Source organism: Notamacropus eugenii, chromosome 1, assembly GCF_028372415.1.
Source record: "Notamacropus eugenii isolate mMacEug1 chromosome 1, mMacEug1.pri_v2, whole genome shotgun sequence".
NCBI classification, from domain to species: domain Eukaryota; kingdom Metazoa; phylum Chordata; class Mammalia; order Diprotodontia; family Macropodidae; genus Notamacropus; species Notamacropus eugenii.
In genome coordinates this window covers 711,929,232-712,072,864 of record NC_092872.1, presented here as the reverse complement: position 1 = coordinate 712,072,864, position 143,633 = coordinate 711,929,232, and the positions used below count along the sequence as shown (strand labels likewise).

The 143,633-nt window shown below is 41.8% G+C and overlaps 4 protein-coding genes and 1 pseudogene across 14 annotated transcripts; 2 read left to right on the top strand and 3 right to left on the bottom strand.

Annotated features, from left to right (window-relative positions):
* Positions 1-616: 616 nt before the first annotated feature.
* Positions 617-11,530, top strand: ATXN1L (ataxin 1 like). 6 transcript variants are annotated; one of them, XR_011972944.1, is made up of 4 exons: positions 617-767; positions 2,510-2,577; positions 3,918-6,184; positions 9,727-11,530. XR_011972944.1 is itself a non-coding variant. In XM_072636492.1 (4 exons), exons 3-4 carry the CDS (start codon positions 4,035-4,037, stop codon positions 9,895-9,897), a joined length of 1,779 nt encoding a protein of 592 aa, XP_072492593.1. In that variant the 5' UTR covers positions 617-767; positions 2,510-2,577; positions 3,918-4,034; the 3' UTR covers positions 9,898-11,530. The 6 variants fall into 6 exon arrangements, 5 of the variants coding, with proteins under 5 accessions (XP_072492593.1, XP_072492588.1, XP_072492590.1 ...); XM_072636492.1 differs by having other exon boundaries at positions 3,918-5,642; XM_072636487.1 differs by having other exon boundaries at positions 3,918-11,530.
* Positions 11,531-13,048: 1,518 nt separating this feature from the next.
* On the bottom strand, positions 13,049-29,031 carry ZNF821 (zinc finger protein 821). 4 transcript variants are annotated; one of them, XM_072636494.1, is made up of 7 exons: positions 28,971-29,031; positions 26,618-26,734; positions 19,308-19,433; positions 16,672-16,820; positions 15,988-16,092; positions 15,045-15,211; positions 13,049-14,009 (listed from the first exon to the last, which is right to left on the bottom strand). In XM_072636494.1, the coding sequence occupies exons 2-7, from the start codon at positions 26,655-26,657 to the stop codon at positions 13,355-13,357; spliced, it is 1,242 nt and encodes a 413-aa protein (XP_072492595.1). In that variant the 5' UTR covers positions 26,658-26,734; positions 28,971-29,031; the 3' UTR covers positions 13,049-13,354. The 4 variants fall into 4 exon arrangements, with proteins under 4 accessions (XP_072492595.1, XP_072492594.1, XP_072492596.1 ...); XM_072636493.1 differs by lacking the exon at positions 28,971-29,031 and adding an exon at positions 27,129-27,244; XM_072636495.1 differs by lacking the exons at positions 19,308-19,433; positions 28,971-29,031 and adding an exon at positions 27,129-27,244.
* Positions 29,032-37,185: 8,154 nt separating this feature from the next.
* On the bottom strand, positions 37,186-41,017 carry LOC140521461 (thiopurine S-methyltransferase-like; annotated as a pseudogene).
* Positions 41,018-41,119: 102 nt separating this feature from the next.
* On the top strand, positions 41,120-66,309 carry IST1 (IST1 factor associated with ESCRT-III). 3 transcript variants are annotated; one of them, XM_072636502.1, is made up of 10 exons: positions 41,120-41,206; positions 54,368-54,467; positions 55,305-55,485; positions 55,714-55,801; positions 56,085-56,168; positions 56,986-57,096; positions 57,754-57,963; positions 58,532-58,624; positions 59,601-59,649; positions 63,166-66,309. In XM_072636502.1, the coding sequence occupies exons 2-10, from the start codon at positions 54,380-54,382 to the stop codon at positions 63,366-63,368; spliced, it is 1,107 nt and encodes a 368-aa protein (XP_072492603.1). In that variant the 5' UTR covers positions 41,120-41,206; positions 54,368-54,379; the 3' UTR covers positions 63,369-66,309. The 3 variants fall into 3 exon arrangements, with proteins under 3 accessions (XP_072492603.1, XP_072492599.1, XP_072492602.1); XM_072636498.1 differs by lacking the exon at positions 41,120-41,206 and adding an exon at positions 41,408-41,497; XM_072636501.1 differs by lacking the exon at positions 41,120-41,206 and adding an exon at positions 41,427-41,591.
* PKD1L3 (polycystin 1 like 3, transient receptor potential channel interacting) lies at positions 63,909-129,960 on the bottom strand. Its single transcript, XM_072636497.1, is given in 33 exon segments — positions 63,909-65,460; positions 65,773-65,904; positions 67,577-67,678; positions 68,679-68,889; positions 70,624-70,784; positions 71,321-71,445; positions 76,142-76,275; positions 76,886-77,204; positions 79,639-79,731; positions 79,734-79,823; positions 80,527-80,670; positions 81,495-81,594; positions 83,847-84,081; positions 84,171-84,363; positions 85,625-85,808; positions 88,094-88,296; positions 89,954-90,159; positions 92,072-92,218; positions 96,207-96,385; positions 97,508-97,609; positions 99,544-99,777; positions 104,395-104,585; positions 110,810-111,041; positions 111,574-111,702; positions 113,078-113,204; positions 113,297-113,424; positions 113,968-114,135; positions 117,024-117,158; positions 120,692-120,892; positions 122,505-122,551; positions 123,968-124,087; positions 125,934-126,068; positions 129,629-129,960. Coding segments are annotated over 33 exon segments (5,349 nt in total). The 5' UTR covers positions 129,924-129,960; the 3' UTR covers positions 63,909-65,313.
* Positions 129,961-143,633: the final 13,673 nt, after the last annotated feature.

Here is a 143,633-nt window from a genome sequence, read left to right as displayed (position 1 = left end):
TGTACTGAATTACCACTTTCAGACAGTTTGAAATGGATGGAGGGTTGGACGGATGGATGAAGGGATGAATGATAAATGAATGGGTGGAAAACATGTATCAGAGGATTACTGCGTCTTAAACCGCGTTAAATTAGGGGATACAAAGTATCAAAAGTAACAAAAGTACACGTCTCCACCCTTGAGGGAAGCCACACGTACAAGGGAGGGGCAGACAGGTGTTCTCCCAGGGATGGAGACTCCGCCGTCATCGATGTGATTTTCGCTCCCACAGCAGAAGGCGTTGATGCGACAAGCAGGGGGTGCCTCCTGGACTTGCACATCGGGCTGGGATGTCCCAAACAAAGACTCCGGGACGGCCCAGGCTGGGGTCCTCGTGCGCTCTGGAAAGGGGTGGGGTCAAGGCGAGGTCAGGGTCACCTGGAGGAAAGGGGCGGGGCAAGGCGGCCACGTGACCCGAGCCGCTCCCGGGCGCCGCGGCTGCGGCGGCCGTCGCCGGGGTTCGGCCAGCTGGCGGTGCGTCTGGCCCGCCGCTCTTCCCCGCGGTCCCCCCGCCCGCCGCTGTGACGCCATCTCCGGGCGCCGGGGGCAGGATGCGGTGACGCTATCTCCAGGCGCCAGGCTGGGGGCGCTGGGCGCTGGGCGCTGGGTGTGGGGCGGCTCCGGGGCCGGGGATGGCGGCGGCGGCGGCGGCGGCGGCGGCGGCAGCTCCTCAGGCCACGGCCCTGACACCGGCGGGAGGAGCCGAGAAAGCGCCGTGAGATGGGCCGGTGAGTCTCGCCGCGAGTGGCCGCAGCTCTGGCCAGGGTTGGAGGGGGTCCCCCATTCTGGCTGCCCCCTCGGCGGGAGGCGCCCCCCTAGCTGACCCTCATCCCCCCACACCCCCGTAGGCCCCACCCTCCTCCCGCTCCGTGACCCCCAAACGAGGAAGCGGGCGCCCTCCCTTCGAGGTTCCTCTTGTGACTCTGCCTCCTCCGGAAATTTAAACCCATCCCCCGCCCCGTAGTCTGTGAACCCGCGGCCCTGGCTGGGAGCCCTTCTGGGTGCCCGGGGCAGAGGCCTCGGGCAGTAGGACCGGCCGAGCCGCTGCCCTGGAGGTCAGCGCTCCCCCCGCGTCGGGGCTTAGCGGGGAGCCCCGAGCTCCCCCTTCGCCTTCCCCTCGAGTCCCATCTGGAGCCGCTTCTTCCGGAGCCACATCCCAAGCAAGGCGTTTGTGACTCCGATCAGTGATCGATACGTGCTGGAGCGTCCGATAGGTATCCCGATTTGGTCCGCTGCTGCTGTTCCGTCAGCTCTGTTGCATCCCCCTTCCTTTCGGTATTCAGCCCTTTGCTCGGCATTCAGGGACAGAGAGGGGGGGTAGAGTGGGTGGTTTTCTTGAATTCTTCAGAGATCGGGGGCATGGTTCGCCCCTGTGGGCATAACATGGCACGGCGTTGTTGAATGAGCCAGAACTGACTGTGCCTCAAGAATAGAAAGGATGTGCGTGACTCTTTCCAGTAGGAAATTTGTATTTATGTGACCAGGAATTTGCATGGTTACTTTATCCTTTAAGTCCATTTTCCTTAAGAATTCTGGCTTAATGCCGTGTTTATGGCTGCTTCTGCACAAGCCTTCCGTTTCCAGGACGGTTTGGACCTGAGATGACATGTCTTTTTGATGTCTTTCACTCCTAGACTTGGATGTACTGAAAAGTAGTCAGCAGCTTCTCATAGTATTTCCCCTGCTTTATCGGTCCGTTGTCCTGTACTTGGCATCTGTGGGCCTTTTAGATTGGTGTGTTTCTAGTTTAATGGGTGTGTGCTTCTTGGCTTCCTTCAGTTAGTAGATTGTAAATTCCTTGAGGATTGGCACTGCAGTTTGTTTCTTTAGCACCTGATATTGTGTTTTGTACAAAGCTGGCATTTAGCAAATGACATTGGCTGACTGGTTGGTATCCAATGTTTTTTTGTTGGAAATCTTAATAAAGCTTCCTCTTGAGTGACTTGACTCCCTCTTGACCTCCTTTTCTGCCCCAGAAATATTAATAGTTCTTTTCCCTGGTGCTTCTCTTATTCAAACGACCTCCATGCTTTAGCTTTCCACACCTCAGAGCAAAGGTGAAGTCATGAAATTGATCTTGTCTTTTTACTTGGTCATGGGCCTAGACAAGCTTTTCTATTAATTATTGGATCCAGCTGAATATTTATATTGGATATAAATTAAAACTGTAAGAAGATAGTGAAAGGTCTGAGCAGAAAGAACCAAAAAGCCTGTCACATTGGAGAGACAGTGAAATGAGATTCCTGATTTGTATTAGGATCCTTAAATTACATAAGATTAAAAAGTAACTTTTTTTAAACAGATTGTGCACCTGTACTGTCTAGTTGCCGTACTACTCTGCTTAAAAGACCTGCAGAATTTACTTTTTGTATCTCTCCTATTACCTGTTTGTTCTCTGATGGTACTTGGAAGGGTCAGAAATGAAAGTGTGCTATTCATTCTTTTCTCCTATCCTGTTTCCTTTTTCCAGGCTACCACGCCAGTCGGGAGGAGACTGCTTCATATTCCAGTTGCCCAGAAGCATTGCTGGAAGTTCAGGTAATAAACATGGACATCTCTTTGGGTTCCTTGCAGAATAGCATCTGGGGTGTAGGAGAGCCTGGTATTAAACCTCTCCTCATCCTTAAGGATATGTCCTGAAGGCTGAAGATTTATTGGAAGGAATAGGTAGCAAACTTCATAAGAAGGGCCTCTGAGCCAAAAAAAAGATTCTGATTGATGGTGGCCAGAAATGCTTGTGAAAGGTGATTAAGGAAGAAAGGGGAAAAAAGAAAGCTTTTTTTTAATACCTACATTGTCCAGTGAAATAGGCCTATGATTCTAAAGGGGGATTAGTATTTTAGGAAGTGAGCTTACAACAACATATTTGAAAGTTCCAAGGAAAAGGAACCATTGACAACATCATGAAGAAAAAAGGGAAAAAGGAGAGGAAAGAGAATCAAGAAAACAGTGATGAGGTATTGCTGACCCAGAATTGGGGAGGGAGGGTAGTCAAGCAGAAGGAAAAAATTGCTCTTACCTGAACAGGAACTAGAGATTCTTTTAGCCCAGAGGGCAGATTGGGCCACCTTTTGAGGATGAAGAGAAGCAAATATAAGTTAAATATGGAACCAATTACTTGAATATGGGGGCTTGAGTTGCTCTGAGTCATAATGGGGAATGACAGTTTTTTAGAACCAAGTTGATGGCATTTGAAAGTTAACTCGGGAACTTTTGGATAAGGGGGAAAAAGGTGACAATGAGACAAGAAGGCTAGAAGACTTAGGGAGTGGTAACAGTGGGGTGAGTGATCCAAGGCCGGAGAGTTTAGCCAGGCAGGGGTGGGGATAGGTGAAGTCATAAACCAAATAAGAGAAAGGAGAGGAAGTGAGGATGAGATCATAGAATCAAGAGAGGGAGATGACACATTCATCTATGATAGCAGAAAGGAGAGAGATTTAAGGAAAGAGGGTCAGCAGGAAGATTCTGTGTTTAAGTCCTCACAGAAGGGCAATCTGAGAGCTGTGAACAATCAAGGTCATCATCAGAGATGTGACTAATGAAGCTGTGGGTCTCCTCAGAGGAGTGGTGCCCACGGATTATTTATGTTTCAACTAGCTCTTTTCCTCTTAGCTCTTTTTGCTTTGTGGTTTTTCTGTATGTCCTGGCTAGGCCAAGGAGGGTAGTATCCCTCTTGGCGTTTATTTGTCCTTTTGTCATATTTCCTTGCCATGCTCAGACTTTGCTCTTTGTTCCCTTAACCTATGTCTCTCCTCTCTCACAGACTTCTCTGGGCATAGGCTCTGCTACTTTCTTCTGCTTGGTGAACCACCCCATTGTTTGCATGTGGAGCCCACCCCCAGGTTATTTCTCTGTGCCTTTGATTTGTTCCCCAGCAGATGTGGGTGCCCCAGTCAACAGTGGAAGGGGGTACAAGGAAATCACAGAGAAGTCTGTTCTGATGTCCCCAGAAGCAAGCCGACCCCCTCCGGGCTCTGGGAATACTACAAAGCAATATGAAACCTGTTCATGAGAGGAGTCAGGAATGCCTTCCACCAAAGAAACGAGACCTCCCTGTGACCAGCGAGGATATGGGGAGGACCACCAGCTGCTCAACCAACCACACACCCTCTAGTGATGCCTCTGATTGGTGTCGGGGGGTAGTGGTGACTGGGCAGACTCAGGCAGGAGTAAGACAGAGTGTTGGTAGTGATGGAGTGGAGGCCATCACTGGTCTGACAGTGGACCAATATGGCATGCTGTACAAGGTGGCCATGCCACCAGCCACATTTTCCCCAACTGGTCTCCATCCTGTGGTGAACATGAGCCCCCTGCCCTCTGCCTTTAATGTAGCATCATCACTGATTCAGCATCCAGGAATCCACTATCCCCCCATCCATTATGCTCAGCTTCCCCCAACTTCTCTGCAGTTTATTGGATCTCCTTATACTATGCCCTATGCCATGCCACCCAATTTTCTCCCTAGTCCTCTGCTCTCACCTTCTGCCAACCTCACAACCTCTCATGTTCCTCACTTTGTGCCATATGCCTCACTCCTGGCAGAAGGGGCTACCCCTCCACCCCAGACCACATCTCCAGCCCATACTTTCAACAAAGTCCCTGCCGATACTTCCCCACCAGGTCAGCTACAGCATCACTTAGGCACTCAGCCAGTGGACCTCACTCCAGGCCGAGTGCCCATTTACTATCAGATGTCTCGACTCCCCACTGGGTATACAACACATGAAATCCCTCCAACAGGAGCAAGCCCAGATTCTGCCCCTGCACTACATGAGGTCCAGCCTCTTCCAGATGTCACTACTCCCAATGGAGGGCAAAGACAAATGGAACGGAACATGGTAAGAAGAGAAAGTGAAGCCATGGACCCCCCCAGCAACAAGGATGATGGTCAGGGACTTGGAGCAGTGGTGGAGTGTGTGGTGGATGGACAGTTGTTTTCAGGTTCTCAGACTCCACGGATGGAGGTGGCGATGCCAGCACATCGAGGGACTCCAGATACTGACCTAGAGGTCCAGAGAGTGGTTGGAACATTAGTGTCTCAGGACTATCGAGTGGTGGCAACTCAGAGGAAAAATGAGCCCAGCCCCCTTAATCTATCCCATCATGCCCCTGATCATCAGGGTGAGGTGAGAGGGTTGGCTAGGAACCAAGGAGAAATGACAGAGAAAAACCAGGCCCAGGGCCTCTACACCCAGTCTCCCCAAGAGCTGGCAAAACATAGACCTTTACCCAAAGCAATGGTTATAGCCAATGGCAATTTGGTGCCCATTGGTGCTGAGCAGGGGCTGCTGTCCATGGGGTCAGAAATCCTGGTGACCTCGAGTCTGGATATGCAGATTCGAGCCACTTTCCCAGACAAGGAGCCAACTCCACCACCTAGCACCTCGTCCCACTTGCCCTCTCACTTCATGAAAGGTGCCATCATTCAGTTGGCCACAGGAGAGCTGAAACGGGTAGAGGATCTGCAGACCCAAGACTTTGTGCGCAGTGCAGAGGTGAGCGGGGGACTGAAGATTGACTCCAGCACCGTGGTGGACATTCAGGAGAGCCAGTGGCCTGGCTTTGTCATGCTGCATTTTGTGGTTGGGGAGCAACAGAGCAAAGTAAGCATTGATGTGCCCCCTGAACACCCTTTCTTTGTGTATGGCCAGGGCTGGTCCTCCTGTAGCCCTGGGCGGACAGCACAGCTCTTCTCTCTGCCTTGCCACCGGCTACAGGTGGGAGATGTTTGCATCTCTATCAGTTTACAGAGCTTGAACAGTAACTCGGTTTCTCAGGCTGGTTTCCCTCCCTCAGACCAGTTGGGTCCCTCCCAAGAAAGGCCTGAGAGGACAGTCTTGGGATCCAGAGAGCCATCTGATGGTGACCGGAAGAGCCAGCCTTCAGGAGAGGGGGCATTGGCCCAGAGCTCCCACACAGTGGAGCCCTCCCAGCCTGAGCCTGGTGCTCAGTCCTGCTGGCCAGCCACGGGCTTCCAAAGATACAGTGTGCAGGGGGAGGAAGCACGGGCCACTCTGCTCCGTCCCTCTTTCATTCCACAGGAGGTGAAACTCTCCATTGAAGGGCGTTCTAATGCAGGAAAATGAACTCTTCCCCTACACCAGGACCAGAGTTTTAGTCCAGAGCTGAGTCTCACCGTGAGCAGGTGGAAAATTTGCACACTCTGAGTAGTTAATCCACTTTCTTAGCCATGGGAATTTGGGGAGGGAGGAGAGAGACATCAGCCTCATGTCATAGGGTTTGTAATGTTTAGCAACCCTTGGCATCCTTCTGGGATGACTCCAGAAAAATTGCTTAGTTGAGGAGTGAGGGTCGGGGAGGGCAGAGTTGCTGGCCTAGGCCTGGGAGGGATATGGAGTATCCCAAGCACCGGCACCTCTTCATCCTCCTCTCCCCTTGCCCAAATCCCTGCATTAGAGAGGTCCAAGCATCAGGAGCAGGGAGCAGAGGGAGGGCCACAAAGTAAGAGCCAAAAACTATGATCCACACACAGCTTAGAGTAGCAGTAGTTCAACCATCTGGAGTTTTTTCTCTTTAGGGGTGGGGGAAGGGGAGATCCCCCTCTTTGGAATAAGGGGCTCCTATCCCAGAGCCCTTCATTTGAGAGATGTGCACTTTAAAGGGTAATTTTGTTACAGATGGTCATCTTTGGGTTTGTGGGCAAGGAACACAGTCTCCTCTATAGGCTTGTATTCAGGCCTCATCACCTTCCTCCTCCCCCATCCTTTTTTTTTCCCCCACAAGGCATACCACGACTTTCAGGGCTTGAGAGAAATTTAAGCACCTCTACGATCAAGAATGAAGGGATTGCTAAGAATCCAGACTCTGGCAGAGAGCTGGCAGCTGGAGGACACTGGGGAAAGAGCTGTTAGGGAAATAGACGGAATTTAGGGGAATGCATGTGTCTCAGTGCAGTCCAGCCTGCTGAGATCTTTTATGACTAGCTCAAAGTCATCTGAATTCCTAAGTCAGTAATGGAGAGTCTTTGAAAAATTAGTGTACCATTGCTTTCCTTATACACCTGCACTCCCTCTCCTTTCTCTGCTAATGTGCCCAAGTGCCTGCACGTCCCCATCTCTGTACTATCTTTTGGCAGAGTTGTTCCATTTGGGCCTCTTCCTAAGGCTCTGCTGACCTCACTGGTCTCATCTCTAAAACTTTTCTCTATCCCCTCTAAGCCCACTAATTTTCCAGGGACTCTCTGGGTTTCCTCTCTGACTGTCATTGACTTTTCTCTTCATTTACAAAATCCCCTGGGAATCCTTGGGCATCATGTCTATGTTCTTTCTGCTGCTGGGCAGCCAAGATAGATACCATCCCCCAGATCGGTGCCGATGCTAAGGGCTGGAATTGCCAAGACTAGCTGGCATTATACATTATGACCCCGCTGTCTTGTCAGGTATTTAGGCTTTCTCTCACCATCCTTCACACTAATGAGAAAGGTCTTTACAGTTGAGGGATAATTGTCTTGGTCCACATATCCCAATATCTGATGTCCTCTGGCCTATCTGTTGTAGCATATTCCTCATGGAGTGGTATTTTTTTTAAAAATACAGGTATTTTTGCTTGGCCTCCTCCTGTTTTGGAAGCCCTGGGTTGTTATACCCACAACTTTTAGCTTGAGCCAGGCCTATGGGATTCTGAAATATTGAGAGCCAGGCTCTTCCATGAGCCACCAAAGGGTGGATAAGTTTATTTTAGTTTATTCAAGGTAACTCAGGGCAGTGTCATCTAACTCTGCTTTAGCTTCTCCCTGGTTATAGATTCCAGCTCTGACCAGGAGGTAGCATGTGTTTTGTGGAAATGGCTCGACTCAGGATCCAGAGTCTGTGAATTCCCAAGGGCTGACCTCAAGCTTTTTCTCTTAGTGACATTAGGCAAGTTCTGTGACCTCTCTGTCTCACTTTCTCCCCAACTGCCAAATGGGGATGAATATTACCTACCTCCTGGGGGATCTTCTGAAAATGGCCAGCCAGAGAGAACACAGGAGAACAGAGTGACTGAAACCTTGACTTGTCTGCTGCCAGTCTTGCACTCCCAAGGTTCGTTTTTTGATAGTAGCTCTCTAGTCACTTTGTAAAGCCCCATGTGCCAGACTATCAGACTGGACCCCAATTCCTTGAGTTGCTAGCTCTAATAAGAACCAAATACCGACTGTGTCTGATGAACACTGAACCTTGGTACTACATTTGAGATCTTTCCCTGCCTCCTTTCTATCCCCCAGTCTCCCCAAGTGCTGCTTTTCCTCGTTTGTTTCCTCAAGTTGGGGTCTGGAGGTGGTCTAATGAGTTCTATCTAATCACTAAGCTGTGGGTGAAGATGCCCATTTCTGGTTGTTGTGAGTAGATGGTGTGCAGCGAATACTTTTTGCACAGGTTTCTCAGCAGTAGCTTTCTTTATTGGAAAGCTGATTAGTATAGTACAGTGCGATGCAGGCAGGAGATGCTTGAGAAGTCATCACTGGTCATTAACTGTAGCTCCCTCCATTAAGGGATACTGAAACAAAGCCTGCCCCTTCCCCCAGAAGGCAGATTCCTGCGTGGGTTGGACATGGTTTACTCAGAACAGCTCCTTTCACTTCCTCCCAGTAGAAGGGGTCATGCTTTGTGCACCTTCAGCTCATTGTGCCCTCTGCTCCTCTGCCTTGCCCCCTCTACTGCTGCTGTCCCCTTTCTGTCTGCTCTGGGATGAAGCTGTGCCCCTTTAGCTGTACAGTACCTAGCACAGTACCATGCACACACCACGTATTATTTGATTTTGATGAGCTGGTTGAGTGTCTTGGAGAAGAATGGTGTCGTGAGTCCTTTGTGGGCCTTTACTCTGTAGATGTCAGTCTGAGCTGCTGAGGCATCTTGTGCCCTCATTGCTGTGGTGTATGTATTCTTCCTCTCAGACTGCAGCATTGGGTAAGAGAGATAACCTGTGTAGTAGGAATTGAAGGAGCAGCTGCTTTTAAAGGAAGGAGGTTATTCATAGGGTTGAGAATGGGTAGAAGGAGGTGTGGAGGATCAGAGGCCCCAAGTTAACTTGTGGGGGAGAGTAATCCCAGGGATTGGTGATGAAAGCAGGTATGGTGATGAAAGCAGGTATGGTTCCAAGTGCTGCTGTAATGGCTGGCTCACTCTCCTCTGCTGTGCAGAGAAATCTATCAATTTGTAAGGAGAATCTCAAGTCAAAGGATGATGATCCACCACTGTCCCTACCTTTGGATGTCCATTGCTCCTTTCTGAGACCTCAGGGCTGAGAGCTGCCCAACCCTTTCCAAAGCACAAGAGGCACCAAGCTGACTTAGCCAGAGACATTGCCATGCTCCTGACCTCACTTGGTCACGGTGCCACCGAGTGCTGCTTTGTCACCGAGGTGGTCTGTCCGTAGGTCCTCCCTATTGCTAACTTCCTGCTTTGCTGCTTTCTCACCCGGCATTTCTGTCCCCTTGGCCAAATATTTTAAACTCAGGCTGTGGAGGAAACAATAGTGCCCTATCTTTGCCCATGTTATGCCAAGGTCACTAACACAGTTGTCCATTTTGTCTAGTTAAAACAGGGATGGTAGGAATAATTTCAGGCACTTGTCATCGGACTCATAGCTCCAGGCATCTCTTCCTTGTTGCCTTTAGGAGAAATAAGTTGTTTGTGTGTGCAGTTATGTTCTCTTCTATTGACTTCTTAACCTTTCTGATTTTTTTAGTGGCCTGATTTTGAAGGTAATAAAGGGGAGTCAGAAGCTAAGGCCTGCATCCCTATCCTCAGAGGCCTCTCCTATCAGACCCTTAGAGCCAGCCTAGTGGTGGGAGAGGGCCGAAGCACTCAAGTCTTCAAAGGCAGTTTGGTTACATATTTACCAACACAAAGACTCTGAGGGTAGCAGAAACCCTTCAGGATGTACAGAGTGCAGGATGCTATGGCCTAACCACGCTAGACAGCAGGCATATTGACAAGAGTTGGGAGAGCATGCTGGAATGGTCAAAAGTGCCCTGAGGCCATTGGAGAAAAGACTACAAAGGTAACTGACCTTGGAGAACCTTGAAGGATTGGTTAAAAATGGCAAGAGCAAGGGCCAAAGTTTTAGGGAGACTTCCTGGCACCCCTAGGGGGTGCCTATTCACACTGAAGCTGCAATACTTTCCAGATGAGAAAAACTGTAGTCACAAACACTACAACTGGAGGGCTGACCCCTGCTCACATTGGATGGGGATGAGAAACTCACTGGGACTTTGCGGGGAGGCCCGCACCCCTCTGGTTCCCTGGGGTTGGGCAGGCCTCTCTCCTTATGCAATAATAAAATGAGCATATGGGTCTGTAGTTGGCAGCTGCTCTTTCGGAGTCGCCTCTAGAATTGGTCTGCGGCCCAGTGCGGGCTGTGCAGCGCACTTGCAACAGGAGGGGACGGGTGCAGTTTGCCCTACTGAGCTTCCCTAGCCGGAGCAGTTGTAATTAAATGCACTTTTCACACTAAGAGGTTTTTTTGTTTTTTCTCACCTTAAACCCAGATTCTCCCTGGTAGATAGAGAACTCCAAGTCCATGTAATCCCAGAGCCATGTCAGCTGCAACCCCCAGCAGTGACAATGGCCTCATGTCAGGTCCCTGCCTGCAGTGTGTATGGCAGGGGCCCTTGTGCCTTTACTCAGTGTCAAACCCACAAGCATTTGCATCTTTCTGGCTATTGTAGGGACTGAGATTTCTTCAGTGGAAGCTGACCAGGTGGTTCTGAAACTACCTGAAGGAAAGGGAGTTTGCAGGGAGGTGGAGGAAATGGGGTGTGAGTGAATGGACCCTCAGCTTCCTTGACCCTGTGTTGCATTGTGGAGAGTGTGTATTACGTTGGGGAGAGGATCGGAGCACATCTGGAGTATTATCACAGGGCTTGACCCCAGCAACCTTCCCAGTCACACAGGGTCCCTTGTAGCCAAACCAGTGTACATCCCAGCTGCAACGGGACAGCACCTTAACGGGGGAGGGGGGGCGAGGTGGGGAAGAAGATGGGAGAGGGGAAGGAAGGGAATGTCATCCAGGACAGAGAGAAGGCCATACCTGGAGAGGACCAGGTGGATCTGTTTTAGGTAGGAGTTCCCTGTAGATAAATTACTGATCCCTCAACTATAATCCCCATTATGTAATGGCTGAATTAACATGTAACCAACTGCATTGTATCTAAAGCCTTAGAACTAGTCAGGTGCTCCCCCCACCCAATACTGTTTCATACCCTCTAATCCTACCTGATCTTTAACAAAGCATTAATAATTCTAAGGATAATCTCTATTTTGGTGTGCTTTTTTGTAACTGTTTTAAATAAATCAATTTGTACTGTATATTTGTACCTTTTGTGAGATCCTTTTTGCTGTTTGACCATTTTAAGTCTCTGTACTTGGCTACACAGATTGTATTTTTATTGTTAATGCTCTTCTTATGGATACCTGCATTTACCTTGTGGACTATGTAAACACAGTATATATCAATATCTATATATCTCTATATAAACTAATAGCTTTTCCTTTTGGTGTTTGCGCCTTCTTCCTGTCTTAGCCCTAGGTTGTGGGGGCACTATCTGGCTGTGGCTTCCCAGAGCTCCGAGCAGAGGTTCTGGAACCTGTGTTGTCTGTGATGAGTTCTGATAAAGACCTCCACGACTTGGTTCTAGCCCTGGGGAACAGGGACCCACGGGGGTATGTGCTGCTGCTCCTTTCCTCTGTACCTCTGCTTGGCTTGGGAAGGGGATTTTTTCAGGGATGATTTAGCTGTCAGTCGTAAGTAATATGGACTCTTGCTGCCACTGATAGTTTAAGGGATTTGTCTGATAGAAGTACAGTTAGGAGCAAGCAGCACCTCAGCAGGTGAGGTGAGCAGAGGCACACACTGACCTCCAGGTTTGCAATCTGTTCCTGGCTACATCACTGCCTCATTCTAGAAAGTCAGTATCTTGACCTCTGTTTTTACATCTGTAACATAATAATTCAAAGGAGTGCAGAGAACATCAACTAAAAGGGTAAATATCTGATCCCTTCATCTCTAAGCCAAAAGCAGAAAGAAAAAACACAGGACTGTGTGGGAATGATGGGATTAGGAGTGATGAAGGTGTCAGAGAAAGCCCAGGCCTGGGCAGAACCCCACAGGCAGCTCCATTATGGGAGAAAAGACCATCTTCAGGAACCATTTTCCTTGTTATGACTAAGATAGTGGTCTAGGTTCTTGGCATAGAGTTCATCTTCTGACTGCAACTGAACTAGGCCACTTCCTTTTGGACCTTAAGAAACTATAATTATCTAAACTGCAGACTCCCTCCAGGGCTAGCCAAGAATGCTTTGGGGTCTGTTCCATGCTGCTGTAGGAAGTTCAGCACCTTGGCTCAGCAGCTATTGGGACAATCATCTGGGCCTCAGCCCTGGGGGCCTGGGGGCTCCGTTAACTAACTGTGTTTTCCTAAATGGGTTTTAGTACTCTACCCCCAGCTCTCCTAAGTTATTCAGGGGATGGATTAGAGCCTTAGTTCCTTACTAATGGAGACCTATCATGGCCACTGTTTGGGGAAGCACATTCCTAAATACGACTGCTGCTTGGGAGAATACATTAAGACACTGGCAAGTGGAAGACAGCCTGGGAGCAGCAGTTGGCGCCTGGCCCAGCACAGCACCACCTCCTACCCTGGAGGAGCAGCAGACCTGACCCACATTTTCCATTAGCTCAAGAAAAGGCTGTCTGTATTCCAACTGTGGAAAGAAGGCACTGGCCAGGGTTAAATAGCCCCCCATGTCATGGGGATAGTCTTATCAGCTTTTATTATGGTTGCTGGAGTGAGCTTCCCCACAATCAGAAGTCCCTTTTCTTTTATGGTCAAATCTGGTTGGTTCTCCTATTTTATTTTCAGTACTCCAAGTGCTAGGTCTTGACACACAGTCCCTCCTTAGAAGAGTCAGGGAAAGAGGCTGCTGCTTCTGTGACTCACTTAAACACATCAGCATGCTCACCTTATCAGCCTAGAATTAAGCTGACATAAAAGCATGAAGGGACTTAGTTAAGATAAAATTAATTTATTTGCCCTCATGAAATGTGGGCTTTACCTAGCTTGCAGAGCACTCATCATGTCCTGCAACCATGGCTTGGGAATCTAGTTGTCTGGAGTGCCAGCTCCCTCCAGGGCCGCCTACACCAACCACCTCTTTGTCCCCATTCTCCTCCAGCATGCAAGGGAAGCTTCGGTGCACGTGTGACGGCATGAGCTAAGCTGGATCCAAAGCCAGGAGCCTCCCCAGCAGTGGGGATGGAGGCTTGTAGGCAGGCAGAGGACTGGTCCATGTCGGCCAGTGTGAATCTGGTCTGGTCAGTGCAGGGAGCCACTGTTCTGCTCCTCGAAGGCCACCTTGCCCAGAAGCTGACTCTCTAGCTCTACACTGCCCACTGGCAGCTGAAAGAAGCTCATCTCTGCTGCCAAGGCTGCTACGGCAGAGGGGTCCTGACCAAACTGAGCTCGCAACATCATGTCCATTTTTTCCAGCCGTCGTTTTAGCCGCTTGGCTTCACGCTCCCGGATAAGCCGGGCCTGCCGCTTCTCCGGAGTTTCATTGGCGCGTTTAAGTCTCATGGCTTCTCGGTCCCGCTGCAGGCGGCGTGCCCGCTGCTCATCAGTTTCCTGTAGGCGCTGCAGGCGCTTGGCCTCCCGGTCCCGCATTCGCCTCACTTCCCGTTCTTCAGGGGTCTCGTTGTCCCTCCTGCTCTTCTTGGCTGTGCGCTCACGTTCCAGCCTCTGCAGCCGAACCTCTAAAGGCTCATTCTGCCGCCGGAGAGCCCACTTGCGGACCCCAGGTGCCTGGGCTTCTAGCAGCTTGCGGTAGGCAGCACAGTTGTTGCACACCAGCAGGATTCCAGCAGGGTACACAGGGGGACTGAAGGCAATGTCCTTTCCCTCTGCACTGGAGGGGCCTTCGCTGTGGTTGGGGGGTACAGATTCCATATTCAATACTTCTGGAAGCTTTTCACTGAAAAGTAGAAGTATGGGATAGTCAATGACCTCTCAGCATGCTTAGACTGTAAGAAATCTGGTCCCCTGGGTAACTTAGTTGCTGGCACTGTGTAGATTCCTTGGAAATCAGCACCCCTGGAGTCACCCTATTTCCCATCAGGCCAATGACACCCAACTGTCTAGGTAAGGCTCAGGCTGTACTTTGAGGGAAAGAGGGAGGGCTAAGGGTGCCGAGGGTCAAAGAGACCAGTCGAAGTGGTTTCTGTATATGCACAGTGACCACCAAAACCAAAGATGCCCTTCGGCCCCTCTGGACATTTCTTGTCATTCTTTTTTTTTAAAAATTTATTTATTTTTAGTTTTCAACATTCACTTTTATAAGGTTTTGAGTTCTAAAATTTCCTCCCTCCCCCCCAAGAGGGCATGCAATCTGAAATAGGCTATACATGTATGAGCATATTAAACATTATTCATGTTGTGAAAGAAGAATCAAAACCAAAGGGAAAAACCATGTCTTCCTATCATTCTTGACTAGGCTGAAAGTCTCCACTATGGATCACACTCAGAATTCTAAGTTCAGTGAAGCTTGAATCACAGCAGTAGGAATGATCCCTGCCATGAAAGAAGGCAAGGCACTTCCCAGTGCACTATGCCAGCCCTCCTCTTCCCTTTGGCGTTGACTGGGAAGAAGAGCCTCTGGAAAACATCAGATGTGACAATGAATGGGCTAGGACGTAAAGATCACACACTAATGTTTCCCTGCATTCCCAAAGGGATGGAGGCTAAGTCCTAAGCACTGGCCATCCTTCCAAAGACTTGGCTACTTCTCTTCCCATCTGTAGTCCCAAATGGGAGAGAGAAATTGGGACAGTATTTCTCCTCAAACTGAAAGGAGTGAAGTTATATGCTATTACCAATTCATTTTCCAAAAGGTCATGGATCAGTAAGCTCTGTTTGCATTGTCTTGTCTCCATTCTGGCAAGGAGCAACTTAGTAAACAGACCTTCCTACAACTTGCTCCCCACAGAAGGAAGCTGAACATAAAGCTGACCTGTTGAAGGTAGCATGGCTGGTGAAACGGGCTCCACACACTGCGCAGTTGGACCGCTGGTCCTCAGAGTGGATGAGGAGGTGGCGGCCTAGGGACCCTGGGGAGCTGAGGGCTCGGCCGCACACGGGGCACACGTAACTCTTGGCACTCACCACTGCTGCAGTGTGCTGCAAAAGACAACTCTTGTTTTAATCAATTCCTTTCTCTCACACATCTTTTCCAAGCCATTATCACCACCATGTAAACTACCCCTGGGCAAAGGAGTAATTTCTTAGTTCTTTTCTCTTATTGTTGGAACAGAAGGCTCTAAGCTACTCTCTGCATAATCTTGCAAAAAGTAGAGGCTACGTGTTAGTGAGAGTATGAGCTTAAATGTCTGTACTTTTGGAAAGAAAGTTTATTCTCCAGATATGTTCTTTCTTACAATGCAAACACTTTCACAGTAGAGTCTAGGCTACCAAATAGGAGGGTTATTTTATCAGAAACCAGTATAGAAAGTACAGGTATTCTTGGGTTAGATCAGACTATGTAAGTCCCACCCCCATCCTCCAATTCTGGTCTAAAACTTTCCCCAGTGTTTCAGAAACATTTTGTTTACTTTTTTCTTTTAAAGTGAAGCTTTTTCATCCTTAATAGATACTGATTTTCATGTCTGAAACATTCATTAAATAATTTTAATAGAAATAATGATAATTTCCCCAGTGTCTCCATCTGGGATGTCATGTCATCCAATATATACCATTCACTCTCTCCAAAGTGCTATGCATTGAATAGGGAGCAGAAATTAACCTCATTTTACTGAAGAGGGAACTGAGTCCCAAGCAAGGCAATTAACCCAAAGTCAAAGACAAAGGTTAAGATGACATCTAGGGCTGGAAAGAAGTTAAATCTTTAATTACTCAGGGTTCAAAAGAGTGCATACAGCTTCTCTCAGATTCTGTACCTGGTATACGTGAGCAATGAGCTGTTCTCGGCTACCACAGTCCAACTGGCAAAGGGGACACTGACAGAGGCCAAGCATGGGGTCAGAATTCAAATGTTCAGTGACCTATAAACAAGCATAAGTTAATTAAAAAAGATAAAAGGCAAGTAAATGGATGCTCAGTTCAGCTGTTCCTGAACCTAGAATGTCTACTACTAATTTCTTGCTCTTTTCCCACCTCCTTCACAGGTAACAGATAAAAAGAACAAAACCTGACTCTACATCTCATCCTCCTCTTCTTTCTGTAGAAACAGCTGAGGAGGAGATGGTGAAATTCATCTCCATTTCCACTCTCCTTACATCTCCTGACAGGAGTAAACAGTATCTTGTCTCCTCTCCCTAATGAGATGTTTTTTGGGGAGAAGCAGCCATGTAACGCCTTCTGTACATGTGTTTGGGTGCAATCCTTAAGAGAGGTCACTGGAAAAGAGCTCCTTGGGTAACAAATCCTTGTGTTTTCCTTTGTTTGCATCAACAGAGGTTAGGGTGTCAGGAAGGGGAGGAAGGGAGTGGAGGCCGGGAAGGTGCTGGCAGGCAGTGTCCCAGAGAGAGATGGTTTTGTTATTTTGGTAAGGGCCAAGGAAAAGTAGAGGGAAGAGCAGGGTGGCACAGCTGGAGTTGTCCTGTGGGCATCTTGTCACTTGCCTCGTGCTCCCCTATCACTTCGTTCCCTCCAACACTCTGCTCTGGGTTCTCTAATTCCTTTTTCACTTTCACCATCCCTCCATCCTCCTCGGATGTGTGGGAAGAGACTTCGTCCTGGGTGGTCTCCTCTTCGTCTCCCTCACTGTCGCCTGGAAGACACAAACCAACCACTCAGTCGGACTCCATCGGGCCTCAGCCCTGAGCCTCCTGCCACACAGACTCACGGCTGTGTCTGCAGGCATATTAGGACAGCACATAGCATGTGAAGTACCCTGTGGCCAGAGCTGCAGACAGGGAGCTGGTGGTGTTGAAAAACGGTCACGGAGCCTGCCATGGAAAGCAATCTGCCCCCATGGGTCCCCACATGTTCATTTCACACTCTCAATCCAATCTCCCCACACAATTCATGTGCCATTCCCTCCCCCGGCACCACCTCCAGGGCTCCATGCACTCACCCCCAAACACCCCTTACAGACTCAAAGCATTCAACCCACTTGTTACTCCTCCTCTGCCTCAGGTCAGGACCCCAACTTTCCTCCCTCCCTCCCAGTGGCAGTCCCAGAGACACCAGCAGGTTCTTTCCCTTGGTCCATGAAGGTGACTCTACCAGAGGAAAGGATGATTCAGCCAATGATAATGAGGTCACTCTGGGGAAGGTGCTGCTCACAGCTCCACGAAAATGGTGGCAAGGCTACAAGTCAGGAGTAGTGTGAGCTTAGACTTGCACCTAGGATTTTCCTAATTTCTTAAGCAGGTGAATCCCTGAAAAGCTGACTGGAAAGAACAGCTCATGTTTCAAGTAAGGACAAAGTGTAATCTTGATAACTGAAGCTTGGTTTGGTTTGCTTTTAGTTATTTAAGGAAGATAGATTTTATCAGACCAAAGTCACTGAAAGGTCCCTGGCCTCCATCCCAAGGAAGCTGAGCAGCCAAAGCAAAACTGTAAGCCCCCAAGTCCTTCCCAACCCCAGCTGCTGGAGAATCCCCAGGCCTGATCATCAGCCTAGGAGAACAGGACAGGCATCACTTGGTTCTAGGATAGGCAATGGGAGTGACTTCCACTGGCATGACACTTCTTACTTTCTGCCTACATCCCCTGTACTTCTAATCCTCTTGGGCTCACCAGAGATCCAAGCACTACTATTACTGGAATCTTGGCAAAAGTCACCCATTACGACTCTGTCTCAGACAAAATCAGATCCCTGAGAGAAGGAAGAGTTCTGCCTGGCTTGTCCCAGCATTTGGGATGTAGTGCTTTCCATAACTGCATAGGTGCTGGAGAGAAGCTTGTAGAACTAAAGGTGCTCCTTTATGAAGTAGACAATTCCATTTTTAGACAACTAACTGTTAGAAGATTATATAATGTTGAGCTAAAATGTGGATGGATCACCTTCAGGACTTACACAGTAAATCTGACATGATATGTCTGAAGCTGCATGCTAATATTAGTTTCTCTCATTGGTTGATGGGCTTGGTTTGAGCCCTGGGATTGATTAATTCTGTCTGTCTGTCTATCCATCCTGAAATGAAGTACTTAGAGTTATACCCCGATTTTTATCTATTCTCAAGCTTTATGTTTTGATAATGAAAGGCTGCACTTATTTAATAAGCATGTGTTTTATAACCAGCTTTTTTTTTTGGTGGAGGGGGAAAGGCAGTAAGTTACTTGTAAGTTTAGATGAAAAATATAATACAAGTAATTGTAGTAATCTTTTTTTTTAAAGCCTGCAAAAAGGAAAAGTATATATTTTTTCAGATGGAGTTCCCTTTTTAAAAACAAAAAACCCTCCAAGCTCACTATCTAGAGAAAGCCATCTGTTTTTAATAATAAAATAGATTTTTCTAGATATTATCATGCCCAGTCATGTCTGTTATTAGAGTCACAGGCTTGTCCACTCAGTATTCTCTGTCAGTGTTTGGGGGCATTGTTAGGTATCTTCATAAGTAATCCTTTCAACTTCCTCTGTCCAGATTATGTTAGGTACAAACTATTTCAAGAGGGACTTCTTTTGTGCCTGGAGATATCAAATTTGGTCTCACTAAGAATAACACCTCTGTCACACTAGATATTTAAATTCACCTTTTCCCTACCCCAAATTGTGTAAGGACCCTCCCCTGCTGCCTTTTCACTACACCAGTGACTAGTTTTCAAGAAATGCCTCAGGCCCTGGAAGTCTGAGTGATTTGTCAGGCCGTGTCAGAGACAGTGTGAGCCCAGGTCTTCCTGACTCCAGGCTGGCTCTCTAGCCAATGTGCCCAATGCCTCTCAAAGACTCCTTCTGCCTTTCATTAATTACAGAATATAAAGAGATGCCCCAGAGACAGGAACCTCTCCCCTCCACTTCAATGCCTGTTTGGACAGTAGTTATTCCCTATGCACACATATATCACATACACCAATGATCTCTGTGTGTCTAGCACTGTGTCAGGCACTGTATACAGTGAGTGAGATGTGATTTCAAATCTGTCCTAATGGAAGGTAAGCACATGCCCACCTATACACTACAACACCCTTCGGGAACCTAACTTCATGTCTCCCTTCCTCCTCACTCTCATGCATACTCCCCACAGCACACACCCTCTTGATATTCCTCTCCCCATTGCCCTGAGTCATTACCAGAAGGTGCAGAACTCACTGCTACTGGAGGCCTGATCTCTCAGTTGTTGGATAGCTGGATGCTGATTGCCAAGATCTCCAGGAAAATCAGTTTTCATCATCGCCTGTCGAGCTTGCTCCTCCAGCCCAGCAAATACCTGTTCCCCTGGTGGTCACAAGGAAAAGTAGTTAAGCTACCAGCTGGGAGCAGCCTCCAGGGAAGCTAGAAGGAAGGTCAAATCTGACCATTCAAATGTGAGGAGATCATGCACCGCCAAGCTCCGCTACTGCTTCCACTAGGCTTCTGGGAGCAGCTAATCTTCCTGAGCAGTAACAATACCCTCTGAGCTACCTGTGGCCAATATCTCTAGAAAACATCACATATTCCCTTCCTTTACAGCCTACTGGCCTTGAGGTATTTCAAAGAGAATCAAGAGCAAAATAATAACTGCTTTCAATTTCATTTGCAAACCTTCTGAATAGGGAAATTAAGGCAAGGGGATAGGAAGTAATCAGGGTATAGAGCTAGGACATTCAGTCTGGGGAGAACGATTGCTAATACATATACCTTATGGTACTGAAGCGTGCAGGCAGAAAGCAGGCTAGAATATAAACTCCTGGCTGAGCACATATGCTCTAACCTACAGATCAAAGCTCCTCTAATTCCCTCAAGTAACACATCTAGGTATTGACCTTCCACCTCCCAAGCTGTTTTCCTCTAGTGTTTCTTTTCTTAATGCCCAATGAATAATACAGCCAAGTCAATTAACTTCTGATTCAATAAAGGGTACTCCCTGACCCTATTTCTACTGAAACACTATTTATGCCTGAGACATGCCCCGAGGGGACTGACCCGAAAATTGGTCATATGCTGGGGTCTCTTCTTTCTCTTCCTGATCTCTCAGAATCCAGGCTTCTCCTTCTGCTGCTTTAGCACTCAGTTCCAAGTCTGGTGCATGGTAAGTGTCTAATAAATGCTTTCAGAATGACTCCTGGTTAAAGAGACTGAGGCCCTACTCAGTACTCCAGGAGTTAACTTCTCCATTCTCTGCTCCTCATCCCCACATGGCTCAGCAGGGAGGGGAAGGAAGAGTCTGATCTCAGACAGAATGGAAACTGCAGCCCTCATTCCCTAGCTGGTGAATGGGGAAATGAGAAGCCATAGTGAAACACCTCACAATAGGTGGAGCCTCTTCTGTCAGAGGAAAGAGAAGAAAAAGTTAGAGCTTAGGTTCCCAGTCATGTTCCCTGGATGGAGAAGAAAGCATGTGGATGACCTACCGTTTCTGATCAGAATGACCTGGGAGATGGTAGAAAAGATATGCTAACTCCTCCTGGCCTAGTCTACCATATGGGAAAGGATTTAGAGACTCTAAGCTTCAGAGTCATTACTATAATTGAGGCAGCCTGGCCCGGAGTCAGGAAGACTCAAGTTCCGATTGGGGCCTCAGGCACTGTGTGACCCTGGATGTCACCAACTTCTGCCTTCCTCAGCTTTCTTATTTGTAAAATGGGGATAGTAAAATCACCCACCTTCCATGGTTTTTGTGAAGGCAAATGAGACAGTAACTGTAAAGTGCTTAGCACAATGCCTGGCCCATAGTAAGCGTCATGAATGTTATCATTATTACTATTTTACTATGCAGGAGGGGTGATTACTAACTCTTACAGCCGATGGGGAGACAGCCTATTCTGTGCAGATGTCAGCTGGCACCATCACTGACCACAGCCCCTGCTTCATACTGAGAAGGGGGTTCAGAGATGGTACGGCAGAACCAACCAAGCAGCAATGAACACCCACTATGGTGTCAGGTCCTCTAGATACCAAGACAAAAATCAAGCAGGTCGCACACTCCGGGGACTTCTGTTCTTTAAGAAAAGAGAAAATGGACATCTAGAAATCTCTATTTATAGAAATACTAGGCTTCCCTAGACTGTCACATGAGTCCCTAACACAAAAAGGGCAAGATCTGATGTCCCCGACACAAGACACTGAGGTCCTAAATTCACATCGGCTTCTGGAGCCCAGAGATCATAAGGTCCAGCCTCCTGCCTTTAGAGCTGAGGAAGCAAAGGCCCAGCAAGATAAAGGGACTAGCTCAGGGTCACTGAGTTAGGAAGTAGAAGCACTAGGATGAAAATACTGAACTGATGCCCCACAGAAATGAAGCCACAGGCCCCCCAGCTACAAAAAGAAAGCTGTGTAGCTGTCCAGCTCCCACCTGACCACAGGACAGATTCTGCCTATGCACCTTGTAGGGCAGGGTGTGTGTGTGCTTAAAAACAAATGGCAATAGACTGCTGGTGTGACCCTGAAGGCTAATTCTGGGCCACTAGACCCATGAGCAAGAGACTTCTGGGAAAAACAGAGGAGAACCTTTGCAGTATTCTGACCAAAACCAGCTGGTCGCTAAAGTGAAGTAATGAGGAGCTTGTGAATTGTATGATTAGATTATGGCACCTGTGTCACTACTGTCCACTGTTAAGTTCACTACATTCAAAAAAAATCACCAACATATTATAGTTATTTTTTCAAAGAGTGGATAGGTATGGGGCTCCCTAGTAACAGTTTGGCTAGTTAGCACCACGTAGGTTTAAAGGTCTTCATTCATTGCTACATTCCAACAGAAATAAGGCAGGAACCAAGGGCACTCTCAGAGTGGACAAGAGTGCATTTTGCACAACTCTTCCTCCAAGACTCTCTTACTGCTATCCTCAATCAATTAAACAAATTAATTCTGCCACCCTCCTGTTTCAATCTGCCAGGAAAAGCTTACATTCCTTTCTCTTCTGGTCCTCCTGACCTAGAGGAAGAACCCAGGTGGACTCCACTCTTCAGAGCTTTCACTATTTAAAATAAATAAATAAGCACAGAAATACCCCTATTCTTTCAGGCAAAGTACAACAGAAAACCTTCTATAGGAGGGAGGTTACGAGCTACGGCTAACTTTAAAGAAAGCACTATTTATCCAAAAGCCAAGTCCTACTGTAAGAAGCCACACTTCTACATGGAAGTACTGGACTTACAAAGGGTGTGTCCAGCTACAGCTGAAATCTGAACAGATTACAGTAATAATATCGATGAATAATTATAGAATTGCCTTTATTTCCTCATTTTGAAACAGTTAAGACAGACTGATTCTGATTCTTTCTCTTTTACATAATACAAAATAATACCTTATTCAAACATAGCTGCTTGGCCATTAACACCAGGGGACCACAACAAGCTAGCATAACCCTACCTATCCTTGCCTCTGAAATGGAGCTATTGTGATCCTGGTCTACAAAAGCTTTGAGAAACTAGCTGATGCTCACGGCAAGTAAGACAAAGGTCATACTGGCAAGTTAGGAAAAAGGACAGTTGAGAAATATGGGATGGAAGGTATTATATATAAAGTCAAAGATTTTAGGATTCTATTTCTTTTTCCTGTGACCCAGTTACTAGTCACTGTAATTAAATAAATGCCACTTTATGCCTTTGTAAGAGAGCAAAAACAAATCCTAAGAAAAGCAGTGGGTCATAAAATGCTGAAGTTCTGTCCATCTAGGGCAGGGGTGGGGAATCTGTAGCCTCAAGGCCACATGTGGCCCTCTAGGTCCTCAAGTTTGGCCCTTTGATTGAATCCAAAGTTGGATTCACATGTGGCCTCAAGGCCACAAGTTCTCTTACCCCTGGTTAGGGGCTCCATCCCAACTTCTTCCCATTTAAACAGTCCTGTAACCCTGGAGACAGACCTCTTTTTGCTTTACTATTTCCTGTTGTAAAACGTTGATCATAATAGCCCTCTACCTCAAAGAACACTAACCACCAATGACGGCAAAAATACCCTGTACTCTTCAGATGAAAGGGACAGTGCATGATTGGTGCTCTGAGTGAAGGCTTCAGCTATTTGATTACGCTCCTTGAGGGCAGGGACTGTCTTTGCCCCTTTTCATTTCCCAATGCCAGGCACATAGTAGGTGCTTACTAAATGTTGATTGACTGATTTTGCAATAAGAAAGCAAGGCCCTCTTTAAGATAAAAGTTTCTTTTTTTTTTTTTGAGCAGTTTGCTCTATCTGAATACACGGAGAGGAATGTAAGAGATGATGTATTTGTAGCTGTCTTTCTAGATGCAGCTGTCAAGGACTAATGGGAGATCTGACAAACATCTCAGCCCTTTAACATTTACCATGTCACTAAGACTTCTTCCAAGTTTTCATTCCAAAAGTTCTATATTCTTTTCTTTTAAAAGTAAGCTAGATATAGCCCAGAAGTCCCTCTGGAGAATCTGTTTTGAGGAGGAGGAAGAAAGGTGAAAAGAGACATAGGGCATGTATGTCACAAGTTGGGCAGCGTACAAAGCCCAGCACACTCTTGATTTTCTCCTCCCTGCAAAGTGTCTGTGGAGTCCGAGCCAACAAATGCAGCCTGGACACAGGAGCAGGGCGGTGGTGCTCTTTGAGGGCTGTGGGCCATGGCACAATGCTCTATGTTCCTGCAATGTAGACCCAATGAAAACTCCTCATCGCTGCTTTCCTCTGCTTATGAACTCTGACTTGGAGCAAAGTTTCTGCAACCTTTGGGATCTTGAGTCTACTCTGATCACTTTATCAGAGGATGAGGTAGAGAGAGAGAATCAAATTCAATGCTGCCAACTGGACCATGGCACATATTGCCCCTCCCTATCTGCCAGGCCAAGCAGAAGCATCAGAACCAGCGACAGTCCATCAGCACTGTTGCCAGGGCCAGCGAAAAAGCTGTCTTCTGGAAGCCAGGGCCAGCTCCATTGCACTGATGTTAAAGAAACCATCTTGGGGAACAGATCTCCAGATCTTTTGCCTTTTGATCAATCCAGGTAAATCCACCCTCTGAGAGGGTTTCCCTGTGGCTCACAACTGCCATCTCCATGACTTTCAAACCTGCCTGGGATGCCTGTTCTCCAGGAGCAGCTCCCAGCCCAAAAGTGGAAGGTCTTTGCAGAAGAGCCTGCTCTGTGCACCTTTCCCTACACCAGGCTCCAGTTACTCTCCTCTTTCACACAAAGGTCACTGGGCTCGGCTAGAGGCACATAGGTAGCTGCAGATGTGCGCAGGACTTGCCCTCCCCCATGGCCTGTCTGTGCATCTGTCTCTAACTTGAGTACCAACTCTCAGGATCAGGCTGACTAAGGCAAGAAGGAGTTGGAAGGGACTTCAGTCTCCAGGCTAAAGGCCACAGGGTACTACACTACCCACATATTATTTCCCTTTTATTCAGCCTGACCAGTCTCTCTACAAGGTGAGTTCTATATGTGAAACTCCTCTGGTTGACCTACATCAAATCCCCCTAATCCACCCAAAGAAGCCACCTTGACACAGCCTGGCCCTGCCCTGCTCAGCATTCCTTAGCAGTTCCCCTCCTTTGCCCTGCATCTGCCCCACAGCCCCAGTGCCAGATCACACCAGCCAAAGCTATTCAGTTCTCCAGTTCCTTTGCTACCCTCTAAGAAGTAGCTACTATCTCTCACTTTCACTGCTGCATTGCTTCCCTGTCACCAATTTGCCTCTTCTCTTTCATTTTCATTTAATCCAACCAGCCACACCCACCTACATCCAGGGAAAATTCTGTACCATAGAATTTCCAACTCCTCCACCCATGCTAACAATTTTTCTCTCTCAATACAAAATTTGCTCACAATTACTGCACAGCTATCCTGTAACCTTGATCCCTTCCACAGAAGCCATCTCAAGCCTGACTCCATCAGTGGTCTCTCCTCCCGGGAATATCCTAACTCCCTTCTTTCAGGTCTATTTCCACAAAGCCTCTCCTCTACCACCGTACCCAGGGATCCTCTCTCCCTGTATATCAGGGATCTCCCAGTCACCCTAACTCGCAGAGTGTCACTCTTTCAAATTATGCCATATTTTCTGGGGTAGGATCTCCAGTCAATATAGGGACTTTCCCCTTCATTCAGTAGGTATTTATTGAGCACTTACTATGAGCATATAGCCCTGTGTTAGTCACTAAGAAAAACTCCTTTCAAAAATCTGTTCCTTGCTCTCTGGCTAGTCCTGGACACCAAATTAATACCCCCACATATAAAACAATTCAGTAGCAATGGCGGGCTGCCATTTCTTGCCTGGACTATTGTAAGTCTCCTCCCTTCTTCAATCTGTTTTACCTATGAGGAGGCAGTGAGGCAGGATGGAGAAGCTGGCCCAGAAGTCAGGAAGGTCTGAGCTGTCCAGCCTCTGATACCTACAGGCTGCATACCCCTGAACATTTGGTCAGACATAGCTGGTGGCACAGTGGTTAGAGTGCTGGACCTGAAGTTCCTATTTGCCTCAGTTTTACCAACTGTAAAATAGGGATGATAATAGCACCTACCTCCCTGGGTTATTGTGAAGATCAAATGAGATAGTTGTTAAAAAAAAAATTACTTAGCATAGTGCCTGGCACGTAGTAGGTGCTCTATAAATGCTTCCTCCCTTCCCTTCTCCCCCCACACCCCTCTACAAATACACACTGTGGAAGTGTTGACTTGCATTGGTGAAGGATTTTCCTCACCAAAAGCTTCCTATGTCAATACAGCCATAGGGAAAGTCCCCTTCTCTCCTACTGTGGGCAGATCCATCTTCCTAAAACAACGCTCTGCCTAGGTCACTCTCCTGCTCACTCAAAGCTATGTGATTTCAATAGCTATGTGATGCCTGTGGAATCAGCATTCAGGGCTCTCAGATCAGTCAAACCTTCCCCCACCCCTAACCTTAACTTCCAATCCTTCACCAACTGAATTCCCTGTGAGCTACATGTCTAATCATTGTCCCCTAAGTAACACACGTCATTCCCACTTCTGTGCCCTGGCCCGGCCTTCCCTCCCCCTTATTCTTCAGCACTTTGCCTCTTGAAGTCCCATCTGCAATGGGGCATCTTCTCCAGCCCCCCCCCGCCCCCAGTTCCCCACACTCTCCGTCCTTCCTAGTCCTGCAGGCTCTGCTGGCTGCACCACTACCTTTTAACAGTTAGCTGATATCCATGTTTGACATGCAGCCTAGTTCTACAATTAAGCCACAAGCTGCCTGAGGGTTAGGAGTGTGACTTATTTGCTCTTTGTATCGCCAATATCCATTTTAGGGCCTTGCTTAAGGTAATATTTGTTGTCGATGAAACTTCTTGCCTTCCTCCCCTCAGCATTCTGCCATCTTTAAGCTCTGTCACAAATTAAAATCTGATGCTAACCACTGTCCAGCTGATAACTCACTTCCCTTTCCCAACTTGCTTTCACCTCTTAGGTCCCAAGTTTTCAGAGGCTCTAGAATAGGCCCCTTAGAACTAAAAAGAGCTTTAAAACTCATCTCCTCCAGAACCCTTTCTTTTTCTCATACTCACAGTGAACTTTATTTGGATTGGTCTGTTTCCGACGGGACATGTTTCCCTGGCCCCGTAGTTCTGGCCTTGTCCAGCTTCACCACTGGAAACGTTCCTGCTTCCTTGTAAGGTGTTGACCTAAAGAGAGCGATAACTGTTAGGCATTTCTGCCTCTGGATATCATAAATTTAAAAGGTAAAAGATTCTTAAAAATAACCCCATGAAAATAGCATGAAATACCCCAGCTGTCAAGGAGCCTATGTACCAAGAAATGTAATAACCCACAGAGAAACAGAAATGAACACATTCTCCAGCCTAAGGCTAAGGTCCTCAGAGAATTCAGTGGAGGAGGGGGCCTCCATAACTCCATTTAGAGGATGAGCAGGATCTTAGGAAGTGATCTCAACTGCAGCCACAGGACAGAGTGAAAGATACACAGGTACCCTGATCCAGGATGTTTCGGGGCCCAGAGATCACCCCCATGAATGGTATCTGAGGTAAGCAGGAAGCCCAGAGAGGGATCGGAGCTCACATTTCACATGCCCACAGGAAGGCAAGCACCGCATACTGCGACCAACTGGAGCTTCCCGGCGGCTGTCAAGCTCGCATTGTAGTTATCTCACCCAGAGGTGACAAAGGCATCAGTCCCTGTGGGATAGGAAAGGTCCCCAAATCCTGGGCATCTGTAAATGAGAATGGTATGGGAAAACACTGCTTCTGTCTAGGGATCTAAGTGTAACAATGGATGGACAGATGGATGGACACCAATGGTACTCATTCCCCAAAGGGAAGAAAGGCCCTCATTGTAAGGAGCACCACGTGGCCCTGTGCCCACAGAGCCACTGGCGGAGCCAACGCTAATGACTTCAGCAGCAAGACTCAATCCACCCCCCATGACTGGGAAGATTCACTTGGCAGAGAAGTAAGTTTAAAACGAGGAGAAACATTCCCTATCCAGAAAAGGCTGTAGAACTCCTTTTCCCTCATCCCCTTTCCTGCTATAGGAGGAGAAAGAAGTCAAAGCACGAAGATTCTTCAGAATATTTTACTTTGGAAGAAAGAGAGCCAAGACAGGCCTCAGTTCTACCAAAGACAAAGAAGCATGTATCTGATTCCCTTCTAAGGCTTTCTAGTTTTCTCCTTCAACAAAGCCATCCCTTTGATATACAAATATAGCTTACTCTAAGTTAAATAAATACATAGCCAATAGTGGTTTAATTATATTTCCAAACAGTGAGACATTTACCATTTATTATACCAGACCCAAAATCAGATCCTGCCTCCCAACCCCAAAGAGCTAAGACAGGCCTCCATGAGAAGGAACACATGGAAGACCTTTTAGCAGCTTTTCCCTCATCCTTAAGCAAAGAGAATCTTTTTAAAGCATCGGTTACAAAATAAAACCCATCCCTCCAATAATAAAAATCAGAAAGTGCTACTCCCACAAGGAGAGGTTTCCTTTTTTTCCCTATTCTTCAAGTCCAGTAAGTCAGCCTCTCCATATATTGGGACTTCCCTGCAGTTTCCCAATGCAGGCATATAAAACATTCCTCACTTTTATTCAGACCTCAGGGTTTTAATAAACTGAGATACACCCCTCTATTGTAAAATGAATGAAAAGTTTGAATTTGATCATATCTAAAGTTCTTAATCAAAAATAGCAATTATGATATTTTCATAGCATTTTCTTTGAAGAAAGATCTGTTCTGGTTAAAGGGCCTCTCTCGAGCTTATCTGTGACAGGCAAAGATCTAATGATAAGGCTACAGAATTTGGGCTAGATAAACGGAAGAGAGAGAAGCACGCCCCCTGTATATTTTAGACTGCCATGTCCCTAGCATCTCACAATTGCCCCCAGTGGCCAAACCACTTGGGCACAACCACCTGTGGGGTTCAAAGAAGGCTGAGTAACACCCCCTTTTCTCCCTCATCCCTCAAAAGAAATAACTACACACAGATCCCTAAAGAATACATATAATAATAACAATAATAAAGTCCAAAATAATCCACACGGGCAAAGACCTAATAAAATCACCCTTTGCAAAGAAAGGAATTCAAGGATCATTGCTTTCAACTTAGCCTCAGTTCCGTCACCTACATCTGAAACTAAAAAAAAGTAAATTCTGTGACTAGCTGACTGTTTTGAACAAAGAGAAGAAAAAGAGAAGGAGACCTTGAAGAGATTCAGGTGTCAGAGGCAGATTCTAAAAGGGAGTTCTGTCACCACTTAACTGAGGCTGGCAGCTGGGTTAACAGCCTCCCCACTGACTGTGGACATGATGGGGTGTTGGGTTGCAGGTTCCTGAGCGCCCTGAAAGTCTCAAGAAGCAAAATCAGGTGAAATTCAAGCAGTAAAAGACTGTACACTTCTCACCTCCAGTTCTTATGCTGTTCCCATGGAGCAAATAAACTCGACTGAGTCCAGCTGATTTTATCTGTGAAATTGGAGAGAAGAGCTAGTTATAGACACCTTCCTATTCACCATTTTCCCCCTGTGTGGACTGGGCAGTGTAGCATCGGCTGAAATTTCCCTTTTCACCATTCCAGACTTAAGGTAGGTAAATGGTCCCAGGAACAAGTTCCAGAGATATTTACAGACGTCAAAATAAAACCACCTTCCCCCCCCCCCGCCCCTCCCCCCCAGCACCTTCGGGCAACAAAGTAGCCTCCGAAATCCAGAATTCAAAAGTTTTCCTAGGAGCCCCAAAGCCCAGGCTTGGTCCCCCCAGCACGGCGGGCCGGCCCTTTGTCACCCACCCAGGCGGGCAGCCCCCGGCCCCTTCTCGTGCCAGAGACAGATGGACGGGCAGACGGGGAGGAAAGGGGGCGGGCACCACACAGGAGGCTCCCCGGGCGATCGGGGCCACAGAGCCCTCCCCCCCCGCCCCACAAAAAGAGGAACAGCTTGGGGAGACGCCGGGGGAGGGCAGGAGAGGGGCCCTTCTGCCCCCCCCCAGAGGCACAGAAAGACAAACCAACAAAAAAGGGAAAGGGCAGGGGCATGGGGGCCTTCGGGGACCGGCTCTTCCCCCACCCCCTCCCCCACCGCCCGAGGGAGGGCTCCCCTCCCCCACCCCAGACGGACAAAAGGACAGACAGACCCAGCCCGGACGGCCTCAGGAGGGGGCGGGGGCGGCTCCCCCTCCCGCCCCACGCCTGAGCGTCCCGAGCCCCGGCCGGGGGATGGGGGTGGGGAGGAGGGGTCTTTACCCGGTACCGGGCGCTCCAGACCCCCACGCTGGGCCCCGCCTCCGGCCGGCCAGACAGACGGACCGCCGGACAATGGACCCCGGGTTCGTGGCTCGGGCCACGCCAGGGCCGAGGCCTCTCCGGGCCGGGGCCGGGGCCGGGCGCGCTCTGGCCGGGCCGTGCGCGGGGATCCTGCGGGCGGCGCTGCAGACGGACAAAGCCAGCGGCAGACAGACAGACGGAGGGGGGAAAAGATGGCGACGCGAGCGGCGGGAGCGCGCCGCTCGTGCCCCGCCAGCCGGGGTGGGGGGCGCGTGCACGAGCCGGAGCCGCCGGAGCCGCGTCCCCGCCCCCCTCATCCCCGCTCGCCGCCGCCGCCGGCTCCTCCTCCTCCTCTTCCCCGCGGGCGGGGTCGGGGAGGGGCCTCGGTCCGGAGCCGCCCCCCGGCCTGCCGCTCCGCCCTCGGGTCCGGGCCTCCCTCCGGAGCCGCCCCCCGGCCTGCCGCTCCGCCCTCGGGTCCGGGCCTCCCTCCCGAGCTGCCGTCAAGTTCAACCGCAGACCCCACATTCCTGCCCCGCCCCAGCCTCAGGCCGCCGCCCCCAAGCCCCAAAGTGCCCGGCTCCTTCCGGTCTCCCTTCCTGCCGGAGCGCATGCGGTGGGAGGGCGGTTGGGGGGGAAGAGCCGCGAGTGACTGTGACCTCCCTGACCCCCCACGCGCCTCGCCCCGCCCCCAGCCGGGCGGCCCGGGAAGTGCCGGGAAGGGATGGGGCCCGGGGCTCCCCGCGTGGGCCTCCCCTCCTCCGGCAGGCGGGCTGTCTGATTGTCTGTGCTCGTGCCTCTGCGTCTGTCTGTGGGTCTGTCTGTGCTCGTGCCTCTGCGTCTGTCTGTGGGTCTGTCTGTGCTCGTGCCTCTGCGTCTGTCTGTGGGTCTGTCTGTGCTCGTGCCTCTGCGTCTGTCTGTGGGTCTGTCTGTGCTCGTGCCTCTGCGTCTGTCTGTGACCGTGCCTCTGCGTCTGTCTGTGGGTCTGTCTGTGACCGTGCCTCTGCGTCTGTCTGTGGGTCTGTCTGTGACCGTGCCTCTGCGTCTGTCTGTGGGTCTGTCTGTGACCGTGCCTCTGCGTCTGTCTGTGGGTCTGTCTGTGACCGTGCCTCTGCGTCTGTCTGTGGGTCTGTCTGTGACCGTGTCTCTGCGTCTGTCTGTGGGTCTGTCTGTGACCGTGTCTCTGTCTCTGTCCAGCCACCTCGGTGGGACCCTTGGGTCTGTCTGTGACCATGTCTCTGTCTCTGTCCAGCCACCTCGGTGGGACCCTTGGGTCTGTCCCTGCCTCCATCTCCCTCTTCCCAGCCCCCTTTCTAGCCTTTCTTTCTCGCTTGGCTTTGCCCTGGCCGGCCCTGGCCAAGGAGGTCACAGACTGCTCTTTGTAGACTTCCCTTCCTCTGCGCAGAGGTGCTTAATCTAGTCCAGTGACATCCTGGAGGTCTTGTTCCTTAGAAAATTTGGTGCATGAAAGGGCTTTTTAAAATTATTTTTTATTTTTTACTTTGGCTGTTATGTTCAGTCCAAAATAGTTCTAGCCAATAAAATGTGTTTGGTTAGTGTTCTCTCTAAAAATAACTGCCTTGAAGCCTAAACATTAAATGCTTGTTCTCAGCCTTCCAGTTAAGTGTAAGACTGTTTCTGGGGAAGAATTTAATAAGAATAAACATTGGCTTTTCCACCTAAAAGTAGTCCTTTTTCTTCTTTTAAAAAAGCCCCAAACTTTGTTACACATACACACATGCACACACACAAATGCAACAAAGTATGGATCAATTCTCTGCTGCCTGGGCTAATTTTGGCCTGATAATTAACACCAAAAAAACACAGGTGCTCCATCAGCCACCACCACACCATCCATACATGGAACCGTCAGTTACAACAAATGGAGAAGTTTCGAATGCTGTGGGTAAGTTCACTTACCTTGGCAGTGTACTTTCCAGGGATGTACACATTGATAATGAAGTTGATGCATGCATTGCCAGAGCTAGCTCAGTGTTTGGGGAAGAAGAGGTATTAGACTGACTACCAAACTGAAGGTCTACAGAGCCATTTTGTTGACCTCATTGTTGTATGCCTGTGAAACATGGACAGTCTACCAAGTGCCATGCCAGGAAACTGAATCGCTTCTATTTGAACTGTCTTAGGAAGATTCTGAGGATCATGTGGCAGGATAAGGTACCAGACAATGAAGTCCTTGCTCCAGCTTAACTGCTAAGTATTCAAACTATGCTTCAGAGAGCACAACTCTGATGGGCTGGTCACGTTAGTTCAAATGCAAAATGTACGCTGGCCAAAAAGACTATTTTACGGAGAACTCACATGGGGCAGGCAATCACGTGGTGGTCAGAGGAAGCAATAGAAGGACACTCTCAAGGTCTCTCTCAAGAACTTTGGATTTGACTGTGCAACATGGGAGACACTGGCACAGGACCACTCAGCATGGCGTGCCCACATCACAAAGGGCGCTATGCTCTATGAGCAAAGCAGAATTGAGACAGCACAAAGGAAATGTAAGATGCACCAATTTGGAATATGTACCCCAAATATTCACATGGACTATCTGTGCCCAATCTGTGGTAGAGCATTCTGAGCTTGTATTGGTCTGATCAGCCACAGTTGGACACGCTGAAACTTGACTTTATCATGGTGATACACACACACATATACATATATATACATATATACATGAAGTGGACATTTCTATCTATAAAGTAGAATAAAAAAAAGAGTTTACCTGGAACTGGGAGTGTCTGTTTTTCTTTTTATGTACATAATAAACTCAACACCTAACTTTCAAAACTGTCCTGTTTCTCTGTTTCCTTCTGTCCTCCCTTCTGTTCCTCTTCAGTTTAAAATGCTTCAATGACCCTCTTTTCTTCTTTTTTCTTTTTGTCAACCCTATAGATGCCCTTTCTTTTCTCATGTCCTTCCCTCCTCCACCAACTGAAAAAAAAAGAAGGAAAGGAAAAAACCCTTGTTATAAACATGCAGTCAAGCAAAACAAATTCCCACACTGGCCTGGTCTGGAAAATGTTTCTTTTATTATGCCCCTGAGTCCATCACTTCTCCTACCAGTAGTTTTTGACCTCTTAGATTGAGGGATATAAATGTGGTTTTATCAAACAATAAAGAAATTGACATTTTTCAGAAGATGTTAAAAGGTTAAAAAATAGGAAACAGCCCCCAGCTGTTTTCTGTGCTTTTCTGCCTTCATGAATTCTAATTTCTCTACTCTAAAATGGTCCTAATGCTATTTAGTCACCTTCCAACATTGCAAAGATGTACTGCCTCAAGCTTGTAACAGTCCTTCAAAAATCTAGACAGTTCCCGTGTCCTCCTATAAATTACTCTCTACTTTTTTCCATGTGTTGAAAAGCAATAGTTGATACATAAGAGCATGAGTCTCAGTTTCCTCACCTGTAAAGTGGGTATAACATCACCTACTTCACAGGGTTGTTGTGAGACTCAAACGAGAAAAAATTGGGTATTTGAAGTATTTTGTTAACCTTTTAAGTACTACGTAAATGTCAGCCATGATAACTAATATTGTTATATTCCACCAGGATTAAAGGAAAATGAAGATGCAGAGTGGTTTTGAGATGGAGGATAGAGGAGATGAATGAAGTTCATGACAGATGGTTTTAATTTTCTTGGTAAAAGGAGTTAGCTCATCTGCTGAGAGGAGTGAGGTGTTAGGACTTTTGAGAAGAGGTCTGGAACATCTGCTGAGGGAAGCAAACGAGTGGAGAGTAAATCAGCAAAGGTCTATGCAGCAATGAAGGACCCAGCTGCACTAAGGGAACATTAATAGTGGTCCAGATGACTAGTTCCTGTGACTCCCTTCATCAGTGTCCTCTTAGGATCTCTGGAGTAGGGTCAGAGAAGGGGGTCAGAGCAGGGTTGAGGGTTGGTGGAAGAGGCTAGCACCATCTCTTCCAAATACCTCGTATTTAATTACCTCATGTGCATCTATATAGACATGCATGTATTTATTAACTTTATAGTTAGTCTGTATATATTTTTATATGTATATATGTATATTTTTATATGAGGTTATTTCATTCTTTATGCCTGAATCCTCAGCACCTAAGGCAATGCTTGAATACTGTGGTAGGCACTTAATAAATGTTGATTGATTGGAGCGAGGGATTCAAGGACAGAGAACAAATTACTGTATTAGTTGAATTGCTTAAGTATAGGATAGGTGGATAGGATAACTTAAAGGATAGGGCAACATATCGTCTGGTGAGGTATGAGGAAGGGGAATTTGTCAATGAGAAGGAGTTTTGAAAGGTATAGGCACAGGAGATGGAAAGCCTTGATTTGAATGGAGTTGAGAGAATGTAGGGAACAGGACGCAGAAAGGGTTGTTTTGTTTTAAATCCAGGCAGATGGCTCTGAATTACAGGGAAGAAAGGAGTTGGAGGTCAGTTTATAGTCACAGAAAAATACCTGTTGATTAGATCGCCTGGGGGATGTATTTTTTAACCTGTTTAAAGAATTTAGAATCATAGGCTGTTGAAGCTGGAAGGGAATTAGTCTCTCCCATCCCAATTTTAAACAGGGAAACTGAGGCTCAGAAACTTGTCATGAGTTGCACATCTAATTAGAAGCTGATGCATTATATGGGTTTAGGTCTCTGAGTCTAGTGCTCCTTAACTGTATGCCATCCCCTTGAAAAATGAGGTTTCCTGTGACCTGTGTACTTCTTTGCTTTGTTGTATATCAATTTTTAAAGTTTTGCTGTTGCCTTTTGTTTTGAAATCAGTTACTTTTGAATATGCCCCTGTCCCTCTCCTTCTCAATGAGCCTTTCTTTGCAATAAAGGGTAAATAAAAGTTATCCGAAACCATCCAGCGCATTGGCCCACATAACAGCGTATACAGCATCCCACACCCATAGTCCCTTCTCCAACAAAATCAAAGGATTTGGTGATGACTGCTGCTTGGGGACATGTACAATGGAATTATTTGTTGATACATAGTTTGACTTGAGTAATCTCTGAATTTCTAAGATTTCATGATTCTCCAGTTTCACTTTCTTACATAAATATGTTAATTTGTCCTGTTAGCTGCATTAGTATTCCTGCTATCTGTCTTCTGTTTTTGAAGAGGATCCATGACATCAGAGGGTGATGTCATGTGTGTGTGTGTGTGTGTGTGTGTGTGACAGAGAGAGAAAGAGAGAGCAAGAGAGAGAGAAAGAGACAGAGAGAGAGGAGAGAAAGAAGAGAGACAGACAGAGACAGAGAGAGTGAGAGGAGAGAAAGAGAAAGAGAGAAGGAGAGAAAGAGAGAGAGAGAGGAAAGAGAAAGAGAGAGGAGAGAGAGCGAGAGAGACAGAGAGAGTGTCAGAGAGAGAGAGAGAGAGAGAGAGAGAGAGAGAGAGAGAGAGAGAGGAGAGAGACAGAGAGAGATAGAGAGAGAGACAGACAGAGAGAGACAGAAAGAGAAAGACAGAGAGAGAAAGACAGACAGAGAGAGAGCGAGAGAGACAGAGAGGAGAGAGACAGAGAATTGTATGTAAGTTAGAAGTGCACAACGTCATAGACCTCATTCCCTCTTCCTCAGTCATCAAAATCTAGTGGCAGGGCAAAAGTCAAACTGGGAATGGAGTGGATGACTTTGATTGTCTCCTGTGTGTGACCAAGCTCTAAATACTCTCCAGGGCCCACTTCAGTCACCTTCATGGCCATTGAAACAAATTGTTCTCATCAGTCCATTCCACCAGGGGAAGTCTTCATGTGCCCACTGGGGTGGACAGCATTCCTATGAAGCATTGATGGAGCCCCTACAACCTACTTCTAAGTGCTTGAGGAACACAGAAATTCAGTCGATCCTAAAAGAGCTTGACTTTAAAATTTCTGAAAAAGTTTTATTCATATTGACTATTTTTACATCATAGTCCTTTCCTAATATTATAGTCTACCCACATCCAGTGACCCTTCCTTTGTGATAAAGAAACACAGTTAATCTATAACCAAGGAACACAAGTACCACTTCTAACAGAAGGAAAGAGACTTGCAGCATTCTGTCTCTATAGTCCCCTGACAATAAAAAGAGGGAGGTGTGTTTCCTCATTTCCACTTGGGAGCTCAGATTACTTATTATAATTATGCTGCATTCAATGTTAGTGGTTTTTTTCTTGACATTTTTTTAGTCCTTGTGTATATATTGTTTTCTGAGTTCTGATTACTGGACTGTATCAATTCACGCAACTCTTCTCATTCTCTGAGTTCAAGAGCTTACCTTTTTTGTTTGTTGGGGGAGGGGGAAAAGAGCAGATGTGTGCTTTCTTGCTATGGGGAATTACAGTGGACATTCCTTCTGTCAATGCAGATCAACTCCTTTTCTGCCACTTATAGTTTTGAAGAGTTGATGTGCTCAGCGTCACAATGCCAAAAAATCTTACCTTTCAAATGAGATCCAGTTACTGTTCTCCAATACTTTAACGTCCTCCAGAAAAAAAGGCTTTTTAAAAAAAAATATAGCTCCTAATAATGATCATTGCCATGAAATGAAATTTGCTTTGAAGATTATTATATATGGTGTCCCAAAAGTCTTAGTGTAATTTTTAGTTTTCATAACTTCATAAGTATAAATGTCACAAACTTATAAAATATTTGGAAGGTTATTTAAAACTTCAAAATATGTTTTTTATTAGAATTCAGCATCACCACTGTTTTCTACTAAACATCATCCTAGCAGATTTTCAAACTTTGTAAAAACTTTTATCAGCTGCTGCTCAGTGACTGAAAGGATTACATGTATAATACTCATTTTAAGATCACCCAAAGAATGAGATTTTGATGTGTACATGACAGTTTTGAAGTGACCCCACAGGACAAAGTCCTGTGGATCAGGTGATTGAGGTAGCCAAGCAAGACCTCTTCTGATCCACTAGAAACTGTCATACATACAGTGCATAATGATAGCGTAACCCATCTTTAAACTTGAATTATTATTAAAAATTCACAAAACTTACCAAATATTAAGGAATTTTAAATAAACTTTCAAATCATGTTTTTTGTAAGTTTGTTGTATTTGTATTTCTTAAATTATTAAAGATTAAAATTGCACTCAGACTTTTGGGGCACCCTGTATAATATTGGAAAAGAATAGTAGTAGATTTTACTCAATTCCTTAGAAATCAGTGTAGCAAATGAAGAGAACAATGCAATGTTACTTTTAAATCTCTGTATTTTTAAAAGAAAAAGTAAAAAAGTAGACTCTACTCATTTGGTTTTCCTTTTTAATCCATTACACATTATTATATATTTGTTTGAGCCCTTACAGAAGGTTCAAATATATTCATGACTTGCAAGTATCCACATGTTCTTATGAAAATTACCCTAATGTGTTAGGTATAGCAATTTCTGGGTTATAGTTTCTGTATTTTGAGTCATATTACACTGAAATACAGTAATTAGTTCACCAACAAGAAGGATGAATCACTTTCCATACTGATGGTAAAACTGGATTTTTAAAGTTAAAATTGGAGTGCTTATAGATGTGTCTGGAAAAACATTGTTTTCATTGTGTGCCCAGGTCCCATAGGAACTGACATATTCAATCTGAGATTAGGCTATTTAATGCACAACTGGCTGGTTATAGTGTGATATAGTGCAATACAGACACAGCTGACTATTGGCCTATTTTTTAAACCTTTCTAAAGCAGTAATACTTGATTTGAAAATTTATAAGCAATGTGTTATCAAATGTTATCAAATGTGCTAAAATACAAAACTGCTTGAACTAGATTTCGTGGTGTCATGAATTGAGGATGCAGAAAAGTGGCACAAGTAACTTTTTATTTCCTAATTTTGCTCAAATTAAAATATTTAATTTCAACATTGGAATCATTATAAGCATAATAAAATAGTCCATTACAAATTTCTTGAAGTTACATGCATATTCAAATAGATACAATAGGTTTGTAATGAGAGTTAAAAATAAAACCAACTTTCAAAGATGTTCATTGCCATAAAGTCACTTTTAGAAGCTGAAGAAGATAAAGATACATATACAATTTCAGATATACGACCAAATCTTATGCATTTTTAATTTTCATTTCTTTTGCTGTAAAGAGCTATAAAGTCTCAATAATCAATTCCCCATTTTTTACGTCTTTCTTCTAAAACATCAACCTCCTCAAGACACTGAAGATTACATGTTGAGCCAAAAAAACCTTTAACTTCACACTCAGGAATATAAAATGGTAGACCTGAATATTTAGTTGATTGTATGAAAGCCAGGAGACAGTTGTTGAGGGCCAGGATGGACTGCAGTTGACAAGTTCAGGATAGACCTTTGGGAAAACTGTTCTTTGAGACTGTGCTCATTATCATCCAGAATGGCCCCCCTGGATGTTGCTGTCTCTGTGAGAGAAACAAGAGAACTACAGAATACAAGGGATATGTAAAATAGATGCCCTCTAGGCTCACAGTCTTTAAAGACAATAAGACTGACCAGATCTCTAGGACAGGAGATGAGCAGAATGTCATGTGGACTTGCAGTTTCTGTCTATATATACCCTGACCCTCAGATCAATAAACGGAGTTGGCCTATCTTCTCCCACCTCCCGTGTCTTTATTCACCACATCACTGAGCTGTGGGGGATGCAGGCCGTCTGCTACAGACAGCAAAAACCTTTTTCCATTAGAGACAACGTTAATTTGGCATAGCATTCTCAATCACCTGGATTAACAGTAACTAAGGCTCCTGTATCCCAAGTCTTATCAAATTTGCTAACATCAGCCTTGGGAAGGTCAAGAGTACAAAGTGCTATTTACCCTGACGCATTCTTAAATACTTTGGCTCCTGAAATTCTTGCAACTACTTCTTCTGAGTCAGACAGATTCTGATCAGTAAAAAATTCCTGTATGACCAGTTCCCTGATTTCTATTCCAACTACACTAGGACCCAGGTCAGCAAACCATTTCATTTCAACTGCTTTTCCACAAAGAGGAAAAAATACCGAGTCCATTTCTACCATTAAGAAATGTATTCATGTCTTTCCTTAATAATTTATTTCCATGTTCTTGATGAAATCCAGTATCACGCATCTCCCATTTTTGCTGCCAACATTCAAGAGTTAGTGCCTTGTTTTGTTGTTCCAGAAAAGCAGAATGATCTTTGGCTCCTGCTACAGCTGTTGTACTATGCATGATTTCTGGACAGGTAATTTCCACAAATCAGGAATTTCTCATGTAGTTTCACAGGCTCAAACTCTCTCCTTCTGCCTACCTGAGCTAACTGACATATTCTTCCAAGCTCAGGACACAATGCTCTTCCCTTACATCAGGGATTCTTGACCTTTTTTATATCATAGACCCTTTTGACAGTCTGGCAGAGACTATGGACCCCTTTTTAGAATCATGTTTTTATATGCATAAAAATACATGGAATGACAAATGAAACCAGTTATATTGAAATAGTTATATACAAAAAACATGTATATTATGTTACATATATATGTTTTACATTAAAATGTGTTTTTACATAAATAAGGCTTATTTACATATATAAGCACACACACACACACATATATATGTGTATATATATATATATATATATATATATATGCTCACACCCAGGTTAAAAGGCTAGATGATTTTATGTGATCTAATTCAGCGTCAGAGGCCCGTGAGGAACTCCAGTGTGTATACATCTATCTACCCATCTCTATTATCTGTATCTATTCAGCAGCTTCCTTCTATCTTCCCTCTGTGGACCACCTTCAGTTTATTCTCTCCGTCTTGTTATCCGTAGGTCATGTCCCCCATTTGATGGTAAGCTCCTGCGGGAAAGAGCCTGCCTTCGGTCTTCTTTCCCTCCTCCGCACTTGGCCCACGGAGCCTGGCCCACAGTCGGTCTTCCTTTCCCTCCTCCACACTTTTAGCAGAGCCTGGCCCACAGTCGGTCTTCCTTTCCCTCCTCCGCACTTGGCCCATGGAGCCTGGCCCACAGTCGGTCTTCCTTTCCCTCCTCCGCACTTGGCCCACGGAGCCTGGCCCACAGTCGGTCTTCCTTTCCCTCCTCCACACTTTTAGCAGAGCCTGGCCCACAGTCGGTCTTCCTTTCCCTCCTCCGCACTTTTAGCAGAGCCTGGCCCACAGTCGGTCTTCCTTTCCCTCCTCCGCACTTGGCCCACGGAGCCTGGCCCACAGTCGGTCTTCCTTTCCCTCCTCCACACTTTTAGCAGAGCCTGGCCCACAGTCGGTCTTCCTTTCCCTCCTCCACACTTTTAGCAGAGCCTGGCCCACAGTCGGTCTTCCTTTCCCTCCTCCACACTTTTAGCAGAGCCTGGCCCACAGTCGGTCTTCCTTTCCCTCCTCCACACTTTTAGCAGAGCCTGGCCCACAGTCGGTCTTCCTTTCCCTCCTCCACACTTTTAGCAGAGCCTGGCCCACAGTCGGTCTTCCTTTCCCTCCTCGCACTTGGCCCACGGAGCCTGGCCCACAGTCGGTCTCCCTTTCCCTCCTCGCACTTGGCCCACGGAGCCTGGCCCACAGTTGGTCTTCCTTTCCCTCCTCCACACTTTTAGCACACAGAGCCTGGCCCACAGTCGGTGCTTGATGAACGCTGGCTGGTGGTTTGCTGGGTGAAAGGGCTATGGCGTTTCTTGCACGATACTAAGGAGTCTTCTGGAACGGCTGTACCCACGAACGGTTTGGCCACGGTCCCGAAGAGTCAGGTGCCACTGAAACAAAAACTGCAAAAAGTGGATTTAAGAGTCTGGTCAAGGTGAAGAAATCTCTGCTTTTTTTGAACGAAACTCATTTTAAGGGGAAAAGATCAGAAGGCGGAGGAGGCAAAGGCCTGTGGCCCAAGTGGGCAAGGGAGTCCGGAGATGGAGCTGGGTGCCAGGATGCTGGGGTGGGAACTCTGCCGTAACCAAGGTTACGGAGCGCTCCGAGGGAGAAACGAGGGGGAGGGGCAAGGAAAGGGGGAGGGGCAAGGAAGGGGGAGGGGCCCGGGCAACCCCTCCCGACCCCGGAGTCTGAGAGGAGACGGCAGTAAATTCGCGGAGGCGGGGTGGTGTGATCCCCAAGTGATGGAGGCGGAGGTCTTTCCCTGCTGGAGGACCCTGGTCAAATTAGTTCACCTCACTGGGCCTCAGTTTCCTCATCTATGAAATGGAAAAGGTCCCTGACAGGATTAGACCTTCGACCCCGGGGAAAAGGGGCGGGGTTCGGGCTCCTTTAACCGGCGGCCGCCCCACCTTGCTCTTGGGGTCCCCACCCCGGTGACTCAGGCGGCGTGACCCTGTCACGTTACTTTGGAGGCTCTCCCTTCTCAGATGGGACAGCTTCCGCTACGGGAAGTAGTCCCCGCTCGGAGGCCGGAGTCGACCCGGAAGTAGCCCGAGCCTTCGGCAGTCGGTAGGTCACGGAAAGCTGCCCGGGCTCAGCCTATCTCCAGAAAGGGGCGTGACCCAACTCCCATAGCTTATCCCCGACAGGGGGCGTGACCTATCCTTTACAGGCAGCGTGGCCTATCCCGGCAGGGGGCGTGGCATGTCCGGAGGGGGCGTATTCATTCCGCCACCGCGAATCCCTCCGCCTGCGCCAGTGGGACTGAGGCCGAGCGAACCGCCATTTTGGACGCTGGGCTCCAGCTGCCGCCGTTCCCGCCGCCGCTGCTGCCGCCGTTGCCCGTCCGCTTTCGGGCCGGTGAGTGTGCGGCCCCGGGACGCTTTCTTCCAGTCGCCCCCAGAGACGGCGAGAAAAGGAGGCCGCGGAGCCGGGGGCCTGCGGGGAGGGAGCGGTGAGGACCGAGGTCCGCGGGGGGCCAGGGGCATCGGTCCGCCCGGCCCCAGAAGCTTGGCTGGGCCCCGGCTTCCGGGAGCCCCCACCCCGCTGCGCGGAAGAGAAGGGCCCCGCGCTCCTGGCAGAGCCGGCCCGGGCGCCTTTGTCTCGGGGCAGGTTTCCTTCTTCAGCCGCAACCTCACCCAGTCCACTGGAGACGCGCCCACGGGTGACCCGCTGCAGCTGCTTCCCCAGTGGGGTGCCGAGGGGCGGGGCCGACGCTGGGCTCTCACACCGGGTCGAGAGCTGGGGATCGGGGAGAAAAGCACTGCGTGCCCCGAGTGGGGGCGTGGGCCTCGCCCGGCGTGCCACGGGAGAGAAGGGGGAAGAAATCACTAAGTGCCACGAGAGTGGTCGGGGGGGTGGGGGTGGGGCGCAAGACCCCTGCGGACCCCTGAGGTTGTCTGTGCCGTGGACCCCTTTGTGCACAGCCTGGCGAAGCCCTTTTCGGAATCATCTTTTAAATGCGTAGAATAAAATACTTGGTTTTATTAAGGAAATCGGTTATTCCGAAATCCACCTACGACCACCTTGTACTGAAACACATTCTCAAGTTCCTATGCCCCAGGTTAAGACCTCCTGCTCTAGTCTGTGGGCATCGTTCAGTGCCCGGCGTAGGAATCTTTAAAATCGCTGCTGTTGGTGTCAACGACCATTTTCAGCTTTTTTCTTTAGCATTAACTTAAAAAAAAATTAGCAGTTAATGGAAAAATTCAGTATTGAAATAGACATCTCAGCAGCCCTCCCCAAAAGGTGTTAGGGAGAGGGCCTGTTATTTCATAGGTTCTTGGATGAAGGAGCTGTTTTTACCAACTCAGGCTTGTCTTTGCAACTTAATTACTTTAATGAAAGGGTTCTTAATCTGGGGTCCATGAACTTTTTTTTAATGTTATTTTGATAATTATGTTTTGATAGAATTGACGTTCCATGTCATCCTGGGATTACTGCTTTGTGTTAGGCGTAGTTTGTTGTCTGGTCTGCTAGGCACCTTTATTTCCTACTTTTTCGTTGTTTCGTTTGAGATTCTTGCTCTTTTGGCGGTCTAAGTGAATTCATTAATATTTTCCTAACTGAAATAATTCTTTAATCGCCTGGTTGGCTTTGACACTGAATAAGTAAGTTGATTTAGGTAGTGTTTCTCTATCCATGCTGGCTCTGTTAAAAGGTGTAAAATCTAGAGCTGGTTTTAGCAGTGATGTTTTTAAGGCATCTGTGTTTATAGATCAATATTTTAGTGATTTAATATAAACAAACACAATTTCTTTAAATTTGGTGAATTGTCACTATTCATATCCTCTGTGATAGCCGTGTTTTGGTGAATTACAGATAGCTTATAATCAGAGAATACACAAAATAACTCAATGAAGAATACTATAAAACAAATTTTAAAATTACTTAGCTTTAAGAACATTTTTAATTTAAAAATTGTAAAGTTTTCAGTGGAATTGGGAATTTCTCCATTAGTCATTTTTCTTCCAGTGCACATTGGTATAAATTGCTTAGATTGCTTAAAAGGGCTGCTCTATTAGCCTTATGTGTATCTGGTTTTAGACATAAAACAATGCTTAATTTAGGCCCTCCTGCTTTTGAATCCATTAATGTGTGCTTTGTATGTAGGTTTAGATTAGAAGTATACGGAATTTGCTGGGCTGTGAATACATTGGAGCAAAGCTACTCACTCAGTTGAGTACTATTTAATATAATAGGGAAGTCCTAAGTTCACAGTAAGTATGTTTGTAGTTTTTATTGCTCCATCTTGATTTCCATAAAGGCAGTTGTAAAGTACTCTTGTACTGCAGAATTTTTTAAAATGGCTGCATCACCTGTGAAATCCATTTAAGTGCAGAGCTATGCTTGACCTGAACTTCTTTCCAAAGACAGTTATAGTAAATGGATTCATGTGGATGCTCCCCTCAGATCCATTGAAGCCATTCTCATCTTGGGGAATTCTTGGCCATACTCTCCCATAAATTCTTCACAGGACAACCCCCTCAATGTTTTGGAGGCTCTTCCCTAGGTATTTGAACATTTTGTTGATACCAGTGTAGCAGATGAGCTGTCCGTCTTGCTTGGTTACCAACCTGCCACCTTGTATCGTCACACATCGTAGATACTTTAATGTCATTTCTTGTGTGCAAGCCATTGATAGAATGCTGCAGCCTATTTATGTCCACCATGCATCCCTCCATTGCCCCTTGGGTCACTCACAGTTTTGATTCTTTAGAGATTGTGCTGTTCTGTGGTTTACACCAGTATTGTTTTTTTTTTTGTTTTTTTTTTTTGATTTAACTTTTAACATTTATTTTCACAAAATTTTGGGTTACAAATTTTCTCCCCTTTTATCCCCTCCCCCCCCAAACCCAAGCATTCTAATTGCCCCTGTGACCAATCTGCTCTCTCTTCTATCCTCCCTCTCTGCCCTTGTCTCTGTCTTCTCTTTTGTCCTGTAGGGCCAGATAGCTTTCTTTACCCCTTAACCTGTATTTCTTATTTCCTAGTGGTAAGAACATTACAGTTGATCCTAACACGTTGAGTTCCAACTTCTTTAGCTCCCTCCCTCTCTACCCCTTCCCTTTGGAAGACAAGCAGTTCAATATAGGCCAAATCTGTGTAGTTTTGCAAATGATTTCCATACTAGTTGTGTTGTATAGGACTAACTATATTTCCCTCCCTCCTATCCTGTCCCCCATTACTTCTATTCTCTTATGATCCTTTCTCTCCCCATCAGTGTCGACCTCGGATTGCATTCTCCTCCCCATGCCCTCCCCTCTGTCCTCCCCCCCACCCTGCTTGTGCCCCTGTCCCCCACTCTCCTGTATTGTGAGATACGTTTTCCTATCAAAATGAGTGTGCATTTTATTCTTTCCTTTAGTGGAATGTGATGAGAGTAGACCTCATGTTTTTCTCTTGCCTCCCCTCTTTATCCCTCCACTAATAAGTCTTTTGCTTGCCTCTTTTATGAGAGATAATTTGCCCCATTCAATTTCTCCCTTTCTCCTCCCAATATTTCTCTCTCACTGCTTGATTTCATTCAATTCACTCTGTGCACTCTGTCTCTATGTATGTGTGCGTGTGTGCATGTGTGTGTGTGTACTCCCACCCAGTACCCAGATACTGAAATGTTTCAAGAGTTACAAATATTGTCTTTCCATGTAGGAATGTAAACAGTTCAACTTTAGTAAGTTCCTTATGACTTCTCTTTGCTGTTCACCTTTTCATGGTTCTCTTCATTCTTGTGTTTGAAAGTCAAATTTTCTTTTCAGCTCTGGTCTTTTCATCAAGAAAATTTGAAAATCCTCTATTTCATTGAAAGACCATTTTTTCTCCTGAAGTATTATACTCAGTTTTGCTGGGTAGGTGATTCTTGGTTTTAGTCCTAGTTCCTTTGACTTCTGGAATATCCTATTCCATTCCCTTCGATCCCTTAATGTAGAGGGTGCTAGATCTTGTGTTATCCTGATTGTATTTCCACAATACTTGAATTGTTTCTTTCTAGCTGCTTGCAATATTTTCTCTTTCACCTGGGAATTCGGCAATTTGGCCACAACGTTCCTAGGAGTTTCTCTTTTTGGATCTCTTTCAAGCGGTGTTCTGTGGATTCCTTGAATATTTATTTTGCCCTCTGGTTCTAGAATCTCAGGGCAGTTTTCCTTGATTATTTCATGGAAGATGATGTCTAGCCTCTTCTTTTGATCATGGTTTTCAGGTAGTCCCAGAATTTTTACATTGTCTCTCCTGAATCTATTTTCCAGGTCAGTTGTTTTTCCAATAAGCTATTTCACATTATCTTCCATTTTTCCAATCTTCTCGCTATGTTCTGTGATATCTGTCTTTCTCATAAAGTACTTAGCGTCCATCTGTGCCATTCTAGTTTTGAAAGAACTATTTTCTTCAGTGAGCTTTTGAATCTCCTTTTCCATTTGGCTAATTCTGCTTTTGAAAGCATTCTTCTCCTCATTGGCTTTTTGAACCTCTTTTGCCAGCTGAGTTAGGCTAGTTTTCAAGGTGTTAATTTCTTCAACATTTTTTTGGTTCTCCTTTAGCAGGGAGCTGATCTGCTTTTCATGCTTCTCTTTCATCCCTCTCATTTCTCTTCCCAGTTTTTCCTCCACCTCTCTAACTTGATTTTCAAAATTCTTTTTGAGCTCTTCCATGGCCTGAGCCCATTGGGTGGGCTGGGACACAGAAGCCTTGATTTCTGTGTCTTTGCCTGATGGTAAGCATTGTTCTTCCTCATCAGAAAGGAAGGGAGGAAATGCCTGTTCTCCAAGAAAGTAGCCTTCAATAGTTTTATTTCTTTTCCCTTTTCTGGGCGTTCTCCCCAGCCAGTGGCTTGACCTCTGAATATTCTCCTCACACCCACCTCGCCTCCTGGTCCTCCCAGCCAGCGTTTGGGGACTGAGATTCAAATGCTGCTTCCCGCCTTAGGGCTTTTGGCGGGAGCAGGGCTGCTACTTAGTGTGAGAATTAAGTTCAGGTGGTCAGGTTGGGGCAGGGCCACCTCTCAGGCTCAGTTCCCTCAGGGGGTTTATGTACAGACCTTCCACAATGGATCCAGGCTCCCGCCCTCTTGGGGAGCCCCTGTCTGCAGCCGCCTCTCAGCTTCTATCTCCCGGGGGGGGGGCCCCGAGCCATGGGGGCACCCCACTCCCCTCTCAACCTGCCAAAGAGACTCTCTCACGGACCCCCGTCACCTGTGGGTGGAAGGGCTTGTGCCGCTGCTGGAGATCCCGTCCCTGAAGCCTGCTCGGATCTGTACCTCTTGGAGCCACGGCCGCCGCAGGTCTGGGCTGGGCTCGGCATCTGCAGCGCGACGGACCTTTTGCGAGAGGTTTGCAGGTCCCTCTGTGGGTGGAGGGACCCGTGTGGCTGCTGGAGATCCCGTCCCCGTAGCCCGCTCGGATCTTTTCCTCACGGTCTCGCGGCCGCTGCAGGGCTGCACTCAGCTCCCAGTCCCGGCGCCCAGTCTGCAGCTCGAAGGACCCCCCGCGAGAGGTTTGCAGGTCTTTCCAGAACAGAAATCTCCCTCGCTCCAATATTCCGTGGCCTCTGGGTGCAGAATTCACCGTCAGTTGGTCCCCTCTAGCCGTTCTGTGGGTTGTACGTTTGGAGCTATGTGTATGTGCGTCTTTCTACTCCGCCATCTTGGCTCCGCCCCCTACAACAGTATTGTAACCAGAATAATATTGTTGTTGACTAAATCCCCGAAGAAGGGTTTCTCTTTCAGTGATAAGTGTGGAGTTAGAGAAAACACTGCGCAGTGTATCAAGTGCTGTCCAGTCAGCTTTTCTCTTTTGATCGGTGCCGAGTTTTGCCTGTTGCTCCCCAAATATACGCCCTGATAAGCCATTCCAGCTGTCCATCTCATATGATGTAGTCCAAATGGTACATTTTTTATCCATTTGGTTTTTTTCTGTGTGGATTAAGCCAAATAGGGTTATCTTGGGTCATTGTGGATCCATTTGGGGAGGCTCTATAATATTCATAAGATCAGTTTAAAACCGGAGGCCATTGAGGCTTATTCCTTCATTTTACAGATGAAGAAATTGAAGCATGGGAGGGAGTTAGAGGATTTGTGGCCACGCAGATATTAAGCATCAGAGACAGGATATGAACCTCTGTGTCTTTCAGTGAAATGTATGACTAGTGCTAGGATATGGTAGAGTTGAGGAAGTTATAGTCTAGGATATAGTGGAAGCTCTCACATTCTTCCTTCTACAACTGTGGGGATTGTTGTGACAGGAAGCCATGCAAACCTGGAACAGTTTGTTAACTTTGCCCTGAGTGGATTTGGGAGTCAGCTGTGGACTTTTTGGGCAACAATATAAAAGTGGTTTTTAGGACTTTGAAAGGGAGCTCCTGAGACCCCAGGGAAAATTCTCAGAAATTTTGTAGGAGAAAGTAAGTATGTGAGTCTGTAGCTATCATTGCCTTCTCTATCTCTCTTTTTCATTCAGTCAGCAAGCATTTATCAGGTACTTACTTGCTTTATGCTAGGCACTGTCCTGGGGGCTCTTTTATGGATTAGTAATTCTTATAATCTTCCACTGTCTTCCTCCATCAGGTTTATATTGTAAACTACTGCAGCACTTGCTGCCATGGTTTTCTACTTGACAAGGAGATAAGTTTATATGCTGCTTGAGCCATTTTGGGGGCACTTTTGATCTCATTGTGGCAGTTGATTGGTAGCGGTTAAACTTCTGTAGGAAATATTGACAATCTATATTGATGTTTTTTCTCAGTTGTTTTTCAGATTTATATCGATAGCTTGTTTGCATAGGTTAGAGTGTGAGGAATGATTAAAACTTTTGTTTCCACAGAAATTGTGTGATATATGATTTATGAAATCTAGAGGATCCATACATATCAGAAAGTCTTTTGATTTGCAGCAAATACAGGAAAATATATTGATTGTAGAAGACACTAACAACATAGACTAGTACTAGATTATCTTCTAGCAGAAGAGGGAAAAATTGAGAGATACAGTGGAGAAATTTGTTTCCATAAATTCAGAATAACGGTCAGCAGAATGGGAGACATAACGAAGGAGTTATGCGTCACACAGAAGATAATGGACAAAGCAAAGGTTTAACTAGTTTATATCTTGTTTTGAGTTTGGAAGTCAGCTAAGTAGAGTAAAAGTTAAATCTTGATTGGCATGCTCACACGCAGTAAGCTTATGAATCTTAATGCGTCCTCCTCTGAGAGGACCAAAACTTCATTTTAATGGTACTTATAGCGGTAGGGGGAACATGTGGGGAAACTGTAGTAGGTGTATGGGAAAGTTGTACACCATGTATCACCCAGCCTGTGGGGAGATGGCATTTTTGTTGATGGAGAGTGCAGTCTTGTTAATGAGTTTTTCTTTTATCTTCACCCCTCCTGAGCCTAAATGAGTTATTTCTCACAAGAGCTCTTTTAATTGTATAGTTTTATCTTTTTCAGTTTTTTTTTGTCTAAAATTAAGGAGAATAAGTAATCTCTAAGATAATTTTCAATCTTAAATTTATCTTCTAAATTCTGGTTACTATTGTTAAATTTATGAGAACTTCTTTAAGACATAGCATGGGATGCAGACCTACATCGGCGTAGTATATTGATGCCCCCAAAATGCACACTCATTAGCTATAAGCTATTAAGAGTTAATTGTCATAACATTTCCTGGAAGTACTATAATTAGCCAAAAGGCAGAAATAGCTTTTTATGTAATATATATGTAATTTCAGATGTATGAGTATGTGTTTATTTTACATGATTGCATTTATAGCTACTTTTCGACTGCCATTTTGTTAACCTTAATTTGTGTAATCTAGGATATGAACTATATACATAATTTTGTTTTTGATTCTTTTGGAGTCATCTTATGGAGTATGAGGTATCTCACTCTGCTTGCTTCATTAAGTTAGGACATAGTTTTCAGAATCTTTTGAATGAAGTTCACATACTGAAGTATCATCCATTACCACTAGTTTATTTTTCCTCCCATTAGTTCACTTGTCATGAATAAAATGACAGATTGATAGATAATATTAATTTGATAAATGATTAAAATAGCAAATGTAAAAGTAAACAACTAAGTTCCAGAGGCCTCTTTCTCTTGAGTATGTTACACATCATTTTAGGAAAATGAAATTTTCAAAGCTAACCTTCCATAAATTCCACCTAAATCCAAACCCAAATTTCACGCAAACCTTGCCATTTTTCTCTGAACTCTTTATATTCATAATTTCTTGCAAGTGCAATAATTTTCCATCATGTTCATATACCACAATTTGTTTAACCATTCTCCAGCCAATGGACATTGTAACTATTGGTTTTCAGGTTGTTGAGGTTTTTTTGGCCACCACATAACGCTGCTTTTGAATATTTTGTTATGTGTTAGGTGTTTCTTTCTGTCATTGACTTCCTAGAGTTACATTATATCAGGCAGTTACTTCTTTACCAGACACTAATCTTTGTGACTAGAACTTTGATTAGAATATTCTGCTTAATAGCTTGAATTCTCCTAGTAGAATAGGTTGATCAAAAATCATCACATTAGCAGGTATAGGAATCCATTGCTGAGGGAGCTGTGAATTGGTCCAGCTGTTCTGGAAAGCAATTTAAAAGTGCCCCTAAAGTCATTTAAGTATAGTTTGGCTTAGCAATACCATTACTAGGTCTATGCCTGATCAAAGAAAGTGGAAAAGGATTGATTTGTACAAAAATACAGCTCATTTTGTAGTTGCAAAGAACCGGAAAGTGAGGCGATGCATATCACCTGGAGAATGACTGGACAACTTGTTACATCAATGTAATTGAATACTGACCAGTATGATGAAAGAGACAGTTTTCAGAGAAACCTGGGACAACAGGAATCAGTTGATGCAGAGTAAAGTGAACAGAACCAAGAAAACAATTTATACGATAGCAAGTGTAAAGAAAAAGAAAATTGAAAGATGCAGAGAACTGGAGGTGAGGCACGCTGCCCACCTCCTAACAGCCTCTTAACAGCCGAGTAGTAATGAATTCAAGGTGAAGAATGAGGCCTGCATTTTCAGCCATGGCCAATATGAGGATTTTTTTTCTTGACTTTGTATATTTGATACCACGCTTTTGTTTTTCTTTCATTTTTTGGGGGGGAGGGGAAGGATTAGGAGTGGATAGAGGAGAGGTAGATAGGCTTACTATGATGGAGGAGAGTAAGAAGAGGGTCACTGAAGCATTAAATGTATAGAATAGAAGGAAGGTCAGTAGGAAACAGACAAAATAACTGAATTTGCAATATACATGTGAAAAGATAAATAAGTTGTAATCAAATTCCCATCTTAAGGTACAGTCTTTTTTCTGTTTTACTTTGTTATAAATGCTCCTTTTATTGGGTGTATATTAAGTTCAGAATAAAAAAAATAAGAAGAGAGTTCCTGGGATGGTGAAAGACTTCAAAACCACATCATAGGAAGATAGATTGAAGGAACCAGGAGTGTTGAGCTTGATGAAAAGATGACTGAGTGCCTATAAGATCATTTGAAGAGTTCACATATCAATTGCAAGAGAGATTAGACTGGTATCAAATGCAAACTCTTTGGCATTTACAACCTTTATAGTTTGCCTCCAGTATACCTTCCTATACTTTTTAAACATTATTCCCTTTCATGCACTCTATACTCTAGTCTTATGTGATGTTTCATCTTACCATAACTTTGTCCTGACTGTCCCTTAGGCCTGAAATGCTCTCTTTTATCACCTCTGTCTCCTGGAGCTTAATGTCCTTTAAGACTGCTCAAGTGCCACCTTCAAGAAGCGTTTTCTGACTACTGGTTGCTAGGCCCCTTCCTTTCTCCCTACCGTAACTGTATTTACACCGAGTTGTATTACCCTGTATTGACTTCTCTGGAAGCGTAGAACTGGAGCTCTTTTGAGGTCAGATTCTGTCTTTCTTTTGGCTTGGTTTCCCAGGTACTAAGCGTAGTACTTGGCACATAGCAGTCACTTAATGTCATCTCACCCTGGTCTGCCTAATCTTTTCTAAACATTAAGAAGTCCATGCCACTATTCATTTCCAGACCTATCTTCACTGCTGTGATTGGAAGAAGATACAGTAATAAAATTCTTTCAGTTTTTAGCTATAGCTGAAGGAGCTCTTGAACTAGAGGATCTTAAGTATTCTTTTATTTTGCTGTGTAATCTGGAACTATAGCTGAAGTGTTTTTAAAGATTATCCTTAGTGTTCTATTTAAGGAAAAAAATTTGGGAAAAGGAATGTCACTGTCTGAAGCATATTTGTAATTTGTACAGATTCTGCATTTACTGCTTGGAAAGTCATAGCAGAGGTTGTTTTAGAAAATTAAAGGGTTGTACTGGTCTGGCAAATTTATATTTGCAATCATCTTTTGAATGCTTACCATCTTTTTTTTAAATTTATTTTTAACACAGTTTATAACAGATAAGCAATTCAGACTTTTGGTCAGGTGATACATCTTTTTAAAGCATTTACAATATGGACCACAAAAGAATTTTTTTTTTTTTAACATTAACCAACTGAGACACAGATAATATTTATGTTGCTAACTTCACAAGCTCTTGACCTAATTGTCTCCACATTATTACTAAGAATTAAAGGACCCTAACTTAATGTTGTTGGTCTAAAGTCCTGTGCCTAATAGCTTAATTTTAGACAACCTTGGATGTTCCCTTATCCGTAATCTATAACTGAATACATCTGGTATTAAGCTTACAAACCTTTTGACTATAGGAAATTGGCCACCAATAGTAAGGACATTGCAGGGATACAATATCTCCCCAACTTCTTGTCAGTTCCAGGCAGGATTAGATTATCCACTTGCATTCAATCAGGCTTGAAGTCTACCAGGTGTCAGTGGGGAAATTGAGTCAGGAGAATCATTTTTTTCTTCTGGGAATTCAGTTAAACTTTTGTGTTGAATTTTATAACAATCTAAAAATTATGCTTTAGCTGATTTTTGTGTAGGAGATTTTGTAGCAGCCTCAGGCAACAGCATTAAAATTCTGACCTGGTAGCCTCTCATGGCACTATTTTAGTTAATACTATCTCTGGTGGAGTGTACTGCTATGACCACCTTGTTAGTTTCTAGTTGTAACTATTGAAATTTGTATGCTTACTTGATATGATTGATGGGTGATGGGCTTTAGGATGCCTGGTAAGAAGATAAAGTGTATTTGATGGAATGCTTTTCATGGATTTTTCCCCCAAAGAAAAGCAAAAAAGAAGAAGAAGAAGAAGAAGAAGAAGAAGAGAAGAATGTCTTTGGTTCACTTTTTTCCCTGCATCTCTTCTTGTGTTTGTCCATTTTTTTGGTTATTTTGAAAGGAACTAGCTTTTGTTTTTAGAAACTGAGTTGCTTTAAAGATAAGCAGGAAGATTATTTGAGAGAAATAAAAACTGTCCTGTCTAAAAAGAGAATATTATCTGGGAGGGTTTATGAATTAGTGGTTGACACATAATGGTAGAACCTAAGCCCTGTTTTTTAAAAAAAATATTCTGCCTGCTACAGCTTCGCTGGTTCCTGTAAGCCTTGTTAAAAAGTGCCTCCTGTTTTAGGGTCTGGCATGGGATAATTATTCTCCTGGATGGCACAATATATACCTTTGTGGCTCTCTTCTTCTCTCTTTTTCTTCTTTCCCCGTCTCTTTGTCTTACTCTCCCTTTTTCTCTGTCTCTTTCCTTTCTTCTCCTCTGTCCCTCTCCCTGCCCCTTTTGTACACAAGTGGATGTTGGTGGCTGATTTGTACAGTCTTTGGCATCAGCTTCTTACTAACAGCTGAAACTTGATTAACAGGAAGTGAGGAATCCAGATGACGGCATCTAACTCATTTGTTTCTTAGTGTCATTTCCCCCCCCCACCAAAACCTTTTTGGATTTCGGGAGACTTAGGAGGTCTTTGTAGTTTCTTTTCCTTGTCTCATTTTTACCTTTTTTCTAAACAATATGCCAGATGAATGGCATTATTATAGCAAAAAGTGCCACCATTCTAGCATTCTAACATGCCTCTTAAGTTCACATAGGTGTTCAAATAGTTTTATTATGTTTTAGTGAATGGCTGTTTAGCAGTTTACTTTTCTTTCATGTCCTCTCATTTTGGCACTGTTGGAATTCTGTTTGAAGAAATCAGTAGAGATGCTTTTGTAATATAATTGGTAGGAGGTCATAGAATCATAGAGCTAAAATTAAAAGAGGGACCTTGGAGTTCACCTAGTCCAACCCCTACATTTTACAGATAAGGAAACTGAGGCCCAGGGAGAATAAAGTTACTTGCCCAAGATCACACAGGTAGTGAGCATCAGAGATAGGACCCAGTGTCTTGAGGATTATTTTCTTTCTCTGAAGTCTGGTTGCTTTTGTTAATTTGTATGGTTAATTCTCATTTTGCCAGTCTTTCCTAACGATCTGTAGATTTAGACAAAATGCGTTTTGCATGGGCTTTCTTTTTTTGCAGGAGGGAAGGGAATGGTATCGGTTACTTGTCATTGGAATAAATCAGCATAGTTATCTATAACTACCCAAAACAAAACTTTCAGAAAGTCTTTAAAAAATGTCCCATATTACCTTATTGGTGTGAATGTAGGTGGCATCTGCCCACACATTTCTCCTTGTCTCCCCCTTCTCACACTCACTCAGTAGACTTATATAAAACCTGAATGTGGCCACCTTTGTTATTTTTAATGATATTACAGGTGTTTTTTTCCTTTTGACTAAAAGTTCAATTTTAGGGATTGGATATTTGTACTAATAGTATCATGTATCACCAAATATAATGACAGGAAACAGAGGATATAAGTATGGCCAATGATATGTTTTGTTATAGTAGGAACTGTAAAGAAAACCTCAGCCAAAACTTTTACCTTAATGATGTAATGATTATAGCCTTTTTATATGTAACTTGACATAAAAATTAAATTGGAGCGATTGTGTTTTGAAAAAAAAGTACTAATTTTGACTTGGTTTGTCCATTATTGTGTTAAAATCCATCTACCTATAACAGTGTTAGAGACAGTATACTGTACACTCAAAGTAGTACACTCAAAGCTCTAGTAGACTTGGCTTGTGCTCCTAGCTCTTCTGTTAACTAGATGGATGGCCTTGAGCTTTAATTTCATCTGTAAAATTTAAAGTACTTTAATTCTGTGACTGAATTTGTGATTATTTAACTAGAATTTAACTTTCTGACCGGGCAGGCTGCCTCTAAAAATCTTATGGCTCCTGTATTTTCCCCATAGGAAGTACAAATCATGCTGGGCTCTGGGTTCAAGGCTGAACGCTTAAGAGTCAACTTGCGCCTGGTCATAAATCGCCTCAAACTGCTGGAAAAAAAGAAAAGTGAGTACTTTGGCTGGTATTTATTTTGTTTTTCTCTTTTCTCAAGTTTTTTTTACTGGATCTTGGCTATGGTTTTCAGATAGGTTCCCCAGATACTTTACTTGCATGTTGTGTAAGAAATGTGTTAGGTATATGACTGAATCTTTGAATTTTAGGTTGTATGAATGAATAGCAAAGATAGCTTCAGACATACTGTCTTTTTAAAAAAGAAATCAGCCAAACAACAGACATTTGTTAAGTACCTGTCTACCATGTGCTGGGTACTGCGCTAGGTTTTGGAGATAGAAAGAGAAAAATGGATTTCACAATCCTAAGGTTTTCCCCAAATTGGATATTTTGGGCCTTATAAAACATTAGAAATACATTGTACCTATCTCTAGCTTCCTAGAAGTGGCTGGATAAAAGGGTAGAGTCAGGATGACCTCAATTTAAATCCAGCCTTAGATCCTTCCTTAGCAGTGTGATCCTAGGCAAGTCACTTAACTTCTATCCATCTCAGTTTCTTCATCTGCAAAATGCAGAATAATAATAGCATTTACCTCTCAGGGCTGTGATCATGATCATATAAGATCCTGTTTGTAAAGTGCCCAGAGACCTTAAAGGTGTGTGTGTGTGTGTATGAAAATAAATGCTTTCTATTGTTGTTATCAAAAGTCATCTTACTAAGGAAAAGGAATAAACCAGAAACTGGACTCAAGAACCTCAAGGGAGCTTTTTTTTGGAGTGTTGAGTTAACCTAGAAACATGACGTCTGTAGGTCTCATGTTCGGAAACCTTTCCTGACCATGAAAAAACTTATGATCAGTGTCTAAAGAACATATATGGTTTATGTCATAGCGGAACTAGCCCAGAAAGCAAGGAAGGAGATCGCGGATTATCTTGCAGCTGGGAAGGATGAACGGGCTCGGATCCGTGTGGAGCATATCATTCGAGAAGATTACCTTGTGGAAGCCATGGAGATACTAGAACTCTACTGTGACCTGCTCTTAGCCCGATTTGGCCTGATCCAGTCCATGAAGTAAGACATGTTAAGCTCCACTGACATTTTGGCAGGAATGGGCACAGGTTTTATCTTCCATGGTTATGTGGGGAAGCTGGCAGGATGTTATTGTCTTTATCCAAAGTCTGATAGACTGATCCTCACTGAAGTAGGTAAACTAGGATATCCTTAAGAAACAGAAGAGAGTGAAATTTCAAAGTTTAGAGCACTGAGTTATTGGAGTTTTTTGTTTTTATATGTTCTTAGAGAACTTGATTCTGGTCTGGCTGAATCTGTGTCCACGTTGATCTGGGCTGCTCCTCGACTCCAGTCTGAAGTGGCTGAGTTGAAAATAGTGAGTACAGTGGTTTCAGTTACTTTTGTAATGACTTCAGAGAAATATTAAGACATCTGTCTATGTGTTTGCTGCCTCTGTTTATGTGTGTGTGTGGTTGTGGATTATTATAATTTTTTTGAGGAGGATGGGAAGTTGTCCATTTTTGTCATACTGTTTCTGAAGAAATTTCTCGTTCTAAGACCTTATTTCACAGGTTGGTATGGAGTGGAGAAGAAAATGAGTTGTTCTTGTCTCCAGTTGTTTGTTCATTGAGTGGTTTGTGTTTTCTTATTCTCTCTAGGTTGCAGATCAGCTTTGTGCCAAATACAGTAAGGAATATGGCAAGCTTTGTAGGACCAACCAGATTGGAACCGTGAATGACAGGGTAAGGAGCATACTTGTAAAAAGTAAAACAAGCAAGGTGGGCAGGGGATACTTTTGGCCTGCTAGGTTTTGGTTAGGATCACCCTATAAGGCTCGATTAATGTAGAGTTGTACATTTCATTGTAGCAAAGAAGGGAAGGAGAAAAGGGGGTCATTCTGGGATTGCAGGTTGGCCATGTAGTCATTCTGTTGCCTCGCCTGGCTATGACTTTGGCGGTTTGTTATCTGATCCTAGTCCTCTAATGTTGCCTTATTTTTTTTCTAATCATCATATTCAACATTTATTCAACCACATGAAGCATACTGTGTACAAACCGCTGCAGTATACACAAGCTACAAAGAGCAAAATGACATTATCCTTGTCTTCAAGGACCTGACTTCCACTATATTAACTGGGATTGGAGAGGAAGTAATGGAGGAGGAAACTGATCCGAGTGTGCCAGCAACTTAGATACTTTTTACTGTTGTTCCCCAGACTGGTCAAGCAACCAGCATCTGTTAAGTGCCTACTATGTGCCACTACTTTTCTAGTCATTGAGAATACAGACAAAAATGTGCCTAGGAAACATGCTAATACCAACTCTGATACTAACTTAACTTGTGACTTTGGGAAAATAATTTATCTTCCCTTTGTTTGTTTTTCAACTATATAAACTGAAAAGATGAAAAGCAATTAACTCATTGATTGATTGGTGGGTGCTACCAACTTTGTAATGAACACTAAGCCTTTTTTGTACTAGTATAGTCATAGGTGTTTTAGAATGAAAATGGATGTATGTGTTTCTCAAGTAATCTCTGGTTTTTTTTTTTTTTTTCAGCTAATGCACAAATTGAGTGTGGAGGCTCCACCCAAAATTCTGGTAGAGAGATACCTGATTGAAATAGCCAAAAATTACAATGTTCCTTATGAACCTGATTCTGTTGTTATGGTGAGTACAGTAGTTCCATTAGAGGTACGGAGGAGAGTGAGGGTCTCTCAGTAGGACCATGTTCTCCAAATGACTGTACTCTGTGTGATGACTTATATTTAGAAAAGCTGGTAATGCATGTAGGCATTAAACCTCCACCTTTGCCTTGCTAGTGGTCTGTAGGAATAGTAGGAGCAGTATTTATGTAGTACGTTAAGGTTGGCAAAGCACTTTACAGATGTTACTGCATTTGATCTTCACAATGACCCTGGATGTTGTTATCCCCAGGTTAGAGATGAGGAAACTGAGGCAGACACTAAGTGTCCTCTAAGGTCCCCCAGCTAGTCGTTGTCTGAGGCTGGAAGTCCCCTTGGGCTTTCCTGACTGCAAGTCCTACACTCTACCCACTGAGCCAGCTAGCTGCTTCCGTGTGTGACAGTTACCATCCTTGCCTCTTGCTGAGTTGTGCAGCTCAAGTGACATAAATGGAAAAAAACCACTTAAAAATTATAAAGTTATACAAATCTTAGATGGTATTATCATCCTTAACATGACCATTCCATCTTATGTTTAAATGTGTATAGACATTGAGAAATTCGTAACTCCCTCATGGATTGTGAGATAGCTCTAAGCTTCTGGGACTGTGGCATAATTGTATTGGTTCCACTCTTTCCTCAGGCAGAAGCTCCTCCTGGAGTTGACACAGATCTTATTGATGTTGGATTCACAGAAGATGTGAAAAAAGGTGGGCACGGAAGAGGAGGTGGTGGTGGTGGTGGATTCACAGCACCAGCTGGTCCTGATGGAGCAGTGCCCATGCCCATGCCCATGCCCATGCCTATGCCATCACCAGGTTCTCCTTTCTCATATCCACCTCCAAAGGGACCAGTAAGTATATATGGTATAAACTCTTAAGAATAGAAAGGGATGTTATCAACTTTGGACAGTCTGCAACTGAAGACTGAAGAAGCAGAAATATCTGTTGTAAACTTAGGAAAATAAGAGTTACCATTTTGATTAAGGGGCTATCTCGTGGCTCGGTTGTATATCACACAGCAGCAAAATATGGGTCTACTGAAAAATAATCTTTCTTGTATGTCTCCTAACTGTCATTGGGTCTCACAGAGGGGCTTTGGAGCTATTTTCCTTGTGGTGGGCAACAAATTCTGAAGAATACTTATGCAGCAAAGGGCTACTGTGGAGGAGAATGGCACAGGGTAGCCTTCCCAGGACAGTCTGATGAGTATTCTCTGGGGGAGGACGTAGCAGTTTACTTGCATTTTTGATTCAGTAATTTGGATTAGAGTCCATATGCTTATATCTTTAGGGCTGTTAGGTATTTTTTTTCTTATAGGGCTCTTCATATGTTATTTTTTTGACCCAAACATGAAATCTTTCCTAGTTGCAAACTGAGGACAATACTGTATCTATGATGTTGCTTTTTCTCCTCTTGCAGTCGGATTTCAATGGATTACCAGTTGGGACTTACCAGCCCTTTCCCAATATCCATCCACCTCAGATACCAGCAACTCCCCCAACATATGAATCTGTAAGTGCCTGAGCCTCCTTTTATAAGCAGCAGCTGCAGAGAGAATCCCATGAAGAGGGCAGAGTAATTGTCACAGGGAAGGCACAGTTTCCTTCAGCCCCTACTACTAATGTGGTTTCTGCTTTGGCACTTTTGTCCTGCTTCATATCTCCTGGGAGGTGGTGGTGGTGCTTTGTTTACTCTGTTTGATCTAGGAACAGGAGGATAAAGTCTCTGTAAATTCCTAAGAACCACCAAGTAAGATGCAGTTATAACTGACCATTTCTTTGTATCAGAAAAACAAAGTTCATGGAGCATGTGTACCTGATGATGTAGTTTTAGAGTTGAAACACTAAATACCACTTATTTATCTTCTCAGAAATTATATAAAGAGACATCTCTTTAGGACATGAAGCAGTAGTATCACCTTTGGTACAGGTTACGTCTCCTGGGCTTTCTACTAGCCCCATGTTCATTGATAACAATTTGAAGCATGTTTCTACCAAATTGTGTTACAGTAGGAAAAAACCAACAACGTGGTTCATGTATTGAGGAATTCTGAAAGGGACATACAGTATGTATTAATTACTTGGGAAAAGCTGCCTGTTCCTAGGCCTGCAAGAGTTCTTTTCTTGATATTTTTTCTCTGTGATTGGTGCATCATAGGTTGGGTCTTCCCATTCTTGTCTTCAGCAGCCTTATCTTGGGCTTGGGCCTGAGCATGTGCTGGAACATTGCCTGTGACTATCTGGGGACAGTGACTTTAGTAACATAGTACCTTAACCCTGGAGTGATGGAGCCCTGGAAAGGATGTTAGGCTGAGCATTTCCTGGTTTTTTGCTTTGCTGGTAGTTGGCTGAGTGTGACAGGAGGAAGGACAGCAAAAGGGTTCTTGGGGTCGGTAGTTCAGTTTCTTGGAGGGCCTGAGAGTCTTTTGTCTGGTGAGCAATTTAACTCCATATTTTCCTCCATAGTAATAACACTCTCTGTGTTTCAGGTTGATGATATTAATGCTGATAAGAACGTTCCTTCTGCACAGGTTGTTGGTAAGTACAGTATAGTAGCTCTTTTCACTCATTCTGTTCCCTAATCGTCAGTGTTTTTTGAGATCTTATGTTTTTTTATCAGTCATTATCACATGTGTCTCTTAATATGAAAGAGCTTAATGCTCAGACTTCTGCTCTTCTCTCTGTGCTGTCAGAATGATCTATTCTCATGACTTTCCATCTGTGTCTTCTGCCTTTACCACAAATTCGACATGTTTAAAACAGCTTCTATCCCCATGGTGCACCACTTCCCCCCGCCCCCCCAAACGTAGTCAGTTCTTCCCTTTTTCCTTATCTTTCTTGGTGATTTCACTGTTTAAAAAATGCATATAGCAGTATCTTTATTTTTTTATCTTAAGTGTTAGAATATTCTAGCATGTCATATTGCTCAGTCAGCTTCTGTGCACTTTTGAGAATGACACATTATAGATTAGCACAAATGTGCTTTTTGAAATTTTCTGCTTCATCCTTTACAACACATCTTCCACATAAATGATTATCAATGTAACTTTAGTTTCAAATTTCTATTCATTGTACATTGATGCCTTTTAATTTCCCACTATAAACTCCCCTTGCATTGAACTTTTTCTTGTAAGAAAACAACAGTTTAGGGATACCAGCAGGTGAAAAATAAGCTCATCTGAATATATGTACAAATTCTGCACCCATAGTCCCTCTCTCTTTACTGAAAGTAGGGAAGTATTTTTGTCTTTTCTTGGGGATCAGGATTAGTCACTACAATAATCTGAGTTCACCAACTTTGAGTGTTGTTTTTAATTGACCTACTGATAACATTATTCTCCCAGTCACCTGGGCTTGAGATCTCAGTATTATCTTGGATTAAATCCTTAAAATTATCCAAAGGAAAGTTTTAAACTACACTTAGGGTTAGATTATCTCCTTCAATTATTAGATCTAATCAGGTACCATGAAATCCTTACTTTTTATTCTCATTTCCTTCACCATATTTAGTATCTTCATTTCCACCAATAGGTTTCTTTAGCAGTTTTCTGGTGAGCCTCTCTGCACTCCAGTATCTCCCTATCACCTACTTATCATTTTTAATGTCAGTCTAGCTTTCAAGAATTGTCTTCATCTAGCCTCATCTTTTTTCTAACTTTATTTTCTCCTGTTCCCCATTCTCCCTGGTCTCGCAAACATATCATGCTTCATTTCTGCCTTTCCACTCTTTGTTCCCCTAGTTCTCTCTTCTGTGTTAGCAAATCTATCTACTTTTTATCTTACTTTCACTCTCCTGCCGTTGAACTTTTAGAAAACTTAATCTATACCACACAGTCGTTGGAATCAGAAAGCCAAGGTTCAAATCCTGCCCTAGACACTTAGTGGCTGTGACAACCTGAGCGTGTCAATTTACTCATCAGACCTTCAATTTCCTCATATACAAAATGGGGATAATAATACTTGGAATGTTGACCTCACAGGCATGTTGTGAGGAAAGTATTTTGTGTCCTTCCCTTTAAGCTCTAGACAAATGTGAGCTATTATGTGTTTGCTGGTTCATATGTATTAATTTACAACTAGATTGGAAGCTCCTTGAAGGCAGGGCCATGTATGAGCTTGCTACTGTTAACCCGTAGTATAAGTATAATCGGTAAATTGGTGATTAAGTGATGGTGGAACTGAGGACTTTAGAATTTCTGGCTCTTTGGTTCCTGATGAAATTTTTTTTTTCTTTCAAAGACTTGGATTTGAACAATGACCTCAAAATAGAAGAAAAATAATCTGAGCTGGAAGCTATTTTGCAGGAAGAAAATTGGCAGAAGAACTCCCCTACTAGAAATATTGGTTAAGGAGTTTTTAGACTAGAATTATCATTTTTAAACTGTGACCATTTTCACAGTAATAAGCAATTTAGTTGAAGGTATAATTGTCAGGGTTTTTCTTAGAAGGTTGAAAAAGGAACTCTTTTTTGGGAGAGGATTGGGGAGAGACTGAGGCTGTATTTTCCTTTTACAGGGAATTCTGAGTGAGGAAGCTCCCTCTCCCCATGTCAATTAGCACCTCTTTGCAGGTGGCAGTTTTAGGATTGATTTCAGCCCTGGACCTGTCCAAGGTCATCTAGCTATTATGTGCCAGTGGCAGACTTGAACCCAGGTCTTCTGTAGTTCAGGCTCAGATCTTTTCCCATTATATGTACCATTCTGCTTCTCACAGGTCAAATACTTAGCAGCAAATGCAGCAGTAGAAACATCAAACCAAAACATCAGAATTATAATGGAAGTGTAGAAATTGTCTGGTCCGCCTGAGTTACATGTCCTTTAACAACATTTTCAACAACTAAAACCAAAGAAAAAGAACACCAAATTTAGGATTAGCTAAAGGAAAGTTTTAAGTTAAATTTAGGATTAGGACATAATTAGAATTGTCATTACATGTAACTGGGGAAAAAATAAGACAATAAAAAAAAGCACAGTTAGAAAACACCTTTGTCCTCAAGGATTTTAGTAACTCCTGTAATTAAAATTTTAAGCTAAAGACATTTCCCCCATACAGGTTCACTGATGTCTATGTATGTCTCTTGTCTGAAAATCAGTCTAGTTAAATATCTCCATAAAACAAGAAGAATTTCTAAGTCTTAGTCAGTGCAGTGCTTAGAGCAGCTTGTCACAACAAAATTCCAGTGGAGCCCTTTGGAAGTTGCCACTTATGATTTGAACTATGCAGAAGAGTAATATGAATATAGATTCCATTGGCTGTCATGTCAGAATTTGACCTTCCTTTAAACCCATTGCTTTTCTCCTTTACAAAAGGACCCCCACCCCCAGGATTAGATCATAATTACAAAAAAATGTTACTGTGGGACATTTAATTCCTTATAGGATTACAGTGTGTGTGTGTGTGTGTGTGTGTGTGTGTGTGTCTGTGTCTGTGTGTCTGTGTCTGTGTCTGTGTCTGTGTCTGTGTTAAGTATATTCCCTAATGGGCTTGGTGATAGACTGGACTCTGATATGTCTAGACTGAGTCTGCCTATTTTCTGAGAACCATTGTAGCTAAATTTAGAGAGGCTTATCACTAGATTGGCCACTAGATCATGACAGTTTTCAAAGACCAGTTATCAGGTTGTTGAGTTGTCATTTTTGTTGATGGGAGAAGGAACACTAATAAATTATAGACATATGAAGTATTCAAATAAGTTTCTGCTTTTTTAATTTATGTTTTAATAAAACTAAGCATTTTGGATAAAAGTTGATTGTGTTTTTGGGGAACACAGAAATGAAATCTTTAATCAATTTGGAAGACTTAAACACTGGACTTTTGAGGCAGAATAGTACACGAGCAAAAACACTCCGTTTGAGACTCAAGAAACTGGGTCCGTACTTCTGTTGCTGACCAGCTGTGTGACCTAAGCAAGTCACTTCTCTGGGTCCTGATTTCCTCATTTTTTTGAAATGAGGATTAAATCAGTTGCTCACTTCCAGTCTGAACGTTCTTTAATTCTACAAATGGAAAAACTTTTCAGGCATTTGTAACTCTTTGCTTATTGTAATTAATTAGGTCCTGGTCCCAAGCCAGAAGCTCCTCCTGCAAGACCCACCTTGAAAACTACAGATACCTTTGACAACTTTGTGTTGCCTGAATTGCCATCTGTCCCTGATACACTACCAACCACATCTGCTGGTGCCAACACCTCAGCATCTGAGGATATTGACTTTGATGATCTCTCCCGGAGATTTGAAGAGCTGAAAAAGAAAACATAGACCTTTTTTTGGCTGAACTGCTCCAAGATTTGGGGGTTGGGACTGAGCAGCTCTCTTGTAATGAAGATTCCTATAGAATTCTGTTTCCTGTATTAACGAATCCTCTCTTCCTCTTGAACTGTCTTCCTTCTGTACCAAATTCTGCTGCTTTCCAGCTCTTCATGACTTCAGGAGCCTTAACTATTGGGGATCCTACAAGAACAATAGAGGAGCGACTTCTGCAGGTGTGGGTTGTTCCTTCAAATACACTTTTTCCATCCCGTTAGTATGGTTACAGATTTTGTCCTTGGCTGTTATGAAGCAACTCCACAGGGGAAACAAAGGCAAGGGGAACACACTGTGGGAGAGTCAAGGTTTGCTGGACCATGGGGAAGAGGGTAAGATGAGGCTTTTCATCCCTACGACCAGGGCCCAAACTCAGAAACCCTTTTGTTAAGGGGCATTTCTGTGGGTGAGAATTAGGGGCAAGGTGAGTATTTCTCACTTCCTTAGATAGAAGTGGAAGAGAAGGCATGGGAACAGCAGCTGTAGTTCCTGGAAGCTGGGCAGTTTTATTGCATATCTACTACTCCTGGCTGTGGGATGCTCTTGCACCTGGATCCAGTTGCAAAGATTTTTTTGGAAAGTTGATGGCCTCTCTTAGTTCTGCTGGATTCTCAGGGAGCCCTCCGTGGCCTTTTACCACTTTAGTTTGAGTGCTGCGTTTCTCTTTCCTGAGGGATCAGTGCTATGGTTTCCTGCTTTTACCCATAGCATATTCTGTTGAAAGTTGTTTGTCTTTTCTTCTTGAGTGTACCACTGGCACCTGAATGATAGTTTGTAGATGAGGCAGAAAATGTCTCTTTAAAGGTTTTGGCTGCCTTAATACAAGCATTCAAGTCTCTCTTAATGAGTGAGCTCGAAAGTCCACTGTGAACAAGAGGGGAATCTGTTTTTATTTGAATACTGTAAGATGATATGAAACCTTAAAAAATTTAGTCAAAGAAAACTTCGTCGGTGCCCAAATGAGTGTAGTTGTCCCCTGCTTTCCCTGGATAGGTGAATAGAGATTGACATCCTGATTCTTAACTTCTCCTTGGTCCTTTTAGCCAGTGCCCCACTCCCTAGGGGGAAGGCCTTCTGTATTGGTGTCTTTTCTGTGTAATTTATCTGTACAGCAGTTTCAAACAGCTTTCCTTTAATTTTTGGATTGATTTGTATCGTGGAGATTAGGAGCTCCTAATAAAAGTAAAGATTCAATGCCCTATTTTGCTACCACTTGGCTAGAAAGTGAAGGTACCAGGAAGGGGCCTTGGGAATGGAGAGCCTTAGTGACTGTACATAAAGGACTGTCTAAATCAGCAACCTATGGAAGCACACCAGGCAGTCCTGCAGATCTTTAGCTTTTAGTTACTTTAAATTTTTAAGTTAACTAGTTTGGGGTGGTTGCATTTAATCACAGATAATAACTTTGAATTATTTTCCTGGGTTCATAATAAACTGAACCTCTTGTTAGTGCCTTTGTCTTGCAGAAAAAAAATGTCTGTTTGATATTAAGATCAGTTCTCTTGCACACATTGCATGGAACTTGGCTTCATCCTGACGTATTTACCACCACAGTCACTTTGTCAATTCTAAACTAGCCGTGCAGAGAGAGTGCTGGGTGGTTCTGCTTACCTTCTCTACCTCACTGGCAGTGGGACTGACATAGATTGGTCTGTCCAGGGCCTTTGCTTGCATGCACCTCAGCCACGTCAGGACCACGAAGAACGCCCAACTCCATGTAAACTGAACACATTGCTGAGGTGACTTTAATTCCTCATTGAATCTTACAGAGCTAAGTTTAAAATAAGAATGGGTACATGCACCTGTCATTCCCCAGCCATACCATGCAGAAGTAAATGCCACTGAGATGCTTAACATTAATCAGCCATGATAGGAAAGCCAAGGATAAGGAATGGGAAAGTCAAGCTGGTTCATCCTCTGAAGCTTCCATATTGGTACCTGCTGCATCTGTTTGCTCTGGCAGTGCTGCCTTTTGAGGCCTTGGTATTCCTAACAAATTGGAGAGCTTTTGCAGCAGAATTTCTGTCAGTGGTGCTTCTTTCTGTGCCTGTGTGGAGGAAAGGAGGATCAATGAGACAAAACAGTTGCTCGAGTCAGAGCAGAAGGAATAGTGCTTAATGCAGAACTATTATCTTAATTTGCTGCCAAAAAAGATGATTACTATTGTTATTTAATAGTTGAGTACCAGCAATATGCTGGGGACTGTATAAAAAGCATAGAATTGAGTGACATAAATAGGAAAGTGGTTCATCAAGCTCTCTGTAGAATAGGAAAGGAGGATGGTGGTGCTCAGTATGCTGCACTCCTTTGCTTTAGTGATACTGAATCTTCATACTCACCGAGCTGGGGAATCACCTACCATAATGGACTTTCTCTCCTTGCGGAAGGTCAATATAATTGCAGAAGCAAAAAGGTTAATGATGACAAGCACTAAGAAAATGACACTGATGGTAATCAGAAAGGAGCCCAGCACTGGGTCTAAGGTGATAACCTGGAAAGGTAACAGAAACAAGCCTTGAGCAGTATATGTAAATAATGATGACATTTTATTTCTGGTTCCAGAAAACATTCATAAGAAGTTTCTGTAAATTTAGAAAAGAAGAAGAAGAATTATTACTGGAAGCCATCAGAAGAGTGCAACAGTTGATTTTTTAAGGGTGTAACATAAAGGAGTGGATGAATTATAATAAAACTGTAAATTATTTAGTTCCCCTTTTTTATGTAGGTGACCTTTGAATAACGTGTCCAAACTCTCTGGGAGGGCGTGTGCTTGTTCATTTTTAAGGAATAACACGATCACATTTAATGAATACAGAAACACTAGAAATAAAATTGTCCGTAACACACTCCGAAACCTCTAACTTAAATAAAAATGTAACAGGTTTTCAAAGGATAACTGTATAGCCTTTTATCTTAACTTGGTTCTTTTATTTCATTCTGGAATTGTTTCATTCTCACAGAAAATACTTGGTTCTGTGTCATTCTTCAGTTCTCAGGATTGAGATCATCTTATTACTTTGATAGAAACTTGACTAGAACAACATGCATAGCTTCATTCTTTTTATTTAATTCCACATCCTTTGACCGCAGAGGTTGCTGTTTTCCCTTGATTTTTGGCCTGCTGAATACTACTTAATTCTCTACCGCTTTTTCTAAAGTTGCTGGACTGCAGGCCAAATCCCACTGTAAATGCTACTGTCACTCGCTTGTTTTTTGAAAAGCATTGGATATAGCAAAATTCCAAGACAACCAAAGTCCCAGAGCTAGTTGTAATAGGATTTTACGTGTATCTCCAGCTGAGGAGATTTACAAATGATCTTTAGTCTCATTTCCCCTTCAAGTTGCAGAGTTCTAAAGGATTTAAAAACAAATTTGAAGGAGCCATAAATATATGTCAGAACAGTAAGAATGTGATAAAAATCTGTGTTGTGATTGAATTACTTAAGAGTTTGAAGGATCTGAAATGTTACCAGAGGGAGCTGCAGGTGATGCCATCTTCTAAGATCAAGGGTGTATTTCAGCTTATACTTTCTAACAGTCTCCCTTGAATGTTTACACTCTGATAGTTAAAGGGGTTTCCTAATTTGAATTGAACTTTAGACTTTAGTTTCTTAACAATTTATAAACAACACAGGTGTTTGGCCTTTCACCTTTCCTGAAGATAATTACTGTCTCCCTGAAATAAGGATTTGCCAACAGCAATAAAGAAATGATACAGTTCTTCCTAGAACTGTGTTTGATGGAACTCTTGTGCTTGATAATTTTTAGGTTTTTTTTCCTTTTAGTTAGACATTTTCAAAGAGACATTGAGAAAGAAGTCAGAACTCCTCAATGTCACCTTTGCTAGGTGCTTAAAAAAACATGGGATTTAGATTTGTGGCTCAGAAGTTTAAGAACAATGTCCTTTGACAAGTAATTGTGATAAGGACAAAAAATAAGGGGTAAAAATGGGTCCTGTAAGAGTAAAGATTTTTAAAAGGAATAATCAACCACTTAGAATCTGGCCATCCTGATCACTAAAATATAGCAGAGGATCTCAACTTCCCATCCCATGCTTACAAGAAGTCTCTCCATTGGGAGCTGTTCCCATCGGCAGCTCCTTGTTAGAGGCATGTGTTAAACCAGTTGAAATTTAGAGGGGAGTATACGTCAAGGGTTCTCACCTCGTGGTAATCAAAGATGCCCTTCAGAAGACAAACAGTAGTTATAGCTGAGTTGAAAAAGGTTCTGTAGTCAGAGATGCTCCATCCAAAAAGAAGGTTGAACTGTTTCAAGGGAAAATTCTGGTGAGAGCAGGAATGGTCGTCCAGTACAATTTCTATGCACTTGAAGGGCCAGCTGTGGTAGATTGTCATAGTGGTTTGGATTTAGGTCATCTATTCCAGCCCCTTCACTTTACTTTTGAGGAAACTTGCATGAGTCATGCAAGTGTCAAAGCCTTAAGCCTTAATAATGATAGTCTACCTACTATGAGCTAGGCACTGTTCTAAACACTACGAATATGATCTTATTAGATCCTTAGAATAACCTTGTGAAATAGGTGCTGCAATCATTCCCATTTTACATTTGAAGGGACTGAGGCAGACAGAGGGTAAATGACTTGCCTGGGGTCAAACTACTAGTATTCACCTTGGGTCTTCCTGTACATCTATTTAGTCAGCCTTGATGCCTCCAGCACTGTTTCTCCACTCTACTACTCAGCATCTCTAGGGGACCAAGAGAAATGCTTTGTTATCAAAGACTATTTAAAAATGGCCCTAGGTCACTTAACTCTGGAGTTGGAGGACCTCCTTTCAAATCTATCTCCAGTGTTGCCACCTCCAGTTTTTGTTGTTGACTTTGGGCAAGCACTAACCTTCTCTGGGCCTCAGTTTCTTCATCTGAAAAATGTGGGGCTGGATCAGAAGGCTCCTGAGGGCCCTTTCAGCTCTAGGTCCCATAGTGTAATCCCATGAATCCCTTGCATTTGGTAGCACTTAGTACTTTGCATAGCACTTTCATTTCTATTAACTGATTCTTGGCATCTCAGTGCTTAGATACTATTTTCTCCATTTTACAGGTGAGAAAATTAAGGTGGAGGAAAGTAAAAGCGAAAATAATGCTAGTTAGTGACAGCTTTGGCTGAAACCTGATCTTGTGATTTTCTAAGTTGAGTATTTTTCCCTACCTTGCCATCCTGACATCTCTGATTAAGAGTTTGAGCCCCTGTTTGCCCAAGGTTACACTCCTGACATGTTAGGAGGAAAACACATCAGTATGGCTTACAGTGATGGAGTAGCCTGTGAGCAGTATCAGGATGATCAGCAAGAAGCCAGCGGCTTCATCCCAAGCTCTCTTCAGTGTTGTGCTGATGACCTGGAGTCTGGTGTTGAGCTGCAGCAGACTCCAGAGCCGAATGGTCGTCAGCAGGACCAGGACGCCAAGGAGGTAAGTGAGAGCACAGCTCACTTGTACACTTTCATGGAAGCTGATGAATCTGTCAAGGAAGTCTGGCCGTTAGTCATCACCACTAATGAATCAACACTTCCATCTTTTTGGCAATACATTTCTGTAAGTTTGGTAACTTGACATGCAAGTCTTTACATTGCCAAGTTTTGGCTGAATAAAATAAAATTCAATGGGATCTTGACCTTGGGGATGTTGGGTGGTTGTCCTTAGATGTGGAGGGGGGAGATGTGCTTGAGACAATCCCAAGACTAGTCTCTACTCTGAATTTAGGGATTAGGCCAGCCCTATCTCTTTTGAATGTGAGCAAATATCTCAGTGGGAGAGACCTTTACCCATGAGGTGTCATTATGAGAGGCTGAACTCTGTCTAGTGCCCTAATCCTAACCTGTTCTTTGGCCAATGACAACTGAACCTGGGATTGGGAGTTTAAGCAGTGATAGCAACAGAGATACAGAAGACAGATTTGTGTGGAGAATGAGGTACTTGCTAAAAAGTTTTCTTCAGTGTAAGATGATTTTGCTTAGATCTGGTATGGGCTATCTCTTATCCTACTTTTCTTCCTGCACCCACTTTCCCCCTTTGTTATCTTCCATATGGTTTTTTTTTTTTATGGAATCTATGGGATCAGGGAAACTGTGGGCCTCAGTTTCCTAAAATGTAATATTTAGAAGTTGGATTTAAGATCCTCTGAGTTTCCTCCCAGTTCCAAATGCATGGTCAAATAATGATACCTAAAACACCGACTTGACTTGCCTAGTGAGGTCTGCAAGTGAGGAAAGCAAGAGAAATAGTAATTTTGCCAAGTTATTGTGTATTGTAACATCTGGGCTAATAAAAAAGACTTCACATATACAGAAGTATGCAGTTGTATGTGCTTTTTAGCAGTGATTAACAAGGTAAATGAGAATATAGCCCACACTTTCCATTTAGTGGAAGGAAGATTATATCCTTTTGCCATATACTGGACTCAAGAACTCCACCTGTCAAATCTTAATACAGATATTGCTCTTAAGTGTTTGGATGTTTCTTCGCTACTATTTATTTAAAAAACAACTCCTTTATATGTCTATGCTATAATGGATGTCTCATTATAAGATTCTATGCAAAGAGATGGCCAAGGCAGCCGCTTTTGTGACCCCTAGGGTTCTGTAGTACTTATTGAAGGAGGACAGGGGCCATTAAAAAGTTCATCAAGACACTTCACATGGTGTTTGGTTGGTGTTTTATTTAGGTTGGATGTTGCCCACGCAGCTGGTGTATGTGCACAATAATTTACTTCAGTGGATCAAAATGCCTTGAGCTGGCTAATGTTCAGAACAAGAAAACCACTAATTAATTGGTTAATTAGGTTTTGTGATTCTATTGTGGAGGATATAGTTCCATTGTTAAGCCTTATTCCTTGGGTACAGATGTGACTCTATGAAAGCAGAGAAAAAAGTAAACTCCCTGAGGCCAAGAGCTTGCCACATTGTGCTTAATAAACCCTAGCTAAACATACTACGCATCATGATAAAGGCAGAAAGGAGAATTCAGACAAATGCATGGCAAGGAGTGTAAGCAGTACTGTCATTTTCTAATTGTTGACTGAACATTTGCCCAAATTTAGTTTTTAGCTGTGATAGCATAAAAATATATGGGAGGCTGGAGAGGAAAGAAGAAGTTTTGCTTCATTTGCTACTCTTTGCGGTCAGCTGAGGCAGAAGCCTGGGCACTTGGGCACCCTGTGTTCTGGCAGCTCTTATGCCAGGGACGGCTTGCTTACCTGCTTTTATTCTGACGGTATTGCTCCATATCTCTTCTGTGCAGGAAAAAACACTTTAGCTGGAGCAGCAGCATTGTAAAGGTGAGGAGGAGGATGCTTGTGTCTAGGGCGTTGCTTTTCTTGGTGAAGTATTCCCATCTTTGTTGTTTCATCCGGTTCCCCTAAATATCAGTATGGTGGTTACTACGTGGTTCCTAGTGCTCATGATGAAGTTTTGATAGTTTACTCTTAGAAGATCTTGCTCCAGTAACAAATGAAGTGTAATGTGATTTTATTCTTGCTGTGTTCTGTAGCCATTTACAACTGATTCTAAATGAGTAAGAAACTTGAATTTGAACAACCTCTTTTTGGAGAACCAAAAACTTGATTAGATTTTAAAATAATTATTTGGAAAAAGTTTTAAAAGTTATGCCTGATTGTGAATTTCCAGAAAGTTTTAAGTTGATTTGTGATCAAACATGCTCTCTATTGTCTCATTTCCCCTTACAGGGAAAACACCACTTTCTATAAATAGCATACCAGTCAGAGAATTGAATTAGCTCTGAGTGTAGTCTTGGCAAAGTCCTTTCACTGCGGAGAGGAATCACAAGTCTTGTGTTTAGCAGCACAGGTAGGGAGCACTTACTTTATGCCAACAGTGTTAAGTGACTGACCTTCAGAAGGCCCTGTACTCTAGAGCAGATCAATCCAGCTTTACCTGTGTGAAGAGGTGATAAAAGAGTAGTAGAAAGTAGATAACTTTTGAGGCGATGAACCAGATGAAACTTCTGCGTGTCTGAATGATCTGTAAACTGTTCACTTTGATAGAACTGAAGAAAGCTCCTAGAAAGAATTTTGCCGAAAGTTTTAGAAGAGTCCAGCTTTCCCCCTGGACTCCCAGCTATTCAGACTGTCCCCTTGCCAACCTTTGCTGCTTCCTTCAGGCCCAAGTTTGATGAACTCACTCTGCTCACTACCTGCTTTTGTAAAATAAACATGCATGGTCCTAAGAGTAGAGGAATAAATGACTTTAAAAAGAAGGGGAGAATGTGTAAACATAGAGAAAGAGGAACAAGTCAAAAAAGGTTCCTAGTATTCATTCGGTGAGTTGTTTTTTCTGATCCTTGCACATGGGAATCAATCACAGCTATTAAGGAAAATGAGTCAATGAACCTTTCCTAGGTAGAAAGAAAGATGGAAGCTGGACAAGTTACAGAAGAAAATAGGGCAGGAAAAATATTTTTGACTTATGCTGAAGTGTGAAGTGTAAGAGAAAATAGAGCAGGATGGTAAATAGAAGTGTGGAAAGCTGATGTGTAAAAAGTGAAACTTGTATATGTTTAAAATGTTTTAAAGAATTAAAATATATTTTTTGCTCCCTAGGAAAATGATTCTAATAAAAGTATGTAAAGATAAATGAGTGTATAGTTGTCCACTTTTATGCTATAACAAAAGTAGTGTATAAGAATTCAAGATGTTGCTATCTCAATAAAAAACTTTTGAAGACTTATTTCCATATGAGGTTGGACTAAAAATATTAAAACTCTTCAGTCTACAAGAGTGGGGATGAGACTGAGGTTTATAAAATCATGAAAGGGCTTGTGAACATATACTTACTCACCAAATCCTAGAATGCTGGCATCAGTGGCTGCCTCTTCAAACACTAAGAAGTATGTTGTAGGATCAACCAAAGGAAATCCTACTTTATAATAAGCATGTAGAACTTGTATCATGAGAGGTGATAACAGTTTAAGAAAAAAAGTTCACAAAGGATGCAGATAAATTCTAATGTTTTAGGCTTGAGTTTTTGGAGTCAACCTGAATTTTACAGTACATTATCAAGAAGAGATATTGTACAAAATCTTGGTAAATTCCCAAGTGCCTGCCTTATAATAGCCAATAAATTCTTGTTGGTTGATTTGGTGCCATTATCTACTGACCTGAGATGACTGGGCATAGTATTTCTTAAGTAGCAAGTGAAATCTAAGTTGTTTCTAATGAAAGTGAAAAGTGGAACCTCCTAACACTGAGGTGTGTTACATATGCAATATACAAGTTCTGGGAATAGGACTCTGGCAGAAACGACCTAAGCAGATTTTCCTACATGAATTTGGAAGATACTGGGTATAGCTTGAAATTGCCTGTGAGATGTTGATGACTCTTAACTTGAGCTTTTTGTGTATCTATAGACATACTCCCCCACTTTCCTTACCCCACACAATCTCTGTTAGGGACAATGGGGTACAGGCTATGATGGAGCATCGATTTTAGTAAAGATTGGGGTTAACTAAAGATCCCAGTACAAAGAGAGGTCAGAAGGGGTTAGACACAGTTGACTCAAGAGAACACAGGAGACTTAGTGACAGAAGTAAGAAAGATCAAACCAAATTGTTTTTACATTTCAATGAAAACTTGCATTTATATGGTTCTTGAAGGTTTACAAAATGCTTCCTTAAAACCACCCTATAAGAGAGGTAGTAGAAGTAGTATTCCCATTTTGAGCCAAACAAAAAGTATTTAATAAGCACTTAACTACGTTCCAGACGCTGTGTTAGGCTGTGGGGACACAGAGACAAAAGCAAAATGGTCCTTGTCTTCAAGGACTTTTTGAGCTGAGGGAGACACTATTATAGTCTATGTCTATTTATAGGTGTATGTATTCATTCTTCATTGCCGATGAAGACCATGCCATCAGAGATATGATGACATGACTTGCACTTGACTTTGTTTTGAGTGAGGGAAGGGTGTGCAGGTCACCAGCCTCACTTCTCCTGCAGAGCCATCTGAATCCAGTGACCAGATATTCATCAGGATTACTGGAGATGACCCAGGATGAGGCAAGTGGGGTTAAGTGACTTGCCCAAGGTCACACAGCTAGTGAGTGTCAAGTGTCTGAGGTGAGATTTGAGCTCAGATCCTCCTGACTCCTGCACTGGTGTTGTGTCCACTGCCCTGCCTAGCTGCCTCAGTCTATGTCTATTATAGATAGATGAGTAGATAGAAATAAGATGATAGTTTTAGGGAAAGGCACTGGGAGGAACAGGAATAAACTGAGGTCCTGAACGGAGTGGGGTGGGTGGGGGAACCTGTAAGAGGTTATGTTATTTGCCCATGGTCACAATTTACTAAGTACCTGATTTCGGATTTAAATCTAAGTTTCTCTGACCCCAGGTCCAGCCTTACAACCCATGAGATAAGCATTATAGTAAGATTTTGAAAACTTTTGGTGACCTTGTAAGTTTACTATCTATGTTATTTTTAACATCTTCCCCATCCTCCCAATGTGGGATTTCTGTTTGTTTATGCTTTTCTAGTAATAAAAACCTTTGGGGCAGCTCTATGCCACTATAATGCACAGAGAGCTGGACCTGAAGTCTCAACACCTTGCTGAGTTCAAATCTGGCTTCAGACTTAGTACCTGGGTAGCCCTGGGCAAGTCACTTTACCCTGTTTGCCCCAGTTTCCTCATCTGTAAAATGAATTGGAGAAGGAAATGGGCAACCACCCCACTATCTTTGCCAAGAAAACCCCAAATGGGGTCACAAAGAATCAGACACGACTGAAAAAACTCAACAACAATAACAACAAAACCTTTAGAAAATGTTAAGATTTGTGTCCCTGTGTCAGTATAGGAGGGCTGACAGGAAGCTTTGAGACTGTTCTCGTTCTGCAGAAAGAAACTTTCATCAGGGGTTGCGGGGTTTGGGTTCTATAACTTCTTGAGTGGTATAAATGGAGACCAGGAACTGCTCTGGGCATGGCTGCTGACTGAACTTCTCTGGAACCCTGAGGTCCCAGAGCCTACTTTCCTAGAGAATCTTCTTCATTATAAACTGTTTTGGGGGTCTGTCTTCCAGCTTATCTGTGTATTGACTATAATCTTCCCCATTTTGAAGTCTCTTGAGGAGGAAGGGGGACATTTTGAGCCAAGAAAGTTTGAGGTGACCAAGAAGCCAAAGGGTGCTGCTCCTCAAAGCAAAAGTCCAAGAAGGAAACCAAGAAGAAGAGAGAAGAGTAGAAACTACCAAATGTGGCACATATGTGACCTGCTCTACTTTCGTCAGAATTAAGTATTCTTGAAGAGGGACCATTGCAGGAAAATCAATCTTCGTAAAAACATTTGTCCAGCATCATCTTCCTTACAGAATCTGAATTGGAAGAGACCTCAGGGGTCATCCAATCCAATCTCTATCTGAATAGAAATCCTTTCTACAGCCTCCCTGAGGAGGGATCATGCTGCCTCTGCTTGAAGACCTCCACTGATGGGGAACTACTACCTCCTGAGGCAATCCATTCCCCTTTTGAATATAGCTCACTAATTATTAGGAAATTTCCTTACATTGAGCTAAAATCCACCTCTGAAACTTCCACCTAGTTCTTTGGAGACTATGGAATTGAGGTGGTTCTAGTGGAGCATGGGTGCCTTTAAGCACAGAGGACCATAAGAGCCTGAGAATTTCACTGGTCTTAGGTGGCCAAACCACCTCCCCAAAAGCCTTCTCTTCAAATCTTGTTCAGTCACGGCTTCTGAAGCACAGCCCCTTCAGAAAATGTGGGTTCTATCATTACAGTGACATTTGACTTTAGGAAAAAGGACAGCAGAATCACAAGCACATTATACAAGCAAAGGCCGTATATATTGGGATACTTAGTTTAAAGGTCATGTTAAAATAACTGAGTTGCTTTTTAGTGTTTAATCATTTTAGGTCATTTTTAATATAACATGTATGTACACTACAATCAGGATCTGCAACCTAATCTGGACAAGTCTTCCTGATTCCTAATCAGCTTTTGTGTTCACTTTATAAAAGTATTAAGGTCTCTCTTTATCAGAATGATGTCAAGTATAGTCAGTAATTAGAGAGGCTAAGGCAACTGAATCTGAGAAGGTCGCCTGAAGGAAGGGTAGCCTTTTTTGGTGAAAGTGATTTTCAAAATCTGCACCGAAATAGTTATCATCTTTCTCCTTTACGTAATGAAACATTTTCCAGTATTTCCTCTGATTTTCCCTCACAAGATAGATTTGGAAAGGATTTTGCCAAGTAAGTAAATGTTTTCCAGGTAGAAATTGGCCATAGTCAACCTGTATGATATGGTTTAGGGTGTGCATTTGTTTCCCTGCTGTGCTGCTTCCCTGACCTGTTTTTTAGTGTGTCCCTGAACCTTTCCCATCCTAAACAAAGCTTTTAGCCCCAGCTTAAGGAAAACAGATTGGAATGAGCATTAGAGAAGATTAATAAACCACAGTGCATGATGAAAAAAGAAAAAAAAAGAAACCTTGATCAAGAAGGGAGACAGCAAGTGGGCCCCTCAAGAAGGCAGAAAGGGGTGATACTTAAGTGGGCCTGCTACCAAGAAGTCTCCAATTTATACAAGCTTGAAGCCCTGTTCTCAGAGAGGGTTTTGAAATTAAAATGTTTCCAATAAGAGAAATACTCTTTATTTAGAATGACAAAAAATAAATTAAAGCACCCCCCTCCACCCCTGCCGTTACCCATCAGGGGCTGTGGAAATGCTGGGGGAGTAGAGGTGCTCTTACCCACACCATTGGACTCAAGGATCAAGGTCACCACACAGAACAGGTTCACATTAGCATTATAGACAACAAATGCCACAAAGAGGCTTCTGGTGCGTCTGTCTAGCCAGTGGCTCTGCTTCAGCTGCTGAAGAATTCTAAGAGAAGGGGAGGTAAAAGGGAAAAGTCATGGCATTAGTAGTTTCATAGAGGGAATGGACCTTCAAGAGTCATCTCATGCAACGCCCTTGCTTTGTAGATTAAGAAACAGACTATAGAGCTTTAGGTCACACAGTAAATGACGTATCAGAGTCAGAATTTGAACCAGGCTCCTCTGATTACAAATCTAGTATCTTTTCACATAGTGAATGAAGCCTTCAATAGATGCACACTAAACTATTCCTTGGGTTTCTGATAATTTTAGCAGGTAGTTTTGGAGTAAACAGTGCTCCTGAAGAAAGTGACACAACAGAGTTTGGCCAAATTTAAGTTATACTTGAGCACTGTTGTGCCTGGGGGTGAAAAAGAAAATCTCTTACCAGAACAGTGATGGAATGGATTTTTGTCCAAACTAGAATGTACCTGTAGACTGAGACAAAACCTTTATACCTAAATGGCAGATTTCCTCTAAAAAGAAAAACAGCCTCTGAAATGCGCAGTAAATAGATGTAGTATCTGTCACCCTGACTTTATAGTATATTTTGATGGCTCTCAAATGCCTAACCTCAAGAAGGGATAAAAAGTTGCATCCCAGAGCCTTTTGCTCACCTGTTAGCATCGTCAGAGCTGTTCCCGAGGACAACAACGTAGCCTCCTCCTGAGTAGACTGCAAATTGTCCTTGGATGGGGTATCCACCCAAGGCTTCCTCACTCTGATAACACCAAATGCTGTCTTGGTTTGTACTGTTCACATCAGGGGGGGCCCAATTAACTCCATAATTCTTTTGATCATCCTGATGATGCTGATAATAGGGCTTCACTTGTTCACTGGGAGAAATTCCATTTGGAAAGGATACAGTGTCAGGAATACGGATCTGGCGAATTTGGACACTGCCTATAAGGAAGGAATTTCCTTCAGCGATAAAGCCTGGTGAGAGAAAAAAAAATCATTAAATCATCTAGTTAAGTGAGAGAAGATATTACTAGACAGTTTACTGGAAAACCTAAAGTAATGGGGCTTGCTCCACTAAGACCCTTAAAGATTTCGTTAAAATTCTATTAACAAATTTATACAAAAATTATGACTTTATTTGTAATAGCATAAAACAACAAACAATCCATGTGTCCAAAAATGGAAAAATATCTGAATACATGAATGTGACCAAGTTTTGCACCATAATGGCAAATATGAAGGAAAAGAAATGTGAGAAGACATAAAAAGTGATATAGAGTGAAGAAAGAATGTGGATAATATATCACCAGGGCTACAATTATGTAACAAATTAACAGTGACAAAAACATAGGATGTTTTTATTGTTACATTGTTAAAATTACACATTTAAAAAACAAATTATAAATGATACCATTTTAGATTATCATTTTTATTTCTGTATTTGATTTTTTTGTTGATGGTTATACTTAGTTTAGAATAAAAGGAAATTGGTTGTTTAGATTACAAAAGAGATGGTTAAGGGATGACTTGCTAGTCTTCAAGTAATAGTGCTTTGCACATAGCTTAATAAATATTTGTTGAATTGTTGTTCAGTTGTGTTTGACTCTTTGTGACTCCATTTTGGGTTTTCTTGGCAAAGATACTGGAGTGGTTTGCCATTTCCTTCTCCAGATCATTTTACAGATGAGGAATCTGGGATAAATAGGGTTTGTGACTTGCCCAGAGTCACACAACTAGGAAGTGTCTGAGGTCAGATTTGAACTCAGGAAGATGAGTCTTCCTGATTCCAAGCCCAGTGCTCTATCCACTGTCCATCTAGCTGCCTTGATTTGTTAGATTACAATATATCAAAGGTTACAATTATAGATCAGTCTACCATCTTAGTAGATGTCCATAGCAGAAGATATGGCCTTAAGTTATAGCTATAAAAAGTTCTGTTAAACTCAAGGAAACCTGGGACAAAATCTTGATACTCTAATGACTTCAGCAAAATCTAAAAAAATAACTGACCTTTAACAACTTCAATTACAACATTGTTGTGGGTGGTATTCCATAAACTGGTATATGAATTGCTTATAAAAGAACTCTTCTTTTGCCAAGAACTGCTGGAAAAACTGGAAAGTAGTTCAGATAAAAATTGGCTATAGACGAATATCTCATACCATATGGCACAATAAGAAAAAATGGACATTTGATATGAATATTAAAGGTATTAATAAATTAAACTATACAACCAAGAGACATTCCCCAATAGATAAGTGGTAAAGGGATATGAACACACTGTCCTTAAAAGAATTGCAAACTATTTTTAAAAATGCATGGTTTATCCAATATACAATAATGTATAATCATACTATGATAATAGTATAAGCATGGTATAATAATCACTGTAATAATAAGAAATGCACATCAAAAGAGGTGTGAAGTTTTACCTTACAGCCATCATATTGACAAAGATGGAATAATAAATGTTGGAGGGGTTGTAAAAAGATAAGCATTATTGGTCATTGTTAGTAGATTTATAAATTGGTACAACCATTCTAGAAAGTAGTTTGAAATTGTTTTAAGAAAGTGACTAAAATACTCATGCTCTTTGATCCAGAGATTTCCTGCCAGGCATATATCTCAAGGAGGTCAAAGGGGGAAGGTTCTATTTATACACCAAAATGTAGCCATATTTATTCTAGTAAGAACTGGAAACAGTAAATATCCTTTAACTGGGGAATGGTTAAATAAATTATGGAATATGAACATAATGGAACATTATTATTCTATAAGGAATGATGACTGTGAAGAATACAGAGAAGCTCAGGAGATATGTGAACTGTTACAAAGGGAAGTAATCAGAGTCAGGAAAACAATATACAAAATGGCTACAACCACACCAGTGTGTGTGTGTGTGTATGTGTGTGTGTGTGTGTGTGTGTGTGTCTGTGTGTGTGTGTGTGTGTGTGTGTGTGTGAAGAACAAGAGACAAAATTGAAAGCTGCGTAATTATCATTAAGCTTGGCCCCTAGGAAGAGTGGAGAAAATGTATCTCCTGCCTTTGCAGACATGGGAGACAATATGGCACATCACACAGTGTCAGACATTGTATGTTTGAGTTTGAACCACTTCCTCCCCATACCCCTTTTCTCTCTCTCTTTTTATCCTTTGTGTGTGTGTATACACACATGCGCACACACACATGTATAATGGTTTTCTGAGTGAAGAAGGGAAGGATAGCTAGAAATGAAGGTGATACAAAACCCAAAATGACCAATAAAAATTAAGAGGAAAAAAAGTATTGTGGGGAAACTATGAGAACTGACATCAATTAATCACTCAGTATTCAGCACCTACCATGTGCCAGGTACCATACTAGATGTTGGGTATACAGAGTTCATGGTGCCCACCATGTGACCTTTACCTCTGTATTCCCCATACAGGTTAGGAATAAAAGTGTTTTTAGTCCATTGGTAGAAGTCTTCAATACGCTTGATCTCTTCAAAGTGGTTATTATTTTCTTGTGGATAGCTTGATTGAGGTAAAACCTACTGAGAATCCTTTCTGAATGAGTGGAAATCATCAACATTACAAGGAAGAGAATTTGTACTGTTGTACAGAGAAATCAGATGAGTGATTAAGAGACAGCAATGATATAGTAAATAGAGGGCTGGTTTTCTTAGCAAATTAGCAAGCTATACTTCCTCCAAGAAATTGAAATTCCTTGCTAGGATTTCCCCCCTGTCTATTTTCCTATTTTCCACTAGACATTGTTTTTCTCCCAGAGGGGGTAAAACATATCCCATTTCACACCCATCAGCACCATTGTTGAGTTTGTTATGAGGCTATGTATGACGGATGCATATATGTATAATGTCTGTGTTTGCAAAGTACATTAGCACCTGTCTTTCGAAATCCATGGGATGTGTTTTCAGCTGTGTTGATAACAGTGGAAGGAAACCATATACATAATGCCATGTCTTTTTTTTTTTTAAAAGAAACTTTTCCAAGTGTTTTTTGTAAGTGATTTCATTTTTCCTCCTAGCAACTCTGAGATGAGTAGGACTTATCATTATTTCTGTTATTCACATAGGGAAAATGAGTCACAGAGAAATTAAGTTTTTGTCCAAGGAATTAGCAGAGCTGGGTCCCCTCCTTGATTCTTTCTTAAGTCTCTCCATTTGACTACACTGCTCTCTAAAACCCAGAAATAAACTCTCAATGCGCAAGTGCCTTCTCTTCCCCTGCATTTCTTCTATTTGCTCTGGAAGCAGGTTGCTGACTCAACATGCTGTCATGTTCTTTTTCATACCAAAAATTTCTTTCGTGAGTTGGAACAGTTGTTTCTCTTTCATGGTTTTTTCTGGAGCTTTAACTGGGCTCTTCACAGGAGGGACCCTGTAGATGGGGCTGTTCTCATCTCTTAAGCCAGGTGATGACAAGGAGGGGCATTTTGCTGTCAAAAACAGAACAAAAATGGATGAGAGCAAAAGAAACACTGTGCTTTGGTGAAATACTTGATCAATTTAGCCCTGGACAGAGGAAGACTAGACCAGAGAGCCAGGATCTGGAAATGTATGAATCCAACCCAGCAACTGAGTATGCATTTATTAAATGCCTGCTAGGTTGGAGGTACCTTGCTAGGTACTGGGGCATAATGACAAAATGAAAATTGGTTTGATTCAATAAGGCATACTAGAGGTCTCCTCATCTGAATTCAGTGTGTCCTGCCTAGGTTGTAATTGATCATACCAGCACAGTACAACTGGAAGTCAGTTAGGCACCAATAGATAAGAAGCAGGAGCAGCCAGGTAGTGCCATAGTGCATAGAGCACTGGACCTGGAGCCAAGAAGACTCATCTTCCTGAGATCAAATCTAGCCTCAGACACTTAGTAGCTGTGTGACCCTGGGCAAGTTACTTAACCTAATTTGCCTCAGTTTTCTCATTTGTAAAATGAGCTCGAGGAAGAAATGGCAAACCACTCCAGTATCTCTGTCAAGAAAACCCCAAATGGGGTCACAAGGAATTGGACGTGACTGAAAATTACCAAACTACAACGTATATCAAACATTGTACTAAGGTCTGGGGATACAAAGAAGGGTGAAAGACTCTGCCCTCAAGAAGCCTGTGGTCTAATGAGGAGACAACATACAACCATGTACAAACAGGATATGTACAGGACAAATTGGGGGAAGGGGAGGTCATCTGAGAAGGAAGACCCTAAAGCTAAGGCAAACAGAAAAAGTTTCCTGTACGAGTTAGGACTTGAAGGAATTACCCAGGAGAGCCAAGATCCTCCTCATCTGCAGTTCCTTTTCTTTGTTGCGCCATGATATCCTTGTCAGCAGCAGCGAAAAGAACAGTGTGAGTATCATCATCTACACAAGACAATAAGAGATTGCTTGTTGAACAGGTATTACAGAATCCAAGAGGGGGCAGGAGGTGGGATTTTTGTCTAAAATTAGAATTGGTTATAATGAATGGATTTCAATACCCTTATCTCAGTTATGTCAAACTCAATGGTGTCAAACTTAGAACTGTCTGATTTCATTGTCTTTGTAAAATTACTAATATAAAGTCCAGCACTACTAATATCAGAAATATTTAGGTGTATCCGATGAGTAAAGTGAATATTATCTTACACGCTACTTTATGAGCAACGCTAATGTGATATTGGAAGGGAAGTATGGACAGTTTGTGACGACTTGTAGAAGTTGCTTGACCTCATTCCCTAATCTATCTTTGGAGGGACTCCGTTAATGAATTTTTTAAAAAAAAATTCAAGTATTAAAAATCCAGCATGGAATAGAACAAGGTAGAAAGTTTTTACTCCTAGAATTAGAAGGTAACTTAGAAATCATCTAGTTTTGCTCTCTCAGTGAATAAGTTAAGAAACTGAGACCCATGATAGGTGTAGATGATGTTTCCAAGCTTACACAGTTGGTTAGAGAAAGAATTAGGACTAGAACCCAGGTTTAGATATTGAACATGGAGGGGAAAATCATTTGGCAAGATGAGAAACCTAAAGTTTAATTGGTCCAGCACGTCTGCATTTTTGGCAGCTTCCCTCCCCCTTCCATTGCCAGTGTTAACTGTGCTACTATAGTGAATAACCAGGCACTTTGGAGGCATAGGCCTGTAGAATTGTGCTATTTAGCAGTTTTGTCAATGATTGGAATAGTAGATCTGCCTGTGGTTTCACTGGTATACAGAAATCCCGGTGAGGAAACTCCTACCAGCGCAAATAGACACCTTCCCTACAACTTATAATCTCGTTGTCTAAAGCTATAAGAGTCTGAATGACTTGTTCAGAGTCACACAACCAACATATATCAGAGGCAGGACTGGAACCCAGGCTGTTTGCACAGTGTCTCCCTCATTTAACTGTGAGCTCCTTGAGGGCAGGGACTATTTTTTTCATACTTTGTTTTTATCCTCAGTGCTTAACACAGTGCCTGTCATATAGTAGGTGTTTAATGAATATTTATTGACTTCACTGTGAGGTCAGCTCTCTCTACATCCTTTCTATCAGTGGCTGGTACTTTTAAAAACAGGTCTTTAAAAGGATCTTTGTAAGATGTGAGGTGAAACCTCAGTGTTGCCTTAATTTGTATTTATCTTATTAATAGTGATTTGGAGCATGTTTTCGTATCGAATTGATAATTTGTAATTCTCTTGTGGAAACTATTCATATTCTTTGACAACTTACCTTATAGAGAATGGCTCACAGATTTGTGTCAGTCCCCTGTATAACTTGGATATCAGACTTTCATCAGTGAAAGTGAGAATAAAAAGAATTTTTTTTCTATCTGCACTGATTTTGTTAGTATAAAAATTTCTTACTTCAATTGTTTTTAATTCTTACCTCTATTCCCTGTTTGGCTAACATTTTCCCCCCGTCTATGATTATGAAGATACTTTCTTCTATTTTATTTAATGTTAACTTTTAGTATTCAAGTCAAGTGTCTATTTGGAGTATTAGTGTGGTATAAGATGCTGCTCTAAACCGAATTTATGGCAAACTGATTTCCAGTTTTCCCAGTGGTTCTTGTAACATAGGAGCTCTTTCTCTTATAATTTGTGTTCTTGTATTTATCAGACACTGAACTACTTTTTGTTAAATTGCATGTTTTTTGCTTAGTTAGTCTGTTCCATTGCTCACTTTTTTTGTTTAACCACTACCAAATAGTGGGTAAGCAGTGGTTAGTATGTACTTTTAGGTTGAGTAATTTTCTGCCTCTTTTCATTTTTCTGCTTTTTTCATGATTTCCCTTGAACACAGGTGTTCCTAACTCCAAGGTCAGCCCTCTATCTATTATACCACACTGCCTTTAAGTGTACAGAACAGGGGTTTTAAATTGTTTTTGTGTTATGGCTCTCTTTAGCAATCTGGTAAAACCAATGTATCCCTTCTCAGAATAGTGTTTTGAAATTCATAAAATTAAACACTCGAGATTACAAAGAAAACTGAGGTTAAGAAACTTTACCTGTTCTAGTCCTTTATTCTGCCAAATGCCTTTTATTATTATCTTGACAAGTTTTATAAAATATCTCCTTGGTAGTTTGGAATAGCACTGAATTTAGAAATTTATTTCAGTTGTCTTCTTGTTTTTATTAAACTCCCACTTACTTTCACTGGCTGGATTATGAAGATATTTTGGAGAACTGACAGTAACATTGAAATGACCCAGCTGGTTGCTTGATCTTTGTTCAGCTTTAGGCTATAAAGAGCTGTGAAAAAGGCAGAGACTAGGCTTGTAACACCCAGAAGGAGCCAACAGACGTAAATGGACCATTTTGGCAGGTAGTTCAAGATGGTAGACTTTTCTTCCTCTGAGTCCAGCATAGGGAAACTCATGATATCACTAAAGAGAAGAAATTGAGGGCAAGAATCTTGCATTTAATGATGCAGTAGGAGGAAGGGAGGAAACAGAGTCAGGAAGGATCCTCTTACCTGCATGGGCCCTGGGCCATGGTAAGAATCTGGGTCTCCACGAGTTCCCTGAGGCTTTGCAGTTGACCAGCTGAGTGCAGGAAGTCATGGGGCCTTTTGGAAGAGTTTGTCAAAAGTGTACTGCACTGGAATTGCAGCCTCTCCAGAACTCTGAGCAGGTAATGGTTTAAATTGCGAAGATTTTCTGGAACCTCTGAAAGCATATTCCATTTGGGTGTGAGGATGCTTCTCAAGGGATAGTTCTCAATCAAGGCTGATTGACTAGTAACAAAGATGAATGGTTTCAATTAAGTTGTTCCCCATGTACCTTTGGTGAGTTGTACCTACATCTACATATGACCATACTTTATCCTTCTCTACAAATCATTCAGCTGTAAGGAGCTTATGGACACAGAGGGTTTAAAATGATCCAAGAAACTACACTCCCCGCCATGCCCAATTCCCCAAGCAATCAATAAGTATTTTGTTGCTGTTACGGAGTCATTTCAGTTGTGTTCAACTCTCTGTAACCTCTTTGGGGTTTTCTTTGCAGAGATACTGGAATGGTTTGCCTTTTCTTTCTCCAGCTCATCTTACAGATAAGGAACTGAGGCAAACAGGGTAAAGTGACTTGCCCAGGGTCACACAACTAGTAAGTATCTGAGGCCAGATTTGAATTCAGCTTCTCCTGACATGAGGGCCAGCACTCTATCCACTGTGCCACCAGACATTTGTTGTGTGACCCTGGGCAAGTCATTTAACTTTGCCAACCTTTGTTTCCTCATTTGTCAAATACACTGGAGCAGGAAATGGCAAACCACTCTATTATCTTTGCCAAGAAAACCTCAAATAGGGTCACAGAAAGTCAGATATGACTGAATAATTCAAGCATTCATTAAGTACCTACAATGTGCCAGAAACTGGGAACACAGATACAAAGCTAGGGGATAGGGATATCAGGAAAGTCTAATGTAAGGAGGTGGTATGTGGTCTGTATTTGAAAGAAGCTAGGGATTTTAAAAGAGGGCATTTCCTGCACTGGTCTTGGCATCTTGTGCAAAGGCATGACAAAGACTGAGAACCTTGGAGGGCCTAATTTGTAAAAGCACATGGGAAATATACTAGGAGAGTTATTGTAAGAAACAAACGTGTTCAAGAATTGATTTCTTCTATTGTATGATCTCAGGAGGCTCTAGAAATGAACAGGGAGTTACATTTGCTTTCTAGAGAGGAAGCAGGGCGATCGGTTTCCAATATCCTCAGGGAATATTTCAGTGGAATCATTGTCAATACTGTAGCCTTGGAAAAATCCTTGTTCAAAGTGGCAGAGTGTTTTTCATTAATTAGCACCCCTGATCAAGAGATTTGGGGACAATGAGGTTAAAACCAGAAAGAGGTAAAATTACCCTCATCAGTGGTAGAAACAGTGGGAAAGTAAAGAGAAAAAAGGAGCTAGTTCATTAAAAGCACTTTACCATTTTTGAGATGTGACCCTGTCTGCTGCCATTGACTTCCTTGCCTTTCTAGATGAGAATTAATGAGGCTGGACAACCCCTTGATGAGGTCTGTAATGCTGTCAGAACTCCCGCTGGGGCCTTCCCACTGGGAAGGCAAGCATGCATTTTTCATGTGCAAAAATCCCACTATTTCCTTCAACTCCTAAATGTGGAACCAAGATGAAAAAAAATTAGTGTGCCTGTATTTTTTACATAAATTAAGAACCATCATATCCAAAGTGTCGGAAGAAACGCTCAAGAGTAGGGTTGTGTCTTTTGTTAAGGGGAAAAGCTGCTTTATCATCGAGTTGGAAAGGACCTCAGACACACTCTCAAGTGAGACACTCTCAATTACAGATGAGGAAACTGAGGTTAGGGGACTTGTCCAAGGGCTCACAGTTTGTGAGCTTGTCTGAGCTTATCTGAGGCAGGATGTGAACTCAGAGGTCCAGGGTTCTATGCCATTGCTGCTTCCATTCATCTATCGGCTTATTCAGCATGCATTTATTAAGTACCTACTACATGCCAGACACTAAGCTAAGTGTTGGAGACAGAAGAGAAAAAATAACACCAAAATCACACACACACACACACACACACACACACACAACATACATACACAAGAAAATTTCTTGCCTTCAAGAAGCTTATATTCTATTTGGGGTAGAAATAACATCTATGCAGATAAGTAAATACCCTACTTCCTCAGAAGGCTGTCACCCTATTCTGTGATTTGTGAATGTCTTTAAAAACAGCAACAAAGAAATTGGAACAAGTCCAGTCAGTCAACAAGCACTTATTAGCACTTCTTCTGTGATGGTGCTGAGCTGAGCACTGGACATACAAAGAAAGGCCAAATAGGTCTCTGAACCCACATTCTATCAGGGCAGATGGCATGTAAACAACTGGTTAAAGAATGGAAAGAAGTTAATCTAAGTGGGGGAAGATGCTGGTGTTCCAATGGGAGATGAGGTTATGGCTGGGCCATCCCTCTGTGATGCCAGCCCCCCTTTCCCACAGATGAGCTTCTGCCAGGGATTCCATTTTGGAGAATGACCCAGGGTAGCCAATCTCCATTTCCGTCCTTGATCTGCTTCTGATTTTCTGCACTTGGACACTATGCCCCTGTTCAGGTACCCTCCTGCTATTTCCCATTTTAGCTCCTTCCCCATTAGAATGTACATTCCTTGAGACAGAGATTGGCTTTCTTTTTCTGCTTCTAATTGTATCCCCAGTGCTTAGCTCAATGCCCAGCATAGAGTAAACAGTTAATAAATGCTTATTGTCTCACCTTGCCTTGTTTCCTTGAAGGAAGCCAGGGAAGCCAAGAGGTAGTGGCATTAAGGGAGAACATTACAAGCATGGAGGACAGCCAGTGTCTAGGGATGGTAACGGGAGATGGAATGTCATGTTTGAGCTATGTCAAGTTGGCCAATGTTGCTGGATCACGGAGTATGCAAAAGGGAAGTAAAGTATAAGACCAGAAACGTAGGAGGGCACCAGACTAGATGCTAAGCAAAGAGCTTTATATTTTATTCTGGATGTAATAGGGACCCACTGGAGTTTACTGAGTAAAGGGGAAGACTGTATCACAGAGTGCACCATAGAATAATTCTATACCACAGAATGATTACAAGAGGAGTGGAATGATAAGATTGCTAGAAAACTTAAAAAAAAAAAAAACAAACAACCCAACATCATTTCTACATATTCGGACAATCTGTTAAGAGAAATGATGACCTATGAAACGTCAAGCTCCCCAAGAAATCACAAGTTATTGATCGCCCACAATAAGCCAATTCATCAATAAAAGAAGAAAGTGGAAAGTCTGCTCGGCACAACTTAGTGACTTAGTGAAGTTTTCTTTTATCCATACAAAAGTATCTGCTACAGAGCTGTAGCAATCAATTTTGGCACCCAGGACAAGCAGCACAAAATATTTCCTCAAATCAGTTTTGTAATTCTGGATGGGAAAATAATACAAATGAAGACAAATTTGGTTGTGTGAGAAGGGAGACAAGTGTACTAGCCCTATGGGGAAAGGTCCTAGGACATCAAGAAAACATTGCTAGGTAAGCCTCTACCTGAAAGGGGAAGGGGTTGCAGCAGATTTGGGCTGGGCCAGGGAAGAAGGGGCGTATGTATGGTACAACCAGAGGAGAAGGGCATGGGATGTGTGGGGAAATTTATCTTTTGGTGGTTTCCTATTTTAAAGAATTATTCTTGATAACTAAATGGTAACCTCAATTGATTTTGTGCTATATAGGAATGTAAATGCTGTTGAAATGTACATGCAACAAATTTGTAAATTGTACAATATTTTGCAAACATTTCAAATTCTTTTCACCCTCTAAATTTCAGCGCTCCAGGGACAAAGCCCTGATGGCCTCACCTTGGATAGCTATTATTATTGAAAAGAAGAGATCTATAATGTGACTCAGAACTTACCTCAATTATTTTTTGAGTAGTTACAGGTCCAAAGGATGTGTCTAAGGTGGAAGATGCCTGAATGGGAATGAAATGAGGTGGAATCTTCTCCTGTAGCTGAATCAGTGGGAAGATTCTCCCAATGATAAGATTAATTGGGAAGAGGATAGAAGCAGTTTGAATGCTGATGAGCAATTCAGACGAGGTCACAGCAAAAGATTCTACTAAAAGAATACAGATAGTACCCAGGCTCACTATGCATAATATCACCACCATAAAAACATTCATACCTTCCAGGTCATACATAATTACTTTTATAGCAGGCATATTTATTACAAGGGATTTGCTTTTCATTTCTTTGGGGAAGAGGTAGAGGAAAAGAAAGGGAGGAGGAAAGGGAGCTAAGTAGTGCTAAACAAAATGCTGAACTCAAGTCAGGAAGAGCTGAGTCCAATCCTGCTTCAGACCCCTACTAACTATGACTCAGAGCAAGTCACCCTCTGTTTGGAAAATAGGGATAAGAACAGCACTTACCACATTGGGTTTTTGTGAAGATCAAACAAATTAACATTTGTAAAGTGTTTTAATATAAATACTAGCAATTGTATTATTGTTGGGGAAAGGAGGATTAGAGATAGAATTTCCTCTCCCCTCCAAAGAAAAGAAGAGACCACAAGGAATCCCAGACAGCCAGGGCACCTTTGAATGTGACATGTCAAATTTGCTATACACTTGAAGAACATAATGCCTGGAAGTTTGTAGTTCCATGAATGTTTATTTTGTTTTTTGTTAAGTCAACATAGAAATAAGATGAAAATTTAAAAACTTCTCACATAGCAGCTTTCTTTGTTGTAAGTTTGGCTAGAGATAGAAAACTGTTAAGAGCTCAAAGAACTTGGTGCATTCAGCTGGTACCTGAGGGGATAGTTGGAGTTGGAGTCAGGAAATCACAGATTCAAATCCCACCACAGCCACTTACTATCTGTGTGACTCTGGGCAAACTACACAATCTCTTTTAGGCTCAGTTGATTCCTCTATTAAAATGGATGGGATGGTAATAGAAGCCCCTACCTCATAGGGTATGTCAAACTCTAAACAAATGCTAGCTATTATTATTAGTTTATTGATTAATAAATGAAAGGAGGTGAAAGCAGAGAAACCCTCCTAGAATGTTTTACTCTCAGGCTGCCAAGTGATAATATTTAATATAGATTTTGGACTTTAATAAGGGTCAAAGCTTGAATTAAGAAGTGTCTGGACCTAATAGTCTCTTTTATTATCTTAAGTAAACTCAGAGAATGCCTCAGCGAAGCAAATGGGGTTGACTTAGTAATTTCCTTAGGAGACCATTTCCTGGCATGTTAGTGATAAGGAAAAACACAGATGTCCTGGGTTGTAATTTCAATTGAAACTTTGTTAAAGGTACCCTTTCCTGTTTCAAGGTTCTGTTTAGGACAGGAGGCCTGCCACTAGAGTGGTAGGATTTCCTTCTTATCATATGTCACAGAGACATATGCTACAGAGAGGAAATTTACACAGCTTGGGATCATAAAACCCAGTTGACACTACTTTGTTAATTGTGTTGTCTTACTAAATTTATGATTTGTTCAACTAAGAGAGTTCCTTTCTCATGGCAAAAATGTATTTAAACCAGAAGATTTCTGTGCCAGACAGCTAGATTTGATCCTGGCTCCATAGTGCTATGTAACTGTTATCTTTATGGGGATTTGTTTAATTAATTAAAATGCATGCATTAGTCTGTTGCCTTTTATTTAACAAAACTTTCAGGTCAACACAAGCAAGGAGGGAAAAGGGACCACCGTTCTCTTCCTGGCTCTGGGAAGGAGGGGAGCAGATAATGAAGGTCCTGGTTGGATTTACCTCTATCCTGCAGGGTGCTATCATCCTCCTCTGTGCCGTTTAGCTTCCAGAACATGATGTTGATGAGCATGCTACAAATAAGAAGGGTCATGCAGCAAGACAGTCCCTGGACCCTTGTAACCTGGTTCCAGGGGCTGCAGGTCACCACCGACAGCCATAGGTGCTCCTGGGTGAATTTTTCTACAATCATGGAGGAATACAAATTTCTGAGAAGAGAAAACAGGAGATGAGAAATTGTTAGGCTCCATCCCTTCATTTGTTTTTAGGAATAGATTCTTGGGCACTGAATTGGAGGCAGGAGAGATCCGTGTTGAATCTCAACCTCCAACTCTTTCTACCTCTATGACCAATGACAAATCATCTAACCTCTATGGGTCTCTGTTCTCAATGCGAATAATGCTATCTGTAAGTACTGTGGACTGCACTCTCTGAACCTTGAAGTGCTATAAAGTGTCTACTATTTCATACAATAATGATAATTGGCATTTATGTCCAACATTTTAAGGTTTGCAAAGCACTTTATAAATGCTATCTCATTTTATCCTCACCACCCTGGGAAACAAGTTCTTTTGTTATCCCCACTTTATAAATGAGGAAACTGAGGTAGGTAGAAGTTAAGTGGCTTATGTGTGGTCACACAGTTATCAATGCCTGAAGCTAGATTTGAATAGGGTCTTTCTGGCTCCTGGCCAAGGACTCTATACATTGCACCACATAGCATATTTTATATGGGGTTTAGAAGATGTGGGGAAGGGGGAAGGGAAGGTCTTAACAAAAGTTAAAATAAAATCGAGCTTGATTATTTCATCCTTTTATCCGTGCTCAAAAATCACTTGGGTTCAAAAGTATGAATTAATCTGACCTACATTTCTTATTTCCTACCCCTACTTCTTGCTTATCTGTCTTCTGAACAACCCAAGAAAAGACAAGGGACTATTTATTCCTGGTATACTTACTCAACATTTCTTCACAAATACAAATTATCATGAAAATCCTACAAAACAAAGGACTAGGATGTAAAGGCAAGAACTCTAAATTCCTCACACGCTTCCAGACTGTCTTAGTCCCAGTTTCATTGCCTTTAGGCTTTGAACATGTCAGTCAGTCAGTAAACAGTTAGTAAGCATCTACTATATGTCAGGTACTAGGCTAAGTCCTGGGGATACAAAGAAAGGCAGAAGATAGTCCCTGCCCTCCAGAAGCCCACATTCTACTGTGGGAGACAAGCTACAGACAGGATACACTGGAGATATCAACAGAGGAAGGCACTCGAATGAAGGCAGATTGGGAAAAATCTTCCCATAAAAGGTGGGATTTTAGCTGCAACTTGAAGAAAGCCAGGGAAGCCACAAGTCAGACTGAGGAATAGCATTCCCGGCATGGGGGACAGCCCAGGAAAACGAGCAGTCAGGAGATGGAGTGTCTTGTTTGAGGGACAACAGAGGCCAGTTGTCACTGGATTGCTGAGTGGGTAGAGTTGTCAAGTGTAAGAACACTGGGAAGGCCTTTAAAACCCAAACAAAATTTTATATTTTATCCAGGAGGCCGCTGAGTGGAGGAAGATGGAGTAGAGAAAGACCATGGCAGGAAGACCAACAAGGAGGTTATTTATTGCCTTAGTCAAAGCTTGATTTGATGAGGTCCTGTGGTACCATTATGGTGGCAGTGTTAGTAGAGATGGCAGTCTCTTTGGAGAGATGTTGCAAAGATTAAAGCAACAGACCTTGGCAACAATTTATGTATGGGGGGGGGGTGAGAAAGAGGGAGGAGACCAAGGTATGGGAGAATGGTGGTACCCCCTACAGTAATAGGGAAGTTGGCAGGGATGTGTCTGGGAGGAAAGATTGTGAATTCAGTTTTGGATATGTTGAGTTTAAGATGTCTACTGTATTTGTGTTTATATAAGACCATTATAAGTCCAATGCATCTGTAGAGATCCCAGGAGAAATCCCAGAGGTCTGGTGAACCAAAAGGAGGATGATACGTCCATTACATCCAGGAACTACAGCAGAAATCCTAGTAGCAGCCACAAGGATGGAGCAAGTCCTGATGGGCCCTAAGGGTATATGGCAGGAGACAGGACAGCATTCAGTATGGGTTGTTATTTGCCAGTAATACCTAAAGGAAAAGAGTTCTTTCTTTGAGACTGATGTGAAAACCTGGTCCTGTCGGCAGTCTCCAAGGTCAACAGCCAGCCAACAATTACACAGGAAATGCCACTTCTTACTTGTGGTCAAATCGCTGACAATTACTTGGTTTACATACCTGGAGTGAAACAGAGCATCACATAATTAGAATTAAAGTCACTGTTTGCCGAGTGCAAAGGATGTGGCCTTGACCCATCCAGTGATGAGCTTGCGTCATGATGATATTGTTACTGAAAGCCAAAAGTACAATTGGAAGGCAGCCCTGAATTTGGAGTCGGAGGCCCTGGTTTTGACTCCCAGCTTGGACACTTAACTGTCTGTGTAAGTGGGGGATAGTTATTCAGCTATAAAATGAGAGGGTTGGACTAAATGACTTTGAGGCCTTCTAGCTCTGTCTTTTAATCCAAAGAAAAATGGAGGCCATTCTTATGTCCAGCCTGGCCCTGAGCTTTTCTCATTCACAGAGGGGTCCTTTATTTTTTTATTTTTCATATTTATTTATTTAAATTTATTTAAGTTTTCAACATTCGTTTCCACAACATTTTGGGTTGCAAATTTTCTCCCCATTTCTCCCCTCCCCCCACCCCACAATGCCAAGCATTCTAATTACCGCTATCACCAATCTGGCCTTCCTTCTAACATTCCTCCCTTCCCTTATCCCCATCTTCTCTTTTGTCCTGAAGAGCAATATAAATTTCTCTACCCCATTACCTGTATTTCTTGTTTCCTAGTTGCAAGAACAATACTCAACAGTTGATCCTAAAACTTTGAGTTCCGGCTTCTCTTCATCCCTCCCTCCCCAACCATTCCCTTTGGGAAGGTAAGCAATTCAATATAGGCCATATCTGTGTAGTTTGCAAATGACTTCCATAATGGTTGTGTTGTGTAAGACTAACTATAACTCCCTCCATCCTATCCTGCCCCCTGTTTCTTCTATTCTCTCTTTTGATCCTATCCCTCCCCAAGAGTGCTCCCTCCTCCCACTACCCTCCCTTCCATTATCCCCCCCACGCTGCTTATCCCCTTCTCCCCCACTATCCTGTATTGTAAGATAGATTTTCATACCAAAATGAGTGTGCATTTTATTCCTTCCTTTAGTGGAATGTGATGAGAGTAAACTTCATGTTTTTTCTCTCACCTTCCCCCTTTTGCCCTCCACTGAGTCTTTTACTTGCCTCTTTTATGAGAGATAATTTACCCCATTCCATTTCTCCCTTTCTCCTCCCAATATATTTCTCTCTCACTGCTTAATTTCATTATTTTAAGATATGATCCCATCCTATTCAATTCACCCTGTACTCTCTGTCTGTCTCTCTCTCTCTATGTGTGCGTGTGTGTGTGTGTGTGTGTGTGTGTGTGTGTAATCCCGCCAACTACCCAGATACTGAAAAATGTTTCAAGAGTTACAAATATTGTCTTTCCCTGTAGAAATGTAAATAGTTCAACTTTAGTAAGTCCCATATGACTTCTCTTTGCTGTTTACCTTTTCATGGTTCTCTTCATTCTTGTGTTTGAAAGTCAAATTTTCTTTTCAGCTCTGGTCTTTTCATCAAGAATGCTTGAAAGTCCTCTATTTCATTGAAAGACCAATTTTTCCCCTGAAGTATTATACTCAGTTTTGCTGGGTAGGTGATTCTTGGTTTTAGTCCTAGTTCCTTTGACTTCTGGAATATGATATTCCACGCCCTTCGATCCCTTAATGTAGAAGCTGCTAGATCTTGTGTTATCCTGATTGTATTTCCACAATACTTGAATTGTTTCTTTCTAGCTGCTTGCAATATTTTCTCCTTGACCTGGGAACTTTGGAATTTGGCCACAATGTTCCTAGGAGTTTCTCTTTTTTGGATCTCTTTCAGGAGATGATCGATGGATTCTTTTAATATTTATTTTGCCCTCTGGTTCTAGAATATCAGGGCAGTTTTCCTTGATAATTTCATGAAAGATGATGTCTAGGCTCTTTTTTTGATCAAGGCTTTCAGGTAGTCCCATAATTTTTAAATTGTCTCTCCTGGATCTATTTTCCAGGTCAGTTGTTTTTCCAATGAGATATTTCACATTTTCTTCCATTTTTTCATTCTTTTGGTTTTGTTTTGTGATTTCTTGGTTTCTCATAAAGTCATTAGCCTCCATCTGTTCCATTCTAATTTTGAAAGAACTATTTTCTTCAGTGAGCTTTTGGACCTCCTTTTCCATTTGGCTAATTCTGCTTTTGAAAGCATTCTTCTCCTCACTGGCTTTTTGAACCTCTTTTGCCAATTGAGTTAGACTATTTTTAAAGGTGTTATTTTCTTCAGCATTTTTTTGGGTCTCCTTTAGCAAGGTGTTGACCTGCTTTTCATGCTTGTCTTGCTTCTCTCATATTTCTCTTCCCAATTCTTCCTACACCTCTCTTACTTGATTTTCAAAATCCTTTTTGAGCTCTTCCATGGCCTGAGACCACTGAATATTTGTTTTGGATGTTTGGGATACAGAAGCCTTGACTTTTATGTCTTTCCCTGATGGTAAGCATTGTTCTTCCTCATCAGAAAGGATGGGAGAAGATATCTGTTCACCAAGAAAGTAACTTTCTATAGTCTTATTTTTTTTCCATTTTTTGGGCATTTTCCCAACCAGTTACTTGACTTTTGGGTCCTTTGTCAAGAGTAGGGTATACTCTAGGAATCTGTAAGATCTCAGTTCCTCCAAGGTGGCCCAATCAAGTGTGTACTGGTCTGGACGCAGAGAGGGATTTTTGTGCCCAGAATCTTAGCAGTTACCTCTCCACAGCCACCAAGTTCCACCAAGTCAGCACTGGGGGCTGATTTTCAGATAAGCTAGATGGGCAGGGCTGCCATTCAGTGTGAGACAAAGACTAACTCCCCCAGGGCCTCCACACAGGGCCGAGGCAAGACTCAGCTCTTTGATGCCCCCATGGGTTTTTATGCTCTAATAATGGTCCAGTGCTGCACCTGCCGATGTGGCTGCCTGCCTATGTGGCCTCTGTGGCAGCTGCCTAAGTCTGGAGCTATGGAAGACCCTTCTCCTTCCTGGCTAGCTGAATAAACCCCGTCATTGACCTTTGGTGCCTGTAGGTTGAGGGATCATGGAAATGGGGATTCCTCAACTAGAGATTCTGCCCCCAAGGGCTGTTTGCAAGCTGCATGGGTGGCCAAGACTGGGCTGGGCTCTGCTCAGCTTCTGGTGCAACAGATGTTTCCTGTGGGCCTTTCAGGTCACTCCGGACTGGAAATCTCCTCCACTCTGTTGTTCTCCACTTCTGCTGCTCCAAAATTTGTTGAGAGTCCCTCTCTGTAGGTATTTTATAGGCTGTGTGGGGAGACCCTGCATATGTGTGTCTTTCTACTCCTTTCTACTCCTCTACATCTTGTCTCCATCCCCAGAGGGGCCCTTTATTAAGAAGAGAATACAGTCTAGTGGAAATATCTACTGGGAAAAGGTTTGTGGAAGCACTGACATGAGGGCCATGATTAGGGCTGGGTGACTGGGGTTTTGTCACGGGGTGCTAAATTTAGATGGCACTTGCAATTCAACAGCATAGAAACAGCTAGCCTTAGCTCCTAGTTAGCAAACATAATTAAAATAGGTTATCAAGGGGCTCTCATGCTTCTCCTCTGTCCCATCTTGGTGAGATGGACCCTCACCAAGGGGGAACCTTCTTTCTCTGGCTTCTCTCTCTTCCTTTCTACCCAAACTTCCCTAGAAGATCCTTGTGGCATCACAGAGTCTCTGCCATTGCTGCTGCCCCACCCCCAACTGAACTGAAGGTATGTTTTGTGTTGCTTACTCCACATATAAAAACTGCTAGCAATTACTCTAAATGGAAAAGTCCTGGGTTATGTACATCTCTTTGTCTACAGATTCTAGTGTTTGTGTGATTACAAAGGTATTTATTAAGCATTTACTGTGTGCTAGGAGGGAGGTTTAAGGAATTTTAAGATTTTAGGAGCTCTAAAAGCATCTTGATCAATAGTGACTTCTCTCCCTATAAACAGATGCTCATTTTACCAGTTAGAGACTAACATCATTTAAAAAAAAAATTATTGTAAAATTGTGCTGGTCCCTCTCCAAGGTGCTGTTTGCACACAGCATGAAAAGAAAATACTTACCAGGATGGGCTGGTACCAGAATTGTCATGCCAGAGTCGAATGCTATGCAGCTCTCCTAGTGGGAATCTGGTGGTGAGAAGGAAGACGTCTTGTGCTCCTTGTTCAAAGAGGACTTTGTGGGGGTCGCTTAGGTGGTGAGGATCACTCCGCCCCTGTGACCCATAAAGGATGAGAATAACCTTGAATTGGACGAAGAAAAATGACCACCAGAGTTTCTAACACTTGACATTTGGAGATTGGACTTAAGGAATAAATTGGAACCTCAGAATGGTACAGCTAGGTAATTCATTTGATTTATACAAGGTTTCACATGAAGTGTGAGTCCTTTGGATTCTTAGTTCTAGGAAAGGACAGTCTAGATTACAGGCTGGACATAGGTCTCTTAAGGGATTTATTTTTAGATCAATCCATCAACACACATGTATTAAGTACCTACTATGTGGCAGGTGTGGTGCTAAGAGCTGAGGATACAAAGAAAGAGAAAACCTTTCCTACCCTCAAGTTGCTCAAAGTCTAATGAGATAATATGTACATAACTAGGTATATAAAAGATATATACAGATAGACGACAGGTAAGCTCAAAGGGGAAGGTACCAGCTGATGTAGGGACTGGGACTATACTACTATTAGAAGTCAACAAATCAAAGTATAATAAGCATTTATTAGGCACCCACTATGTGCTAGAAAAGAAAAAGAGAATCCCTGTTCTTGAGGAGCTCATAATCTAAGGAGGAAACAATGAATATGTATGGACCAGCTATATACAGGATAAATAGGAAATAATTAACAGAGGGAAGGCACTAGAATTAAGCAAGTTTGTGAAAGAAAGGCTTCCTGTAAAAAGTGGGATTTTAGCTGGGACTTTAAGAAATTCAAGAAAGTTATGAACTGGAGATGAGGAAGGAGAGCATGCCAGGCACAGGGTACAACCAGAGAAAATGCCCAGAATTAGGAGATGGAACGTCTTGCTTGAGGAATAGTAAGGAGGCCAATGTCATTGGGCAGAGGGGAGAGATATAAAATATTAGAGTACTAGAAAGGCAGCGGGGCCAGGTCACGAAGGGCTTTAAAGGCTAAAAAGAGGATCCTGAAGGTGCTAGGGAGCCACTGGAGTTGATTGGGTGAGGGGGGAGGGTGTTGTGTAGGTGACATGGGAGGATCAGCTTTTTAGGAAAATCACCTTGGTGGTTGAAAGGATGGATTGGAGGGAGAAGAGACTGGTGGCAGATGGAGCAGTCCAGACGCGATGTGTCAGGAGGTGAAAGTGGGCAAGTTCACATAAGAATGAACTTTTGTCTCACCTTGGCTGTTGTAGCTGCCTTTCTGCGATACCCAGTAAAGACCTGAACGAGGTAGTGAGACTGAGAGTTGGGGCAGTTATCTGCCAGGATGGTGACTTTCATCTGCAAGGCAACCAAAACCAGAAAAATATCCCAGTATTCTTGTAAAATAACAAGCCATCCCTTCTCCCAAAACAGAAATAGGCAAAATTCATTGCCCCAGAGTTATCGATGTAAAAATTCAGGGCAGAAGTTTGGTATCATGTAGGACAGATGTTTTGGGAAATAAGGAAGACAAGCTATATATCTATAGTTGATCACACACACACACACACACACACACACACACATACACACACACACTCGCACACTCCTATACACAGGGTATCCAAAAAGTTTTTTAAAGCTTAAATCTGCATTAAGACTTTTAGGACACACTGTATATATATGTGTGTACACATATGTACGTGCACATATACATATATGTGTAAATATATGTAATATGTGTGTACAGATATATGTATGCACACACACTTTATTTAAGTCACTATAGCAGTAATGAAGGCTGAAGTTACATGTTTGTATATACAATTAGACCCATAACTCTCTATTAGGGTTTCAAGGAATGAATAGGTCACTTTCTATATTAATTACAGAATGAGAAATACATTAGGGACAGTTTCCCATTGTAAGAAAACCAGATAGCAAGTGCCCATCTTATTTGTCATTTGTTAAGTTTAGAATTTTTTTTAAAGAAAAAAACAATAAAAACAAATTCAAGTAGTAATTGTTTATACTAGAAAAGAATTCATATCTTTTTAAAGTAAACTAATGCATGACCTTTTATATGCAACTTTGCATGAATGAGAATAATAGTGAATAATAAATAGGAATAAATGGATGCCATCTTAAGATTTACAAACTGCTTTCCTCACAACAACCCTGTGAGGTTGGTAATATTAAGTATTATCATTTTTATTTTACATACAAGGAAACTGAGACTTTAAAAGTTAAATAACTTGCCCAAGGCCACACAGCTAATAAGTGGTGAGTCAGAATTTTAATTCCAGTCTTCTATCTCCAAATTTGGTCAGACATACTGTATAAAACAGAGATTTTTTAACTTTTTTTTTTTTTTTGGTGTTGTAGACCCCTTTGAGTGTCTGGTTTAGCCCATGGACATCTTCTCAGCATATATTTTTTTTAAAATTAAAATAAATCCCAAATTTCAGTTAGAGGATTGTGAAAAGAAAGGTACAATTTTATTCCCATCCAAATTTACACCCCTCCCCCCTTTCCCCCACCTTCCTGCTCTCTGAAATCTATCCATGGATGCTTTGGGTTTGGGGATCCCAGGTTAAGATCCCCTGGGTGAAGTAAAGCAAAATGGGATTTAATTTCTGCTACAATTTCTAGAAGTTCTTTTCTAGGTTTCCACCGTACTAAAGTCAGGTAAAAGGCAAATTCCTGCATAAAAGAGGAATGGGATGGAACAAGAACTGTATCCTAAATCACTTGGATAGCAGAGGTCATAAAGTGAGGAGGAAAACGTCCTCCTCTTCTTCAGTTTCCATGCTGTACAATGGCAAGAGCCTTGGGCTTGGAGGTAGGGTTCAAGCCTTAGTTCCCATCCTATACTTATAATCTGGGGCAGTCACTTCAACTCTCTGAACCTCAGTTTCTATATTTGTAAAAGGAGTAGAAGAAATCAGATGATCTTTAAAGTTCCTTCCAGATCTGACACTATATGATTTGACAAAGGCATTCTTTCAAAGATAATAAATATAATAATACAGCTAGCACTTATAAAGTGTTTTAAGGCTTGCAAAGCAATTTACAAATATCATCTCATTTGATCCTCGTAACAACCCTTGCAGATAGAGCTATTATTGCTCTCATTTACAGATGAGGACACTGAAGCTGACAGAGGTTAAGTGACTTGACAGTGGTCATGCAGCTAGTAATTGGATGAGGCAGGATTTGAACTTTGGTCTTTGATACTGTATGTCAGCATTGGTAGGGAGAAGCATTTTGCCAAAGCTTACTGTATACCTCACCTTCTTCATGTCCTCTCCATCTTTTCTCCAGGCCCATACAATGAAAATGATATAAAATCCAAAAAGGCTGGCCAGCAAAGACACCCCAATGGGATTGCGAGACACCCCATGAAAGAGCTTGACTGTGTCTTGGATATTCACTGTCCTAGCCACGGTCTTAAAGGAGCTGCTTATGGAGGGCAGGTGGCTGCAGAGGCACTGGGTCTTGGTAACGGTGCTCTGAGGCCCTACCTGCAATCAGAGGAAAGGATTGGAGTCAGACAAGAAAGACCCAGAGGCACATAAACACAGAAGGAGGAAAGTATGCCAGTGGTGTAGCTGCTGAAGGCCTGCTGGGTATTATACCTGCAGGTAATGAGAGGGCTTTTTGTTTTGTTTTTTGCATTTAGAGACCATGAAAGACATCACCCTCATGATGCCATTGGACCTCTTCCAGAATGAAGGATGAACAACCACAACAACATATAGGTGTAGGGACCGCACCTGAGATTTCACTGGATAAGGAAACTTCTACCAATGCAGGTCGGGAACTTCTCTACAATGTCTAGTTCTTCATAAATTATGGAGAACTTATGGAGAACATGCATGGGGCAGATGATCACATGGTGGCCAGAAGGAATGATACAAGGACACTCTCAAGGTCTCTCTCAAGAACTTTGGATTTGACTGTGCAGCATGGGAGACACTGGCACAGACCACTCAGCATGGCATGCCCACATCAGAAAAGGTGCTGTGCTCTTTGAGCAAAGCAGAATTGAGACAGCGCAAAGTAAACGCAGGATGCACAAATTGGGGATATGCACCCCAAATATTTACACAAATTCTCTGTGCCCAACCTGTGGTAGAGCATTCTGAGCTCGTATTGGTCTGATCAGCCACGGTTGGACAAACTGAAATTTCATTTTACAATGGTGATGTCATTTTGGTCCTCTTCAAAAACAAAGGACACCAACCAACGATGTCTAGCCTTGAGAGAGTCGCCCATAGTTAAGTGACTTGCTCAGGATCCTAGAGTCAATATGTGTCAGAGGTTGGCCTTGAATTCAGGTCTTCTTGCCTTTGAGGACCACTCTCTATCCACTATGCCATGCTGCTTCTCACAAGTTAAGTAAGGAATTTAATGTTTGCCTCAGGAAGAGTTATTTGTTATTATTGACAATAATAATATCTGATGGTTATAGTTATGGCTTGCAAAGCACACTAAATCCCTTACTCCCTTGGGCAACTGGGGCTAAATGACCTCCTCAGGGTTACACAGCTAGTAAGTGTCTGAGGTCAGATTTGAACTCAGGTCTTCCTGAGTCCAGGCCCAGAGCTCTATCTACTGCACCACTTAGCTGCCCCTAATACTTGATCCTTGTAATGGGATCCTGGCACATGCAAAAAGGGCCTCAGATCCTACCTCCCTGGGGAGGATATTTTGGGAGACTGTCTTTAGGAGAATCTTTTTGGTATGTAAGAAAAATGCCTTAGAGAGAAAGGAGCAAGCTGGACATTCCATAGCTGGTTTCAAGAGACTAAGTGACACCTGTTGAAGAAGCTCTTTGGTTGATCCACTCAAACTGTTTCTTTGCCTTATTTGTTTCCATGGGATCTCCTGATGCTTTTGCTTGTATTGTCTGGGGAAGTGAGGGTAGGCTCTGACCTTGGGAGTTTTGAAAGGTCAAGAGAGCAACACGAGAAGCCCAAGTTCTGGGGCTATCTATCAAAACGCTGATGCCCCAAGGAGCAAGAAGCAATCAAGAGCAACCTTTGGCCCTCTAGCCCAGTGGAAGGATCCATCTGGAAGTTGTCCCTGAATTTGGACATGAGTTTTCTTGAACCAATGCCCTGTAGGAAATCAGCTAGCTAAGTTTTGAATCTCAGTCTTCCTCCTTTCTCTCCATTTCCCCCCAGAGACTGAGGTGTTATGTATGTATGGGAGGAGAATTATGACCCTGAGGTATTGGGAAAAATGTGTGTGTGTTTGCTCATACTATATATTTTTTTAAAGTAAATTATTCTTGCTGCTCTTAAGCCATTTCAGTTGTGTCTGACTCTTTATGGCCCGATTTGGGGTTTTCTTGGCAAAGATATTGGAGTGGTTTGCCATTTCTTTCTCGAGTTCATTTTACAGATGAGGCAAACATAGTTTAGTGACTTGCCCAAGGTTACAGCTAGGAAGTGTCTGAAGCCAGATTTGAACTCATAAAGAAGTCTTCTTGACTCTAGACCCAGCACTGTATCTACTATGCCACCCCTTTGTAAAAGCTAATTCAATGTCAAATGGTTAAATGAGACTGGGGGTATTATTCATTATCCTCCCTCTAAAATAGAGGAAACAGCCAGTAGGGGTTGAAGCCAGTGGCAGTAGAGAAGAAACACCCACAAAACCTACAAGGGGCAGTGAGCCCTGAGAGACTCAACCATGTCACATGCCATTTGATCCTTATGCTAATGGTGTGAGGTTTGCAGATGAAGAAATGGAGGCTTACAGAATTTCAGTAGCTTAAGTAATTAAATGTGGTACAGTGGAAAGGACACTGGATTAGAATGAGGACTAGTGTTCACCTTCAACTTTTCCGTTTACTACCTGCAGTTGAAAGCACAATGGGTAGAACATTGGACCTGGTGACTGGAAGACTTGGGTTCAATCTGGCCTCAGACACTTACTAGCTACCTGACCCTGGGCAAGTCACTTCATCTTTGCTTCAGTTTCCTCATCTGCAAAATGGATCAAATTCTGGATCAAATCCCAGGATCAAATTCTATAAAATTTATAAAGCATTTTGTTAACTCTAAAGCATCATGTAAACACTAGCTATTATTATTTTTATTAATTTCAATATGATCTTAACCCAGACGGGCTTTAGTTTCTTCTGAAAAATGAGAGGTTTGGACTAAATAGCCCCTTGATCCTCTTCCAGCTCTGATTCCAAGATCGTATGATCCTAAGAGTTTGATGTGGGATTTGGGCCCCACTTAGGCTAAGTTTTAAGTTTAAATCTTCCCCTTTTCCCTCCAGAGACCGAGGTGGTATTGGGGGAATTACACATTTGTTTGTACATTTGTTCTTATATATCTTGCAGTAAATATGCCTTTGTCAAAGCCAGAGTTTCCTGACTCTCAGTCCAGCACATCCTCCACTAGGCCTCACATGACCCATCTCTCTTGAATGCTTCGTGAATTGGATTTACCATTTATGGCCACTTCAACCACGAGAGCTGGAGTGCTCATGAGCCTCCTTTAAATCTGCTCTTTTTCTTACTCTCCAATAATGACCTTTTAGGCAGCAACACAAGATTGGACTAGATAATTTTTAATGTCCTTTCCAGTTGTAAAATTTGATTATTCTATGTAGAATTTATCTACATTATTAATATCTGTCTAGTATTCTTCAGTTAAAGGAGAAAAAGTGCGGTCATTACGACTTAGACTTACTTTCTCTGACAATGACATGCATTTAAATTTCTGATAGCCCCCATAGAGAAAAATTCTGCAAATCTTCTGTTCACCCCAAATGTTCTCCTCCTTCTGTGTTTTAGGAGTTCCTTTTTAATGGAACCCTTAGAACTGTAAGCAATGTTTCACTGGGCATCTTGTATGCAATCCTCCTTGACAGATTAGTCTGGTGTTGGGAGGTGAGGAATCCATATCACTTAGTAATGATGACTGTAAGCTAAGATGGAACTCATGTCCTACGTAGCCTTCGTCCCATCACATTCACAGCTGCAGGCCTGGCTGCTTGGTGCAGGTGGAGGTTAAATGACTCGTCAGGAAGTAAGTGTCAGAGGCAGGATCTGAACAGAGGTCTTTGCCTATTCTCCTTTTATTCCTTTCTATTGATCCTAAGAACAAATATTTCCTTTTTATTTCATTTTCTAATTGATATTTTAGTGGAAATCTTATAATGTATGAACTGTATAAATTTTATAACATAAAATGTGTAGATTTTAAAATGTGTAATATACATAGTGCAAATTTTGTAAAAAATTGGAATGACAGTATATATATTATATATATATATACACACATATATGTATATATATATACGCATATATATGTACATATATGACTTACCAATAAGTAAATGTATATGTGTTAGGGGTCACTGCCCAAAATGTTACGCTGATGAGGTGTGCCATCGAAAGAATTTAGAAGCCACTGTGCCATGCCTTGTATAACCCTTTCTGTATAATTTAGAGAGGATCTCCCCTAATCATAGAATCAGGCCATATATTTATTATAAGGTATAGTGTTCTTTTTGGAAGGCAGTGAAACAAGAGGGTCAGTTTATCTAGCAAGGGGAGCTGAATCTTTATTTTTTTTCCACTCAAGTCCTCTCCCTAACTTTATTTAGCAGAGATACTTTTTGCTTTCACTTTACCCAAAATGTAGTAGGAGGAGTAGCAGCTATCACTTATATAGCACTTTACATGTCTTAGCTCATTTAATTCACATTTTTCAAATTGGAATGACCCTTGTTCCCAGGGGGTAGCGTAGAGATTTATACATTTTCCAGGTCCATCTAATATTGGTCCTAGCCTTCCTCATGTAAATGGTGTTCTTCCTGCTGGGGTTACACTGAGCATTATCCGGAATGATCAGTTGCCTTCAGCATTTCTCAAATGTGACTATTAAAAAGGCAAGAAGAAAACAGAGAATAGCTCCCCCAAAATAGCTACTTCCTAATTTCCTTCCAATCCCCCCAAGCTAGTCTGAATCCTCTCTGTTCAGGACCCTCCAAGTTTCCTTCAGTGCTCCAGTCTAGCCCCTGGGTTTTTCTTTCTGCATAATGAGATGTCAGCGGTATTGGGTTTATAAGTAGTTGAGATCCCCCAAAGACTGGAATAAATCTCTCTTTCTTATTCGACAGCCATTACTCTTCCATGTTTTGTTGCGATGGTCCCAGAAATAACACTGAGTGGCAGCCGTGGTGACGGAGAATCTCTGCGATGTCCGATTTGGTGCCTTCTTGCTTTCATTCACCACAGCTGTTATGTAGTAGGTACCTGCTCCATGTTGCAGACTTTCTGGAGAAAGCACCCATGAATACTTCTCATCTTAGAACAGAGAACAGGATTCGGTTACCTCTTCAGAAACAAATCGTAAGCACGCTAGCCACAGGAACACAAAACAAATTAATGTTAGGATCAGTACAAGATGCTGGGTCCCACCAAATACCAGACAAATGAACTGGACTGGAGATGTTACTTAAGAATCATACTTTTAGCAGTGGAAAGCATCTTAAGGGCCCTCACATTTTACAGACAAGGAAACTGGCACAGCCCAAAGTTGGGACTCAAAAGCAAGCCATTTAACTCCAAATGCAGGACTCTGACGACCATCCTATAACTCCACTTCGCTCTCCTTTATGTTCTTTGTTTGGAGACTAAGTCTCTCTATTTTGTCCAGGCTGGAAGTACAGCAACTACTCACAGGAGAGAAGGATAAATATAAAATATTAGATTTGGGTTCAAAACATCAACTCCATAAGTATAAGATAAGGGAGGTAAAAGAATGGAGTTGGAAGGCAGTGTTGCTCAAGATGAGTCAAACTGGGGGAATTCTAGGAAGATGACAGAGGGGGAATCTGGGACCATTCTTCTTGCCCCAGATAATACAGGCAAAAAGATGCAGAAAATTCAGCAACTGCAGGAAAGGAAATGTGAAAGACCCTCCACATGGTAAGTCTTACAGAAAAAAAAAATTACTGAAAACAAGCTCATCAGCCTGTTCCTGGATCATCTGTGGTATTCCCACCCCTGGTCTCCCCTGCTTACACAGCCTGGGGTAACCCTGAAAACCCTCATGGCTGCTGTAAGTGTTGGCACTAACTTTTGGAAGTAACACCTTGGCAATGTCCTAAGGGGAGACCCTGTTCTCAGAGCGAATTTCAGTTCATGAATCAAACCAGCTCTAAGACTTGAAAAAAAAAAAAAAAAAGGGAAGGAGTCCAGTATGGAAGATAGCCAAGGGGCAAGAATGTGGAAGAATGTCAAAGAATTCAGTGAGAGGGTTGGAGCCCAGAAGATTGGAAATGATAAAGATAAAATAGGCCCAAACTATGGTGGCTTCCCAGAGTCTCTTTGCAGCCATGTCCCAAGTGGTCATCCTCACTCTTTAAGGGACAAAGACGTCACCCAATCTTAGTGGTCTGAGAGAAAAGAGACTAGGCCTCCAAGACTGGAGGTGGGGGACAACATCACTGAGCTTTTGGAAGGGAAAGGATTGAGGAAAAGCACATTTTCAGCCATGATACCATAGAAAATCAGCTAAACGAAAAGGAAAAAACTGAGGAGGAAAAATGAACAAAAATGAAAAAAATAAAGAGCCTTCTCAATGGACAAGTTCTTTGCAGCAAAGAGAATTGCATAAAAATTCCCTTAGGAAGATAATCAATCAATAAACACTTATCTAAAGCCTGTAATGTGACAGGCACTGACTGTGCTAAGGGGTAGGGATCCAAAATGAGGCAAAAAACAGTCCCTGTCACCAAGGATCTTACAATCCAATGGGGGAGACTCCATGCAAATAAATATATACAAAGAAAGCTACATACAGGATAAATGGGAAATAATGAAGAGAAGGAAGGTACTCGAATTAAGAGAAGTTTGGGAAGGCTTCCTATAGAAGGTGGGATTTTAGTTGGGACTTAAAAGAAGCCAGAGAAGTAAGGAGATGGAGGGAGAGAGAGCATTCCAGGCATGGGGGCAGCCAGAGAAAATGGTGGGAATTGATGGAGTGTCTTAGTGGTTGAACAGCCTGGAGGCCAGTGTCATTGGGTCAAATAGGACATGTGGGGAGTAAAGTGTAAGAAAACTGGAAAAGTTGAAGGAGGCTAGGTTATGAAGGGCTTTGATAACAGAATAAACTCTCTAAGGATCTCTGAAATTATAATGGACAAACTAAAAATCTCCAAAATGACTCAGAAGAACAATCAGAATTAAGTGAAAATGTCAAAGAAATAGAAATAAGCTTTTACAGAAAAAATCAGTAAATCTAATCTGAGATGCAGTGATGATGTTTCAAGCAAAAATTATGTCCTCAGTGAATTCTCTATCACTGATTCTGCTGGGGCTTAGAAGATAAATTAACTTAACTTTCCTCTCCCTGGAGATGGTTAAATGCATTGTGAGTCATTTACTCACTTTAAACCCAGTTAGTTCCCTCTGGGCTTGAGAAGCATTACTTTGTTCTAAATGTCTCTTGTTAAGCTCCCAAATGTGATAGACCGTTGGTTAACAGAAATCCAGAGCTATGCATTGTATCCTCCTTAAAGTTTACAGTTAGAGAGTGGTCGAGAGAACAGAGCATTCCCTGTGTGGAATCAAAAGACTACCTAAAAGGAGAAAAAGCAGAAGCTTTTTTGATTAGGGGCTCAGGGAATCATAGTGTAGAGGAATTAGGGCAAAGTAGAGGTTTGAAATTGAATTGTTGCAAACCTGACAATGAATTTGGAATCCAGATACCCCTAAAAACCACAAGCTGGGAAGCACCCTATTGCTCTGAAGGGAGCAAGGTACAGGCACTTTGCCACTTTCCTTTTTTTGCCCCACGGTAGTGACTATTCTGTGTACAGTAGAATTTTGAAAAGAAAGCTACATTTCACAAAAAGAACAGATAATGAGTTGCTTATGAAACTCTTGACTCAAAGGGCCAGCTGTATGGGACTCTCCTTATTGGTAGAGATTTACTATGGGGATGCAGGCAGGGGGAGCAGGGAGCTGATGGGATTGGGAAAGAATAGAGGCCCTTGGCTCTTCTGCATTCCATTTTTGAGACAGAAAATGCATAATTCCAACCTCTTTTCAGGTCCACAAAAACTTTCAAAGACTTTGGGAAGAAGATGACATGTAGAGAAGCAGGGAGTCTCTATCAAGATGATGGGGATACTAGAGACTTCAGGAAATTTCCCTTTGAATGGGATCTGGGACTGAGTTATCTCACTCCCAGAGGGATAGCTGATTCAATCTGTATTGTCTGGCATATATTTTCATATGTATTCTTTCTCTGGTTACTTTTTTGCTATTGATTTGCTATTTGCTATGTGTATTCATTGTGGAATTGACATTTGGTGAAAAGAAAATCAAGCTTTGTATAGAGAGCTTGAGGTTCTCCTTCCCTGTTAAGGGACAGTGATCAGGAGCTGTAGCTTGAACCTAAATATTATTTCTCCTAGACTAATAATATTTAAGGGAGTAGATAACTCTAGCCTGATCTTCCCTCTATCTGTGGAGAGCAGAGTGGCCAGCCTCTGGCTCCAACCTTCCTGGCAGGAATCAAAATCTCCCTGGAAAAGAATGAGGGGAGGATATGCTAAAGATGCCTATTTCTGCTTCCCTTTGAGCTGTATCTAGACAGACCTATGTGGACATACCTAACTTGCACAGAAAAAAACAAAACAGCTATCAAGATACTATTAGGAGACATCCTATTTTCCAGAGTTAAGGCCCACAGATTTGAGGCTAGGATGGTCCTGTTGACACAGCCAACATCATTCCACCATACACTTGGAAAGAGAAAATCATTGACTGGAGGGAGAGACCAGGGAAACTCTAATCACAGCAAGGACCTGCCTCTTCCAACTCAGAAGATGATTGACAGCTCAGCCTGTCTGGGTTTATTATTATTATTATTATTACCCCCATGCTACCTGCTACTTACTTTAAATACAGAAAACAAAAACCTTATTATCTGAGACATTCAAAGAAAGCAAAAAAAGGTCTAATATAAATAGTTAAGAGGTAAGTAGGTGGCAGAAGAGACGTAGTATTTCAGGGGAAAAAACCTCATTCCTTAAAGTGACTCAGGATTCTAAGATAATACAGAACCATAGCTTTTGATGCGGAAAGTATGGATTAGGATGGAGAGGCTCAGATAAGGACCGCTCAGATCTCAAGATGGGAGGTGGGAAGCTTTTAATTTCCCCCATCCAATGAGAGACTATTTGTAAGGCGCTTAGCCCAATGAGTGGTTTGCTTAGCAAATGTTGGTTTCATCCTATTCCTTCTTCAGCTTGTGGTTGGTAAGAACAGAACACTGAGAGGGAGGAGCAGGGCTGTGTGCAATTAGCAGAAAAGGAATGAGATGGCCACACTGCTAAGCAGCTTTACAGAGTTGGGGAAGATGAGCCAAGTTTTATAATGAACTCTGATGGAGTAGGGTCTAGACATTTCCAAAGACCATTTCCTACAAAAAGATAAAGTTGTGTGTTTTGCTACTAATTTCCACTAGGGGGAGAAAGCAGTTGAGAACCCAGGGTGGGGTAAGGCTTGGAGAGTTTTGAAGGAGGAGGTTCAAAGGGAGTCTACCAGGATATCAAAAGGAACGACATAAAGGGAGAGGTTCAGGTCCTCAGACTAGCTTTACACGATACTTCTCATTATACCTTGCTGTTTCCATTGACAGCTAATGTTCTTGGGAATATTTTCTGGAGTATATTAAAGGGGGAATAATAAAGACGGATATAGGATGGAAATAATATTTATTGGAGAGAAAGATCACAAATTAATGTCAATGGAATACAATAAATGGAAAGTGTGCAGGTGTAGGAGGAGCAGGGATGACTAGGTGCTACATTCTTATATGAACTTCAAAAGAAAAGAGATAAAGAGACGTGTTGGATCTGTGATTTCACTGGTGTAAAATCCCAAATGAAGAAAATCCGTCCACAGTGCAGGTTGGTACCATCTCTCCAACCTATAATTTTTGAGAGTTGCCCAGAGCACTAAGAGTCTTGTCCATAGTCACAAAGCCAGTATATGTCAGAGGAGCGACTGGTACCCACGTCTTCCTAGTTTCTAAGATTGGTGGAAATTGAGTATTTACAAAAAAAAAATCCAAACCGACAAAATAAGAAATAGAAACATTAAATAACTCAATTTCTGAAAAAGAAATTGAGCAAGCAACAAACAAATTAAAAAGGAGATTAAAAACCCTGGACTAGATGAATTTATACATGATTTATGTTACATGTTTAAGAAATAATTAATAATGATGAAACAAAAAAAACCCCCTAAAAATGGAGACTATCAATGTCCTCTTACGAAAAAAATAACAGTCCTCACATGCAAACTAGGGAGAGACAAGACAGGGAAAGAGAAATATAGATCAATGAGTGGCATAGTCAGTAGAGCACGGGGCCTGAAGTCAAGAAAAAGAGTTCAGATCTGGCTTTGGACATTTACTAGCTGTGTGACCCTAGACAATTCAGTTAATCTCAATTTCCTCATCTAATAAATAGGGATATTAATAGCATCTACCTCCCAAGGTGGTGGTGAGGATCAAAATGAGAGAATAATTGTGGCACAGAATATACACTATATAGATGTCAGTTATTATTCTTAATGAATATTAATGTAGTAAATAAATCCTTGACAGGAGACTATATCAATACATTCAGAAAATAATTCCTGTGTGAAAGTTGGATTCATATTGGGAATGGTACAACATTAGGGAAATAATTGGTAGGATAATATAAACAAAAAAATTAACAAAACACATACTTATTTCAAAAGATACAGAAAAAGTCTTTGACAGGATGCAACACTCATTTATAATAAAACCCTAAAAAGCATACTCATGTGGAAGAGCTCTTCTCCACTATTTTCAAAAGCATATATGTAAAACCAAGAGCTAACATTGTTTGCAATAAACACTTTTTTTCCCTCAATGCATATGTGTGAAGCAAAGAGGTCTTTCCTCTCTATTATTATTTGACATAATGAAATGTTTGTTATAGTAATATGACAGAATAAGATGAAAAGTATAAAACACAGGCAAAGAGAAATTGTCTACATATGCAGATGATATGGTGGTTAACTTGGAAAACCCTTATGAATCAGCAAAGAAATTAAATGAGATGATTAACAGCTTCACAATGGTAACAGAATGCAACAAAAATCTACAAAAATCATTAATGTTTTTATAAGTATTAGCAAAAAACAGGGAGAAAATATTATAAGAGAAATTCTATTGAATTAACTAGAAATGCATAAACACCTAGGTGTTTTATCTCCCACACACACAAAAAACCAACATGCAAGATTTATTTAAATACAACTACAAAGCTTTTTTGTTTTTTTTAAAAAGACTTTAATTAGAGACTTTAATTATTGGAGACATAATCACACTAATGGCTAGGCTATTCCATATAATAAAAATGATAATACTACCAAAATTAATTTATGGATTTAGTGACATACTAATCAGTTTAATAGATGGCCTCTGAAGTTCCTTCCAATTCTGCAACTCTTGAACTATAATATAATTGATGGAATTTTACCTTTCTCCCATATCTGTTCCTTTGGGAGGGTGATGTTGAGATGAAAATGAGTAACATTAGGTTGATACTGGAAGCCAAGGTAGAGTGTGATGGAAAGAGAATTTTCCGGCTCTACCCAGACTATCAGAGATTCCTTTAGGGAAGTGATGTTTATTGTGATCACAAAGCAGTCTGTACTCATGTTAAAGCTGGTGGGATAGGTTTCTATGCTTCCATTTCTCCAGAGTATTATCTAGAATAAGAAAAGATTCATTGTCCTCAGGACTTGAGGTTCCTCATAAATGAGGAGTCATTTTCAATTGTGTTTATAAAGGCAACAAAGAACCTTTGCTTCACTTCCCACTTCAATATTTATCAGACATAAATGTTAGAAGACCCAGAATATATTTACACCTAAGGAGTGAGTGTCTCATTATCCAATAAAACATCCCAGAACAAGAGTTATTGTATTGCTTGTCCATATAGGTCCATTTAGGTACTCATACAAGTACCATAAGCCATGAATTAAAACAAAAGTAAAAGCAAAAACCAACATGATTTCACAGCAAGGAATAGGATGAGATCTAAAATTATGATGGACTTTGAGTCTTAAGGTTTTCTCCCCCAGGTCTAAGGTACTACATCTTTTTGTTAGAGACTCCATAGTAAGAATGTAAGCAACAAAAAAAGTTAACTGCCATTCAATTAAAACAATTTCTTTTCTCAGTGGCTAAGTCCTTTCATTCTCTTCTATTATTGCTTGGGCTCTGACACTCAAAATGTACCTCTGCCTCTTCCAACAGGTCTTGGATTCGAAGAGATTTATGGTTAGATGTGAGTAATACGTTTCCAATACTTCCAACAATATCCCGCTCATCAAAATGCTTGAAGGGATTAAAAGCCAGCCCAGTAACCTAAAAACAAAGAGAAGACCACAGTTATAGCCTCAGCAGAGAGTATACAGTGACAGATATCAGGCATCAGAAGTTAGGGTAAATGTTGAGGGGATTTATAGTAATATCTTCTGAAATTAAATACAAACATCTCTCTCATTGTCACACAAAGGAATGAAAATGAAAATTAATAAAATATGAGTCACAGTGCTTTGACTCCCATGATCTTGCCCTTATATCTTACCATGTGCCTGGAGACTTGCCTTTTTGCTGAGTGTAAAACACTATTGCTCTCTAGGTTAAGGGCAAGTAATGTATCTAAAGTTAATTAGGAGACCACAGAAATACATGCTATCTATTGATAGGATGATGTGCTGCGTCAACCATTATTCAGATATTTCTCAACTTTTGTACAGTTAAATTAGAAGGGGCAGAGACAAAACTAGGTATCCTTGTTTCTAGGGTAAATGCAGTTGAGAAGGGCAATGGCCCTGGACCTCTGATTCCACTAAGTTTTAAGAGCTAAGCTTAGAATCTGGAAGGCAGAAAGTGTGGTGGTAGAAGACAGGCTTGGAAGAGCAGTAGAACTTCCAGGGAACCTTGAGGGTGGTGGCCTCAGAGCTGGGTCAGCTCGAAGGAAGAGGAAATCAAGCTGAGAACATCACAAGCATGGTCTTAGATGTTGGCATCCTGGGACATAATCTCAATCATCCTCACTTAGTTATGGCTCTGAATAGAGGTTATGTTTGTTGCATAGTCATTTTTCAGTCATATCCGACTCTTCCGTGACCCTATTTGGGATGTTCTTGGAAAAGATAGTGATTTGCCATTTCCTTCTCCAACTCATTTGACATATGAACAAATAGGGTTCAAGGACTTACCCGGGGTCACACATCTAGGAAAAGCCAGATTTGAACTGAGGAAAATGAGTAGGTTTTAGAGGGAAACCTGTTAAAATCGTTTAAATCATGACACAGAATACAGATAGATACAGGAATGTGACATGATTTTACTGATACAGGGAATTCCTAGATGAGGCAACTCATTCTACCAATGCATGTTGGAGAACACTGAGAGGTCAAGAGCCTTGTCCCAAAGTCACACAGCCAATGTATCTGAGGTAGGATTTGAACTCAAGTCTTCATGATTCTGAGGTGGGCTCACCATCCATTCCTTGTTGCCAGGTCGTTTCTCACTGAGCATAGGCCTTCAGTTCAGTTCAGAAGCTTGTAGCATAAGCATCTCTGCTCCTATACATTTCCACAGGGTTTGTGTTTATAACATCACTTACTGCTCTGGCCAGCTTACATTCATAATAATAATTTCACGTTTACATAGTACTTTTCCCTTGGCCATTAGAACAGACAGTTCTGTTCAGGAACAACTTCACACTCACCTGAATGTTTACATTTTGGTGTTTACTCAGGAGATTGTGAAATGCAGAGGCTGATGGGAGGCCTAAACGCAAAGGTGCTGGGTAACCAAGAGTATAAGAACTTGAAGACAAAGTTGATATATTTTGGCTAAGGAGAAGAAAAGAAAGATGGAATAATTTTTTTTTCTTATGAAAGGCAGGATTCTAAAGGGAGTTCCCTCTTCCTCCCTTCTAGATTACCTTCTTAGCATCAGAGTGGCAAGAGAAGAGGTCACTATCATTGAAGATTCAGAAGGTTGGCTGGCCAGAAGTAGGGCCTCCTGTATGTTCCCCAGGGCTATCAAAGAAGTCTCTAATGTGTCTTCCATCTACGTTTGAAGGGAAATACCATCTGCCTTGTGTCCCAACCTCCTCCCTACCTTACCCCCAACAGCGCATGACTGAAGTAACAGTATAGATCTGAAGGGAAAACCAAGTCTCAAGCAAAGATAACCAGAAAGGTACATTTTGGTCATGAGACCCCATAGAAGAGATCCTCCAGACTGACTAAAGATAGATCAACCATTACCAAGTCAGATAGATAATCAAGGAAATGCCTCTTTGACCTAGAGGCAAGGCTGAACCTAGAAATATCATGAGGGAGAATATTTAATTTTCTAAGAAAAAAGATGTTTATTTGTTTTCTAAACTGCTTACTTTCTGGGTATGAGATTTCAGTGGTATTAAGAAGAACAGCATTGATGAATGGTTGGGGTGTAGGACTTTGGATGATTTCAGTGTGTAGTTTCTATAACACTGATTCCCATGGCAGAATTGTTCTAAAACTCCAAAAGGAAAACATGTGACTCCAGGACCTCTAGACAGTGAAAAGAATTGACATTCAGACCCAGTAGCTAAAGATTTGCTCCCACCTGCATCGAATCCTGCTGGGCCCCAACCCTACTCATTCCAACACTTTCCATGTCATAGTTGAAGGAGTCAAAGGAGCAGAGAGCTATGGGAGCTTTGCGACTGAAAGGATTCCCACTCGGAGACTGGACCTTTAGCAACTGCTCGCTTGGGTAGAGAAGGGAATTGATCTGGAAATATTAAAAAAAACAAACAAATAAGTAAACACATACATACCATCCCTCAACTTTTTTATAACTGGCTTGTGTGTATTCAGTGTTTTTCCTCAGGGGCATTACAAGACACTTTAGAAATTCCATACAGATTTTTTAGGACTAAAATCCCTTGATATTCTAATGGACATAATGTTATAATTTGACAGGAACATAAAAATTCTCTTTTATGTTCTTTAATAGGGAAGAGTTCTCATGGTATTTTGTTCAAAAGCACTGGGTCAACCTTTGAGGGCCAGGAGGATAGAATGTTGAATGTAACAGGAAGAAAGGAATCCAAAACAAATTGTCACTGCTGATTAAGCTGGCAGAGGAAATGAATGAATAGTCCTGAAAATGAGTGGGCTCCATGCATGTTTGTTTTGTTTTTGACAGGGAAAGGAGAAGGAGAAAATGGATGTTTGTTGACTGAAAAAAAATTTAATTTTAAAAAAAGAAATGACTGGCTAAAAAATAGGCTCATAGGCTAAAAGAAATCATGAGAGGCTTAAATAAGATTAGGTAGTAGACTAAAAGAAATGGAATACACTCACTTTTCTCCTTATTCTTTTTTTTTAAATAGGGCTCTCCTGCAGAAGAGTTGATTTAAAATCAAATAGACAAATATTTGTCAAGCGCCTATAATTTGTGAAGCACTAATAATACCAACATTTGTATAGTGCCTAATATTTGCCAGGCTCTTTACAAATAGCATTACATTTTATCCTCACAACGATCCTGGGAAGTAGGTGCTATTAGTATCCCCATTTTACAGATGAGGAAACAGGCTAAGTGATTTATGCACTGCTAACAAGTGTCTGAGCCTGGATTTTTACTCAGGTCACCCTAACTCTAGACCTGGTATTCTATCCACTGCAGCGCCATCTAGCTGGCCACTATGGTGCTTTTGTCTCGTACTCTGTCTAGAGTTGGCCAGGTGTAGCAGATAGAGAGGCCTTCTTAAAACAGAAAGATCTAGGTTTAGACCTCATCTCTGTTACATATTGGTCCTGGGTAAATCATTTACCTCCCTAAGCAACTATTCCTTCCTTCCTCCCTCCCTCCCTCCCTTCCTTCCTTCCTTCCTTCCTTCCTTCCTTCCTTCCTTCCTTCCTTCCTTCCTTCCTTCCTTCCTTCCTTCCTTCCCCTTCCTTCCTTCCCCTTCCTTCCTTCCTTCCTTCCTTCCTTCCTTCCTTCCTTCCTTCCTTCCTTCCTTCCTTCCTTCCTTCCTTCCTTCCTTCCTTCCTTCCTTCCTTTCCTCCCTCCCAACCCTCCCTCCCTCCTTCCTTCCTTCCCTGAATTTCCATATCTCAACCAGGCTGGAAGTGCAGCAGCCACTCATGTTCTCAGTCCCATTAATAATGATAGCTGACATTTATACATAGCGCTTTAAGGTTATCAAAGTGAGAATGAAGGGGACCTAGCCGTACCAGATATTAAACTATTCTCTAATGCCGTAATTACAGAGCAATTTGGTATTGATTAAGAAATAGGTTGACCAGTGGAACAGATATACTGTAAACATACATTCTTTATGTTGCAAACAATATACAAAAACAAATAAACCCGGTAGTCTAGTATTTGATTAACACAGAGGTCCCAGTTATTGGGTAAGAACACACTATTTGACAAAATCTGTTGGGAACACTGGGAGAAGTTAAATGTAAACCAGCATTTCATATCATATACCAACATAAGCTCCAAATGAGACATGACTTAGACATAAAGGGGGACATACATCATAAACAAATTGTAGCAGCAAGAAGAAATTTTCTGCCAGGTTCATAGCTAGGGAAAGAGTTCATGACCACAAAAAAAAAAAAAAAGAGAGAGAGAGAGAGAGAGAAACACAGGAGATAAAAGGGACAATTTTGATCACATAAAATGACAAAGTTTTCACACAAACAAAATCAATTCATATAAAATTAGAAGATAAACAGGTAAATGGGAAAAATCTCCACAGCACTTTGCTGTGATAAAGGTCTTATAAGATACATAAATAACTGGTTCCAATTTATTAGAATAAAAGCCATTCCCACAAATAGTCAAAGGATACGAACAGTTTTCAGAGGAAGAAATACAAGTTACAAATAGCCATATTAAAAATGTTCTAGATTACTAATGATTAGATAAATAATTAGACATTATTGTAAAAACAAAAAATTTTGAAAGCTTCAGAAGTCCAATCAATACAACCCACCTACTGATCAAATGAGGATGGTACAGATTGAGACATGTATACGGCCAATGAGGCAATTTGTTTTGCTTGATGAGACATGTTTGTAACAGGAGTTGTTTTGTTTTTCTTTTGTTGTGTGTGTGTGTGTGTGTGTGTGTGTGTGTGTGTGTGTGTGTTGGGGGGCAGGGAGTTTGAGGTGGGAGATGGGTAGAAGAGAAGGCAGATTTTCATTAATTGAAAAAAATAAAATTTACCTTAAAATAGATAAAATTGTAAAAAATGAAGTCATGACTACTTGTTTGCAAATTTAATCTAGACAAAGTAGAGGAAATGCCTGGATAGTGCTAAATTCCGCTTTGACTAGTAAAGATGGCCTTTATGCCTCACTATTTCCCTTCAGTAATTCCATGGATCTGTGCTTTCCTTCATGCCCATCTCCATTTTCTTTTTGTGCCTTTTGAAATTTGTTTAATTGGTCTTTCCTATCATCTATTAACAACAAGAAAAAAAAACCAACTCTTTTTGAAGGGGCTCCCTTTCTGCAGAGCACTGTGTGAGGTTCTGGGAGAGAGATGGAGCTTCTACTAAAAGACTCTCACTTTCTCTTATTCTCCTCTCTCCCTTTTTTTTCTTTTCCATCCTTTTTTACTTTAATCTATCCTTTGACTCCTTCAATTCATTCTCTTACCTGGATTGTCTTGGAAAACTGGGAAGCAAAATGCTTCAGGTGCTGAAGGATCTCACAAGCTCTCTGCACTTTTTGGACCAACTGAACATCTTGAATGGATCTGCTAACATTTCCCATTGCTTCACGGAAGACCTGCTGGGGAGAAAGGAGAAGAGATCGAGGATTGAAGGGCCTATTTGTTAATGCCATTCACTCTCCACTGTAATGTGTGCCCATGCCATAAATTCTTATCTTTTTCAAGTTACTATTTACATTAGGTTCTCAGGAGATAGAGAGAAGGAAACAGAACATAGAAAAGAGGAAACAGTAATAGCTGGATAAAAAACAAAGGAAAAGCTGAACAGAAAGCATGTAATTCTCCTCTCTTCTGCCCCCTTCTGCAGTGGTATTCTTGGGAGCACATGGTCAATGGGCATAAAGTTGAATAAGAAGGTAGGGATGTGGTAAGATATCTATACTGACACATAGGTCTAGGGATCACTTTGCTTTGGTTGCCATTAGGGGGAACTTTTTGGTTGTTGTGATTTGAATGGGGAACAGACAGTTGCTGCAACTGAATAAAGATTTCCTGTTCGCCATATGAGCAATTGGCAGTCGATTTTGAGGATTGAGATTGCTGAGCAGTGCTGACCACAAGCAGCTGCTGCCCATGTCTCTCATGTGCCTATAGCCAGGACTGGAGGAAGAAAGTTAGCACTGACCCAGACCTTGGAACAAAGACAAGGACTGCCGTGCGAGGTAGAGAAAATCCAAGGATCTAAGACTTGACTCTCATGAATTTGGGGGTATTAGTAAGACTGAGGTCAGGAAGCTCCTCCTTCAAATTCAATTCCTTTTATTTATACACTGTGGCCTGGAGCTTGGGTCCCAGATATACAACCCTCCTCTCTTTTTCCCTTTCCATGATTTTAGATATTTTCTGGTTATACCCAAAGAAGTGGGAGAATAAATAGGAGGAGTTTGGGAACTTAACATTTTCCCCTTCACTGCTTTCAATAAAGGATGTGGTCACAGTATATTAAGTACCTGTGTCCTGTGAATGGGGTGGGGTATTTATTGTCCCAGATAGGAGATGAGAAATAGAGCCATAGAGTTCACATTCTAACATTTTGAACAATAGTTCATATTATCCCTTATCTAAATTCCGGTTCTGGCCAGCATCAATTTAATCTACTCATTCCTTCAGTTTGTATCTACATCATTGATGTTGGAAAGCAGCCTAGGCTTTTGCAGGCTTCTGGTGGCCAGAGGGGATACTACAGCCTTTGGGGAAATGATCCCATGCCCCTTTGTTGGTGGCTTCCAGAGAGCCCCATCTGGTGAGTAGACCAATGGCTGTCTTCTCCACGGGATAAATGGCATTGTGACACACTTACACTTTTAAGAAGGCAGAACACACAACATTTTAGATGGCTCATGAAATTGTACTTCAAGCGTCACATGGAAACCATGGTCACCATCCAGAAGTGGCGCACTACAATACTGATGAACTCCTAGAAGCCTTTTGGAAGATGGCTACCTGTAAGTATTTCTTTCACAGAGGTGAAAAAAAAAAACCCAAAGTACGACAGAAAGGTACAATGACTGACCCAGGGTTTATGTGAGTATGAGAATAAAAGACAAGTGCACTCACTTTCAAAAGTGAAACAGGGATTTTAAGAAAAAGTCCTTTCTATTTAGAGGACACATATTATTCTTTCAGTCTTTTGGACTTTGATTTTTTCAGGAAAAAGGTTTCTGAGATTTGATGTTCAGGGGATGAGTGGCTGAGTACTAAAGATTATGGGAAAACACTGAGAAAATGGGGCATAGCTTCAAAACTCAAGAGACTGGCTTTAGGGGGCCATCTCCAGTCATCCTGATCTATATCTTGCCTCTGGACCCAGATGACTCAGGAGGAGAAAGTGAGGCTGGTGACTTTGCACAGCCTCGCTCATTTAAATCCACTTCGCTTGGAAGTCATGGTATCACTTCCCTGATGTCATGGTCCTCTTGGAGAATGAAGGACAAACTGCAACAACAACAGATGACTGGCTTTCAATTGGAAATCTGATGTTACAGAATAATATTTTCTTTTTTATAATATGATTTTAGTATATATAAAAAATAACCCAATGGATACCAAATTCAAGCTATTTAAATTATCTTCCTTTCTTTGTTAATGTAGACATATACTTTTAGATATTGGTAACCAGAACTTATAAACTGTTTTGTGTTCTGCTTTTTTTTTATGTAGCATTATTTGGATCCCACTCTTTGTATTGAAATAGTCAACCTACTTGTCATTGGAAAGGTTTTGTTGTTGGGTCATTTTTCAGTAGTTTCTGATTCTTCATGACCCCATTTTGGGTTTTCTTGGCAAAGATAATGGAATAGTTTGCCATTTCCTTCTCCAGCTCATTTTATAGATGAGGAAATGGAAGCAAACAGGATTCAATGACTTGCCCAGGGTCACACAGGTAGGAAGAGTCTGAGGCCAGATTTGAGCTCAGGAAGATTCATCTTCTTGACTCCAGAGTGGGAGCTCTATCCACTGTGCTACCTATCTGCCTCATATTTCTGTCAAAGTCCATCATCTCACTGCATGCTCATATCAGTTTTTTTTAGCCATTCCTGTATTGGGGGGACATTAGCATTGTTTCCGATTTTTCACTATTATCAATAGCATAGCTATGAGCATCTTTGTAAACAATTGCTATTTTTTTTGCCCCCTTTGGGTTATTTCCTTAGCATATTCTCCCAAAGTGGAATTACTATTTTAGATTCTGATCAGTTTTATAGTACTTATATTTTGCCCAATTATTGTCTTAAAAAGGACACTGATTTTCAGAATTTCTTATTTATTTCCTCACAGCGCCTCTAACACTGTTTAATAGGTATATGGAATACTTTGAAATTGTTTTAATTTTTATTTCTGTAATTAGTGGTAAGGTATACATTTTCACATATGATTACTTCCTTTGACCACTTAGGGACTGAAAGGGGGGATAATAAAATTTTTTCAGTTATTTATAGGTAAGATAGGTATTTTAATAGAAAGACTTAATAAGAGATATGTCATATTTTCCTCATTTTATTGCTTTCCTTTTAATATTTGTTTTATTATATTTTATGCTATAAAAGTTTTATTCTCTGCCCTGTCCTACCTTGCCTGCCTCATTCTGGAACATCCCATCTGTCTCTGACCTTTACACTCTGAATTATTAAAGGCTGAAATGTGGTTAAGAGACATTACAGAATTAATTTTCATGAATATTTTTAGTAAAAGGATTGGCCCCTTTGTCACCAGTGGATAAGGTAATGTCCTATTTGGAGATAAAGGGACAAGAATTCTCCAGTCACCATCCCAAGGATATTAGCAAAATCCTAAGAATGTTCTTTCCTTGGTTTCACAGAATAACATAGGGGATAATGATCATGACTGACATTTATAAAGTGCTTTTGGCTACACGAAGCACTTTGTTACAATAAATCTTTAAATCATGAATTATTATTATTGCCATTCCTCAGATGAAGAAAATGAAGTCTAGAGATGTATTTTGCCCACAGTGATTTGCCATCAAATGGCAAGTGCCATGGTGAGAAATAAAACTCCAGTCTCCTGAACTGGAGTTTATCCTCTTTCCAGTAAACCTTACTTCTTCTTTACTTTACGTGACCATTTGTACCTGATAAGAAGCACTTGCAAGTGCTTCTGACAAAGGCTTTTCAGAAGACGTTTCAGCCACAGGCTTGCCAAACTTGGTTTTCACTGGGAGAGGCTGCTGCTTGGCAGGTGGGGATATTGCCAATAGCATCTGCTCTGGGGTCTGGGCCATTACGAATAGAACCAGGATATTGGTGGACATTTCTTGGCACAGGGTTGTTGGCTGGAAGATACAGAGAAAATGACGATAAATGGAAGGATCTGCTTTTGCAGATAGTGGTAGAAATTAGAGATTTTACTTTCTTCTCCTGTCCTTTTTTGCTATACCAGAAATAAGATCTTTGCAGTCCACACCAGCTGAAAGGCAGTGTTGCATCACAGGGAGCATGTTGCTCTTGCATTTAGGAAGACCTGGATACACATCCCACCTTTGACACCTGCTAGCTGTGTGACTGTGGGCCAATTATTCCCCCTCTCAGATTATATTGAGGGAGTTGGATACAATTAACTCTAAGGTTTAAATCTATGGTACTATGATACAGTGTACTTGGATATTAATTAAAGGGTTTCTAGATAGGAGGTAAAGGAAAAAAGTGTTAAGAAACTTACTGAAAAAGGATTTTATTCTAATGGAGTTACAAACAATAATCAACAACTAAGGCAGTTTTGAGCATAGAATCAGAGTCCAGGATTTTATAGCGTGGAGGTGTAACCAGGGTCTGGCACGTATGTGGGCACCATCTGCTTGCTTGGTTAATGGAATTTCCCTACATGGAAGAGCCTGTTTCTGGGAGAGACATGACGCTATGTGAGACAAACACCTTAGAGAAACTTGCATAGACATTTTGGAACTGGTTCTGGTCTGCTACACATGTGGTGAACAGGAGTCACTTTGGCTGTAGGGGCATTCAAAACTCTCTTCTGCCATTTTTCTTGCTTAATCCATATTTGGCGATTTCTTTGTTCAGTGCATCTGAGGAGACACCATGCTGTAAAGACAGAATCTGTGGGGCCTTCTCTCCTCTGGAGGCACAAATGAGCCATGTCCAACTCTTCATGACCCCATTTTTTTTTTTTTGGCAAAGACACTAGAATGGCTTGCCATTTTCTTCTCCAGTTCATTTTACAGATGAGAAAACTGAGGGTGAAGTAACTTAGCGAGGGTCACACAGCTAGTTAGCGTCTGAGGTGAGATTTGAACTCATGAAGATGAATCTTCCATACACCATGGCGCCCCCTAGCTTTCTCTGCCTGTCTCTTTCTCTCTTTAAAGTTCATAGGGCTGAGGTTAAGTATGTGTAAGTATGTATGCATGCATGTATGTATGTATAATTATATGCAAATATTTACATATATACAATACAACTTTCAATAATATTGGTTTCCTAGTCTTTTGTTTTATGCGTCTAAAAACATTCTTGTGAGAAGGGGTCTGTTTGATTTCCAGTCAGTTAGAGGGATCTACCCTACAAAGAAGGTTAAGAACCCCTGCTGTTGGGGATAGACCTGTCCCTAGGAGCCCAGAAGACCTAGTTTCAAGCTCAGATTCTGACACCTCTTATTCTGGTCAAGTCCTTCAACCACTCAGTTCCACAGCAAATTCTGGATGTGTGTCAATTATGGGAAAGGTTTTCATCTGGAATGACATCCCAGACCCGGTCCCTATCCCTATCCTTAAGCCTTCTTTACATGCAGAATATAATTGTGGGATAGTACAGGATACAGTCATGTCCATATAGAATAAAATATAGCTATGCCAGCACTGTTAGAGTGGGATTAAGCTTCATAAGAGAGAGACTAATGTCATTCCAGAATATGTGCTATAAACCACTTACTTGATAAATGTCAGTGATCCCATGACATCTGGATGAAAGATAATGATCTGTTAGAGGAAGGAAAAAGAGGTAAGAATTCAAGAAGTTAGGGCTGTGGGAAGAAAAGTCCAGTTCTTTCTTCTTTGAAAATATCTAACTTGGGATCAAAATCACCTGATTTAAGTATCTATGAATTCCCTGCTGGCTGTCAAGCTAATCATAAAAGCAACACAGTGTGAGTATTCCCACGAAATCATTCACTATATTGTCTATCACAGGTGAAAGGGGACACATAAGGGAAATGCTTTTATTTTTTATAGGTAAGTGGACAGGTGGAGGGAGCTGGATAATGTTAGTTAGGTGGTGTAGGAGAGAGAGGGCTAAGCCGAGAGTCAGGAAGAGCTGCGCTGAAATCTTGTCTCCAACATTTGCTAGCTGTGTGACCCAGGGCAAGTCACTTAACCTTGTCTGCCTCACTTTCCTCATGAGGAAAATGGGATCTTTAATAATAGCATGTACTTCAAAGGGTTGTTGTAAGGATAAAATGAAATAATATTTTTAAAGAGCTTGCAAACTTTGGAATACTGTATAAATTCTAGCTATTACTAAGTTGTTTTATAAGACAGTCTCTGTTCCTTGCCAACATGACATAGCCTCTGTCTGCTTTGGTTCTGCAACTGTTAAAATGCGGAATGTGATAGCACCTACCCCTCAGGGTTGTTGGGATGATCAATGAGATAATATTTGTAAAGCCCTTAGCACTGTACCTGGCACAAAGGAAGCATTTAATAAATTCTTGTTGCCTTCTTCCTTTTCCCTATATAATTTTATGTACATGGAAATAAAAAAAACTTATCAGACCACCAAAACAAGTTTGTAGGCTTACACATTTTTTGCTTTCTCATCCCTTATTTCCCAGCAGGATGACAATGTCCTTGAGGAAGGTTATGAATAGAAAGTCAAAGGACTGTATGAGTACCGTAAGTAACATGTAAAGTGTTACTAAGATTTTTCCTGACATTTAGCTCACGTTCAATTTCTTTTGGGTCATGGGCTTCTGAATCTGTCTTAATGCTTATGACTATAGAAACACTTTCCTTTGCCCTTCTTTTCTGGGTGCTTGAATTGAGATGACTAGAATTGTTACTGAGGTTTGGAACTGTGCATTTCGTTTGACCAAAGTGAGTTTCGAGATAATGTTTTTTGCTAGACTCGTATATGAAGTATGGGAAGATTAACTGGTAGAAGCATATTTCTCCTGTTATCTGAACTTGAAGCATGATTCAAGCAATGTGAAGGAAGAAAGCAATTTCATTTTCACTCTTTAAAAATGAGATAATCACTGCCATACCCTTGGGCTGAACCATTCATCCAGCAGTGACAACGTAAGGGACTTGTGCATTATTGTAGAAATGTCTGTGTAAATTCTGATATCTGGTATGCTACAGGGAGGAAAGATTGGTTATGCAGGAAAAAACCAGTACCTGAGGCAATCTCATTTCTCATCTTGGAGATTTCCCACTTTTTAATCTTGATCGTTGGGTTAACTGGGGCATCCTTTCCATTGCTTTCATGATTGTCATGTGGGTGGTCATGAAAGGCATCTATTTGGAGTTCAAAGTAGAAAACAGACGATAGTATCAATAACTCTTGTTGTGAGAAAATCTATGAAAAATCACGGACTTCAGAAAAGTGATAATAGGGAAAAACACAAACAATAATTTTTAATCTGGCCATCAAAGAACAATAAACTAAGAATACAGAAGAAATTTGTCTAATGTCATCCAAAGCCACACATAACATTAGGATCACAGCACATTAGAAAGGGCAGCTAGGTCAACTATCAGAAAAAAAGAGAGGCAAATGGTAGTCAGAGAATAAGAAGAGAAAATGAGGGAGATGATTTATACTTAGGGTGCAAATACATATTAAAAAATCCTCTAGGAATAATTGATGTTGACTTATAACATGTTCAGTTTTAAGATAAGAAATTTTGTCTTTAAATTCTTCCTAGCTTCAGATACCTTTGCCATTTAGTGTTAAATCACTAGTTACTGTCACAACAAAACTGTCATCAAAAATTTCTGTTAGAACGTCCTAAAAATAAAACTCTCCTTTATAAAGATATATATATATGTATATACACACTGATTTCATCACACATACATGTGTATCTTTATATATATATATATCTGTCTGTCTATCTATCACCTTAAGTGCTAAGGTTCCTGTTTTTAAATTAGGAGGGATAAGTGCTAAAATGATGAAATCACAGGTCAGGATCCATATGGGAATTTATGTGTGTTTTTGCGTGTGTATCTACAGATAACTTTAAGCCTCTGTGTGCGTGTACATATGCACATACATCCATATACACATATAGACACACATGGAGCAAAATAAATGTTCCTACTCCACAATTATGTAATACTAAACATAAATGCATTTGAACCCAGGAAGAATTCAAAGACAAAATATCATATTATAAATCCTAGCATGTTATAGATCAATAGCGATTTTCCATAGAGAGGATCTCTCACAGTTTTTTGCCCCTACCACCAATATTTCCATCTGATGGTGCCTGGCTACCATTTGCTTTTCTTTTCTTCTGTCCATTCCCATAGCCGTACTTATGAGATCTTAATATATGATGTTGTGAATGCAGGCAATATCAAAGGAGTTTCTTTAGCATGAATAGGTTGTCGCAATCGGCACAGACCGTGGGAAAACCTAGGGATTTCTGCCAAGAATGGAGTAGGCTGTGAGCTTTATTGTTTTGCTTTTTAAACTGAGGCCTCTCAAAAAAGAAAAGCTGATGCCTCACAGTCATTTCTAGATATGACTCCCTTCTAGTAAAGAAACTATTTGAGTAAAATCAATTGACAAAGCAACCTCGCAACTGACATCTGCAACATTCCATCTCCACAGTTCTCCATCTCTCCATTGAGAGGATGTGGGTTTCATCTTCTCTAGAATCGAGATTGTTCATTGTAATTAAATGGACTTTAGATGCACTTGAATACTGCTTACATTTAAATTACTATAGTTATTGTGTATATTGTTCTTTTGTTTGTGTTTACTTCATTCTGTGTCACTTCACCGGTCTGCCTGTGTTCCCCTGAATTCCTCATGTTCATCATATGTTAATGTGCAGTATTATTCCATATTCAGACACAACCACTTTTTCAGTCACACCACCAAATAATGACCATCCACTTTGTTTCCACCTTTTTTTCTGCCACAAAGAAGGCTGCTATGAATACTGTGCATATATTTGTGTATGTGTGTATATGTAAACATATTTTATCAATCTTTAAAAAATCAAAATTCCTACTTCTTTCCCTTCATCCATTCTTCTCATTCCATCTTTGTAGTACTCACACATATTTTTAAATCTCTGGAATCATTCTCCAATTTATATTTCTGAAAACTTATAGGTTTATCACTTACCACCCTGACAAATGAAAAAATGTTCTTTTGAACAAAGGTCCACTTTGGATGAAACTAAATCCCAGTTTCTGATCATATATGTGCATCTGTTGGAAGGAAAAAGCCCAGATCTTGTGAAGAGATTGGCAGAGACTTCTGTGAAAGAGAGAACAGGTCCAGATGATCATTCCTGTTAGTAGCCAATAAATAAAACTAACCCTAGACCCACAAATGTGCTAACTAACTTCTGATCAAATGGAAGATTGAGTTCTGGGCTTTGTTTCACATCGTTATTTTGATTTGATCACTTTCCTCATTTGCAAAATGGCAGGGGAGGAAAGGATGGAACTAGCTGACCAATAATGCCCCTTCTAGCCCTAAATCTATTATCTCAACAACATAGCCTTTATCATAAAGCTTTAGACATTAATTTCCCAAGAATGATAATAATGTCCAATATTGTCCCTACATTCATGATCACAACATGACAGGATCTCAGAGTTGGCAGAGATCTCAGGTGCCATCTAGCGCAACCTGAATAAAAATACCTGCTATAAATAACAATGCAGAAATATCATCATCTAACATTTGCTTGAAGTGAGGCAGAACACTCTGAGGAAACCCATTCCACTTTTGGATGGCTCTAAGTATTAGGAAGTTTTCCCAATATGGCTCTCTGCAGCATCTATTCATCATGCACAGGCATGTGCCTTCCATGTCTAAGAAAAGCAAATTTAATACCTCTTCTTTATTTCAGCCCTTTGAGTATTTGAAGACATCATTCATGCCCTGCCTCAGTCTTCTCTTCTCCTGGCTAAACATTCCTAGTTCCTTCAACTGATCCTTATATGGTCTCCAATACCTTCACCCCCTTCATCACAATCTATTCTGGATATACTCGGGCTTGCCGATGCACTTCCTACAATATGGTGCCCCAAACTGAGTGCAATAATCCTGGTGTAGTCTGATCAAGAATGAGTAGAATGAGTATCATGGGAGTATCACCTTCTTTATTCCATAAACTGGATTTCATTGACTTTTTGAGCAGGCATTGAGTTGACTCCTATTGAGTTACTAGTTCACAAATTAACTCTAGATCTTTTTAAACTGAAACTATTGACTAGCCATTTCTTTCTGATTGTATGTCTGTTCAACTGAATTTTTGGATCCAAGTGTAGTCTTTTCATTCACCTGTATTCAATTTCATCTTACCAGATTCAGCCCATCATCCCAGTCTATAATCTTAGCATCCTAGTTCTTTAAGCCAGTGAGTTAACTATGTCCTGTAGCACTGTGTCATCTGAAAACTAGATAAATATACTTTCATGTTTATTTATGCCTTTATCTGAGTCATTAATTAAAAATATCAAATTGCACAGCACCAAGCACAGATTATTGGGGAATTAGAGACCTCCCCCCAAGTTGATATTGATCCTTTGATCAATGTCATGATCATTCAGTGCTTATTCCATTAGTTCTGAATCCATCTGAATATATCTAAAATATATCTATCCCATATCTCTCCATTTTCCTCACTACATTGGCATGAAATACTCTATTAAATGCTTTGTAAAAATCTGTGCTTTCCCTTTTTTTGAAAATTGGAATATTTTCCTTTATCAGGCCTGTGGCATCTCTCAAGGATCATCTTTTATAGCTCACTGCCACCATCTCAGCAATTGTAGTCACTAGTTTTTTCAGTGCCCTGGGATGTAATTCTCCTGCCTGGACGCTTCAAGTCATATGCCTGAAATTTCAACTTCTGTTAAAAGTTTTTATTCTGCCCTTCCCAATCCAACAGGAAGAATTTTTGAGCCTGAGTTGATATTAATTTTGACTTCTTTTTTCTGCCATAGGGCAGGCAATGGAGAGTCTCATTTCTACTGAAGAAGGGTTTTCTAAGGGTCTCTGAGAACCTGTAGTCCTTAGGCCTCTGCGTTTCTGGCACAGACGTCCCTCATCTTTGCTAAATGAGTGTTTCCTACACTCTAAGATTGACTCGTCTCGCTTTGTAGACCCAGCTCCAGATCCCTGATGCTGGAGTTTCTAGATTTAAATGCTTTAAGGAAAGTGAATTCTCTAGACTGAATTCTGGACGTCAGAAAATGGCAGAATGTACTAGGCACCTTATTCAGAGAGAGCACATGAAGTTACTTTTCCTTTTTACCAAGAAGTCCAGATTCATGGAGACAAAGGATGCTCTAAGCTCAGCAGTAGATCCTTGTCTTTAGGACAGACTTCAAAGGGGCTCACTTTGCAAACCAGGGCAGAAAGGTGAGCTTTACCTTTCTACTTCCTCAGCTAGATGAAGAGTGATGAGATATGTGATTTCACTGGTTTAGGGAACTTCTAGTTGAGTAAACTCACTCTGTAAACTGATGTTTACATGTAAACTGATACCTCCTCTGCAACCAGAAGAGCTGCTCAGGGCATTGAAGAGTCAAGTGACTTACCCAGGACCACACAGGCAGTCTGTGTCAGAGGCAGCCCTCCATGACTTTGAGGCCAGCCCTCTATCCCTTGTACCACTCTGTCTAACTGAAAAGCTCTTAGTGCAGTGCCTAGCATAGAGTAAGCACTCTACAAATGTTAGTTATTATCATTATTGTGACAGATTTAAACAACAATCACTGATAGGAAGAGAGATCATCTTAGTCCAACCCCTCCCAGTTTGTACATGGAAAACAGATTTAGAGACTTACCCAAGGGCCCAGAGGTGGTAGTAGCAGAGCCAGAATGTGAGGTTGTCTGGCTCACCGTCCAGTCTGCTTTCCATTTCACCCCTTTCCTACTCTATGAGAACATCCCAAATCACTTCACTTCATCCCTGTTATTCTTCTGACATAATTTCCTCTATAGAAGTGAGACCTAATTTCCAAATTCCTAAAATAAAAGCAAGATTTTCTAGTGATACATTTATCTCACAAGACTCCCCAATGAGATCTGCTCTAAAGAGCTCAACAATTTATGTTGCATGAGTCTCAAACTGAGGAAGGAGACAGATGACCTTCCCCTCATTTTAGAGATGGGATACCTGGAGGCCAGAACAATGAGGTGACTGACCTATTTAGGAAATTTATGAGGAAGTAAGTACAGGGTACATTTTATCACATAATTGGAAGAAGATTTTTCTAGTAGGAAAAAATGTGAATAGATTAGGATTTATATGTGCTTCTTTCCCAAGTCTTAACTAATATAATTATGTCTAATCAGCTTTGTGTTGATTAGAAAAGCTAATCATTTCTACAAACGGAAACAAAATCAGTGGCTGCTGCATAGCCTATCGGATGCTTTTGTCTTGTTTAGGAAAGGGTGGAGGAATTATAAAATACAAGAAAAAAATAAAATCTTTTTCTAAAAAATATGGAACAGGCATTATTATGTATCTTGCATATAGGACCATAGAATCATGGATTTAGGGTTGGAAGAGAGCTCTGAACCCTGTTAACCAAACTCCCTCACTGTAAAGATGAAGCCAGGAGGTTTGGTGATTTGCCCAAGGTCACACAGACAGTATTAGAGGCAATATAACAGGCACTTGTTGCCTATTTGTTGAATTGGATTATTATCTCACAATTCAGAGGAATAAGAGGGAGGAAGTGAAGTGATTTATGCAAAAACCCTCAAAAAGTCAATGGACCAAGCAGAGTTACAGGGCTGGGAGCAGAGGATGAGATAACCAAGTAAGGAAGTCTTCGTAGTCTTTGATACTTTACCTGGGCCACCTTTTCTCTCGTGCTTTATTAATGGATGTGAATCTGGCTCAATCCACCACTTCTTTCCTTCTTCCAGGTAATCTTTGAGATGATTTCGAATATCCTGGTTCCAGGTGGACATCAGTTGACCCCCCTGTCTATGGCAGTAGTGCTGGGCTCCCCTGAATGAGCAGTGAATCCTGTTAAGTTGGTAACAGTCACTTTTCCTATGCTCCTTTTGTAAATTTAGCCCTGCTCCTCTTAGAACATTTTGTCCAATGCAGAGCCAAAGCCAGATTCCTGTTTGGAACATCATCTTCTCTGACCTAGAACCAAGAAATGACTGGACTGCACTCTTTAACAGCTATCTGGTCATTTTAACATGCACCTGGTGCTTTTGTCATGCTTGGGGGGAAAACTGAAGATAATGCAAGAAGGAAACAAAAGCTTTTTTTTTTTTAAATTTAAAGGATAGAGTTCCTCTAAGATGAAGGGTAAATAAATGAGAATAACATGTCCATGGGCCTTTGAAGAGACAACTTCACCTGTGTCTATTTATCTGGATAATATCCTAGCTATGGATCAGGTCAGTATTTACTTACTATAAATTGTATAGTGCTTGATTTGGAGGCTCCCTCCTGATACAAGGGACATAGCTACCTTTTAGGGATTTCTCCCCATCTGGCTTTATTGCCCTTTACCCAGGTGGAATCTGGGAATGTCAGTATTTGCTATTCCTGACTGTAGCCCACCAGCCTCTTTTACTAGACTTAGGATCACCAAGTTCAAAAAAACCACAACACAGTGTGGTTTATAATTTAATGAATACAAGGAGAAAGATTCCCATCTGAGCCTTCGACAGTTCATCAGTTCTCTGGACCAGTGCTGGAAGATTTGCCCCTTTTCAACTCCTCCCCATTGCCCCTGGTTCTTCCCTTAAATGCAAAGAGAACCAGGTTAATCCTTTGCCCATAAGACAGCCCTTCAAATATTTGAAGACAGCTCCCATGTTCCCCTGAGCTTTTTCTTCTCTACATTAAACATATCGAGGTCCTTTCACTGATCTTCATATGACTTGGACTTCACTATCTTGATCTCTAGCTAATCAATTTCCTTCTTAAATTGTTGTCCAAGGAATCCTTCAGATGAAGTCAGAGAAGGACAGAGGTTGGTGGGACTGTTACTTCCTTAGTCCTAGAAGTCTGCAGCTCAAGACACCATCAGTATTTTTGACTGCCATATCACAATGCAGTCCAACAAAACTAGACATTTTTTTCAGACAGACTGCTGCTTCATAATGTCTAAGGGTGGGGTCTAAATCACCTCATACCATTTTAGCTCTGATTCTTCAACTAGTTGAGAACACATCTCAATCAATCAAAAGAACTTAGATTAAGTATAAAAAGTCTTTGAAAACCATTAGATAAAGTGAAAAACACCAGACTGGAAATTTGATTTAATAGACTGAGAAAATTTGATCACACTTAGGTATCTTATACAAATTACCATTCTAGTTGAGGTGGGAGGCTGTTCTAGAAATTGTTCTGAGTCTGGAATTCAAGGTAAACTCCCTACTCCCCATCACCTATTTCTCTTAGGAGAAGGGAAGTTTTGACTTTGGCCTTGACCAGCTCTCTTTCTCTACCCCTACTCCCCTGCCCACCTTCACCAGAAAGGGTACTTGCACCTTTGAAGGGTTCATAACATGTTGGATCCCCATCTCCTCACTTGTATTATAGCATTCTACTCCCAGGACAGCAATGACTCCCATCTCCCATAAATATCCTAGTACTGTCCCCAGATCAGATAGTTGATCAGATCAGTGTGTGCAATCAGAAACCAAAGATAGATGAACAAAGATGTACCACACTTAATGGGAACTTCTGGGGCAATCCACAAATAAGAGAAAAGTACTTCTAGTAACCAGGAGTTACAAGCTGCTTCTCTGCCATATGTACCCTCTATGTTTGAGCTCAATTTCCCCTGGACTCTGTGCATCTTTGAGGTACAGTGTATCAAAGAAGTTTGGGGGAATTATACCATTTTATCTGCTATCTTAATAAATACTCCCTTCTAAGAGCTACTTAAGTTTCACTGACTAAGTAGATTTTCAACTGATAAACTTTGGGAGAAGTACATGCATGATGTATTGAGCCTCTACCATTTCAAAATCATCTCCAACTCTTCAGGTATACCCTTGAACCCTGATGGGGAGAAGTAGTTAGTCAAGCTCTAGGAACCCACCTCATCAGTGGGAGTAGAGAGCTGGAATGAGGATGCCTCAGAGCTTACAAGGGCTAAACATACCGTTTCCTTCTTGTACTTAGAAAGCTGATTTTTTGAAACCAAATGTAAAATGTTTAATTTATGTCTACTGAATTTCATCTTATTAGATCCAGCCCAGGGATCTAGCCTGTCAAGATCTTTTTGGATCCTTTCATCTAGGGTGTTGACTCTTTCTCAATATTGAGTAATGCACAAATTTGATGATCATGCCTTTTTCTAAGTCACTGATAGAAATGTTAAGTAGCACAGGGCTACTTGACACAGAATCTTTAATGACTATTATTTGAGTCCAGCAGTCCAGGAAGTTCTGGATCTATCTAATTCAATTATTATCTAGTCCACACCTCATCATCTTATTCACTAGGATAGGAATAGATATAAAAAGTCCTGCTCAAATCTATAGCTACAGCATTTTCCTCACTATTAGTTTAGTAACCCAGTCAACAACCAAAAAAAAAGAAAGAAAGAAAGAAAAAAGAAAAAGAAATAAGGCAATACTGAAAGCATTCTTAGGGGAAGCAAATCTGCTCAAATATTTCTCTGAGCAAGTATAACTAATGGATCTAAGAAGATCAGAATAATAACTGTCTTTTGAACAAACATTTTGATCAGGTCCTATTGCTAATTTGAACATAAAAGGCTTGCAAAATCTCTGCTGCATTTTGGCCTCGCAAACAACTCCCACTAATAGTGCATATCTACTTAGCCAATAAAAGGATATTTCCTTAGGTTTTTACATTTTTAATATATAAATCTCTCTTATACCACAATCATTGCTACCACTGTAAATGGTAGCACTATAAAATTTTAAAGGGCAGAGTAAAATTCAATTAAAATAGTGAGAGTGGGTATATTACCATCTGTTAGACATTACTGTGAAACAGTGGAGAATGGGGGTGGGGGGAGGCCCATGTTTGTAAATTGCATATGTACCATTTGCCTAGTCTTCCCAGTTCTTTTTTAGTCTTTACCCAACTTCACTTCTATTGACATTCACCAATTTCATCACTGACTTTGCTAAACATCAGCTTCCAGAATCTACCATATAAAGTATTATTTCTATCTTCTTACAAAAATTAGATTACCAATTAGACAAACTGATTTCTCAAATGATATTCAATTTATAGCTAAGATTAAATAGTGTTTGAGAATGGGATTTGGATTTTTGGACCATAACTTAAAATGTAAAAATGGAAGAAGGCTCTTTGTGAAGGGCAAAGTGTAACTAACAAAGGATGTTGATATACTTGCCTTGTGTCTTGCAAATCTAATTAAAAGGGCTTTAAATTTTAAAAAATGTCAGCTCCCTACTATTCAAGAAGATTCCTTCTCCTCCCCCCAAACTACAATTTGGTGGTCCATTTTATTTCATCCTTCTTCTTCTGTGTAACATTTTTCTGTTTTCTAAACTCCTGACAATGCTCAGGTTTCTTTTCTGCTGAGAGAGAGAGAGAGAGAGAGAGAGAGAGGGAGAGACCTGATGTATTCTGAGTACAGACTGAAGCATAGATTTTCACTTTCTTTATGTTTATTGCTTTTTATTGTTGGGGTTTTTTTTGCAACACGGAAATGTTTTGCATGACTTCATATGTATAATTGAGATTATATTGTTTGTCTTTTCAATGGGGGGGGGAAGGGACTAGGAAGGAGAGAATTTAGAACTCAAAATTTTAAAAAATGAACGTTAAAAATAAATTAAAAAAAAGAAAATGAAAATGTTAACGTAGATTAAACTTTTAAAAAATAAAAGACTGTGCCTGAGAATGGGATTTTGATTTCTGGACCATGTTTTAAAGTACAGGAATAACAAAAAGATATTAATAAACAATAGAAACAATAGCAGGGAATGGAATATTAATACAGAAGCTTGGAACAGTCTTGTAACAATAGAGTCAGGAGCTCAGACTGAGTTGAGACTGATGAGAAATGTTATTTAAAAAGGGAATAAATATTAGGGAATATTTGTTTTAGTTATATTGATAAAAAGGATAATGAAAGAAGGGTTGAAACCATTTCTTGGGATGAATAGGATAATGATATATGGTAACAGAGAAGTCAGACTTGAAGAATGCCTTCTTTGTTTCTTTTTTCCTCAGACAAGGAGAAATGTTGGTCAATTTTTGGATTAGGAAAGACAGAAGAAAAATAGTTAATAGGGAGTTAAAACTGAAGGTACATGAGGACAAAGTAAGGGAGCACCTCGTTGCTCTCGATGAATTAGAATGAATAGGCCTGGATGAACTACTTTTCTAAAAGGGAAATGAGCGGAATCTGTAAATTAGAGGCTTCAATTTATGCAAAATTCTCCAACATCTTAAAAGGATACAGACAACGACCAGAAAAGGAAGCAGTGATCACAAATAGCCTGTAAGCACGTCTTCATCAAGAACATGTTAAAGACAGAGCAATGTGCCCCTTTGTAGAACATTTATAACAACACTTTTTTAATAGCAAAGAATGGCTGAATAAAATGATGTTATATGAATGTAATGGAATATTATCGTTCCCTAAGGAGTGATAAGAGAGATTCTGAAAAACTTGATAAGATTTCTATGAACTGATGCAGAAGTGAACATGTTCCTGCTCTGTAGGGCAGTACAATTTATATGTTGTCTTCACTTAACACTCTATACACTGACTACAACTTAACCAGGAAAACAATGTATGTACGTTGACTACAGCAATGAAACACATAAACAAATACATAAAAGAGAACAAAAGAGAGTTCAGGAGACAGAGAGAAAAGGGACAATGTTGGTACTCCTGTCGTAAAGTTGATATATACTTTTAAAAAAAAGTTAAATATGGAATATTTGTTGTTTCACATGCAATATTCTTTTTCTGTACTTTGTATATATGGAAATACTTGTCTGTTGATGACTGTGAATTTATAATATTTATTTAAATCGAAAAATTAAAAAGTCACAACAGGTCACAGAATCACAGATTTAGAGCTAGAAAGCACCTCAGAGACCACTCTAGTCCAATTCCCTCATTTTTCAGATGAGGAGACTGAAGCCCCATATACATACATACATACATACACACACACACACAACCCACACATACTCACACATACATATACATACACATAACACACACATATATCATGGTGGAGCCAGGATGTGAATCCAGGTTCTCTGATACTAAACCCATCACTCTTTCAATTATACCACATTGCTTCAAATATATGCAAGTTCTGAAAAGGTTTTAAGCCAGTGCTTTACATTTGCAAGTGTAACCTAAATGTGGTAGAACCTTCTATCAAATCCAGCTTAGGTATATTGTATAGGATTTAATTTCATTTTTAACATCTTTTATAAAGTTTCTAATACAATTCCTCTCAAAGTACTTTTCTGAGAAGGTAAAAATTTAAATGATGAAAGAGTTGATAGGACAGGTCTACCTAACCAGCCCTACCCTCTCTCTTCATCTCTAGACTCATATTTCCAGCTGCCTACTGGATAACTAAACAGTATGTTCTGTAGACATCTTGAACTCCACATGTCTAATACTAAATTCATTATTTCCTCCCCAAACCCTTTCCCTTCCTAATTTCACTATGACTACGGAGGACATCACCAATCTCCCAGTCACCCAGACTCACAACCTCAGTGTCATCTTCAGTTTTCTCTCACACCTATCCCCATATCTAGTCTGCTGCCATGTAATGTTAATTTTACCTCTGAAAGCTTTCCTATGTGTCCCCTTATCTCTTCTGACACTATCACCACTCTAGTGTACCCCTCATTGCCCCATGCCCAGACTATGACTATGGATGGATCTGCCTTCCTCAAGTCTTTCCCCACTCCAGCCCATCCTCCACTCAGCTGTCAAACTGATCTTAAAGTGTAGGTCTGGCCATATTATTCCTCATGTTTCAATATATTCAAGAGGCTCCTAGTCATATACAGGATCAAACATGAAATCCTCTATTTGGCATTTAAAATATAAAGCATTTAGAATTTGGCTTCCTCTTATCTTTCCAGTCTTACTTTATTTCCCCTTTCCCCACAGATAATCTAGCTGTTGTCCTTCATGCTGGAAGAGGACCAAAATGACACCATTATGTCAAGGTAAACGTACGGCATGTCCTACTGTGGCTGATTAGATCAATATCAGCTCAGAAGGCTCTACGACAGGTCAGGAACAAATAGTCCATATGAACATTTGGAGGGAAGATGTCTTTAAATTTGCACATCTCACATTTCTTTTGAGCTACTGTCATTCTGCTTTGCTCACAGAGGACAGTACCTTCTTTGATGCTGGCATGCTATGCTGGGTGGTCCTTTGCCAGTGTCTCCCATGTCACACAATCAATTTCAAAGTTCTTCAGATAGACCTTAAGAGTATCCTTGTATCACTTCTTCTGATCTCATGTGAGTGCTTTCCTTGTGAGATCTCTATAAAATAGTCTTTTAGGCAAACATACATTTGGCATTCAAGTAATGTGGCCAACTCATCAGAGTTGCTCTCTCTGCAATAGACACTGAATGCTTGGCAGTTCAGCTCAAGAAAAGACCCAAGTGTCTGGTATTTCATCTTGCCAGGTGATCTTCAGAATCTTCCTAAGACAACTCAAATGGAAATGATTTAGTTTCCTGGCATGACACTAGTATATTATCCAGATTTCACAAGTGTACAATGAGGTTAGCATAGAGTTAACTCTATACATTCTCAGTTTGGTGGGCAGCCCAATACCTTTTCTCTCCTACACTTTCCTTCAGAGCCTCCTAAACACTGAATTACCTCTGGCAGTGTGTGTGTCAATCTCATCATCTCTGCGTATATTTCTGGAAAGTATACCTCTAAGGTAAATGAACCTATCCACAGCATTCAAAATTTCTCCATTTGCTGTAACTGATGATTCCAGGTATGGTACTGACTAGTGGAGAATATGTAATTTTTTTGGTATTGTCAGGCTAAAATTAGCACAAACAACACAGAATTGATCCATACTCTATTGCAATTTTAATATCAGAGGATGCACTGAGTACACAATGCTCTGTGAACAAAAAATTGTGAACCAACTCTTCCTCTACTTTAGTCTTGGCTTATAGCCTTTTCAAGTTAAATAATTTACTGTTAGAGTGGTAGCTGACCTTGATGCCATTTTCATCTTAGTTAAAGCCAACAGACAATGACTCTGAAAACATCATGCTAAAAAGCAGAGGGGCAAGCACACAGCCTTGCTTCACTCCACTGATGACTGGGAAATCATGAAAGCATTATCTGGTATTCAGAACCTGTGTAAGCATGCTGTCATGGAACTGGTGTACAATACTGATGAACTCCTCCAGACAACCAAATTTCATCATGATCTTCCATAAGCTCTCATGACTGACTATCAGTATCAAAGGCCTCAATCAGATCAACAAACATTGTATAATGACCTCTGTTCTGCTCCTGGCATTTCTCCTGGAGTTGTCAGGCAGCAAACACCATATCGATCATTCCTTGACCTTTTCTCAAGCCACACTGGCTCTCAGGTAGTTGATTATCTTCCAGATGAAGGACATGCCTATTAAGGAGGACTCTGGTAAGAGTCTTGCTGACAATGATTAAGACAGACACCCTCCCCACCACCTACCTTGTGACTGTCATGGGACAACTCATTTCCTTTTCTTTTGTAGAGATGGACAATGGAAGCGTCCTTGAATTTCTTGGGGACAACCTTCTCTTGCCACATATTCGGGAAGATTACACTCAACTTTTGTATGAGTAGTGAACCCCTTGCTAAATTTCAGCTGGAATAGAGTCAACACCAGGCACTTTGTACACAAGAGGAGCCTAATGACATTCAAAACCTCTTCTTCAGTTGAAAGTTCAGCTAGAAAGAGATGAACATCAACCTGAGGTATAAGGTCAATGACTTCATAATTGTTTGATCATGGTCTGTTGAGAATGTTATGAAAGTGTTCAGTCCATCTTTTCAGGATCATGTTCTTTTCACTACTCAATGGGGTTCCATCAGCACTGAGTAGTTGGCATGTACCATAGATCTTTGGCCCATAAATAGCCTCTAGGGCATCATAAAAATGCTTTGGTTTACTATCAGCATAAAACTAAATTTCATCTGCCTTCTGACTGAGACAAGAATCCTTCATCTTTTTAAGTTGTACTTGTACAACTTTTGATGGAGTTAAATGCTGCTTTCTTAGAGATGGATGAACCATCCTGTTGGTAAACCCTGTGGAGTTCTTGTTTTTTTATTTAGCAGCTTCTGAATTTCCCCATTATTTTTGTCAAATTAGTCTGATTTTTGCGAGTGCTCTGGTCCAGATGAGTAAATGTGATGCTGTATACCGAATCTATGAAAGCTGCCCACTCCTTTTCTGCTCCACTGTTGCTGACTGTGTATTGACTCAGCTTTTGCCAAGTTAGCAATGAACTGTTCCCATTCAGGTAATCATCTTGCCTTGGGGCCACCATTTCTGTTGAATATGAATATTTAGCTTGGAAAGGATAAGACTATGATTGGTCCAGTACTTGCCACCACAAATTGCTGTCATTCTCACATCCTGTCTGTTCTACTTACAATGACCTATGGTCTATTGGATGGAAACATTTGCTTCAAGGGTGCATCCATGAAGTCTTACTGTGTTTAGGTAAATAGAAGATAGTGTTGGTAATGGGAACGTTTTTTGTAGTAAGCTGTATCTGAATCTATTCCCCCCAAGGACTCCCTGCCATGTCTGAAAGTCTCTGCATACTCTGGCATTAATTTCACCCAGAACAACAAGCTTGTCCTTTCTTGGCACATTGATGATGAGTGTCTCTAGGTCTTCATAAAATTTTTTCTTTGATCTCATCAGAATTTGTCATGGTGGGAGTATATACACTGAGGATGGTGGCATGGTGCTTTCCTGCAAGTGGTAATCACATTGCCATGAGACTATTGTTCACTCCTTTTGGGAGGCATACAACTTTGTTGACTAGATTAATTTTGATTGTGAAACTTATGCCAGCTTCAAGGTGCTCCTTATCTCTGCAGCCAGTCCAAAAATACAAGTATCCAACTCCCACTTCAGTTAGCTGGCCTTCATTTGCCAGCCTTGCTTCACTCAGAGCTGCTATCTGGATGTGATATGAAGAGCCATTCATCATCCAGGCCTACTGGATTTCATGTTGTTCATAAGTGTGTACACATACCAGATACCTATAGTGAGCAGAATCTTTGCAAAAGTTTTTGTACTTTTTTGTGTTTTAACCACAGGGTAGGATTCCTGCCCACTGCAAAAAGCAGGCCAGGGTTAGGTAAGGGGAAACAATTTTTAGGGGACTTTTTCAAGCCCCTTCCTCATGCCAGGAGGTAAGAAGAGCATTCCTTAAAAAAGGATGCTCAGATACCCAGGAGGCTACCAAATTCCACTGTTGCTTCAGCCCAGTAAGAAGATGACCCTATTGCCTGTGTGCAGGGTTGTGATTACAGTTCCCAGGGTATCCACACCTGCTGTTTCATCACTTGCTCACTGCCACAGGACTTTCAGGTAGGTGAAAATGGTAAAATGATATGAGAGATATGTTTTTAACTTGAGTATAAAATGAATTTAAGTGAGGCAGAGGTGCGTGATCTCATTGGCCTCACTCTCTCTTCCAGAGTCATTGGAGTCCAGCAGCAAGACAAAAGATAAGACTAGAGATGACTGAGGATGCAGGGGATGACCCTGGCATCTTCAGATGCCTAGCCAAACTCTAAGTGCTCCATAATGCCCCATCAGCTGCCTTCGTGGCCTGGTGGAACAAATTATTCACATCTGGGGAAGTCTTCACATGCTTGGAGTAGCCACTCCTTTAATTCACTGATGGATTTGAGTCCCCTCTGTTACCCTTGACCTGGTTTAGCCTGTCTGCTGAAATAGTTTACTGGGGTGTAGCCATTGTACATGCTACGCCTTCTTGGAGCCACTGGTGAGAGTGAGGTGGCAGATGGACACCAAAGGTGAACACCCTTAGACTCCACAGATAATCTCAGATCCAATGACACTAGCCTCTTGTATTACTAAGCACCCCGACATATGCAGATGATGAATCTGCTATCTATTCTTTGATCTGCTTCTTAAAAGGAAAGGCAACTTTTGAGGGGTCAACAATCACTTTAATCAAGAACATGTGTCATTCAGTTAATCAGGGAAAAAGTCACCCTGAACTTCAGAGAAAATACAGAGAAATCAAAAATCAACAGACATGCTTCCAAAATGCCTGAGCATTAAGATACATACATCTTTACCAAAGAGGGAAAAATCTGGATTTTCAAAGCTGGGGTGCTCCTTAGTGGCTTCCCAGAGTCCTCTTCTGGCTAAACACCTTCAATCAGTAAGCCCCAAGGTAAAACTTCACCCTCAGAGTATTTATACACTTTTCAGATCCAGAGGGCATGACCCTCTGACCCAGTGCCTCAACAGAAAAAATTAAAGGTACTTGGGACCCTCCTATAAAACAACTCCCCTAATCAAGCTTCTTCAATGAACAGGCCCATCAATGTGTGGGGAAGATCTTCTTTAATCACATTATTCAATCAGAGGCACTTTTAGTAAAACAAAAACAATAAAAGATTTTACTTTGCTTGGCCTTACACCTCTTTGCTGTTCCTTTTGCAAGACACTGGCACAGTACCACTCAGCATGGCATGCCCACATCAGAAAGGGTGCTGTGCTCTACGAAAAGTAGAATTGAAACAGCTGTCTATGTTCGTCCTTTGTTGCCAAAGAAGACCATGCCATCAGAGAAATAATGCCATGACTTGCACTTGACTTTGTTTTGAGTGAGAAAGGGCTGTGCAGGTCACCAGCCTCTCTTCTCCTCCAGAGCCATCTGAACCCAGTGACCAGATATTCATCAGGATGACTGGAGATGACCCAGGATGAGGCAAATGGGTTAAGTGACTTGCCCAAGGTCACACAGCTAGTGAGTGTCAAGTGTCTGAGGTGAGATTTGAACTCAGGTCCTCTTGATTCCTGCATCGGTGCTGTATCCACTGCACTACCTAACTGCCTTAATTGAATTAAATTGAAACAGCACAAAGGAAATGTAGGATGTGCAAATTTGGAGAATCCACCCCAAATATTCACAGGAACTATCTGTGCCCAATCTGTGGTAGAGCATTCCGAGCTCCTATTGGTCTGATCAGCCACAGTTGGACACACTGAAACCTCACTTTATCATGGTGATGTCATTTTGGTCCTCTTTGAGAACGAAGGACAACCACCACCACCACCACAAGACACTCCATTTCCTTATTCTCTTTTTTGAAGATTTAAATGTATTTATTTTTAGTCTAGTCAGAGCTGGGAAGGACGCAGGCAGGCAGGCAGGCACACCTTAGGCTCATGAATGTTTGTTTGTGGGAAGGTCCCAGCAGGGGGCAGGGAGGCTTGGGAATGGCTTTGCCCCCTTTGGTGATTTGGCTTTCTGGTGTCTAAATGTTTTTCTTTTGCCTTCTATACGGAGAGTCTGTTATACCTTGCAGTGGAGAACTATGATGGAATATTCATAGTCGACACCAGTGCTGTGAATATTGCCTTGGCAATATACCTGGGAACTCTGGAACTTGGCTACTATATTCCTAGGAGTTTTTCTTTTAGTATTTCTTTCCAGATGTAACTGGTGGATTCTTTCAATTTCTATTTTACCCTCTGGTGCTAGAATATCAGGGAAATTTTCCTTGATAATTTCTTGAAAGATGATGTCTAGGCTCTTTTTTTTGATCATGGCTTTCAGGGTAGTCTAATAATTTTTAAATTATCTGTCCTGGATCTATTTTCCAGGTGTAATTTCTAATGAGATATTTCACAATGTCTTCCATTTAAAGAAGTTTTTTGGTTCTGTTTTATAATTTCTTGATTTCTCATAAAGTTATTAGCTTCCATTTGCTTCATTCTAATTTTCCATTTGGCCAGTTCTGCTTTTTAAGGCATTCTTTTCCTCATTTGGCTTTTTGGACTTCCTTTGCCATTTGGGTTAGTCCATTTTTTAAGGAGTCATTTTCTTCAGTAGTTTTTGAGGTCTCCTTTAGTTGACTTGATTTTCATAGTTTTCTTGCCTCACTCTCATTTCTCTTCCCAATTTTTCCTCCACTTCTCTAATTTTCAAACTCCTTTTTGAGTTCTTCCATGACTGGCAACCAATTCATATTCCTCTTGCAGGCTTTTGATGTAGGAGCTTTGACTTTGCTTTCCTCCTCCAGTTGTATGCTCTAATCTTCCTTGTCATCAAAGGAAGATTCTATAGTCTGAGTTCTTTTACGATATTTACTCATCTTCCCAGCTAAACATTTAACTTTCTAACTCTTTGTCAAAATAGAACTCTGCTTCTAGTGGGGATGGGGGTGGGGGTGGGGGTATTGTTGCAGGCTTCAGGGATTTTCTATCAACCACTGGATCCCTTGTGGGCCCCAGAGATCAGGAAGTAAATGCAGTCACCCTCCCTTCTTCCACTGCCCTGGTTCTGGGGCTAGATCAGGGCAGAGAAGGGGCTCCTCTTTCACCCTGATCCTACAGAGTTTTCCCACTGACCTTTTTGGCATTTGTGGGTTACTGGAAACTGCCACAGCTGCCAATGATTTAGTCCCCTAAGGTCTGCTGCAGCCATCTGTGATGGTGTGGCCCACACTGGACTGAGCTCTGCTCCCTGCTCAGAGCAAAAGACCTTTTCTGTCAACTTTCCACGTTTTCTTGGGCTGGGAATTTGTTTCACTCTATCATTTTGTGGGTTCTGTAGTTCTAGAATTTGTTTAGAGTCATTTTTTACAGGTCTTTGGAGGTCTTTGGGGGAGAGCGCAGGGAAGTCTCTGCTTTTACTCTTCCATTTTGGCTCTGCCTCCCCCATCTCCTGATTCTTTGAGTTTTCACTGGTTGTCCCCCATGCTGAAATAATCTCCCTTCTCTGCTTCCTGGATTCCTTCAAGTCTCAGGTAAAATCTTACCTTCTACAAGTACCCTTTCCCAATCCTTCTTAACCTTAATGCTTTCCCTCTGAGATTATTTCCAAATCATCCTGTATATATTTTGTTTGTAAAGTTCTTTTTGTGTTGTTTCTCCCATTAGACTCTCCCATTAGAGCTTACTAAGGGCAGGTACTGTCCTTTTGTCTATCTTTGTATCTCTTGTGCTTAGTACATAGTAAGTCTTAATAAATGCTTGGTAAATTGACTTCATCTAAAGAAATGCACTTAAAATCATCCTTTCAAATAGCCATTTATCCTGTTAAAATTATGTTGACAACATAATACAATACTTGTACTTATTGGTACTTACTCCAAAACTGGTTCAACCAATGACTGCCCAATCTCCATCTGGACCTCTACCCCAGAGGTTGTCTTCATACTGGCAACACCTCCAACTCCATTACCTTCACCTCCAGTTGGTGGATTTGTCCCTGAACCTCCATTTGAGGGTCAACACCAATGGCAACCATGCTCACTGAAGACCTGGTTCAGTCTCCTCTTCTTCTGTCCCTCCCCGGAGGCTCTATCCTGTCTACTTTCCAGCTCCCTTTTACGTGCTGTCCTCCCTTATGAGAATGTAAGCTCCTTTATTAAAGGTAGGAATTGTCTTCTTTTTGGCTTGTACTTGTATCCTAGGTTTAGCACAGTGCCTGGCATATACTCAGCATTTAATTAATGCTTTATCTATCTCTATATTTATCTCTTTTGATTTGATTGTATTCAATTGAACAACAAGTAGGTGTCTACTTGAGATAAAGTTTAGATAAGACATGATCTTTGCCCACATGGAGCTTA

Excerpts from the sequence above, each read along its gene's own strand:
- ZNF821 (XM_072636494.1), bottom strand. The coding sequence starts at position 26,657 with ATGTCCCGTCGGAAACAGACCAATCCAAATAAAGTTCACT. Across the intron at positions 19,434-26,617 it reads CAATCCAAATAAAGTTCACT|GGGAACAGGTATTTGCTGGG; the intron begins GTGAGTATGAGA and ends TGTGACCACCAG. Across the intron at positions 16,821-19,307 it reads AGATCAGGCCTCCAGTAGCA|GCGACAGTGAGGGAGACGAA; the intron begins GTGAGTTCTGCA and ends TGTGTCTTCCAG.
- IST1 (XM_072636502.1), top strand. The coding sequence starts at position 54,380 with ATGCTGGGCTCTGGGTTCAAGGCTGAACGCTTAAGAGTCAACTTGCGC. Across the intron at positions 58,625-59,600 it reads CTCCCCCAACATATGAATCT|GTTGATGATATTAATGCTGA; the intron begins GTAAGTGCCTGA and ends TCTGTGTTTCAG. Across the intron at positions 59,650-63,165 it reads TCCTTCTGCACAGGTTGTTG|GTCCTGGTCCCAAGCCAGAA; the intron begins GTAAGTACAGTA and ends GTAATTAATTAG.
- ATXN1L (XM_072636487.1), top strand. The coding sequence starts at position 4,035 with ATGAAACCTGTTCATGAGAGGAGTCAGGAATGCCTTCCACCAAAGAAA.